Genomic DNA, 144,179 nt, shown 5'->3' on the forward strand with positions numbered 1-144,179 from the left:
TAATATAAATATATATATATATATAATATAAATATAAATGTATAATATAAATATATGTATATATAGATATAATAACAATGAAAGCTTGGCACTCTCCTTACAATATATAATATAAGAAAGATCTTGCCTGGGTGCTGTATCCACAATCGTCCAGTATGTAGAATAAGTAAAAACGGGATGCACTCACAGGTCTTCTAAATCGTGAAAATGGTGTTTAATTAAATAATACAATACATATAGAAATCGATCGATGTTTCGACCCTGCGGGGTCTTTTTCAAGATCGGCAGGGTCGAAACGTCGATCGATTTCTATATGTATCGTATTATTTAATTAAACACCATTTTCACGATTTAGAAGACCTGTGAGTGCATCCCGTTTTTACTTATTCTATATATAGATATATATATTTGTGGTCAGGACAATAAAAAGCCGTATAATTGTATAATTGATACCTTCTCTTTCTACGTGTATATTTATGTATTTTTTTTACATAATAATGTTATTTCATTAATTATATATTGGAGGACATGCCTGACAACCCATCTTTAATCCTGCATGCATTTAAACAGATGCATACATGCACTATACTCACGGATTCGACCACTACATTATAAGCAAGGCAGAAATAGGTTCATACATACATTTATACAAATGCAATTTTCAATTATGCCTGCACCGTGCAGTTAATAAATACATAATACGTTATCTGCCTTATCTGGGGGTTGGGGAGCAGAGAACACCTTCGAATTGTGCGTCTGACATGTAAATACGGGCCTGTGTGCAATGAACAAGTGTAACTTCTCATTTTGTCACTGTCCAAGGCTTAGGAAAGCATGTACTACTCACTTTTTACCTGCAGGTGTCACTGCTCACAAAGGAATCTTTCCTAAATACAGAACTCAGGATCACTTTTGTATCCATATAATGACTGGTACTGCAATCTGTGTGCTGGCTACTTTCCTCTTTCTTAGGTGTTATGGTGCCAGGAGCGTCCTGCCATTGTAAGTAGTCAAAATGTTGCTAATGTTGACTACTTACCTGAAGTCCGCTGGGTGCTGCTCCCTGCCTCTCTGCTGTTCTATGGGATTGCACCACTTTTAGTACTTTAGATCAAAATACATTGATAATTCTCCCCTGTAGTTCCATTTCTACTATTCTTTGTATGTTTTTTTTCCCTATGCTGTTTGCCAGCTACCTGGGGCCGGGTTATAACAGTGATTGAAAGGAAGCTAAGATGGAAAGTGCCCTGGAGCTTTCTGTAATTTGTGAAACTGTTATTGAAGAGTTTGACGAGTGTGACGATCTACCTGGGTCCACTGGAAGCCAACTTCCAGGATTATGTTGCAGGAGAATCCAATGAACTCTATTGATCTTAGCAGGGTCCTGCTTAGCCTAATAGAGCCATTTTGCATGTGTCACGGGGGACAAAGGTAAGCAATTGTCCCTCTTTTGGACAGGACAGTATCCTATGTTGGACTCCTGTCCTGGCTAAAATGGGCCCAGTACCTGTCCTTCAATCAGCCCCTGTCAGCTGGCTCTTCTCTTGTGTAGCCACTTTGCAGTGAGGAAGTGATTACACATCACTTCGTCCCAGCACACTGCCAAAGAGCTGTACAAAGGTAAGAGAGAGTGGAGGCAAGAGCAGATACCTGCACTGGCATCGGCGTCTGCAGACCATCCAACACAGGAAGGAGGACAGATGCATAGTGAAGAGAAGGCAGAGAGGGACATGTGTCACCGTTGCCAGTTCTGATGAGGATTTTATGCCATCACTGAAGCCTCCCTTACATTTCCCATCCCACAGTTCTGTCCTCTCCATTTTGGATGGTTTCACAGACATCCATCGGCCCCAGACTAAGGCAGCCGCATAGAACACTGTGTACTTCAATCAGACCCCATAAGAACAACTATTAATTAATAAACGGCTTAAATGGGAGTGTGCATTTTGTATGTAACTGTGTTGAAAATAGCATGTGTTTAAAAGGCTTTGTACCAGTGTGTAACTGTGTCTAATAGTGTGTGTGGTTAACTGCGTGTTTTGCAATGTGTGTCAGGGTTTGTATGTGTATGGGTCAGTGTCTGTGTGCCATTGAGTATTTCTCTCCCAGGTCCTTTCTGTCAGTGAGTGTATGGGTCAGAAGCGGGTAGGTGAGTTAGCTTTAAATACCAGGGAACCCTAAAGTTTTCATGGGGGGGGGGGGGGGGGAGTTGATGAGGGTGCTATTTAAGGACTTGACTTTGATATGCCTCTGAGTGAGAAACCTGTATAAAGATTTTCCATCAGCAAACTTAGGTTGTTGCGCTGTTTGAAATCCCACTTGGGGTCATGGTATCTGCTATGAAAGACTGGGTTGACCAGGCAGCGTCGAGGGATTTTGCATTTGAGAGACGAGTAGTGGACCCCTAGGACCTGTCTAGGACATTTGTCACAGGTCAACAAGCTTGAAGTGGCAAGAAGGGGACCAGTCAGACTGCACATAGGGCACCTAGCTGCCATTTTGTCTCTTAATGTCAGCATCTGCTCTTAAACCTCTCTGTCCCACCTCGTCCCATTTGTTTTCAATCTTCTGCTATTACACTTATAAATGAGTGATAGTAGAAGCCAAACTAAATGGGAAGGAGATGGCACAGAGAACAGTAAATGCAGACATTGGCATAAAGGGGAATTTCTTCTTCAGTGGTATCCAGAGGATATTAAACTAAATAGCTGAAATTGTTCCCTCTCCCTTATTGTATGTCTGTGTCTAGGTATGCGTCTTTAAGTATGTGACTGTATGACTCTAATAGATTGTGTGTCTGTATATTTTCAGCTGTGTGCCTGTATGAATGTTAGTCATATATTCTTTTTACTCATATCAATGTAAAACACAGGTACAAATTTAGAAGAAAAAAATAATCTATGTTTGCATGTTTTTTAATTTTTTTCCATTAAGGCTGGAGGCTACCCTCTTTGTTCATCTATTGTGCCAGGAGTGTTCCTTTAAGGGATAATATTATGGAACATGTTTTGGACACCAGTGTCATTATTTGTAATCAAAATAGTTTGGTGAAGGACAGATCACATGAAAGTTGATTGCATTCTGTGAACCTAAGAATTGCAGAGAGTTTGGGGAGTTGTAGTCCAAAAAGAGGTTTAAAGCGGGCTCTGTCACCACAAAGAATATTTATTTTCTATTAAAAAAATAAATCATAATGATTACAGGGAGCTTACCCTGATGAGATAATTCACACACTTTTATGCAAATTGATTGACATATGTAAGTGTGTGAAATTTCTTCTTTGTTGCTTTCTTAGCAAAGTTTATTCTGAATGTTTAAAACCTCTGAGCGTGACTTTCAGTTTTCTCTCCCAAAATCCTGTTAAAATGCAGAAAAACGTGTCCAACTTGAGACCTGTCTGTCTAAAAACTAACAAGTATTCATCAATGTCACTTTGTCACCTTTTAGGTAAAGGAAGGGAAATTCTTGTAGTGTGAGAACTTTTTTTGTTTTTGTTTGGGAGAGTAATCAAGAATTGTCTAGGGTACTGAGGACCACAATCTTTTAAAAGTTTTAAAAGTTAAACATAGTATTAAACACAGTTATATGTGTGGTGTGAAGGATAAAAAAATATGTTTATGTGACATGAGGTTTCCAGTTGTATGTAAAATGTGGATGTCACAATCTACAATCTTGCAGTATACAACTGAATTCTTTACTCAGAGCTTGCTTAATCCATTCTTTAAAATAGACATCCATTAGCTAGTACATATATCTACCAAGTGTCTCTCTTTAGAAGGTGCAGTCCCTCTTTAGGATCAAATTCCTTTGTCACGTTCTAACATGTTACAATCCCTGTATTTCTAGGAGCCCAGAATTTGTTAAGTTAAAGTATATATTAGAGCATCATATAGATAAAAAATAGTAATGTATTGATCCGATGTAGTCAATGTGTAAGCAAATCCATTTGGTCTTGTTGCGAACAACTGTTTGAATTACATCTTTGACATTTAGTAGGTCAAAGATCTTGTACAATTTGCAAGAATAGCCACACCCCTAACCACAGCTCCTAAACCAAGTGTGTTCGTGTTTAGTCTTTTGAGGAAGTACAAATACATTTTGGGAACTATGAATCCACATGGGTTTGCATGGTGGTGTCCAGAAATGCGCTACATTTAAAGAACCTGTATTTTGCTGTGATTTATGGACCTCATTATCCAAACCAAGGATTATCCCAGACTCCTCCATCTTAAATACTTATCAATATTATAATGTGCTTAAAGAACACTCCAAGTACCATAACCACTTCATTTCACTATAGAGGCTATAGTTCCATGGACTGTGCCCGTCCCCTCATTGTAAGTATTCAAATTTTTTTTGAATGGGTTTCTGGAGAAATTGTTCCTAAGCAGGGCTCAGTGACAGCTGTGAAGAACTCACTCCTAAAGTTCCCACTGATTACACCACTAACTTGTGTGTACCCCTCACGCCACATCCCTATTCTCTAGTCCACCAGAGGCTCACCAAGAGCCATAGTGTCCAGGCGCTATCAGCGGGACCAACCTAAACTCACTCTGGAACTCCGGCACGGCCATTTACTTTTGGTTTTCCCGGTTGTTTTGTGACACGGTTTTCCCTACCTTCCCAGAACTGATAGAAAATACAGTTCCTCAAGCCAGACAATCGCTCCCTAGAACCACCAGGGAGCTCCCGTTCCACATGGAGATATACCTCACATTATAACACCGGCAATTGGCGTCGACCGCATTGAACTCTTTTCGGCAAGTACCCCATACAAAATATTCACAGAAGTGGCGTTCGGATCTGACCTTTCAGATGATGTATAACATGTAGGGGTATGTTGTTATTTAATGTGTGTTTTTGGGGGTACACCTGTATTGCACTCTCTGTCTCCAGGAGATAATTGCTTTACCGAGATTCAACTCAATTATCTCCCAGATACAGAGACGCCTTTGCGGGCTTAGGATGTTGAGTATAGAGATCCCTTTGTGGGAGTCTGTGTATAAATGTTTGTGCTATTGCCTAATAAATCCAGTTGTTGTACCCTTCATCAAGTCTCGATTGATGTTTGGATATATAAGAGTTATATTCACTACTTCATTTCGGGGCCTGGGAGAGACTATGGCAGAGGTATTATTCTGGGTACAGGTGCCCGGTTACAGCAGCGAGCGATCAACTGCACTGCAGACCCTAGCTAAGAAGTCAAACCGTTCAGAAATGGTTTGACTACTTACTATGGGGGGAGGGAGTGAGGGGACACTGCGAGCTGCAGTGGCTATTGTGCTTGGAATGTCCCTTTAACTGGAAATTTTAGAAGCATTCGGGACAGCTGGTCATCCCTCCAGCTGTTGGGCCTGTTCTAGCTGGGCCTGACAATGATGTCTATGTGTCTTAAATCTAGTGCTGCTGCTTGTAGATAGCACGCTGACGCCCTTCTGTCTGTGTCACGGGGGTTCATGCTCCATAAAGCCCATTTTGTCACATCTTCAACTTCTGCTATGTTTATACATACAAACATTTTTTTTTTTGGTTTGTTGATATTAGTAAAATTTCCCGTAAGATCCAGACACATTTTGCAGTAACATTATTAATCAAATGAGTCATTGTATAGCGTTCCTGGTACAAAAAAAACAGAGCACCCTCTCTAGCTGTGGGAAGAGGTATAAAAGACACAGTAAGTTATTTTAGTATTAAAAACAACACGTTTAAGCATCCCTCTGTAATGTTTATTGAGTAAGCTTCTAAAAGTTAGCAGTGCCAAGTGCCACAGCATCAATCTTCTTTAGACACTGGGATGTCAAACAAAAGGTTGGCAACCAATAAAATCAGGTGCCAATTTCAAATTTAAGGAAAAAGCTTTTAGTTTGACTAGTTTGGCCTTAAATTTGAAATTAACTTTGGATTTACAATAATTTACCAACAATATTAATTGTAGTGAATAACTCTGTAAGATTTTCTTTCTTAAACAATCTTGGGTAAAGTGTGCATGCAATGAGTAAACATTTTGTAATGTTCTGGTGGAGTTGCTATAGCAGTGAATTAGAACACAGACTTTATTCCCAAACCTTTAAACGTTGATCAGCGCACTGAAATTCTTGCAAGTGAACCTATGTTACATGCACACATTAAAGGAACTCATAAAGCACTTAAACTTGCTGAAGTACTTTTGGTGTGAAGAGTGTGTCCTCTTTGTTTTCAGTTTATATAAGTTAATTTTTAGAAACAAATCTTGTTACAGCCACCGGGCTGTCAATTACACAGCCCTTCCTGTTACTTTTTTGTAGTTTAGTTTTAGTTTTTATTTTTTTATTTTTAACTAACAAAATTTTATTTTGAATGAAAAAATGCAATTCTTAAAGGGATGCTATAGTCATCAGAACCACTGCAGCTTAATGTAGTTGTTCTGGTGTCTGTAGCATGTCCCTGCAGGCTTTTCAATGTAAACATTACCTTTTTCAGAGAAAAGACAGTGTTTACATTGTTGCCTTGATTCAATGTATCTCTATGAGGAGATGCTGATTGGTGCAGCACAGCCTTTTTCTGCACAAGCGCAATATCCTCCTAAAGCTTTCCTATGGGAAAGCATTGACTTAGCTGAGATCATAAAGATCGATGATCTCAGCCATGCATGTGGGACAAGCTGCGGTGAAACTGCACAGCGTGGGGAAAAAAGGTGAGTAAAAACACCTTTCCCATGTGATCAGAGGGGGGCAGATACCTAAACAGACACACACAAAGAGACACAGTCAGACAGACACACAGAGACAGACATTCACATTGACAGACACACTTTTTCTCATAAACTCACAAATTAACATTTTAATTTTCATTTATGTCCACCCAGCCTCCCTACCTTTGGGAGAGCTGAGTGGATCTTTTCCTGGGGTCCAGTGGGACTTCTCTGATCATCTTCCTGCAGCTCTCTCCCCTGCGTGCTCTCTGTAGTGATGCCGGGGTCGGAGTGACGTCATATTCCAGCTCCTGGCATCACTAAACAGCGCAATGGAGCAGAGAGGAGCTGCAGGAAGATAACTGCTCCCTCGCACACTGCCACCCGCGCTACCCCAGGCTGGTGGCTAGCTCCCATGCTGTCCCGTGTGGGTAGTCGGTCCCCTCTCATGCTACGTTGTGCAGGTGGCTGGCCATGTCTCATGCTGCCCCTTGTGGGTGGCTGGCGGGAGGGGAAGGCAGGGGCATTTTGTGTGGAAAAGATAGGGGACAGAGCCTGCGGCAAACAACCTGATGGTTACTGAATCCGACATAACAATGGACCCCTCCAAGGCTTCCCTATGCAGGTGGCAGGCTGCCTCCCAGGCTGCCGAGGGTGGCCTTCGCTAAAGGGCTGCCAGGACAAAATCCTTCTATCGTGGCCGAGCACGTGGTAGAGGAGCTTTTGTATCCTCTATCTGGTCTAACAGGAAGTGCTCACTGAGAGCACCGAGCAGCTTTCTGTCAGACCGAGCAGAGGATACAGAAGTTCCTCTACCCCGGTCTACTCAGCCACACTACACAGGAAAATAAGCAGGCACAGGATGGGGTAAAAACACCTCACAAAAGGGGGGGGGGGGGGGGGGGGAGACATACAGGGGCTGAGGAAGGGGCAAGAACTGTCAAAAGAGACAGACAGGGAAAGCGTAAAAAGAGACAGACATGGTGAGGGGTGAACACCCAGAGGGGCTGGGAGCAGGACACAAAGAGGCACAGGGGGCCTGGGGTAGGAGCAAAAGAGACAGACGGGGGCTGGGGAGAAGAGAGACAAGGTGTTAGGGGAAGAGATGCAAAGGGGCTGAGGGAAGACAAAGAGACAGTGAGGGGCTGCGAAAGGGGCAAAATAGACAAACAAGAGATGGACGACAGACACCCAAGGGAGCAGGAAGAGACATAGAAGGGCTGGGGAAGCGGCAAAAGAGACAGTCAGGGGCAAAGACACCCAGAGGTCCAGGGGCCTGGCATAGGAGCAAAAGAGACAGACGGGGCTGGGGAGAAGAGAGACAAGGTGTTAGGGGAAGAGACGCAAAGGGTCTGAGGGCAGACAAAGAGACAGTGAGGGACTGGGAAAGGGGCAAAATAGACAAACAAGGGATGGACGACAGACACCCAAGGGAGCAGGAAGGGATCACACATGTGAGCTGTGGAAGGGGCAAAAGAGACACACAGGGTCTTGGGGGGATATACCCAGAGGGACTGGGAGGAGAGCAAAAAGACACAGAGGGGCTGGGGGGAGAAAGAGACAAGGGGCTGGGGGGAAGAGACAAGGGGCTGGGGGAAGAGACACAGGAGGAATAGACACACAACAAGGGCTTGAGGGTGAGAAAGAGACATACAGAGGGTCTGGGTGTAGAAAGAGACATAGAGGGGCTTAGGAGTAGGATAAAATGATATACCGTACAAAAGGGGCTGGGGCAAGACAGAGAGAGGTTGGGGAAGGGGAGAAAATAAAAAATAATACATATATAAAAACTAAAATATATTTTAACACAATTTAAAACTAATAAATTTAGAATATTTAAATGTTTGCATAAAAAGTAGGATTTCTCATTTTTGATTGGTGATTAAAGTCTGTGCAGACTAATAGCTTGTGCAGTAAATGCATCTTTAATTATATGTACTAAATATCTAACACAGAGAATGTTAAATTCATTACTCGTCTTTGCAGTGTATCTTTTCCGGAACTGCACATTTGGCTCGCTTCTTCCCAAAGGTTTATAAAAGTGGTTCTTTAGTTAGGCAAATTTTGGCTTGCTATACTGAGAATAGTAAAAATGTATAATAAGGTTATATGTTATGCAAATAATGTTTCTTGTATTGTATGCAATTGTTCGTGTACTGTAACTGTACGCAAACGGTAATATGCTGTATTTTTATGCAAGTGACAATCGTGTCACGCTTTCCATTTAAGGATTATTACGATGTAACACACAGTTTCAAGTTTATCTCTTTAAGATACTAATGTTGCGTGCGTAATATGTAAGGCTACATGCTTGTGATTTTGTATATGAATAAGATTGTTTTACTATATTGTAATGTATGATGCCCTGTATCTATAATAGATAATGAATTTCTTCTTTTTATATTGTTTAACACACTAAGATATGCTTATCACTTTAAGACACATATATATTCACATTTCCTTTTATTTTATCTACGTCTAATTATTTGATTTCATGCACTCTGTTACACAGTATTGTGACTGGATGAGTGTTTTTGTGCTCACCTATATTTTACTTCATATCAAACATCTTCTTTATGGATTGAAAAAGACACTTAGGTGTCGAAACGTTGCCCTTTGATGACTGAATAAACCACCATTATGTCACGAGTTGCCGAGCGCTGGGCTGTTTCTCTTTGTTATTGCGTATCTTTAGTCCTGTGGGACCGGGACCAACGGCACAGGCAACTGGCAATCTATTTTTGCTCCACACAATTCTTTCTTGTCGTCACTTAGGCTTTGCATTACATTTATTTTAGAATTTGATGTCAAGACACGGAGGCTCATATTGCTTAACCCTTTCTTTACTGTCCACCAATAGCAGCAAAGAATACAACAGTAAGAAAAAAATGGTAACCATAGTGATAGGCCACTTCCATACCAAGTCCCAGTATAATAGTCAGCACATCCCCACACATTTCCTCTTTCTTTGCTGCTCCGACCAAAGATAAGTACATGCCAAATTTTCTCTCATACATACTACTATTCTCTTATTTATTTCTGGTTATTTATATAATTTATTTATTGTCATTTGAGTTTCTATTGCTCCTTTTGTTGATAGTTCCTTTGTTTTGCTTTTATTTATCCAGTTGTTAAGGATTTTTTCTGTGTATTATTACATGCTTGTTTACTACTATATATTTTGTTGGTTACCTTTGAGCCCAGGGTTCCAGACCTTCCTTATGTTTTATTCTGTGTATTATCCATGCTCACTTGCTTCTTCTGATTACTAACTTATCTCCTTATATCTTCCTCACTACCCTTTGGCTCCATTTTCTCAGTTTATTTGGCGTCCTGTTGCGCCTGTTTTCCGTTCTGTTCAGCTGTTTTCGTGAAAGAATTCTAACCAGTTCGGCAAATTCTTCACGAGCACATGCCGTTCGTTTGTTTTTTCTAGCACTTAGCTTCATTCGTCTGTTTTGCCGCGTTCGACTACTTTTTATTCGAACAGTCAGTGCATTCACCTGTTTCCTATTCATTCCTTTTGTCTTTTTATCCCATTGAATTTGTCTCTTTTTTGCCGAACGTTCGGCTCTTTAACTTGACGAATTGACTGTATTTTTGGCCGCGAATCTCGCGAGATTGCCGGCGGCCATTTCCTGACATCCTGCCTCTCTGACTTTGTGCGTGTTCTCTTCCTATCTGCCGGTCTGGATCCTGGTGAGCTCCCTATTTTCGCCACTTTGGCTTTGCATTACATTTATTTTAGAATTTAGTTGAGGATAATTGACAGCGGCACATAGTAGGATGTGTTTTTCTGTTTCTAACCTCCTTGTAATATGATTCACTAAAGAAGCATTTTTTTTAGAATTGTCTGGTTTACTTAATCTAGTTGATTGGGACATACCCTGTGATGTAATTCTGTACTTGGCGACACGTCAGATGTCATTACCCAATATTCCTAAACTGACTACAAACAATGTATAAAAACTGATATTGACCTTTTTTTAGGGGTTTTCCCCATTATTATTACTATAATTATGAAGAACCCAAACAGAATGGTAGGAAGTCATGCCTTGAACTTTAAAGAGGAAGTGTTAGGTTTATATTTATTTACATTTCCTAACATATTTAAACCAATACATTAATTACAGCAATCACTTTGGGGTCCATGCACTGCCTGTCAACATGAAATGTTGCTGTGCATCATGTGCATCAAACTTGGTAACCCTAACTACATTGATGCATTTGTATTTTTTTCCAACACCCACAGGACTACTTTGTCTCTGTATTTTTCCTCCACCTAGACTTTTTAGACTCTGGGTGGAGCTACAGAGTCAGTCCTGACAGCCATCACCAGTGACGGCTGCAGGGAATTGGCTATGTCAAGCACTAGAGTACAGCAGTGACGGTGGCTCGTGGGGAGCTGAATAATAGCAGATGGAAGAAGGTGGCGACGTCCTCGATTGACAGGTTCAGGTAAGTAAATCTCACCTTTACCTGCCCCACCAACCAAGCCATCGGACCCACAACGGTGACGTCACCGTCGGGGGTCTTTGCAAATTTTCTCCAACTCAAACTACTACTGGGCAGCGGCAATGGCATCATCAGCCACCAATATAAAGTACACCAAAAAAAAGTTACCTGCGCACTATCCCAAATTCCTATGCACATTTAAATAAGTGGACTTTTTTGGTATCACTCCAATGACTCTGTAATCCAAAAGCTTTTGCATTACACAGCCATGTTACATTGCTGGCTCCCACCTCATGTGTATCCTATTAAGAGATAATAAGTGTGTAGGGGGTTAATTAAAATACCCAACTCTGTACCATTCAATATTATGCCTTTAGCTAAAAGCAGCAAAGTGAATTGATAGTTTAGGGCTCATCAGCAGTTTTGCCTTGACTGGGCAGATGAGCTTACACGTCAAAGCCATCAGAATGATACCAGAAAAACTCAAGTCATTTAAAAGTGCATAGGGATTGGTGATGGTGCACAGGTATCTTTTTTTTTTTTTTACTTTACTATTTATTGGGGCTGATGGATACTGTAGCAATTGCTGCCATACAGGAGTAGAGGAAGTTTGAGGGCAGGGTTTAGATTTGTGTGTTTAAATCCCTGTACTTGACAGAAAAACAGGGGTTCTCCCAGTGGCGTACATACCGGGGTCGCAGGGGTCGCGGCTGCGACCGGGCCCGGCCCACCAGGGGGCCCGGCCGCCCTGCGACCCAGGTATGTACTCACTGGGCCAGCCTCTTCTCCTGGGGGGCCCAGGAGCCGGCCACCTCCGGGCCCCCCGAGGCTGGCCCTGCTTACACCCGGCGGGCAGTCAGGCTGGCGGGCGCGCGAGGGAGCACTCTCCCCTGAGTGCTTCCTCTTCAGCTCCCTCGCACACCGCACTGAAACCGGAGCCGGAAGATGACGTCATCTTCTGGCTCCGGCATCAGTACGCGGCGCGCGAGGGAGCTGAAGAGGAAGCACTCAGGGGAGAGTGCTCCCTCGCGCGCCCGCCAGCCAGCCTGACTGCCCGCCGGGTGACACCACTGGACCCCAGGGAATCCCCCCAGCTCTCCCACAGGTAAGGAGGCTGGGGGGATTAAATAGAAAAAAAAAACGTGTGTGTGTGAGAGTGTATGTTAGTGAGTGTATGTTAGTGAGTGTGTGTTAGTGAGTGTGTGTTAGTGAGTGTATGTTAGTGAGTGTATGTCAGTGAGTGTATGTCAGTGAGTGTATGTCAGTGAGTGTATGTCAGTGAGTGTGTTAGTGAGTGTGTTAGTGAGTGTATGTTAGTGAGTGTATGTTAGTGAGTGTGTGTTTGTGTGAGTGTGTTAGTGTATGTTAGTTAGTGTGTGAGTGTATGTTAGTTAGTGTGTGTGTGTATGTTAGTGAGTGTGTGTGTGTATGTTAGTGAGTGTGTGTGTATGTTAGTGAGTGTGTGTGTATGTTAGTGAGTGTGTGTGTGTGAGTGTGTTAGTGTATGTTCGTTAGTGTGTGTGTGTTAGTGTGAGTGTGTGTGTGTGTTAGTGTATGTTAGTTAGTGTGTGTGTGTGAGTGTATGTTAGTGTGTGTGTGAGTGTATGTTAGTGTGAGTGTGTGTGTGAGTGTGTGTATGTTAGTGTGTGTGAGTGCATGTTAGTGAGTGTGTGTGTGTGTTCATGTTAGTGTGTGTGTGTGAGCGTGTGTTAGAGTGTGTGTGTGTAAGTGTTAGAGTGTTTGTCTTAGTGTTAGAGTGTGTGTGTGTTAGTGTGTGTGTTGGAGTGTGCGTGTTAGTGAGTGTGTATGTATGTTTGTCACTGAGTGTGTGTCTGTCAGTTAATGTGTGCGTGTGTGTCTTAAGCACTTGCCTTTCTCCAGCGCCGGACTCCCTTGGCGCTGGGGATCTCTCCGCCCTGATCCGCCTCTCAGCTCCGAATGCGCATGCGTGGCAAGAGCCACGCGCGCATTCAAACCGCCCATAGGAAAGCATTACTCAATGCTTTCCTATGGACGTTCAGCGTCTTCTCACTGTGATTTTCACAGTGAGAAACGCAGAAAATCCTCTAGCGGCTGTCAATGAGACAGCCTCTAGAGGCTGGATTAACCCTCAGTGAAACATAGCAGTGTTATGTTTTCAGCTGCAGGGTTAAAACTAGAGAGACCTGGCACCCAGACCACTTCATTGAGCTGATGTGATCTGGGTGTCTGTAGTGGTCCTTTGAAGTGTATGTGTTTATGCATGCACTGGCGTACATAACGTGGTCGCAGGGGTCGCAGCCCTGCGACCAGGTGCCCGCCGCCATGTGTTGCGGCCCCAGCCCGCGCAGAGTAAGCGCGCGCGCGGGGGGGGGCCCACGGATCAGTTTTCGCACCGGGGCCCCATGGGTTGTGTGTACGCCACTGGGTTCTCCCTAGCACACATAGGTGCTGCAATGCGATAATGATGTACAGACTGGACATCTGTATGAGGCTTAGAACACTAGATGTGGGGAGGGGCCGGCGCGTCCATAAGACAACACAGGTGGCCGTGTTAGAGCGCCAGAGCAGGGGGGCGCAAAAATCACGCAGCCAGTGAAGTCGTCTCGTCTCTACTGATGATGTCAGGAGGACGGGATGTGACTTCCACTGCTCTGCCCTTCTCCCAGACCACTGGGGAGTCTGGGAGAAAAGCAGTGAAAGTTACGCCCCCTCCTCCTGACATCACTGGCTGCAGGCTGCAGATCCTGTCCCACCCCTCCCTGGCACCAGGTAAGCCTCGGGGGGGGGGGGCGGGGGAATACACATTCCCAAATTGTAGCCATTAACCTACTACAGCCCCTATCCCCCACTACCTTTCCCAACCCCCCAATTACAGCCCCTAGAATCCTACTATATCCCCTAACTTTTCAATTACAGCCACTACCAGTACCATTCCCGAGATTAGGCTCTGGATCTGCCCCTTTTCTGTATACCTGTATGTGTATGACTATGAGCCTGTGTATGTCTTTGTATGCCTGTGTTTGAATGTCCCTGTGTGTGTCTGTATGTTTGTGTTTGTATGACATTTTACCTGTATGCAGGCCCGGACTAGCGATCAGGCAAATGACCAGTGGGCCGCAATGGCCGTGGGCCGAGGCTGGCCGGGGAGATCACAGGATCTCCCCTGTTGGCCCATGCAGAGCTGGAGCTATCCAAGCACGGGCCCTGCAGTGTGCCTTCATGGGCCGGTGGGGAGGTCAAAGACTTCCCTCACCGGGCCACAGACATTGATATGCGGCTGGAGGGAGTCAGGAGAGGACCCAGTGAGCTCTAGCCAGCAGCTCCACTGGGTTCCTCTCGTGAGGTCAGAGGTTTGCCGCGTTTACCACGGCAACACTCAAATCTCGCGAGAGTGAACTCTAGCCCTGCAGGCTAGAGTTCACTCTCACCACTAATACAACGAGGGATGGCAGCATGGCCCCCCTCCATGGCAGCACAGCTCCCCTCCACCCAGGCTAAAGGCAAGAAGGGAGGGGGATATAACTTTTTTTTTTTAAATAAAAAAAAACCCACATAGTTAAATAAACATTCACTTACACTAACAGCACATACACACACACTCACAATAACAGAAGCCTCACAAACACACAGCACCCTCACAAACACACAGCAGCCTCAGACACAGACAGCACCCTCTGACACACACAGCACACTCACACATATACATATAATATATAAATTAACCCTCAGTGAGTTAACAGACAAAGACAATTAGAAACATAGAATGTGATGGCAGATAAGAACACCCTCACACACACAGCACCCCTCTTACACACACACACACACAGCACATCCTACACACTGCACCCCTCACACATACAATACGTCCAAACATAAAATATACACTCTGAGTCCTCTACACACACACAATATCCTATACACACTCTGGGTCCTTTACAAACTAGATCTCCTACACACACACACTGCACCACCTACATTCCTGACATACAAACTCTGGATCCCCTATGCACACAATACATTCCTTGTAAGCAAACACATACAACATTCTCTAAACACACACGCTCTACAACCCCTACACACACTAGGTCACCTATATACACAGACACACTACAGCCTGTATGCATACACTCGCTACATCCCCTATACACACAATGTACCTCTACACACACACACACTCTCTACAGCACTAGCCACACATATTACACCACAAACACAAATTAAATCGACCTATTTACACAATACCATACCACAATCAGCTAACTCTACACACATGCAATCCCACAAGCAGGCTCCAAACACATGCACCATACGCTTTCCTGGCCCTTTTGTCCTCTGGTATCCCACTTATGGAGACACCAGAGACAAGTTAAAAGCAAACCCAGTGCAAGCATGTTATTAAATTTGTCTGCGCTGCACAGAACAAATACAGGGCCTTTTTCTCATGCTAGAGCTCTTCAGCAGGGCTCTGCGCATTGAACCAACATGCTCACTTTGAGAGGGGGCATGCTTGTGATGACAAAACACACCCTCTCTGGCCCCACACCCTTCTTAGGGGGCCTCTGTGATTGAAAAATGCCCGGGCCAATTTTTTCCCCAGTCTGGCCCTGCCTGTATATGTAGATTGTATGACTGTGTGCCTGTATTTGTTTGATTGTGTGCCTGCATATCTCTGTGACGGAGTGCCTGTATGGTTGTGTGTTGCATGGAAAAAGACACAAAATGCACTGAGAGGAGAGAGCCACAGAAAGGGGCTGGTGGGGAGAGAGACACGCAAAAAGAATGGGGGAGGGAGGGGAGACACAAAAAGGGACTGGGTAAAGAAAGAGACACACAAGAGGGTGTAAGACATAGTAAAGGTGGGATAAAATACACTAAAGAGGGTAAGAAAATCAAAACCGGGGCGGGCGGCAAAATGCATCTTTGCCCGTGTAGCCAAAAATCCTTGCACCAGCCCTGAATGTGGGATAGGTCCATATAAAATGATTATTATTTAAGCAGGTTATTGTTGTAACAAGGCCTGTTAATGATAGTATACTCCTCCTAATATGGAATAATTCATGTTCATTTGCAGTTGATATATGTCTGCTTCCCTGTTTGGTGTTCCCTACACTTCTGGCATGGGCTATAAACAATGTGATTTACTTCTCTGTGACAAGTGATTGCTCTATATTTGTGTTATATGAACATTGAGCATATTCTGTAGCTTTTAAATAAACAGATTTTGACAAAGTGATTCTTTTTAAAGTATAATATCTGTGCATCAAAACCAAAAAAAACTGAACAATTATACAAAATAGCACAATTTAATACAATTTCTCACAGTGAGAAAATATACAAAAGAAATAAACACATATTTGCAGAATTAAAACAAACAATTTACATTTATACAAAGTATAAACTTTTAGTGTATTGTAAAGTCTTTAAAACATTTTTGTAAGTAATTTCTTTTTTTGGCTCTCATTAATGTAAATCACATTAGGAGTCCCATTTGTCACCACTTTCTTAAAAAGTGAGTTAATGTCTCAAAGGATCTAGGAGCATTTCAGTATACCGCAGTTATAACATGGTAGTCATGCTTTCTAGCAGACTGGTAACCTACCTGTTTCAGATGCCCTTACGATCATATGCGTGCACAGCGCATTTCATTAGAGCGTGCATCTGAACTGAAAACTTGACAAAATTACTTTTTTAATTCCCAACTAAAGCTTAAAAGAAAAATAAGCATTGGATTTTGGGATCGACATGCATATACAAACATGGGCAATTTTCATAATCTTCGTGGTTACGCAGAAATAAGCCATTTCACATTTTTATATAAGTGCAAGTAATAATCTAAATTGGGGCCAGGAAGGTCTATTTGAGCCCTGAATTATAGTGCACCACTATGTACACCACAGTATTTGTGCCCGCCCTCCCACCCACCCTCTCCCCTCCCCTGAAAGACTGGCATACTGTGCAGCTGCTGCTCCACAAAATGGCAGGTCTAGCATTGATAAAACGGTACTTAGACATAAAAATAAAAGTACCTTGAAAGTGCCATTGTTTATACGTACCCTTACGGCAAGAAGTTGTGAAATTATATTTTAAGTAATGGTTGTACCGTCTGTTAAACTGGTAAATTTATATACAAATAAAGGAACAAACAAACTGAATATCTGAGTATGATTACAGGATGATTTTTTTTTTTTTTAGAACATTGTCTGAGAATGGCTCTTTTATTAACATGCCCGTAGTTAGCAGCATATAAAAGTCAGATGTTGCCCAAAGCACATCAGCTGAGGTTCATGGTTTAGAATAAGCAAACACATCCTGTCCAAATTGCAAAGTTTTTTTTTTTCGTGGCATGGTTTGAGAATTGTGTCTGCTCGGTGGCATACATCAAACCACCTCTGTGCAATGAATGGTGCATCAAACATATACTGATTTAGGTCTATAAACATCTCAATATGAATGAGGGCAAGGACCAGATTTCATTCTTGATTCACCATCCTAACTATACATGACTAATCCAATTTAGAGGTTATTACTTTTTATTCTATTGTTTATTCAATCAACTTTACACTTCATTTTATTCTGTATTCATTGAAACTGTAATATAATTATGCCCTAATCTTAAGATCCCAGGAGTAACATGCCCCCTCTAAATATAAGAAGGACCTATTATTGTTCTGCCGCTCCGAACTATATATTTTTTTTGCCGCTTTGCTGTTTATGTGTTAGTCTTTGGACTGTTACTGGTTCTTGTGGATTATCAATTTTCTTGTGGTTTCGCACTTTTTGGAGCGTAAACATCAGAGAACCCGGCAAGTTCATACGTTTCTCTTTCAAGTCAATCTCTAAAGGTCACTTATTAAAGTGACAAATTAAGTTGAATTTCAAATTGTAGGTCAAAATAGTAAATTCAGTAAATAATATGAAAAGTGAATTTCAATGATAGGGATCAGTGTGTTAAATTGACTGCTCACCTCCTATATGGTCACTATTTATAAAACACAACTTTAACATGAGAATTCAAATGACGTTAACACTATTCTTAGGCCCTTCCTAAGCAACAAATCCTCCTTTTTCCTTCCATTGTTTTCTCTAATCTATGGCACCTTTTAAATAAATGAGCATACTAACAATAGCGTAGCCAGGTAGGCTCATAGTGCAAGCAGATTTTAGCTCCCTCAGCATTTTGGGAGATGTAGTTTAACAACAGCTGTATTAAGCACTTTGCCCGTCCTAGTGTATGGAGCTTCTCTTCTCGAGTTTTGTGGGTCTCGAATGTCCACTTCCGTAAAGAAGCAAAGCATTTTTTTGTGTGTGTGTGTGTGTGTGTGTTATTTTTTATTTTTTTTCAAGTAAACATTTGTTTGTTTTTTGTTTTTAGGAATAAATTAATTAAATAAAAGGATACGGTAATTGGGTCAAAATCTTTTGGGTTGCCATTAAATACAGCAAATTTGTGGGTCAGTTTATAATGGCTAAATAAATGCATATCTCATATTGAATGCCATGAAATTAAAACATTGCATACGTCACTAAGATATGGGGGGATTTTAACTGTTCATGAATAAGAGCATTTATTAGGTTTCATAACTAGAATAAACTCATCTTATGTTGCAAGGTGATTTCACAATTTGGCTAAGTTTTGTAATACTTTAATGCGTTTAGCACTAATTACAAACTTAGATAGTCTTATGTGTGGTTCATGTTTTGTATGTTCTTTGAGCTTTACCAAGAAACCCCCATATTTTATATTACCAGTGTTTTCTTCTTGTGCAAATTGGGGCAATCCCTATTTTAATAATGCGGTGTGGCAAATATCTGTAGTACACATCTATATACCAGATTGAAAGTTATTTGGAACCAACAATAGAAGCTCGAGAGTTTAGAAATCTATATATATATATCTATATATATATATCTATATATATCTATATATATATATATATATATATATATATATATATTTCCCCCCCCCCCCGGTTGTAGTTTCTACTTGTGTTCAACCTACAATGACCACTTTAATATGAGCAGTGCCAGTTTTTTGTCATTGGATGGGCACCATGAAAATGCAGTTGCCATCATCCACAAGTACTCGAAATCATGGCAAATGAGGACAACTGGAGCTTTGGTCATGAAAACTCGTTTGTGTAGTGTGTTGCTAATAGCAGGACTGTCGTAATTAAGATTGTTGGCAACGGTCACAATTTGGGGAGGGCATTTGCATGCCCTGAGAGGTTACCCAGCAGTGAAAATATTTTGGGTGCCAATGACATAATTACATCACACCCACACTACAAAATACCTCCCATACTTCATAGAAACGAAAAATTGCCCCCTTTTGAAAAGAAAAGAAGAAATGAAGTGTCCTAAAGATGTCCTACCAATTCAACTCCTAATTAGGACAATATTGACCCTTCATTTCTTCTTTCCAAAAAGGGGAAAGTTGCATTTTTTGTTTCTATTATAAAAACAGACTTTTGTATAATTATATTGCTCTGTTACTTCATTCATGTTTATACATGTGCCTTGTAGCCCAACTTCCTGCAGGCATGAGAAAGGTCCGACAGGAAGTTTAAGGGTCAGAGCAGGATCTGTTTTATGTAGTTCTATAATAAACAAAGCATTTTTATTATTACAAAACACACAGCAGTAAGAGTAAGTCTGAAACTTGTTTTTTTTTTGTTTTGTGATTTTAAAATCCTGCTGATTGAGATGTATGGAGTTCTAAAACACAAATTCAGATGTACACCACCATGCATTAGCTGAAATCCTAGCCAGAAAATACTTTAATATGTTCTGGAATAAGATCAGCTACATATCTCATGTTCCCTATCAAGAGCAAAGTAATAATTGTCTTTGAAATATCTGTTTATTATTTCCTGTGCTTAAATGTCTACAGAGACTTGCCAGCATTGTGGTTGTTGAAGTACATCTACTAGTGTGGCCAAGTCCAGTGATGTCATGCTCCAATGTTGCCCATTTAAAAAAAATCTATTTATTGTTCTGCAGTGATGTCACAGTTATATGTGCCAACAGCACCCTCAGAACGTGTGTACATGTGCAGGGGACATTTGGGAGAATTATCTGAAAAGGGAGACAGAACTAGGCACATCTTATATTGGGGATGCTACAACAAATACAGTTACTAAAATGTTATACTAAAAAAAATTCTGTTCTAGTGTAAAGCTCTCCAAACATTCCTGGGACACACTTTCAGAATAAGCCAAACATTGTGATAAACAAGGCAACTGCAATACTATAAACCAATTAGAAAATGCTAAATTATATACATATGTGAATTGTTACAGTCAGAATATGCTGGACCCCCAAATTAAAGCATATTGGGCTTGATTTAATACATATGGCACCTTACTACTGCAGGTTTAGAACTTCATTTATTTTTGGCACAATAATAGAGAATCTAAAAAAAAAAAAGAAAAATAAATATTTTGCTGGTATTCAGTTCAGTTTGAACTTTATATTGTTTGCATACACACCTGCCTTACTTTATACATTTATTTTATTGTATTGAAATGTAAAATACTATATATCTAGCACTTCCACATAAAGCCAACCCATAGCTGATAACACTTTAACAAATTTAATTTGGTTTTGCTATACAGCTTTGTTCACCAGAGACACAATACGTAGAGTGCTGTTTGTCATGCTTGATAGTTTTAAGGGAATAGCAAGTTCTATGTAAATACTAGTTTCTTGCGTGGATGGTTTACCAAGATTGGGGAACCTTTGGCCTTCCAGATGTTTTGGACTACATCTTCCATAATGCTCTGACAGCCATAATGCTGGCAAATCATCAAGGGAGATGTAGTCCAAAACATCCGGAGGGCCGAAGTTTCCCACCCCTGGTTTAAACCTTCAAACTTAGCTGGAAACTAGAAGTAAATGTATCTAAAGGCCATCATTAAACCGTTACTGTCAATCGGATGTGTTTGATAACCCAAACTCCTCTTTTTTCGACATCACATGGATGACACAAACTTAAGATACTTTTTAGGTAACCGTCATAATCAGTGTCCCTTGACATTTTTCCTTTTATAATCATACAAATGTTGTACAGTCCTTTTTTATGATAGGTGAAGTGGGAAGGTCATGTTTTTGTGTATATCTTTCCAGAGAGCTGGAGCTACGTAGTTGTAACATGCATCTGTCAGGAGTCTTGCTCTTTTGAAGATAACTCCAGCAGCAGAGCACCCTTAGAAACTCTTTTCTCATATCTTTGCTTCTCAGCGTGTAGATGATAGGGTTCAAGGCCGAATTCAAGGTCGCCAGTCCAAAAAAGTAATCGGCTTTGTAGAGTATCCAGCATGTTTTCTCTTTGCAAGAGACATCCAGGAGAAGAATAATGAACGCTGGCAACCAGCAAATAATAAATACCCCAAGAACTATTGTCACAGTTTTCAAAAGTGCAAGTGTTTGCGGGGCTGCTATTTCAGCATGGCTAGATTTAACTATACAATATATACGAACATACAAAACAACAATAGCTAAGAGTATGATAGTAAATATGGTAACTACAAAAAGGATGTATTTTTTGGAGTAGAGAGGAAAAACTCTAGAGCACTCACTAAACTTATTGATGCAGTTCCAACCTATGATGGGCATACCTCCCATGACCATTGCGATGACCCAGCAAGCCCCAATCAGGAAGATCATACGACAGTTTCTGTCTCGGCTGTAGACCTTTACTTTGACAATTGCCACATGCCGTTCAATCGCTATGGCTAATAAACTGAAGACAGAAGCAGCAAGAGTTGTGAAAGCTGAGCCCTCACGAATAAACCACTCCACAGGAGTAAGCTCCAAGGTGAATGAACCAGACAGCAAAATGTTGGCAATGTAGGCACATCCGGTGAGAAAGTCTGAGAAAGCCAAGTTTCCAATAAAGAAGAACATAGGAGAGTGGAACTTTTTGTTGCGCCATACTGATATGAGAACTAGTAAGTTTTCCAAGATTATAATACAGCAGATAATAATGAAAATTATTGAGATAATTGAACGGGATGACTTTTCTCTGCCCGTCATCTTCATTGTATAGTTGTAATGTTCTACAGTCTTATTCCGGTTCAGGTAGTCCTTATAGATGCTGCTCATCCTGACTTTGTGGGTGACCAGGAAAATATGGTTCTATTTGTATCTTCCTGGTTCCCTGATATTAGGGATCAACACCTTCTCTTCTCATTCTCTCTCTTCTGGAGAAATCTTTGTAATTCAGTTATTCCCTGGAGAAAAACATGAAACAAAAATAAATCTAAGAGGTTACATGGTAGCAATGGAAGTTATACGGAGTAACATGAGGAATTATTGAGAGGTTATACTGTGTAATAGGAAGAGGTATAGATAGGCTACATGGAGTGGAGGGGTTATAAGGAGATATTATATAGGAGTAATGGGATGTGCTACAGGTAGAGATTATGCACAGTAACAAAATTAGTTATGTGGAAATATTATATGACGCACAGTTGGAGTTACAGGAAGATATTAAAGCGCATAATAGAAGGCTTTTTCTAGATAAATATTATATGCTGCAATAGGAGGAGTTATATGGCGAGGATATATGGAGTAATAGGAAGAGTTCTAGGTAAGAGGTTATATGGAGTAAGAGAGGAGTTATAGGGAGATTTGAGTAATAGGAGTAGTTATAGGGAGTAATAGGAGGAGTTCTAGGGAGAGGTTATATGGAGTAATAGGAGGAGTTATAGAGAGATTTGAGTAGTAGGAGGGGTTATAGGGAGAGGTTATATGGAATAATAGAGGAGTTAAAGGGAGAGGTTATATGGAGTAATAGGAGGAGTTATAGGGAGAGGTTATATGGAGTAATAGGAGGAGTTATAGAGAGAGGTTATATGGAGTAATAGGAGGAGTTATAGGGAGAGGTTATATGGAGTAATAGGAGGAGTTATAGGGAGAGGTTATATGGAGTAATAGGAGGAGTTATAGGGAGAGGTTATATGGAGTAATAGGAGGAGTTATAGGGAGAGGTTATATGGCGTAATAGGAGGAGTTATAGGGAGAGGTTATATGGTGTAATAGGAGGAGTTATAGGGAGAGGTTATATGGAGTAATAGTAGGAGTTATATGGAGAGGTTATATGGAGTAATAGTAGGAGTTATAGGGAGAGGTTATATGGAGTAATAGTAGGAGTTATATGGAGTAATAGTGGGAATTATAGGGAGATGTTATAAGGGATCAGATGAGGGCACCTTACTCACTGTGCTTAGAGGGTATATGAGCTATACCGAGTGGAGACGCATTGAAGCGGTTGTCCATTCCATGCTCATACACTCTTGTTTTGGGCTAATTTGCATATGACTAGCGTCTCCCATAGTCAAAAGGGTATTCCAGATGTGGACCTCTTTGCTCACTGTGCTTAGGAGGGCTACGAGTTACACCTCACTGACAAGGCCCAATGAAGGCCACAAACTATTGTCTGGGGTTGCTGCATCTCTCGTGCAGAGGGACCCTGCGAGCATGTAGGATCTGGACTGCCCTTGTTGGTGGGAATTGTCTAATGGGAACAGACTAACAGCATGTCAGCTAGAACATGAGAGGGGACACACTAAAGGGCAATCTATTTCAGTTGTTGTCCATTCTCAGTGTTCTCATACATTCTCCTGGCCCTCTTCACAAATGTCTCCCTTATTGGAAGTTTGTAACTCACGTAACAAGACCGTGACATGGGATGCTAACATGACTGCCCTGTAACCAATCTCTGTCACTGGTAATAAAATGTGCGGACCTAAACCTGAGGAAGGAGACATATTTGGGCACTATTAAGGTGAGCAAGGGGCTATAGTTAATTGTTAGGGGGATGTGGGGAAACTATTCGAAGAGAAAGGGGGTTAATGGATAGGGGGATGTGAAAAGATATTTTAGGGATAGAGTGAGTTGATTGGGGAATGTGGGGAGTTGTCTTTGGGAGAAAGAGGGTTAATTGGTAGGATGCAGGCAGTGATCTATTTTGGGATGGGAGAGGGTTCGTTGACAGGTTTATACGGGGTGAAAATTGGTGAAAGTTTATTTGGAAAGTTTAATTTCTTATTGTAAATTATGGAGATCTGTAAATTTTTGTTGCATAAATTATTAGTAAGTCACATAAAATGTCCTCAGAACAACCCCACCCCTGGCCACACCCCTAAAATTAACGTGTCCCTCTTTGATCATTTGAAATGTTGGGAGATGTGTCCAAATTCCGTGACTTTTCTTGTATGTGTGAGTGCGAGAGACTGGTTGGACGAGGTGTATCACTGGACCTAGAGCAGCCCAAAAATGAAATACATCTCTGCTCTACGTGCCTTGTTGTCTCTCCTTTGAGAAGGTCAGAATTGTTATCTAGATTATAGTTTAATGCTCACAAAAGCATATTATGGAGAGATAAGGAGGTGCATTATGATTCACTGAAGCCGTCTGAATCTTTGTGGTTGCTCTGTGGGTTTTTGTTTTTTTATTCTGGGAACCAAAAAGGCAACTTTCCATGATGCCTGAATGATAAACACAGAAAAAAGTATAACTATTATATATGTATCGATTAAACACCCACTACATCTAGTCATCTGAGAAGGATGTCAATAAAGAAAAAACACATTTACAAACTAGAATAGTTTTCAAGTTATATTTGAATCAAACTGAGATTCTGTGACCTATTTATTAGCTGGGAATTGTGCAGAACTGATAAGAGAATTGTACATTTTAGTCTAAAATAGCTAAGAAAGTGTGAAAATAGCTGAGCTGGACATTTGCAGTTCCCTTATCAATTTGTCAATTCCTCACGATTCTCAGTTTAATGAATAAATTATATCTATCCTCATATAGTACTAGATCTGGAAGCAAATGCTCAGATACCAAGTCATGCAGTGTAGTAGGAAATTTGAATATGCAGCTGCATGTTGATGTTAAAAAAAAAAAAAAAATACAAACTTTGATACATTCTCATACAGAAATAAAACCCGTAGTAATGTGCAGTGTAAACAGGCTATACAGTAATAAAACTCACAGTAATGTGCAGTGTATAATAAATCTCCACAGTAACAAAATGCACAGGAAAGTGTAATGTATATCATCCCTGCCAAGTGTCCCTATTTAGGAGGGACAGTCCCTATATTAAGCCCACATCCCTCTGTCCCTCTTTCCTATCGTAATGTCCCTCTTTTCTAGGAGCTTTGTATTGTTGCTGTCTGAAGATATAACAGAGCTTCACAACACTAATAATCACAGTAATGTGTCTGTAAATTACAAAAAACGTGTTTAAAAATAAGTCTGTGTGAATAAGATACATTGTTCCTATTCTTAATTACATTTTAGTTACATAAATTGTTATTAGTAAGTCAAATAGTTACCAAAAAAAGCGCGCTAAACTGATCTGTAAATATAGAAAGACAGATCAGTTTAGCGCGCTTTTTTGGTAACTATTTGTCTATATTCTGTGTATACTTCTGTATCACTGGGATTGAGTGCTGCCAAACTGTATGTTTTATTTCCTATAGCGCTGACACACTGTTGGTCTTTTTTGTTATTAGTAAGTCACCTAAAATTTCTCAGGACAGCCCTGCCCCTGGCCACACCCCCACTCACACTCCTAAGATTAAGGTGTCCCTCTTTGTCTATTTGAAATGTTGGGAGGTATGGGTATGAGTGTATGATACAGCTGTGCAGTAATAACATCACAGAATTAAGTGGTGTGTGAGTATGTCACAGAGCTTCATAATATTAACACTTGCAGTAATGTGTTTTATATATATATAAAAACTCATTGTAACTCATATCACTCATTATATATTGTATATTGTGAAGTGATTTTAAGTAAGTAGTATAACCCGATCCTCTAGTCTCACCCCCAAATCTCCCTTTGGACAAACTACAGATGGTCCCTTTAAATGTTAATTCTTCATTCATGTCCAACTACCACTTACCATCACTATGAGTTCTGCCAGTTATACAGATGTTACTGCAATGTCACATACCTGTTATCGGTGTGCTTGCTAGGTGTGATCTGAAGTACTCTGGTGACAGCAGATTTTACTGTAATACCCGTGGGTGTCCACAGCTCGACGCCCACGGAGCCACGGCTGTTAAAATGAAAATGAATCTGCATCACTGAGACAGCAGACGTCTGTGGGATGAAAAGGGGAAATTCTCAGTTACCTCAGAACATCAGGGATATTACGTAATTTGTCTCTATATATATATATATATATATACACACACACACACACACACATATATATATATATATATTTATTTATTTATGAATGTATGTAGGTACAGGGTGGGCAGAATTTCAGTAGGAACCGACAGGTAAATAACTTGTTGCAGGTACATGTTTTAACAGATTGATGGGAGATTCATCATGAGTAATTTCACAAAGGAACAACAAACATAGTAGAATTTTATTTTCAAAATGGCAGGTGCATAATTTTAACGCAAATTTAAACATAAAATTGTCCTGAAATCTGGTTTCAACAAGATGGAGCTACTGCTCATACAGTCAGGGCCACAGTGGACCTCCTGAGACAAAATGTTTGGTGAGCGGATAATTTCAAAATTTCCCAGATCAATTGGCTGCCACGTACGCCTGACCTTTCAGCTCCTGATTACTTCCCGTGGGGATATCTGAAGAAGCGGGTGTACGTGAACAAACTACGTACACTTGAGCAGCTCAAAAAGAATATGTATTCAGAAATTTGAGCGATCGTCTCAGAACATTAAATAAATGTTATGAACAATGCAATCAAAAGAGTCCGACTTTGAGCTCATGTCAAAAATGTCCTTATCCATACCTAGTCAAACAAATCTTCATACGTTAAGCATTTGTTGAATGTAATAGAATTGAAATTGGTTCATTAGTAAAAAGGTTATTGACTCCTCAAACCCTACTCTGAACACACAAAAGCACACACACCAACCAACCACCCACCCACTCACTCACTCACTCACTCAAAAAGAGCTTAATACAGAGCTGGGAGGCAGCACCAACAGCTTGCTTGCACTAAAACCATTACAACAGTCTTTAGTGGTTATGGTGCATAGAGTGCAAATAAAGACAAAAGAAAGGAACACTTTTTCTAAAGCTCATGCAGACATTATTGTTATTATTATTTATAAAGCGCCAAACAAATTCTGCAGCGCTGTATAATCCAGGAGTGAAGAGAAAGCCCAAATGTGAAGTGTTGAGGGCCCATTGGTTACACCTTCTGACTCTCCCACACCTTGGCTACCTATGTTTTCTGTGTGAGATAATTTTTTTTTTTTTTGATGGTGTCATCTGCTTTGTTACCTTCATTCACAGGTAAGTGTGCATCTTCCAGCCACGGATGCTTTGTCACTGTGTTTTGTTCACTCATTAAAGGGACACTATAGGCACCCAGACCACTTCAGCTCATTGAAGTTGTCTGTGGGCATTGCCCATGCCAGTTTAACTCTGCAATTGTAATAAATGCAGTTATTGAGAAATACAGCCACTAGAGGTGCTAGTTATCTACCAGACAGACACTAGAGGTGCTTCCAGGTCGTTAGGCGACTAACTGATGCTGGACGTCCTCACGCAAGGCTAAAACCCCATAGGAAAGCATTGATTCAATATGTCTCACCGCGCATGCATGTCAGCTGATGTCGGGGCAGGAGCGAAGGCGGAGCCTGACCCAGCAACAAGGGACATCGGCGCTGGATTCAGGTAAGTGGTAAAAAGATTTTTAACCCTTTCATCATTATGGGGGGGGAGGGGGGGGGAGGTGGAATCAGTGAGGGTGGAACTATAGGCTAGGAATACAGTATTGTATTCCTAGCCTGTAGCTTCCCTTTAAAATACTAAATTACAAAACAGAAGAAGACATAGACGGAAGGAAGGAATAAATGTTGTTTAAACAGGCAAAAGCTGTATAATTAATAATTAATATATGGCTGAGAACTAATTATTGATCAACAATGTAAAAGACATCAGAGAGGTAATGGTTAGGGGATGAAGGTAATAAGTGGAAAAAAGTATATGGTAGCTCTGCACTCGGTTATTTTTGGATAGTAAGCAGTCGAGTGTAGCAGACCTAGACTGGGTAGCCTCTGGCCCAGAGACTATGGTAGGCTTGTGAGGGCAATCGCTCTCCAGCCATGAAAGGTTAAACTATCCAGTACATCTCAGTACAAATATCTGGGAATGTGTATTTAACAGGTTACTCACCAAGGACACAGTAAAAAACAGCAACTGGACTATGACACCTTAAGGGTTAATATCTGCTGAATCCTGAAGGGTAAATGAGGAGCACACACAGTGTGTGGGACTGTCACAGTTTACAAAGGAGGACTGCATTTCTTGTGACGGAACTTAAAGAGTTATTTGTGTACTTGCTTTACAATTCTATAACAATTCTATTACAGTTTAAAATACAATACTCCGTCTCGTGTTTCTCTGACCCTGGTCAGTGTGGCTGACCATGAGTACACCTCCTGGCACATAGGGGTAAACGTCCCAGAGCTTTAACCGTGGCTCTATGTATAGTGCAACCCAGCCACTAAGTACCAAACTCACAAGCCTGCATGACTGTACAACACTGATGAGAGCCCTTGGAAGCGTCAAGAACTGAAGAAAGAAGATTACGGTCCCCACGGGGACTGCATCAAGTAACTATATCTACCCCCTGCTGCACCCCAGGACACCGCATACTAAGTGACAAAGTCACCATCGGGGTCTTTGCAAAATATGCCCGAGACAGAGACAGAACTGGTTAAAGGGATAGCTAACCTCTGCCCCTAAAACAGACAGTCATTTATTTTGAGGGTAAATAAAATGTGATTTATTTTTTTGTGTGGAATGTCTTTTATAATGAAAAATATAAATTACAGTACATTTGAATCATCCAGTGTGGAAGGAAACACTTAGGAAACTGTATATTTGGGCCGAAGAAAAAGACGCAGTAACAGTAGGAAAAGGAAGACCATCTGCTGGGAACAAGATGTCAAAAGCTGAATGGATTCACACAGACAGCACTTAATGCAGTGAATGACTTGTATAAACACTAAACACCATGTACATCAAGGAAAGGGATAAGAACAAATTGAGTACAGTCTGGTCAAAAATTTACAAGAAAATACAGTATTTAGCAGTATAACTTCTAGTCTCATACGCAGAACTTCAGGTAAAATATATATAGACAGAGACAGAGTATGCATTAAAAATGCTCAAATATAATAAAAAAACTAAAATAAAAGTACTTATTTTGTGTAGTGGCTTGCAACTGCAGCAACTTTTACAGATCAGAAATAAGTAATAGTTATAAGTAACTGTGCAAGGAGACCGTTTCCATTATCGTACATACTTTGCTAGGAGTATTACATTACCACCCCTCATGATAGTTTTACTTTACCTGCTATCGGCAGCAACTAGGCGACAAATATATCATCATAAAGATAAGTGATATGTACTTAGTTTCTATATGAGTTATTAAAGGATCAAAATCTCTACTGCTAGAAGACTGCCCCTTTTGACATTGTTGCAGAAGGTAACGTTTTACTTCCTCTTTGCTGGTCAAAATCTGTCCAAGTATCTTGTACGGGGTGTGCACGCTGGGAGATCTCTGGCAGATTACGTATTCATCTGATCAGTGAAAAAAATAACTAGGGGAAAATATAAATACAATAAAGTGCTGCTGGACAGGCGATTATGGAATACAAAAACAACCCCATTGGTAAGCATGTTTTTGGCATATTTTTTTTTAGATGCATTATGTGGATAATGTCATAACAGGCGCAGGAATAGGCAACCTTTGGCACTCCAGATGTTTTGGACTACATCACCCACAAAGCATCATGGGAGGTGTATTCCAAAACATTTGGAGTGCTGAAGGTTGCCTATGCCTGCTGAGTCATTTCTCTCCTTCAGTGTCACTGACATCATGCAGTGTTTGTGTCTGCTATATTAATGTACCAACCATGTACCCCTCCCCTCCTCCTCCCATCCCCAGAACACCTGGGAATACTTCCTAAAGCAGGGCCTTTTACCCAGCAATTGGTAATACAGTCTTATGGATATAAAATGGTTTCTACATTAGTCATGATACTCCACTATTCAATAAAGTCAGAATTCTCGCATATTAAATCCGAGTGGCAAAAAGGAGACAAAAATAGCTGATCTGAAACAGTTTTCAGACTGCAGCATACTTGCCTTTTTTTGTCTCTGGTTTTCCATTTGGATTTAATATGTGAAAATTCTGACTTAAGTGAATAACTCCGTTTCCTTATTTTTTTTTTAATTTTATTTGGAGAGCTCTAACTGAGGATAACTCAAATGGCAGTGCCCAGGAGTGGAATCTGAGGAGGAGAGGCTTACTCAAACCATTAATCTTATTTTTATTTTTGGTCTCATATTTGCATTTCCATGTATCCAGTTTTTTTCAGTTTTGCTATTATGGCCAAAAATGTGAAATCCACTTGTTTCTTGAGGTTGTTCCTGATTTGCCCTCCAGAGAGCGCCATTCCCAGTACATCCTACAGGCGCGCTGAGAACTTTTTTATATAGCTAAGATACCCCCTTCTATCCAGACTACTAGTCTTGTGGCACCTGTAACACTTCAAAATGTGTTGCTCCCCCCACTTATGTCAAATATACACTGATCTTTCACCTAGGGGGCAGCATAAAGTGGACTTTCACACCTAGGAATTGGGGGAGCTCCTCCAGGAGATCAAGACATTTAAAGAAAGACCCAGGCAGACAATGTAAAGACCTTGAACTATACCCGAGAAAGACAAACCCTGTACTGATGTTGTGGATACCCCAACCTGTAGCTGGGAAACGCTTGATTTTCTTAAGAGCCACAGCTTATTCTTCTGGATTCAGCCCTTTGACTCCTTGCTCTAGAACAGAAGATGTTGAGCGCTCTGATCAAAGCACCTTACATTCTAGAGCAAGCATGTCAAACTCAAAGGCTAGCACGGGCCAAATGAACAAGGTTGAAGTTTATGTGGGCCGCAAAAAAAAAAAAAAAAAAACCTTAAAATGTTCATAAAAACAGCAGCACCCCCCTCTACTAAACCCTAGCCCCCCCCCTCTGTACTAAATCCCAGCACCCCCCCCCCCTCTGTACTAAATCCCAGCACCCCCTCTACTTAATCCCCTCCCCCCCAAAAAACAATATTAGCCAACAAGCAGACTCCACTCACATTGCCGCTGCCAGTATGCGACTCCAGAGTCCAGCCTCTGGTATACCCCCAATGGCGCAGTCCACATCCTATGCCAAACGGATCCTCCTGCTACTCCTTGAAAACCTGAGAAGGTGGAGCACGTTGACGTCACGTCAGAATTTGACGTGGCGTTGCGTGCCTCCGTGCACCTCCAGGTCCTCCTGTCAGGATCCCGCGGGCGGCTGCGAGGGGAGGCTGCAGTCCGCTCGCGGCACTCACCCCTTCCTGGCATGTGCTCGGCGGGCGGCATCCTCCCAGCCACGGATGACGCCCGCATCTTCCTCTACGTCCCCCAGCGGCAGCATGCACGCTGGGAGACCGCCCATTTTACTAAACGCTGGGGTCAGCCACCTGACCCGGCGTTAAAGGCAAAGTGCCTCAATCACAGTGGGAGGTCTACATATCTTCCACGTCTGATTGGATAATTTCCAATCAGAATTAACAATCAGAATTAACCTAATGATTTATATACTTACCTTTCCTGTTCCTCTCTGCCCTGTTGTGGTCTTTGCTTGCTAGTATTGCTACTGAACTTGTGTTTCTGGTTACGTACTCTCTGGCTTGTTTATCTGACTTTCTCCTACCCTTTGACCTCGGCTTGTTTCTCGTTATTCTGTCTTCTGGTTCCCCTTACTCGGCTTGTCTCCTGACTATTCTTTGTGTGCTTAGCCCGGCCACTCTAAGGTCCAGTACTGCACCTTTTCTGTGTGTGTGTTAGCCTGTTTGGTTCCCGGAATCGTGACACCTCCACTGTCCAGCCGCGGCCATCGCAACACTGACCAACACACACAGACACACGCAGTGACAGACACATTTACACATTCTTGTGCACACTCACATCATTTTATTTATTGCTCCCTACCTTTGGGAGCTGGTGTGGGGCCTCTCCCTGATCTTCTCTAGGGAGCTCAGTCTCCCTGCTCCCTCACGCATGCAGTTTAGTGATGCCGGGTGCCGGAATGACAGCATATTCCGGCAGTAGGTAAGTAGGTTACTAGAATAGTTTACAGCGAAGGATTAATTTATTGGATGTATTGCGGGAATGAAAGCAGGGTGGGTTACCTATGTGCGGAAAGGAACAGATACTAGCAGTTTCATGGATATGCTTTCCTAAACAAAAAGGAGTTTTTAATGATCTCTTGAATGAACTGAGACTATATCCAAGAATCTCAGTCTGGAAGAGCAGGGTATAGATATTTTTAAGCAAAGCAAATCAGTTCCAGAGTAGCTACCTATTGACAAATAAGGCACAGAGGATTCTTTATTTCACATATTTACAGGTTACCTCCATCCACCTAGTAACACAGAAGTTTGTCTATACTATTCCTTGTTTCAGTCCCTCTGTTTGAGGAAGTAATCACTCTGTTGATATTAAAGGGCAATGCCATTGTGATAGTTATAATGTTTTAGACTAGGTGCTATTCCCTGCTTCTTGGTCAAATAGTGTTTGAGCAGTTTGACCTTAACCAGGGGTGCCTTAGGCACCCACGCCCAGCCCCCACTCACTGTATTGCTAATGCGGACGTTACAGTTCTGCATTAACAATATCAAATTCAGCTATAGTTTTCTGACATGCTCAGCCAATCAATGCCATCCAAATATAGATTAATGGATTAATAATTGAATAGAATGCTGTATTACTTAGCATAGACTCAGTCGGTTTTATTTTGTAATATCTCTATTCACTTGAGTCTCTAGTGTGAGCATGCTACGCACAGCATTTTTCGCAGTAACAATTTTTACTTGGTCTTCAGAACCATCTTTGGTGGTCGCAGTCTTTGCGTGTTTGGTGAGGGTATTGGGGTGTAAGAGTTTATTTTTAAGCAATGTGATTAAAGACTGAAACATCCTGTGTGGCTTTGCAGTGATTCATTGCACATGATCACATGCAACGATAGCCGGGCATCTTTCATGATGTGGGAACAATAATCAGGTCGAGCACACAGTTAAAGAAGACAATTACACGGTTCATCAACTTGATTCTAAAATTGCAGAGTTTCAATGTTTGTCACTTTGTGCTTCTCTCCCTTAGTAACTCCTTCTCTCAACATTTTTATTGCAAACATACAATGTAACACAGGGATAGTGTTAGCAGGTCAAACCCCTGTTCTCCAGGTGTGCAGGTGAGTGAAGCATAGTACTGACTGTCTAAACAACACATTTCACCATCTACCTAAGAGGTGGTGCTGTGCCTTAGTCAAGTCTGACGGATAATATGCCTTTTTGAGGTTTCACCCATTTTTTAGGAAATATCTAATCTCTTCTCACATAACTAAAGTTAAGATCTCTATGGACAAAGAATCTGGTAACTTATGTAAGGTAACTTATGGTAACTGTGCATACAAAAAGATAGACTAAATATAAGCATTAAAAAGTGCTATGATCAGAAATGTGGTGCAAGATTGTAAAGGAGAAGAAATCTCCAATAAAATTTACCCTGATACAGTGCAGGACCACTTTTCTGTTCCCACTTTCATAAATCTCTCCTTTCGTTTTAAAGATAGGCAAGACTTCCACTGTTTGTTTTGTTTTTCTGCAAATTTGTGCACACTTTAGTGAATGAAGTTCTGCCTGAATGATTGTGGACGATACAGGAAATTACTTTTAGCTTGCATGAATTGCCATGGTGAAAGCCGATTTTTACCGTTTCACATAAAATGCTGAAAATATTCAACAAAACATAATTTCCTTTCTTTTTGGCAAATATAATTCTACACCTAGGAAATGTACACAATTGTAAGAATTGTATGTGGAATTCTCAGGTCTTAACTTTTCAGGCAGGAAATCTTGCTTCTTCCCTAATTGACAGACGCAATGCTTTAAAATCGCAATTGACGCATGGATTCGACGTAATAAAAGCAATGACAGGTCCAGTAAACTGATACAAGCCCTCAATATTTGCCAAATTATGATTAGCATGCTGTAATGCAAGAACCACAGATATCAAAGCCCTTTTAAAGCGCAATTGGCTATCTGCGTGACACCAGCTGGCAATAGCTGATGGTAGTTGTAGTCCAACAACAGCTTGAGGATTTATTTTACCTTTCCTCAACTCATCCAAGCATTCTATATGTGCAGCTCACAGACTCCAGTATCTCAACAACTCCAATTATGTTCAGACATCTCAAGACACTGCTACAAGCTGGAATGCCTGTCTCTGAGTCATAGAACTCCACGACCAGCTCATCAGGAGCCCCCTAAGGAACAATGCCTTTCTATTCTAGTAATGGTTCATTTAGTTATCCAGATTTTCTTGAACTTAATTTCTCGTAAATCTTAGCCAGCTATTACCCATCTCCATTCTATGCCATTATCGCAATACTGACGTTCAAAGCACTATGCTAAGATCCAAAGCCTAACTTATATCAAATACCAGAATAGCACCACAATTCATATGGACACTATACAGTTTGAGGATGGTCTGTGGCAGTACAGGTCCATAAATACGAAGTGATGACAACATAGAATGTTACCGGTCCTGAACCCCTTTGTGACCAGACCGCTTTTCAATTTTCTTACCGTTTGGGACCAGGGCTTTTTTTACATTTCTGCGGTGTTTGTGTTTAGCTGTAATTTTCCTCTTACTCATTTACTGTACTCACACATGTTATATACAGTTTTTCTCACCATTAGTCTTTTTAAAGATACCGTTATTTTCATTATATCATATAATTTACTATAACAAAAATTATAAAATATGATGAAAAAAATATAAAAAAAACACCCTTTTTCGAACTTTGACCCCCAAAATCTGTTACGCATCTACAACCACCAAAAAACACCCATGCTAAATTGTTTCTAAATTTTGTCCTGAGTTTAGAAATACCCAATGTTAACATGTTCTTAGCTTTTAAAAAAAAAAAAAAGTTATAGGGCTATAAGTACAAGTAGCACTTTGCTATTTCCCAACCATTTTTTTTCAAAATTAACGCAAGTTACATTGTATCACTGATTTCTGTCAGGAATCCCTGAATAATCCCTTCACATGTATATATTTTTTAAAAGAAGACAACCTAAGGTATTAAACTTGGGGTATTTTGACTCTTTTCATGCAACCATTTTTTCCACCAATCTATGCCAAATAAAAAATAAATAAAAAATTGGTGATTTTTTTTTTTTTACACACATAGCAATTTAAGAATACATGTATGAGAACTTTAAGGGTTACTGCCAAAGAACACCCCAATATGTGTTCAGTAACATCTCCAGAGTACAGTGATACAACCCATGTATAGGTGTGTCGGGTTCTCTGGAGGCTAAACAACCTTATTTGGGGTTGGGATTTTCACAGCTGGTCATCATGCACCCATGTCCTATTTGGGAAATTTTTTAAGCCGGCTAATGTAATTTACCCCCATCAAATCATATTTTTTTTTTATGTAAACAACCCAGGGTATTCAATATGGGGTATGTCCAGTCTTTTTTAGTAGCCACATAGTCACAAACGCTGGCCAAAGTTAGCATTTATATTTGTTTGTGTGTTAAAAATGCAGCAAACAATTGTGAACGCTAACTTTGGCCAGTAATTGTGACTAAGTGGCTACTAAAAAATACTTAACATACACCATTTGCAATACCTTGGGTTGTCTTCTTTTGCAAATGGTTTGCCATCATGGGGATAATTCTCATTCCTGGGCTACCATACACTCTCAAAGGCAACATAACCAATCTGGCAAATTTCAATGTGAAAAAAAGGTCCTTATATTTGACCCTGTAACTTTCATAAACACTATAAAACCTATACATGAGGGGTACTGTTATACTTGTTTCAAAACAGTAAAACGTATCACAACAATGATATCATCAATGAAAGTACTATTTGTGTGTGAAAAATGCAAAAAAAAACGTCACTTTCACTGACAATATCATCGCTGTGATATGTTTTACTGTTTTGAAACACTAATATTTGTGTACAGCGAAGTCTACCAAGTAAAATCATACCCCTATGTACAGGTTTTAGGGTGTCTTGGAAAGTTACAGGGTTAAATATAGTGCTAGCAAATTAAATTCTCTGGACTTTCTGCCTGGGTTGTCAGGCAGGTCCCGCAAATTGCAATCAATAAAATTAATTATGTAAAAATGATTTTTACTTTTTTTTAAATTAATTATTATTTCTTTTTTATTATAATACTATATACATACTATATATATATATATATATATATAGTTATTATATACATATATAAATATATATATTATAAAGATACGTGTGTAATTTTACTCTAAGTGTATTTTTATATTAATATATGTATATATTATTAAAAAAAATACACTTGGTATGAAGTTATATACAAGATATAAGGAAGGGGGGATATCAGGAGCACATCCTGGTGGTCCAGTGGGCACTTTCTGGCTGCCAGCACATTGATTCACACGAGCTTCAGCAGTACTGAGACTGTTGCCATGGTAACCTGCGGATACAGTCTTAGTAACCGCAGCTTGTGAGATTATAGCACAGGGGTCCCTGCCGGAGGTGAGACTCGACGCTCCCTGTGCCGCTCTGCATGTCTCAGTTAGGGGCTGGTGAGGGAGCTCTCTGATTTCCCCACCGGCCCCTGGAGGAACTTTCTTACATATATAGGCCGCGCTCACTGAGCGTCTGCCCTGCATGGGCCGACCAGGGAGATCGTTTGATCTCCCTGGTCGGCCTTGGCCATCATGGTACACCAGGCATTTGCCTGGTTTGCCCATGGCCAGTCCGGGCCTGACTATCAGTATATTATAATCACCAACAGAATCCAAAATGTTGTGCGCACACGTTACAAGCATATTAAAGTTTTCATAGACATAAGGGTTATGCAAAATTACTAAGGGTGTATGTTCTTAAATATTTGGACATTTATTTATAATTCAATGCTATTCCAAAAAAATTTGCGCAGGCTCTATTGTATTACACCATATTGCGTTATCACACTCCAAGCTGCCCACGGTCTGATTTTTAAAACAAAAACAATTAATGCGGATATAGAGGGCACAGAGGGATATTTCCGCCAGCGTAACACACTGGCCGGATCCCTAGTTTGCGTCTGTGAATTATCCAGATGAAGGAAAAGGGGGAAAAGAGCAGACGTGTCCCCAGCGGGAAGGGACCGTGCTAAGGAGAGAGAAAGGCATTAGGTCACATCTGCAGCTCTGTTCTGATCTTCCGCTGTGTGCAGAACAAACTATTTTTGTCTTCTGGTCATATCCTCTGTTTGCCAAAAGTGTTTCCTTTTGCCTTTTAAAACTAGCTCCCTTTTAAGGAAGGGAATTAAGGAACTGCCCAGTACTGTTCAAACTATACAACATTTATCAATTTAATAATAGAAAGCAGAGAACCTTCCCTATTTAAAATGGGTCTAGCTCATTTAAAATTTTAGTGTTTATATATTTAGCAAATAAAAGTAAATTGTTGTTATTTTGCCTTTTATTTGGAGGGATGTGGCTGGGTTCAATGAATTGAAAGAAAGGGTGCCTGGGTTCAATACATTTAGGGGGAATTAAGTACTAGAGATGCTGGGAATGGAAATCCTAGGCAAGTGAGCTTTATATTAAAGGCTTACTCCAGGCACCATGGCCACTTAAGTGATTTTAAGTGGTCATGGTGCCTGGAGTGCAGGGTTTCAAAGTGAAATAAACCTCTCTGCTGAGAAAAACCTCTCTGCTGCTGGAGGTTGTACTCCAACTTCAGGAGCATTAAAAAGGTGTCATCAGCCAAACTGGAACTAAATCGGTTCTAAGATGTCTAATGTGAATTCTGTGCAAATTTTATTGGACAAAATGGCTGAGAGCAGTCAACGGATGCTCTCAGCCAATGAATTTCGACTGCTGCAGTCTCTGCAGTAGTCAGAAGCATGTCACTGGAGCAACAGGGAGCATCAGAGCCCAACAGGGATCCATTTAAGGTGGTAAACCGTTGCCCATTACTAGGGAACCATGTCAGGTTACTCCTACCATCATAACCACTACAGCTACATGATGCTTGGAGAAACGCTGTAGTTGTGCAGCTGTGGAAGAGGTGACTTCATCAGTAAGGCTAGAAATGTGGAGGAGTGGAGAATAAACTGTGAAGAAGTGAGAAGACAACAGTGGGGGCAGGATTGGAAGTCAAATATGGATTGGAGGAGTATAAAGTGAATAATCCTGATGTAACTTCAGTTAAAGTAAAACTATTGAATTTTCCACATGACACTTTGGTCTTTGTAATGGGAGCTTCCATACACTGTATGAAGACCCTATTTAGAGAGAAGCTCAATAAAAATGTTATATGTAATATACTGTTTTAGAGTAGTTACAGACATTTATAGTAGGTCAAAGACACATTACGGTAAGTATTATTTCTGTGGAGCTTTGCTATACATTTAGATACAACAACAATATTAAGCTCCTAGAAGAGAGGGACAGAGGAATAGAAAAGAGGGACAGAGGGATTAGGGGTCCAAAATTAGAACTGCCCCTCCTAAACAGGTACACTTGGAAGGTACTGTATGTTTAAAGGACAACTGTCATAACATATTCACTTTTTTTAAAAAAGTTTATTACATGTAATGAAACACTGATATTTTTAAAATGGTATACATAGATTATTTTGAGAAAATTATACTTTTTTTTTTTTATCTGGCTAAGCTGCTATATTGGGTCCCTATGGTTATTTGACTAACTGTTGCTCATGGTGGTGACCAGGAAGGACAGTTCCCTGTACCTTGCCACCATGGCCAAAATTAGGCCTTGGCATTCAAAGGTAGAGCAGCCCAATATCGGTGGGGTCGGGGCCAGAGAGGGGTTGTGTTGGGTCATCAATGACATGCACACTTCCTAAAGTGGGAGGGGAGATGCCTCCTTGCCTCCCCCAAGAAAGCACTCTACTTTGAGGTCTGGGGAAAGAGCGATTCCTGCTTAAAAAGAAAATTGACAGAACCTCGAAACAGTCCCGATCCGAGGAACAGTGCAAGAGTGTTTCAGGGTGTCTTCTGGTTAAGCGCTTGATGGAATGAGTCCAGACGATCTGTAGAGGTTCTCAAGTGCAGCTGGGAAGCACAGTAAACATCAAGGGCCCCCCACAGCCCTTCTCACAATGACAATAGCTCCTTTTAGAGTTTCTTGGGATCAGGCCCTAGTCCAAGGGCAAGAAGCTGGCCTTCAAGATGCTCCAAAATTCTGTGACCCAGGAGCTTCCGTCAATGTATATATATCTACTAAATAATGAGGTTTTACTTATTTTGTGTTTGTGCAGTGGTGTCTCTTTAACGTTACATTAGTGCAATTTCTCTTTTTTATATAATTAACACTGGCACTAGAAGAAGGCAAACAATTAGTCCTGAACACTGAGTGTTATATATTTGCTCCATTTCATGTGAGATACACTAAATGCCCAAATGTATGTGTGCAGTAGGTAGGCCATCACAACCCTATGAGCTTGTTGGACAGGATGTAACTTCAATTAATGTAAAACTATTGTATTTTTCAAATGACACTTTGTTCTTTTCTACACACATTCTCTATCTACCTGACACAGACAACTACTGATACATACACACTTTCACATACCCACAGACGCATCCAATAACACAAAAACACTGTACACACACCGACATCCACTGACCTGTACACACACACACACACAGACATCCACCAACATTTACACACTAACACACATCCGTTAATATGCACACACTGTACACACTGACAAACAGACACACTGACTCAAACTACACATTCTCGGACCCACACTACAGAGTTTCATTACATCTTTTTATTACCAACCGCTAACCTGATGTCTTCCTGGGACAACACCGGGTCTGCAGCCTGTACCAGGTGACGCCTGTCCCATTCTCTCTCCTTCATTAGCCTTGGCTGCCAGTATATATTGTTACAATGTATCCTGGCAGCCTTTCAGCTCTGTGCATTGTGAGGGGCACCTGGCCCCTTGCACCTCTGCATAGTTGGTAGCTACATTTATTTAAAATAAATAAATGCTTTCACTCCAGCAGTGGGCACTAATGGGCCCAGGCTACAGCAGCCCAATGGGAAATACCCCAGTGGGCAAGTCCAGCACTGCTTGTACCACCTGTAAAAAAGTGTACACATTTTTATTTCATTAAGTTTCTTGTATTGTATTCCCCTGTGACTTATTACGGTCATCTTTATTTTTTTTTTTATGGTAATTATTTACAGAACAGGTGATCTTGCCAAATTTACCCAAAATAATTTAGCTCATGTCCCACCAGAGTCATGTCATTTGCAAGATGTTCCATCTACACTTTCCATGTTTCACGTAAGTGATATCACATACAGTAATTGAAGCACAGACAGCTTCCTTCTTTTGTAGACCCCTGTGATTAATATACTTACTTCTAAATGTAATTTTTTTTTTTTAAATGGTCTCGATATACAGAAAAGACTGACTCACCAACAACTTAAAACACCTAAACGAGCATTTAGTGTTAGATCTGAACACAGGATGTAACAAAAAGTTTTTAGTATAGTTATTGTGGTTTACATAAGGAGACAAGGGGACACTTCTTCAAAACCAGCTGTTACCATCAGTTACCATATGTTAGGTTTCCAAGTACTCATTACACACATGCTTATTCTATTGGTACAAATGTTCATATGTGCAAAATATGTTTCTGTTTTTCTTTGCTGTTGTTCAACACAATCTTTTTGCCATGATGTCGTTAGATGAGTTTTACAAGTTATTGGCCTTTGCACTGGCACCACAAATCGATTGTATTTTTGTACATAGTGGTTTGATATAGTGTGCAGGTATATTTGTTTTTGTTTATATGGTTGGCTGATGTATGCTATAGTCAAGAACAGTGGGAGTTTAGGCCACGGACTAATTTATGGGGTTTTAAAAAAATCAGTCCTTACTTTGTCTTATGGCATCATTTTATCACTTTGGAATTTTAAGGACAACGGTTAACTCAAATCTAGTTTTTAATATAATTATTCCTTTCATCAAGTTTTAGAAGAAAATTGATTTAATTTTAAATGACATCTATGTAAACACTATTAGAAAAACCCATCCCCACCTTTAGAATCTGAAAGAATCCTTCAGCCATATAAATACACCTTGGGTCAGGCAATGTTTGAAAATCGACAGTCTCTATGGTCTTCTTTGTTTCTGTCCAGGGAGTGAAGCAGGAAAAACCATAGAGACTAACTGTTGGTTTTCAAACATTGTATAACCCAAGGTGCATGTATATGGCTAAAGAGTTCTGTCATATACTAAATGGAGTATTTTGATTTTCTTATTTATTTTTACATATACTTCATAAAAAATAAATTAATTTTCTTTTAAAACTCGAAGAAAAGTTTATTGCATTAAAAAAATAGTTTTGAGGTGATAGTTGTCCTTTAAGTGGAGTTCTGATGCTAAGCGTGTGTGTTTCTGTGTATGAGAAATTTTAAATGTGCATTAGTTTATTATATGACTATATAGAGGTTAGTTAAGCTGCCATTTTGAATTCTGGTTCAAACAAACTTGACAACAAAATTGAATTCTTTTAGATTTTCTCCCACTCATTTTGGACATAATAGAAGAAAACATTGTTTTAAAGGATAATACAAGAATTACATAGGGATTTAAATGAGATGTAGCTTTAAAATGTGGGTTATACAGGCTTTACTATACCAAAACCACAAATTATATATTTTAACCGCGCATGCATTTCTAAATTTTTCTTCAAAGTGTTGTGAGAAAAGGCCACAGCATCTTTCATTTTATATAATTTCAGTAAAAACACAGGCCCCAGTATGCTATTTTGAAAGTGTACATAAAAAAAAAAAAAAAATGAATAGAAAATGTAAGTAAAAAATATAAAATCAGGACTATATCTACGGTTCCCAAACAGTGTGCCGCGCCGCCCACGACGTGCACACAAGGATGCCGCAGAATGTTTTCCCGGAGCTATGATTGTATGTAATGTTTGCGTTTGATTGCAGAGGTGTGCTTGAATGTTATGTTCACACATTTGTGTAAAGTATTTGTGTGTAGTGATGTCGCGAACATGAAATTTTCCGTTCACGAATGGCGAACGCAAACTTCCGGAAATGTTCGCGAACAGGCGAACCCGGCGAACCGCCATAGATTTCAATAGGCAGGCGAATTTTTAAACCCACAGGGACTCTTTCTGGACACAATAGTGATGGAAAAGTTGTTTCAAGGGGATTAACACCTGGACTGTGGCATGCCGGAGGGGGATCCATGGCAGAACTCCCATGGAAAATTACATACTTGATGCAGAGTCTGGTTTTAATCCATAAAGGGCATAAATCACCTAACATTCCTAAATTGTTTGGAATAACGTGCTTTAAAACATCAGGTATGATGTTGTATCGATCAGGTAGTGTAAGGGTTACGCCCCCTTCACAGTGACAGACCAAACTCCCCGTTTAACGCACCGCAAACAACCGCAAATAGTCCATTTGCACAACCGCAAACTCCCCATTTGTACAAGGTTGGATACCAAGCTAGCCATGTCCCGTTCCTTGTCCTCAATGATGTCATTGAAGGTCTCTTCCTCCACCCAGCCACGTACAACACCAAGGGTCCCCGAAAGGTGGCAACAAGCCCCCTGTATTTTTTTTTTTAAATGTACACTACTGTTACACCAGATATGAGTTGCACTGGTGTGACACTGTGCCCTGGCAGGCCCTGAAACGCACACGTGTGAAGGAAACTGACTGCTATTATATTACAGTCAAAAAAGTTTGTTTGTTTTTTAAATGCAAGCTATTGTGACACCAGATATGAGTGGTGGCACTGGGACCACCTTAAAAATATTGGATATCGCTAAAAATCATGATCACTAATTACTTTCTCTACAAACCTCTAAAACGAACCAAACTACTCATCCATCCGCTATACCACTTTATCCCACCTAGAACTAGTGCCCAGTTAAAATACTTGACTCTTACTTACCCACACTCAGTCATGCCACACACATTTTACCACTAGTCTCACTGAATCCCTCTGACTACGGCTAAATTCATCTTCTACATCAGAACACTACTCCTAAGATTGGGTTGTATCCATGTCTCGGGTCTTTCATTTAAAATAGGGGCAGCTTCGGTCTCCTTCAACACTGACACTCCAGTGCAAATTATTATAAGATTGGGCGGATGGAAATCCTCAGTCTACAACCAATATATTCCTCATCCCGAGAAAGAAATGAGAAAAGCTTTTAAAAGTTTGGCTTTGTAAATTTGATGCAATAAGTGTGTTTTTCTTTAATACCTTTTCACCCTCTTTGCATGAACCCGATTTACATATATTACTAATATGTTTCTGAACATATATATTATATTATTCACTCACTCACTCTCTGGGCCGGCCTAAGACATCATGCTGCCTAGGTCCAACGATAAATGACTATGGGGGATAATGTATAATAAACACAGGTTACTGGCTATGGGGGGGATAATGTATAATAAACACAGGTTACTGGCTATGGAAGGGATAATGTATAATAAACACAGGTTACTGGCTATGGGAGGGATAATGTATAATAAACACAGGTTACTGGCTATGGGGGGATAATATATAATAAACACAGGTTACAGGCAATTGGAGGGATAATGTATAATAAACACAGGTTACTGGCTAGGGGGGATAATGTATAATAAACACAGGTTACTGGTTGTGGGGGGATAATGTATAATAAACACAGGTTACTGGTTGTGGGGGAATAATGTATAATAAACACAGGTTACCGGCTATGGGGGAGATAATGTATAATAAGCACAGGTTACTGGCTATGGGGGGTAATGTATAATAAACACAGGTTACTGGCTATGGGGGATAATGTATAATAAACACAAAAAAAAAAATGAATGCAGCTTCAGAATTAATCTAAATTGTATGCTGTCTAGGAGGTGGGAGGGTCTGCTGCTGATTGGCTGAAATGTGCCTGCTGACTGAGGTACAGGGTCAAAGTTTACTCAATGATGACGAATAGGGGGCGAACCGAACATTGCATATGTTCGCCATCCGTGGCGAACGCGAACACGCTATGTTCGCCAGGAACTATTCGCCAGCGAACCGTTCGGGACATCACTATTTGTGTGTGAGTGAAGGGGTGTGTTTGTATGTAATATTTGTGTTAGATAGCAAGAGTGTGTTTGTATGTTGTGCTGGTGTTTGACTGCTTGCACATACACTACCACATATATACATACTTATACAGATATACATGCACATTAACACACAGATACATATAAATACACCGACACATACACATTGATACATACTCAGACACACACACACACACACACCTTAACACATGCATACACCGACATATACACACACACCCTGACACACACAAACATTGACAACTGCTATGATTATAGCACCGGGGAAACATAACTGATGAACAAGGGCCCGGTCGGATGCCGCGGTCCTTTAAGCCCGCGACCAGGCCCCTGTAATGTCGGCCGGCTGGGAGGAAGTGACAGCCTGTCACTTCCTCCCAGCTTTGTGCAGAGAGACCGTGCAGGAGGCAGCCGCAGCATGAGGGGAAAGGAGCATTCCAGGAGCAGTTCCAGACTCCTCGCTCTCGCAGGTGTGTGCAGGGCCGCCATCAGGGGGTGACACTCATGATGGTTGTCATGGGCCCAGCAGTCCTGGGGGACCCGGACTGTCTTGGCAGTCCCGGGCCCCACATTCCCTCTCTGCATACATAGATAGCGAATATCGTTATCTATATGTGCAGCTGTGGTCTGGTGGTCTGGTGGCATGGGGGGGGCCCCGGCTCCCTGTTACTGCAGAGGGGGCCCAACACACTGCTTCTGCACATTCCAGTCCTCTCTTCCAATAACCCTTGCGAGACCCGCGGATCTCACGAGAGCTTGGTTGCTTCATCTAAATGTTGCTTCTAAGTGTGTGTGTGGTTGGAGATATTCTGGAGAGTTTTACAGAAGCTTCAACTGTCTAAGAGTTGTGCTAAGAGTTCTTTTTTACTGTTACAGGTAAGATTCATCTGTAGGAAAAGGTTACTGACTGCACAAGGTTTGATTTCCTGTTGGTAATTATAAGGCATTTGATTGGATTAGGTAGCTACTTGCTATTGATTGCTATTTAAATTAGCTATTGTTTGCTAATAAGCAGAGGCCTACCCAGGTGTTAAACATTCCTAGTGGGAGGTGATTTGAGGAGTATATAAGGGCTGTTGTCATTAGCTTGGCTAATAGAGCTTGGTTGCTTCATCTTAGTGTTGCTTCTAAGTGTGTGTGTGGTTGGAGATATTCTGGAGATAACCTGGAGGTAATCCGAGGTATTCAGGAGGATAAATAAAAAGTTAAGGTTTGTTTGATTTAAATTATTCACCTCATTGGAATGGCAGACTTAGTTCAGTGTAATAGTTGCTTTGCATTTGTTTCACGTTCCACTTTTTGGAGGTTTGGTTGTTGTCTAATCTGTAGACAGTTCTCTATTTTGCGGCAGGAGATTGCATTTTTGAAGTCTGAGATTTGTAAATTATCTGGTAAACAAACTCAGGCTGGAACTGCTGCAAAGCCACTGCCGCAGAGACATACTAGGAATGGCAGATGGATTACTGTAGGATCTGGTAGACTTGGAGTTGTGGATAAAAGGCATATTGCACAGTCTGTTGCTCTACATAATTCATTTTCTGCACTTTCAGAGTGTAGTGGTGTCGTGGAGAGAGGCACTGAGGCTAGTGGTGTTGTGCAGAGAGGCACTGAGGCTAGTGGTGTTGTGCAGAGAGGCACTGAGGCTAGTGGTGTTGTGCAGAGAGGCACTGAGGCTAGTGGTGTTGTGCAGAGAGGCACTGAGGCTAGTGGTGTTGTGCAGAGAGGCACTGAGGCTAGTGGTGTTGTGCAGAGAGGCACTGAGGCTAGTGGTGTTGTGCAGAGAGGCACTGAGGCTAGTGGTGTTGTGCAGAGAGGCACTGAGGCTAGTGGTGTTGTGCAGAGAGGCACTGAGGCTAGTGGTGTTGTGCAGAGAGGCACTGAGGCTAGTGGTGTTGTGCAGAGAGGCACTGAGGCTAGTGGTGTTGTGCAGAGAGGCACTGAGGCTAGTGGTGTTGTGAAGAGAGGCACTGAGGCTAGTGGTGTTGTGAAGAGAGGCATTGAGGCTAGTGGTGTTGTGCAGAGAGGCACTGAGGCTAGTGGTGTTGTGCAGAGAGGCTTGAAGACTATGGTGAGGCTTAATAGAAAGCAGTTGTTGGTGGGGGATTCCATCATAAGAGGTGTGGAGATGGACAATGGTGGTCTTGTGAGGTGTCTTCCCGGAGCTACTGCTCACAGAGACAGGAGACGTATCTGTAATATTGTTAAGCAAGCAAAGCAGGAAGGGGAATTGGATGTACTTGTCCATTTAGGGACAAATGACTTGGCTTGCAATGAGGTTTCAGAGGTTAAGGAAGTTTTTAGTGTTTTTGCCAATGATATACGGCAGGTTGCTTCCACATTGTCATTCTCTGAAGTTCTGCCTGTGCATAACACTCAGAATGACAGGCGGATGCGTATTAGTGACTTTAACTTGTGGCTTGGTGAATGGTGTCGGGAGCAAGGATTTGGCTTTATTGCTCATGGTAGCTCTGTTTGGAATGGAAATAAACTGTACAAAAAAGATGGTTTGCATCTTTCTCAAAAGGGAACAAATGTTCTCAGTGAGCAGTTCAGAGGTTTTGCTAGGATGTATTTAAACTAGGAGGGGGGGGGGCAAAAGGGTGATAAAACATCAATCCAATTGTCCCCCAAAACAAGGACAGAAGGTGCCTGTAGCAAGTGTGTTAAAAAATGATAAGCTTAGAGTCATGTCTACAAATGCTTGCAGTTTAGGGAATAAGATCCAAGAACTTGTGGCAATAATGGCAACTGATAGTGTAGATTTAGTCGCTGTTACTGAGACATGGTATAATGAGAAAAATGACTGGGACATAGCAATACCAGGGTACTCTTTATATAGAAAAGACAGGGAAGGCAAGAAAGGGGGAGGGGTGGCCCTGTATGTAAAGAATAGCATAAAATCTAGCCTAATAAAGGTTAGTGAGGCGAACATAGAGTCAGTTTGGGTTACGTTAGAATTTGGTAATCACACAGTAACTCGTGTAGGTGTGATTTATAGGCCCCCAGGACAAATTGAAGAGTTAGATAATCTACTAGTTGAAGAAATAGCTAAAATGACAATGAAGGGGGAAGTTATCATCATGGGTGACTTTAATCTTCCTGATGTAAATTGGAAAACAAAAATAGCTACTTGTGCCAGGAGCATACATATTCTAAACTCCCTACTGGGATTGTCTCTAAAACAAGTCGTTGAGGAGCCATCTCGTAAAGAGGCCATACTAGATTTAGTGTTAACAAATGGAGATTTGGTATCAGATATTACTGTAGGTGAAAGTTTAGGATCCAGTGATCATCAGTCAGTGTGGTTTAATATAAGAACAGTGACTGAGTCACACCACACAAAAACAAAAGTTTTAGACTTTAGAAAAACAGACTTTTCCAAAATTAGAATATGTGTAAAGGAGTCATTATCAGACTGGAGCAATTTAAATGGAGTCCAAAAGAAATGGGATTATTTAAAAGTTGCACTACTGAAGGCAACAGAAAATTGCATTAGGCTTGTCAGTAAAAGCAAAAAATTCAAGAAACCACTGTGGTACTCCACAGATGTAGCCAAAATAGTAAAAAACAAAAAGTTAGCATTTAGTAATTATAAAAAAACCCAGAGTGAGGAAGACAGAATGACCTATAAGATTAGGCAGAAAGAAGCTAAGCAAGTTATAAGAGCTTCCAAATCACACACAGAAGAGAAAATAGCACAGTCAGTAAAAAAGGGGGACAAAACGTTTTTTAGATACATAAATGAGAAAAGAAAAGTAAAACAAGGATTAGTTAGATTAAAAACAAAAGAAGGAAGGTATGTAGATGAGGATAAAGGTCTAGCTGACTGCCTCAATTAATATTTTTGTTCGGTATTTACAGATGAAAATGAAGGAAAGGGACCTCAGTTAAGAAAAAGGATAAATGAGTCATTTATTACACGTGAGTTTACAGAGGAAGAGGTTCTATTTCAACTGTCAAAAGTAAAGACAAATAAGTCAATGGGACCTGATGGAATACACCCAAAGCTATTAAAAGAGCTTAGTGGTGTACTAGCAAAACCATTAACAGATTTATTTAACCAATCATTGATAACAGGAGTAGTCCCAGAAGATTGGAAGTTAGCGAATGTTGTGCCCATTCACAAGAAAGGTAATAGGGAGGAGTCGGGCAACTATAGGCCAGTAAGCCTAACTTCAGTAGTGGGGAAAGTGATGGAAACCATGTTAAAGGATAGGATTGTTGAACATCTAAAAACACATGGATTTCAAGATCAGAGACAACATGGGTTTACTTCAGGGAGATCATGCCAAACTAATCTTATTGATTTTTTTGATTGGGTAACTAAAATTATAGATCAGGGTGGTGCAGTAGACATTGCTTACCTCGATTTCAGTAAGGCTTTTGACACTGTTGCACATAGAAGGCTTATCAGCAAACTACAATCTTTGAGTTTGGATTCCAATATTGTTGAATGGGTAAGGCAGTGGCTGAGTGACAGGCAACAGAGGGTTGTAGTCAATGGAGTATATTCGAAGCTTGGGCTTGTCACCAGTGGGGTACCTCGGGGATCTGTACTTGGACCCATTCTCTTTAATATTTTTATTAGTGATATTGCAGAAGGTCTTGATGGTAAGGTGTGTCTTTTTGCGGAAGATATGTAACAGGGTTGATGTTCCAGGAGGGATAAGCCAAATGGAAAAGGATTTAGGTAAACTAGAAAAATGGTCAGAGTTGTGGCAACTGACATTTAATGTGGATAAGTGCAAGATAATGCATCTTGGACGTAAAAACCCAAGGGCAGAGTACAGAATATTTGATAGAGTCCTAACCTCAACATCTGAGGAAAGGGATTTAGGGGTGATTATTTCTGATGACTTAAAGGTAGGCAGACAATGTAATAGAGCAGCAGGAAATGCTAGCAGAATGCTTGGTTGTATAGGGAGAGGTATTAGCAGAAGAAAGAGGGAAGTGCTCATGCCATTGTACAGAACACTGGTGAGACCTCACTTGGAGTACTGTACACAGTACTGGAGACCCTATCTTCAGAAGGATATTGATACCTTAGAGAGAGTTCAAAGAAGGGCTACTAAACTGGTTCATGGATTGCAGGATAAAACTTACCAGGAAAGGTTAAAGGATGTATACAGGGCCGGCGCGTCCATAAGGCGGCACAGGCGGCCGCCTTAGGGCGCACCGGCTCTGGGGGCGCAAGATTTCAGTGACCGGCAGGAGGGAAGCTCTCCCTCCTGCCGGGTCACAATCTCGGCCCCCGGTGCGGCGTGCGGCTGTGCTGAGATCAGACGCGGCGAGGGAGCTCTAACCTCTCTGCTCTGCTCCCTCGCGCGCTGCCTGTCTGCTGATACCGCGGGAGCCGGAATATGACGTCATATTCCGGCTCCCGCGGTATCAGCAGAAAGGCAGCGAGCGAGGGAGCAGAGCAGTGAGGTTAGAGCTCCCTCGCCGCGTCTGATCTCAGCACAGCCGCACGCCGCCCAGCAGCCCCACTGGACCCCAGTGAAGGATTCATCATCCACACCAGCTCTCCAGGTAGGGAGGCTGGGTGGCAAATATTTATTTATAAAATAATTAGTGAGTGTATGTGTCTGTGTGTGTGTGTGAGTGTATGTGTCTGTGTGTGTGTGTGAGTGTATGTGTCTGTGTGTGTGTGAGTGTGAGTTTATGTGTCTGTGTGAGTGTGAGTTTATGTGTCTGTGTGTGTGTGAGTGTATGTGTCTGTGTGTGTGTGTGAGTGTATGTGTCTGTGTGTGTGAGTGTATGTGTGTGTGTGTGTGAGTGTATGTGTCTGTGTGTGTGTGTGAGTGTATGTGTCTGTGTGTGTGTGTGAGTGTATGTGTCTGTGAGTGACAGCGTGTGCGTCTGTGAGTGACAGCGTGTGCGTCTGTGAGTGACAGCGTGTGCGTCTGTGAGTGACAGCGTGTGCGTCTGTGAGTGACAGCGTGTGCGTCTGTGAGTGACAGCGTGTGCGTCTGTGAGTGACAGCGTGTGCGTCTGTGAGTGACAGCGTGTGCGTCTGTGAGTGACAGCGTGTGCGTCTGTGAGTGACAGCGTGTGCGTCTGTGAGTGACAGCTTGTGCGTCTGTGAGTGACAGCTTGTGCGTCTGTGAGTGACAGCTTGTGCGTCTGTGAGTGACAGCTTGTGCGTCTGTGAGTGACAGCTTGTGCGTCTGTGAGTGACAGCTTGTGCGTCTGTGAGTGACAGCTTGTGCGTCTGTGAGTGACAGCTTGTGCGTCTGTGAGTGACAGCTTGTGCGTCTGTGAGTGACAGAGTGTGCGTCTGACTGACAGCGTGTGCGTCTGTGACTGACAGCGTGTGCGTCTGTGACTGACAGCGTGTGCGTCTGTGACTGACAGCGTGTGCGTCTGTGACTGACAGCGTGTGCGTCTGTGACTGACAGCGTGTGCGTCTGTGACTGACAGCGTGTGCGTCTGTGACTGACAGCGTGTGCGTCTGTGACTGACAGCGTGTGCGTCTGTGACTGACAGCGTGTGCGTCTGTGACTGACAGCGTGTGCGTCTGTGACTGACAGCGTGTGCGTCTGTGACTGACAGCGTGTGCGTCTGTGACTGACAGCGTGTGTGCGTCTGTGAGTGACAGTGTGTGTCTGTGAGTGACAGTATGTGTCTGTGAGTGACAGCGTATGTCTGTGAGTGACAGCGTATGTCTGTGAGTGACAGCGTATGTCTGTGAGTGACAGCGTATGTCTGTGAGTGACAGCGTGTGTGTGTGTGTGAGTGAGTGCATGTGAGTGTATGAGTGTGTCTGTCAGTGTATGATAAGTGTGTTTGTCAGTGTATGAGTGTGTGTCTGTCAAATCAGTGAGAGTATGTTTGTCATTGAGTCTGTGTGTGACTATCAGTGTGTCTGTCAATGAGTCTGTCTGTCAGTGACGTCTGTGTGTTTGTCATTGAGTGTGTGACTTTCAGTGTGTACAGAGTGGAGCGGAGCGCGGTACAGGAGCTTCTGTTTCCTGTACCTGGCCAGACTGACAGGAGGTGCTCACAGAGAGAGCACTCCCTGTCAGTTCGGCCGGGTACAGAAAACTGAAGCTCCTGTACCGCGCTCCGCTCCGCTACACTCTGTACACACTGACACACCAGGAAGGGGAGTGTGACCACTAAAGGGGTGTGGGGTGCACCAAGGGACAGGGAGGGAATGGGAGAGAAACACCAAGAGACAGGGAAAAGAGGGGGGAGGGGAGAAGAACACTAAGGGACAGGGAAGGGACCCTTAATGGTCGGGGAGGGGAGAGGGGCTGGTTAAGAGGCACATAGGTGAAGATGTTTTTTTTGGGGGGGTGGGGGGGGGGGGGGGGCGGAAAAATGCATCTTCGCCTATGTACCTAAAAATCCAAGCACCGTCCCTGCATGTATAGCATGGAGGAAAGACGAGACAGGGGGGATATGATAGAAACATTTAAATACATAAAGGGAATCAACACAGTAAAGGAGGAGACTATATTTAAAAGAAGAAAAACTACCACAACAAGAGGACATAGTCTTAAATTAGAGGGACAAAGGTTTAAAAATAATATCAGGAAGTATTACTTTACTGAGAGGGTAGTGGATGCATGGAATAGCCTTCCAGCTGAAGTGGTAGAGGTTAACACAGTAAAGGAGTTTAAGCATGCGTGGGATAGGCATAAGGCTATCCTAACTATAAGATAAGGCCAGGGACTAATGAAAGTATTTCGAAAACTGGGCAGACTAGATGGGCCGAATGGTTCTTATCTGCCGTCACATTCTATGTTTCTATGTTTCTATGAGTTATTGGAAGAGGGGATCGGAATGTGCAGAAGCAGTGTGTTGGGCCCCCTCTGCAGTAACAGGGAGCCGGGCCCCCCCCCCCCATGCCACCAGACCACCAGGGAATGGAATCTCCCCCTCCCTGAACCAGGTAAGAAGCAGGGAGGGGGAGAACAACATTTATTACATTTAATATAAAATTAATGTGAAAATGCCCCTTCCTCTCCCCTCCCCCCGTAGATTGCAGGCTCTAGTTTGCACATTTACACACACTCTGCATACACTAATACAACACACACACTCACTGCATTCACTACACCAACACACACTGCATTCACTACACCAACACACACTGCATTCACTACACCAACACACACACACACACTCACTGCATTCACTACACTAACACACACACTCACTGCATTCACTACACTAACACACACACTCACTGCATTCACTACACTAACACACACACTCTGCATTCACTACACTAACACACACTCTGCATTCACTACACTAACACACACACTCTGCATTCACTACACTAACACACACACTCTGCATTCACTACACTAACACACACACTCTGCATTCACTACACTAACACACACTCTGCATTCACTACACTAACACACACTCTGCATTCACTACACTAACACACACTCTGCATTCACTACACTAACACACACTCACTGCATTCACTACACTAACACACACTCACTGCATCCACTACACTAACACACACACACTCTGCATTCACTACACTAACACACACACTCTGCATTCACTACACTAACACACACACTCTGCATTCACTACACTAACACACACACTCTGCATTCACTACACTAACACACACTCTGCATTCACTACACTAACACACACTCTGCATTCACTACACTAACACACACTCTGCATTCACTACACTAACACACACTCTGCATTCACTACACTAACACACACTCTGCATTCACTACACTAACACACACTCTGCATTCACTACACTAACACACACTCTGCATTCACTACACTAACACACACTCTGCATTCACTACACTAACACACACTCACTGCATCCACTACACTAACACACACACACTCTGCATTCACTACACTAACACACACACACACTCTGCATTCACTACACTAACACACACACACACACACACACACTCTGCATTCACTACACTAACACACACACACTCTGCATTCACTACACTAACACACACTCTGCATCCGCTACCAGACCATGTGCTTTGTCAGGGGCCCCAAAATTTCTGATGGCAGCCCTGGGTGTGTGTGTGTGTGTGTGTGTGTGTCAGGGTGTGAGTGTATGAGTATGTGTCCAGGTGTGTGCACACATCTGTGTGTCTGGGTCATGGTACATGTATCAATGTTTGTGTGTGTATATATGTCGGTGTATGCATGTGTTAAGGTGTGTGTATGTGTCAGTGTCTATATGAATTTGGGTGTGTCGGTGTATTTATATGTATCGGTGTGTTAATCTGCATGTATATCTGTGTAAATCTGTATGTATGTTGTAGTTTATGTGCATACATCCAAGCAGTCAAACACCAGCACAACATACAAACACCCTCTTGCAATCTAACACAAATATTACAAACACACCCCTTCACTCATACACAAATGTACATCTGCGTTTAAAAGTGAACATTACATTCAAACACACCCCTGCAATCAAACATTACATACAAACACACCCCTGTATTAAAACACAAACTTTAAACAAGCACCCCTTCAAACATTAACACTATACTATACCACTTGTAAATGCCGCAGTGTTGTACAGATATACAACCTAGAAATTTTGACTTGGGGTGCCTTGAAAAAAAAATATTCAAATATAAGGGGCACCTTGGACCTAAAAAGTTTGGGAACCACTGGCTTATATCAATGTATGCTCAGTTTGAGTCATCAAAAATGTAAAATTAGACTCTTTAAAAATAAAATTTTAAATAAACAACTTAAAACATAAAACAGTCCTAAAAAATACATAATTTTTGCTAAACACAGGATTTTGTCCCAATGATCGAATTCCGACCGCATGTGGCAAGGATTCGGCCGGTCTGAATGATTTTGTAAGTTTGTAAAATAAGTGATTTTTGCATCCAAATTTACAGCACTTGAATCAAAAATGTATCAATGATCGCATGACGGCCAATGATAAACTGTATGCATCCAGCAGGATGTACGTTCGCAAATTATCATTCACTTGATTTTTTTTAAGAGAATTTATAATTTGAAGAACTCTTTGTCCGCTTGCAGCACTAGCAACCGGTGGGCCAAAAGTTAAATAATGCTTGGTGGTGCCAGAGGGGGCTGGCCAATGCTTGCTATCCAGCCGCCCCATTAAAAAAAAAGTAGAAAAAATACCCCGTAATTTTTTAAAAATCCTATGGGGGTCAATAAGACCCCCATATTGCTATATGTACCTGCATATCCCTCCACCTGCTATCCAGCAGCTGGGGCATGTCTAGTAAACATTAAAAACTTGTGACTTTGCAGTCATTGCTAACCAGTCACTAGCAGCGGCTCAATCCTGTAGAGATGGGGCCTTTGAAATAACATGGGGTAAAAATATAATTCCCACAGTGCCCCTCCTTGGGCATTTGGTGGGGACTACTTTAACTATTAATTGGGGGAGGACCTAGTGTCCCCTGCGGAACTCACCAATGAGTGACGGGTGGGGCTGCCAATATGTATAATAAAGGCGGGATCTCTTGTTCCTTTTCCTGGCTCCCCCCATGGGCTATGGTTGTGGCCCTAATTAATTATAAAATGGTGGGTGGGCATGCCATTATGTTGGGCTTTTATCCTCCTTTGTTACCACTGTGAGTAGAATCTCCATTTATGGACGGGGCCTAAGCACTCTCCTAAAGACCCACACCAGTTACAAAGTGTGCTTGTTTGTAGATTGTGCAGGATAATAACCAACAGGATCTTACGATCTCATGTTAGCCACAGTTCTATTCAGAATGTAAATAGCACTTGGCCTAGTAGGGCATAATTTTTTTATTTCTTGCTATCAAATGTTCAAACCCACATGCTTAACCTTTCCTCCAGTTACTTTAATTACTACTGCGATGAACTCCCCCAGAGAAATCTGCTGCACTGAAAAACTTTAAATCGTCAGCAAATTCTATGTTTTGCCTTCTATATGAAATATGGCTGGAATCATAAGTGATCTTCACGGATGACTACTCTGGACCGGACGTTCTTATTAACTTCTGTTTCAAAAGCAAAGTTGTTGCTGAGTTTGATTACTAAACAAAAGGTTTCCAAACAGGTGGATTATCAGAAAACCACACACACTCATCAATATCAGTAACAAAACAATAGCCTGAGGATTATTCAGGATGAAAGGACTCCATTTAAAGAGAAGAAATGATCATCGTTAGACCTTTTTAAAGAGTAAATCACCAACTCACTTATCCTTCTCTGTGAAATACATACCCAGCCATTAAATATAGGGATTTCACGCCTACCGTATTCCTAGAAGGAATGGCAGAAAACGCTCCAGTGTCTCATGATTTATACACTGCAATGAGAATTCAAAGAGATTTTTACATTTATAGGATGACTATAGTCACCAGAACCACTGTAGCTTAATGAAGTGGTTCTGGTTTCTTTAGTCTGTCTTTGCAGAGTAAAAACAATGTTTACATTGCTACCTAGTAACACCTCTAGTCGCAGTCACTCAGATGGCCACTAGAGGTTATTCCTAGTCCAGTGCTGCACAGTGAGCAGTGCCTACATTCAACGTCGCCATGCTCTGCATGGAAGCAGTGAATGCTCCCCATAGAGATGCATTTCTATAAGGAGATGCTGATTGGTGTTTTGAGCGCATGAACATTAGACTCCCAATGCTTTCCTATGGGAAAGTATTGGCTTAGCTGAGATCATCAAGAGTGGTGATCTCAACCATGGAGGCAGGGCCAGCCATGGCAAGGGAGAAAAGGCAAGTTTAAACAACTTTTAATGCCACTCTGAGGGGGGGCACCTTAATAGTTACTGCAACACGAGTGTTAGGAATACAAGTTTTTATTTACATGTTACCTTTAAGGCGAGAGTAGCTAAACTGAAGGCATAGCTAGTTTGGCTATTTTCACCTTAAAATTGAGAGAGAGAGAGAGTGTGAGTGTGAGTGTTAACAGTCTCCCCTTCCTCTCCAGTGAAATCTGAAACATGCGCGGCGATTGCTGCAAATGCACCAATCAAATTGGGCAATCGCCTAATGAAATGCTTCTCACAGGGAAGCAGTCACAATGCTTCCCTATGGGAGTTTTTCCACTTCGTCCAAGTGGTTAGCAAGCCTTCCTGGCTGTAAGTTGCTTTAAGATAGTCTCTATTCAATGACATTAAACATAAAAGTGCCGATTTCTTTTGAAGCCAGGGAGATAGGAATATTTACAGTATGCAAATGTAAGTACCGAGAAAAGCAAACAGTAATACTGATATAACATTAATAGATGTGTTTTGCTGTAAATGTACTTAAAGAAGACTGTGAACTGGTTGTTGGTTCGACACCTGTTTAGAACAACCTACCATGATTAAGCACATTGCCCTATGCCAAATCCCCAGCTGTATCACTTCGTACTATCCGTGGCACGAATAACGTTTAAAATATGAAATAAGAGCTACAGGTTGGATTTTTTTTATTTTATTTGTAAAGTAAATGTTCATTGACGTGGAGTTGAAAAAAATCTAGTAGTCCTAATGAGAGAAGTAGAATTACAGTAGATATGGACGACATGCATATCATAGAAATTTCACTGCAGGTTCACACAACTACAAATTCTTTGTGTCATTGTGATTTTACATATGTAGCCTTGAGATTGCCCTATGAAAACTGGAAAGCCATTATTTAAAAAAAAAAAAGAAGAAGAATTTGAATACATAAGGAGTTGAGTGTTTTCTGTATCGGTAGCATCCTGGTACAGAAATAAATGAAAAATAAAATGAACATTGATATTGCGGATGATACTGGATTATTTCAAATTCTGAGCCTGGAGGTATTGCTCTAATAGCCACTATACTCATCTGGTCTTGCTGAGAACTCTGGGTGTAAAGTGGAATTGTTTAGGAAGGACAGTCCCTATTATAGAGCCAAATACCTCTGTTCTATACAAATGTTTTTCTATAGTTAAAAAAAAAAAAAAAAAAAAAAAAAAGTAATTGTTATTTGTTTATTTTCTTTGCATCTATCTCAGAGACAGATTGGAGCATGGTTGTTGCTAGCTTTAATCCCCCCCCCCCCCCCCCCCCTCGCAAGCACAGTTAACAACACTTTTTCATTCATTAAATCCAGCGCCGAGGTCCCTCACCACTGGATCACCCTCCTCCTCCAGTAACGTCACTCCAACTTGGGACCTAATGTGAATGCTATCCAATGGGGATTTTGAGGATGTGTGATATCTTCATGCAAAGTGTGAGGACGTCCAATGTTGTTCCACTGAATTAAACTCCGTGACGCACCATTAAATTGTCTTAACCCTGCAATGTAAACATTGCAGTTTTTCTGAGGGCAGAGACACTGAATCCAGACCACTTTAACAAGATGAAGAGGCCTGGCTGCCTATAGTGTCCCTTTAATTGTACTCTGTGTCCCTTTAAAATATCTGCACCCTTTGCGTGACAGTGGAAGTTTGTTTGGTGGAGAGAAGCAGTTCCTTTGCTTAAATAGGGGCTGAATCAGGCTCAGAAGAGAAAAGGGGATGAACTGAGTGGGAGCCTAAAAGGATGTCATTATATAGGAAACAAAGCCCATCATTGTCCCTGTATCCCTTAACAAAACAATAGGGTTTCTGCTTCCTCAGCTTCTGTCTCCAAACTAGCAGAGGCCTATTTCCTGACACCATGAGCCTCCCTCTGAGACGTATCTGTAGAGTATTAACCCCTTCAGGAAACAGGCCCTTGTTATTTTGTTCATTGCATAATGGCTAAACGTGTCATAAACAACAAAAAAAGGGTCTGTACTAATACCAGAACCCAGAATATAAAATATGTTGCATTCATGGGACCTTCTACCAGCAGAGGTGGTAGAAACTAGATTGTTGTTACTGCATAGTGATGTATTGGAATGTCATGGTGTGCTTTACGTACTTATCAGGATTTATACTAATACTTCAGATGGTAGGAGACTGAGCAAAAATGTTTTCCATAAGCCCTACCCTTTTCTGTCATTGAAGATCGAGGAGGCAAATGAACAGAAACAATATTATTATGTTTATGTATAAAAATAGTCTACAAAGCTTTTTTTAAGATTTGAACGTAGTGAAAAACACAAAATGAAAATGAGGGCAAAACCTATCAAATGCAGTTAAGTAGTGTTGGTGTCTTGACTTTGCTTGACATTTTCTTTTCAATAGCCCCTAAAGACCATCTTTATAAATGCCAATGCTTTGGGATCAATTCACTATTATTTACTTGGGTTCAACTTGAGAGCAGACTTGTCAAAACAATTGACAGCCTGGACCCTGAAATCAGAGTGAAATGTAAATGGGTGAAAAAGGGGTCCATTTAGTGTTAATGGGAAACTGTCACTTAAACACACAGTTAAATAAAACAATAAAATCACCTATAATATGTGTTAACTATTTTCATGTGTTGCTCTATTTCCATTTAAATGACACCAAAATAACTTTAGCTTAATGAAGGGGTTTGGGTATATAGATAATGCCCTGCAGTTTTCCCAGCGTAATTCTCTACCATTTAGGAGTTAAATTACTTTGTTTATGCAGCTCTAGACACACCTCCTTGCATGTGACCCACACAGTCTCCCAACTCACTTCCTGTAAAGAGAGATCTCATTTTTAACCTTTTATTGCACAGTCAGTTTTTTGTGTTTTTTTTTTAATTTAGAATTTCTTATCTCTAGCGCTGATAATTTTCCTTCTAGAGCCTGCAGCAACCTCATGTATGTTTAAAGTTCAATTAACAGGGAAGGAGGTAAACTTATAAAGTAAACACATTGTGCTGTAAGATAGTCTTTAAAATGAACAACATTAAAAAAAATGAAAGCACAATCGTTAAGATATAAATGGTACAAGGAATGGACACGACATTGCTGATTTACCTGTGGGGTTACTAAAAACCACCTGTCCAGTACTAACAGACAGATGGAGCTTGCAGTGCAGTCAGAGGGCACATACTGTTGGATGTGGTATTGTGTACAACCTACAGTCACTGCAGTTTTTAGGGATTCTACCTTCTGCAGGTATTGAGAATTTCCCTACTTGTAGCAAAGGGCAAAGCAAGTTATTTTGCTTCCTCTGACTTTGTAGTGGTTTTTCTGTCTGATGTTAGGCATGAATGCTTTGCTCAGCATTGTTGGGAAATATGCATACCAAGTTTATTTTATACGAGAGCTCAAAGTACTAGCTTACCACAGGTCTTTTTTTACATTGTATGTTCTTGTTTTGTGCTGTGTAAGTAAATGGGTCATGTTTTTGTAAGTTTGGATGTTTCAGTGCTTGCGTGTCAGTAAGAATTATGAGTTGAGTGTGTGTTAGTGTGAGTTCAGTATGTATGAGAGGAGTGTCAGTGCAAGTTCTGTATGTTTGAGATGAGTGTTATTGTGAGCTCAGCATGTATAAGATGAGTGTGTGCAAGTGTGAGGTTGAGACGACCATTAATTCCATGACCATGGAACCTTGTCACACTTCTGCTTGCCCCCCTCCTTCCTTCAATTCCCAGAGTCCAACAAAAATATTAAAGTACCATTCCCACCTTCTTCTCTGGGCCCCTTATCCTGCCCTCCTTGCAGCAAACCTTACCAACACTCCTTGAGAATCTCTTAAATATATTCCCTGTCACACCACTACCTCTCTCTTTTTACTGTGCCCTTTGGAATGCACCCCCAGTCTGTAAGACCGTGAAATCTAATGCCATTCACAATCACCTCATCTCCCACTACTTAGACCTCTTGGCACTGACAGAAACCAGTCTCATTCCCGTTGACACTGTCCCTGCTTTCCTATCCAATGATGGATGCACTAGTCCCTTTCCCCAAGCTATGAGATGTTAAGGGTTGTGGTGTGCAGGGTTTTATCCTCCCTTCATTGGCCATTCCAACATATTTATTCCTGTCCTTCTCTCTTCTTTTCCTCTTTTTAAGTCCACTCCATACATCTCAATTCTCTCTCAGCCAGTGTTGCCGTTATCTACTGACCTTTAACTGCTTGCAGTTAAGAAACACTCTGGGCACCAAATGGAATGCATCAGAATAAAGTTGTTATGGTGCGAGGAGATCTCCAGGTGCCAGCTTACCTCAAGGAGTTAAACTATTCACAAATGGTTTAAATGATAGGTCCTCAAACTCCAACCCCCCAGATGTTTCTGAACTACAACTCCCATGATTGTTTGAATTACATAGATAGCCGGAGAAAGTAAACACATTGTGCTGTAAGATCTTTAAAATGAACAACATTTTAAAGATGATCTGGGGGGCCGGAGTTTGAGGACCCATCTGGGGGGCCGGAGTTTTAGGACTCATGGTTTAACCCCAAACTCTTGAATCTGGCACCTGTCAGCTCTGCCCAGTTACTTCCATTACAATCCAAAGGCTTGAATTAGGAAGTCTCTGACTTGGAGCTGCTGATAGACTTCTATCAGTAGCTTCCAATATGTAAAACGGAGTAAGAAACGTATATACTCTGTTTTATAAATGGGGAGCTGCTGATAGGCTGAGAGCATCACCAGCACTTTCAGCAACTACCAATCGGAGCCTTCTTGATTTAAACCATGGACCGCTAACGGTTTAACCCCTTGAGATAAGCCGGTGCCCGAGGACCTCCTCTCATATATACAGCCCAATACTGATGAAGCCAATTGCAGCAAATTGAAACCTGAATCGCAAACTGTAGGCTAAATTTGGATATTTTTTCCAGATCAGCTATTGCGCAATTCATTTTCCCGCTCATTGTAGTTCATTATTTTGTAGGTAAACTCGTACAATTCCCATTCATCCGCACTTGCATTCATAGATGTAGGTACTGCTCCGGTTTATTCTCTACTACACGTCTAGACATCATATTATTGGATAACCGGAGTATATATTATAAAACAATTATTTTTGGTGCAAATCATCAATGGGAAATAATTCTATTTTCTAGCAATCTTTTTAAGAATGGAAATAAACCCAATGTAAGCTAGTAAATGTCTGAAATGGTTGATCTGAATGCTTTACTGGAAAGGAAGACTGTGCAATAATAACAGACATACACTTTGTTGCCATGTCTGTTTGAGATGTTACAGTATTCAATGTTGTGCAATGGAACACATTGTATTAGAAACTCAGCATATTGCAGTAACTGATTGTATCACTTTCCCCTTTCATTTATGCTGCCAATAACATTCTATTTTGAGAATTCCATTCAATTGAAGTGCTCTTGTGATGCAGCCGGGCAAGTGCAACACTAGAACATTAATTTTTATAGCAACTTCTAGTTTTTAGTAATTTGTTTTTTTTTCTAAAGTTATTTCGGGATAAACTGTGACAGTAACCAGGGATCTTTCTAGTGCAGAGACCTCACCTTTTTTTTTTTAGCGGATTTGATAGTTTACATTCAGCATTATTAGTATTAAAGGACCATGAAGTGGTCTGGGTGCCAGGTCCACCTAGGATTAACCCCTTCTGCTGTAAACATAGCAGTTTCAGAGAAACTGCTATGTTTACAAATGGGTTAATCCAGCCTCTAGTGGCTGTCTCATTGACAGCCGATAGAGGCGCTTCCGACTGTGATTTTCACAGTGAGAAGACGCCAGCATCCATAGGAGAGCATTGAGAATGCTTTCCTATGAGACTGGCTGAATGCGCGCGCGGCTCTTGCCGCGCATGCGCATTCAGCCGATGACGGGAAAGGAGGAGGAGAGTCTCCCGCACCGAGGGAGCCCGGCGCTGGAGAAAGGTAAGTGTTTAACCCCTTCCTCTCCATCCAGCCCGGCGGGAGTGGGACCCTGAGGGTGGGGGCTCCCTCAGGGCACTATAGTGCCAGGAAAAGGAGTATGTTTTCCTGGCACTTTAGTGTTCCTTTAATTCTATCTAATTTAGGGGTTCTGCGAGTGGGTCAGCACAACGCTCTCAGACAATCACGATCATCAAGGTTGGACGGGATTTATACGGATAACGAAAAATCACAAACTATAAAGTCAGCTCTGAAGTAATGCTGGGGAAAGAACTGAATTTTCTAAAACAGTTTGACAAAAAAAAAAATCAGAAGCCAGCAACCCATACACACTATATCAGCAAAGCCACTCCAATGAGCTGTAGCAGTATGTTATTTAAAGAGGCCCTTTAAAGAACGCCTGTAACATTATTAATAAAAAATATATATTTAGAATGTTACAGTGTTCCTTTCATCTTTTATATTCAGGGCTTTTTGTAAACCTAAAACAATGAATAAAAAAAACTTTTATTCCAGTGCCATCCTGGCCTCATAGCGGCAACGCCTTCTATTGCTGTGAAACCATCATTCTGATGATCTCTACTCCAGTCCAACATTTCTCATTGAAAGCATTGGAGATCTGCATGCACAACAGACACCACACTCCACCAATCAGATGCTTCTCACAGAGAATCATTATCCCAATTGCTTATCTAAGAGAAGAAATTATCAGTGTAATGACAGCAATTGTGAAGACCTTCAATTTTCAAAAGTCTTTATGAGAAAATGAGTCTAATGGCATATTCTCTCACTACTGTAGACCAGGGGTGCCAAAATCCCCCTGCTGTAGAACTACAACTCCCATGAGGCTTTGCGTGCCGTTAGAATGCCTTCGGAATGACAAAGCATCATGGAAGCTGTAGTTTTTTTTTTAAAACATCTGGGGAATCTACCTTTTGGGTACCCCTGCTGTAAACATTGCCATTTCTCAAAAATTAAAAACATTTACATTTGCTGTACTGCAGGGACAGAGTCTTTGCATTAAAAAAAAAAACCACAACATTAAGACTAAAGTGTGTCCCTTTAAAAGTTTTTGTAGGGGCATTAGATTGCAGACAGCTGGTAAATGTATATGTTGCTTGCTTGTTTTTTTTGAGTAAGGTCTCAAGCCTGAAGTCCAGTTAGCTTTATTTTTCTCTGCTCCAAACTACTTTGCTGCATGTTCTTTAATTGTACTCTTTTTATGTCAGTTTCTTCACTGTCATTCCCGTTCAATAGTCGTTATTTCTACATAGCAAGCACAGTTAGCCAAGTGCCTTGGTTGGGTAAAGAAAAAAAAAATAGTTTTAAGACGGAAGAACTGATGAAAAAAGAGGGAAGTGGAATCCAACAGATTAAACAGCATTTATTACAAATGGCACAGCATGAAATGGCCTTTTCAGTAGATTGTCACATAAAGCGATATCATCAGTCTGGGTTGCAAGAGAAATTGGTTGCTAATATTTTGGGGGAAGAAGTAATGAAATTCTGTCAATTTGGCAGAATGAATAAACTCAGAAAGGAAGAAAGCCAATGTAACTTCCCCAGAACATAAATGGGAACCAAAAGTAATTGTGGGTTATTATAAAAGGTTGTGACAAGTAAAACAAAAATAGTCAAATCAATGTACATATTGTTGGATTTCTCACACAGAGCAAACAGTAATAGGAAAGTCTAAACCAATATGGCTGCTCAGCAAGATTAAAAAAAAAAAGGGGGGGGGGGGGGGGGGAATCTATTTACATAATTTACAAAAAACATTAACTTTCATTAAAAGTAAAAAACAAGAAGTGACAGTTGTGATCAAAAAATAGCTAAAGTGGAACCATAGCTGAATTTTGGCCTTAAAGGGATTGTATAGTGTTAGGAATACTAATCTGTATTCCTAACACTAAAGCGCCCTCTGGTCCCCACCCCCCTTGCATCCTCCCCCCTGCAGTACATAAAGGGTTTAAAAAAAAAAAAATCTTTATTTACTCATGCAATTCCAGCACTGATGACCCTTAGTGCTGGACCGGCGCTCCGCCTCCTCTGAAACGGGAGAAACAGAATGCGCGTGTGGGGCGAGCACCACGAGCACATGAGGCCCTCCCCATAGGGAAGCATTGAATCAATGCTTTCCTAAGGGGATTTTACGGATGTTGGTTGTCCTCATGCAGAGCGCAAGGATGTCCAGCGTCAGATAGGCGACCTAGAATCCGATAAAATCCAGAAAGAGCCTTATAATACAAATCCTGTGCTATATATGATCATGATTCAATACACCAATAATGTACACACTACACTGTATAATTATCCAGAAAATCATTACTGAAATTAGTGAGATCTTCTCAAAACAACCATTACACATAATTAAAAAATAAATAAATAAAATGAAAAAAAAAAATAAAATAAAAAATTATATATATATATATATATATATATATATATATATATATAAAACTTCCATTAACTATAATGATTTTTCAAAAAACAAAAAGTGAAAATTTTATGGCAGCTGCCCACTTGAAATTCACTTTTATTTCACTCGGAGTTCTCACTATAGAGAATAACCCTGTCAGTGCCAATACACGGTACAGCATGTTTATTATCAGTGCATAGATATTCAGGACAACCTTTGACAACAACCGGTAGTTTGAAGCACATAACCACCAGATTTCTAACCTTGTTGCAAAAGTTTAGAAGCCTGTTGTTAATAACGTCTGACTGTACAGAGAATACAAAACACACACATACTAGCGGCTTGCTGTTATTGTACAAAAACACACATCATCTTCACCCAGTGTGGCTGTAGTGACTGGCAAGTAGCGTCTGCCTGGTAAAATTTAGCAACAGGTTCGGAACAAGATGCCTAATTTCAGTGGAATATATAGGGATTTAGCGGAGGCTCTGTCTTGGCATATTTTGGAATAGATTCTAAGAAAGTATAATTGTGGTGACAGCAGCCGCAATTCGCCAACTGTAGCAACCGATAAGCAGCACATTGCCAAAGAGTAGTGACAAGGTTATTAACAAGCCCTCAATATGATATACAGTGTATGCTTATAATGCACAAATATTCCGCATTATGTAAAATTAAGCACACGGTAAAGGAGTATTCAATCGCATACTCTTGCACTTTACATAATTCTAAACAGTATCATGTAATGCGGCTCTGTCTTGGCATATTTTGACAGATTCTTAGAATAGGTTCTAAGAAAGTATTTCGTGGTGGCAGTCTTTTTAAGCAGAAATTGGAAAATGTGGTCTCTAACATATATATCTAATGCAACTTCTGATGGCATTTGTCACTCACCATGAAGACCACACACTGTGTAACAGTCACGCACTAAGCTATGTGTATATTGTTTCACCATGAACAAGTTAGGAATAGAACAGTCTGTGCTTAAACAGGCTAAAGTTGAGCCTTCATATTGTAATGCTGCCTCCCACACTTCATCGACCCCTGACTGAGACCTTTGACCCTGAATGTGATCTGTCCCTAGAAATGTCCTGTCAAACTTTTTTTTAAGTTCCAAGCTGCAGTTATTTTTTTTTTTTTTACTTTGCTTGTTCTAGCAGTATGAAGTCTCAAATTGTAGATCAGTATATAGATACTCAGTATCATTATACAGCGCAGCATGTTCATTATCAGTGTATAGATACTCAGTATCATTATACAGCGCAGTGTGTTCATTATCAGTGTATAGATACTCAGTATTATTATACAGCGCAGTGTGTTCATTATCAATGTATAGATACTCAGTATTATTATACAGCGCAGAGTGTTCATTATCAGTGTATAGATACTCAGTATCATTATACAGTGCAGTGTGTTCATTATCAGTGTATAGATACTCAGTATCATTATACAGCGCAGAGTGTTCATTATCAGTGTTTAGATACTCAGTATTATTATACAGCGCAGTGTGTTCATTATCAGTGTATAGATACTCAGTATCATTATACAGTGCAGCGTGTTCATTATCAGTGTATAGATACTCAGTATTATTATACAGCGCAGTGTGTTCATTATCAGTGTATAGATACTCAGTATTATTATACAGCGCAGTGTGTTCATTATCAGTGTATAGATTCTCAGTATTATTATACAGCGCAGTGTGTTCATTATCAGTGTATAGATACTCAGTATTATTATACAGCGCAGTGTGTTCATTATCAGTGTATAGATACTCAGTATTATTATACAGCGCAGTGTGTTCATTATCAGTGTATAGATACTCAGTATCATTATACAGTGCAGCGTGTTCATTATCAGTGTATAGATACTCAGTATCATTATACAGTGCAGCGTGTTCATTATCAGTGTATAGATACTCAGTATTATACAGTGCAGCGTGTTCATTATCAGTGTATAGATACTCAGTATTATTATACAGCGCAGTGTGTTCATTATCAGTGTATAGATACTCAGTATTATTATACAGCGCAGTGTGTTCATTATCAGTGTATAGATACTCAGTATTATTATACAGCGCAGTGTGTTCATTATCAGTGTATAGATACTCAGTATCATTATACAGTGCAGCGTGTTCATTATCAGTGTATAGATACTCAGTATTATACAGCGCAGCGTGTTCATTATCAGTGTATAGATACTCAGTATTATTATACAGCGCAGTGTGTTCATTATCAGTGTATAGATACTCAGTATCATTATACAGCGCAGAGTGTTCATTATCAGTGTATAGATACTCAGTATCATTATACAGCGCAGAGTGTTCATTATCAGTGTATAGATACTCAGTATTATTATACAGCGCAGCATGTTCATTATCAGTGTATAGATACTCAGTATCATTATACAGTGCAGTGTGCATTATCAGTGTATAGATACTCAGTATTATACAGCGCAGCGTGTTCATTATCAGTGTATAGATACTCAGTATTATTATAAAGTGTATTTATGGTTATATGAATATAATGTGGGCTGTGTGTATGTGCAGGCAAGTCTGTGCGCACACAGCACCCTCATGCATGTGTAGTGACTTCCCCTATCACTGCTCTAGCCCTCAATTACTTCCTGTCACGCAGCCGCCTTATCTGTACAATACCATCTGCAGTCATACAGTAACCCTATTCCTGCAACGCATGGCGAGCCAGTATAATGCAGCACGCATAGCAGACAAACACATGCTTAGTGATATGCAGGATTTGCAAAGTGAGATATGAACATGCATTGCTATAGTAACAGACAGAGAAATGCAATACAATGCTTATCTTTACAATACCATGCAGAATCCACAGCAATCCAAACAGAAAAACAACTAGCAAAGTCCTACATCAACATGTCTTCATCTCAGATAAAGTGATAGAACATACTGGATAAAATCCTCTGGTTGGATGTTTTTTGAAGCTTCTATTTAGCTTAGATACCAGTTATAACTAGGAAAGGAAACACATGCTTGGGATTTATTTCCCAAAAATGGTTCCAGCCCTGTTCTGGTTGCCAGAAGGTTGTGCCAAGCTCGGGCTCTATGTTCAGAAGTAGAGAAATTTTAGGAAGTGGACAAAACAGTAGCAGAGGGAGATGTTTGAGAGCAGCCTAATGGTCAACCTCACACCTCCCTGCATTGCTATATGATGGTCAGTGTGTGCATTAAAAAGGAGAAATATCGAGAAGTGATAATTAAAAAGGGAACCATCACAAGCCAAGATTTTTAATATTTTGTTTATTTATCCTTCATATTTAACAAATATGCGTTTGTTAGATCTGAAATATAAAATAAAAGTTTTTGAAAGCCACAAATTATTCTGCAACACTTTGCCTCCATCTTGGGTCCCAGTCAATCACTGATGGAAACTCTTCCCTTTTTTTCCCAGTGAATATAGTAAGTAAAGTTAGGGAGACAGGCACAATGTTTCTATTCATCCTTGAATAAAATGCAGGCCCTCGCTGAACCAGATTGTTACATTAGTTGCTAAATCTTTGATATAAGCGTAATAGAAAAAGGAGTGTCGCATGAAAAAAAAAAATGGTTCACGTGAATTATAGGTGATTTTTAATGTTTTGCATTGAACTGTACAGCTTTCTCTAGCAGTATTTTAAAATCACACGTTTTTAGGAGAGTCTTCTGTAATCAAGTCTAAAGCATTTAGAAACATGAAATCATGCATACATAATATTTGATCTGTAGTTAAAGCAAAAACCAAACAAACAGGACAAACAGTACACAGGATATATGAACTTGTAAAAAAGGTCCAGCATTTGAGGGCGAGATAGAGATCAAGAGTTAGTGGTGAGATATCCAGAGTCAGTGGGAGAGATAGAGATCCAGAATTAGAGTTTCAGAGTTAGATAGAGAGAAAAAGAGATCCAGAGTTAAAGATCCAGCATTAGAGGGAGAGATAGAGATCCAGAGTTAGAAATCTAGATTTAGTGGGAGAAATAGAGATCCATAGTTAGATAGAGAGAGATGGATATCCAGAGTTAGTTGGAGTTAGAAATCCAGAATTAGAAAAGTCAGAGATATTGGAAGGAATAGAAAATAACGTAGTTAGTTTAATGCACAGTAAAGCCATTAATGGGAGGAAAAAACAAACAAAACAAAAACACATACATGTAACAGCCAAACAAGTTTGTCAAGGCCCCGTACGAACGCCCATAGAGTGTAATATAGTTACCCAAAGGTGAAAAGTGTATTGTATCCACAGGCTAGGTTGATGTCTAGATGTTCTAACAATACAAAGCATATAAACATTACGTGACATCCTTTTAGAGGACAAGGTGAAACAGAAATCAATGAAAACAATGGGAAGAAGAGACATGGGTGGAAAGCCATCGAGACAGAAATGAACTGGTTAGTTAATTTGACTTCCTAAATAATTCAATATTTATGGATTTTTTTTAAAAAGGGCCAGAGGCTAGGGGAAAGTCACATAGCATTAGGAAGGATATTTCATAAGGCACCATGGATATTTCCTGTAGGCAGGAGGTTGGATGTAGGTCATTGGCAGAGTGCAGGGGCTGGGGTAGGACATTCTTTCTGATTATTGATAACATGTAGACTGGCTAAGAATTAGCACTAGAATTTTAGATGGAATCTTGCAGCAAATAGCAAGCAGCAGCTGTCCCGACCCTCCCGGCCATTGTCCTTCAATTTTTTTTTTGTGCACTTCCATTTTTTTTTTTGCTTAGCGCCTACAGTGCCGTGCGCATATATGGTACCAAATAAAAAAAATGGTGTGCCTAATGCATCAAGGGATAGCAAGCAGAAAAAGTTTTTGGTTTTTTTTTTAAATGTATTTATCTATATTGCACTACATAGCACAGCTTTTGCAAGTGTGAGAAAACAAGAAACTGCCAGAGAAGTGACAGTTCTGCTTTAGGCACTATTCAGTAAAAAAAAAAAAAAAAAAAAATTATAATTAAGGATGCAAAGTGAACAATGTACAGTTAATTGGTATATTGCTAACCTTTAGTCAAATAAACCTTTCTAATACAAACTTGGTTGTTTGCTTATAGGCAAATATCATTTCTCTGGGGAAAACCAGAACTGGAAAATAACCAGATTGGCTATTTTTTTTTCCAAGCAAGTATTTTTGGTCAAAAATCTAAAAAGTTGTTGGAGAACGAATGAGATACGACGATTTAAAAAGTTGAGTAAGATTTGTTTTCCCCAATTTTGGCTTGCCTTTTACTGCAGACTATTTTTATTAATGCAGTCAACAAAGTACAATGTCGGTCAAAAAACGACCAAATATATGCAATGATACTGTGATATTCAAAAGTAGACAAACCAAAACCAACACCCCTCCCATTCACAAGCCCACTTTTGAGGTACAATAATATAGTCTATACAGTAAGTGGTTTTCCTTCCAAGACCCCAAAAAGATCGTAGTTAACCATCTAAGAGTTCTAATTAACACAACAAAGCAGTGACTATAGAATATAGCTAATTCATCTTCCCCTAGAACATTAAGTGCACACACCAATAAAACCAACAAACCGCTTATGTGAGTTGCGCAGACGCAAGGATTTTCTTAAGTTGTTTCAAGCAAGAAAGTACATGACTTGTGGTTACCTCCTTTCATTCAATTTAACGCCATGTAAGCTTACTCATAGCGATTCTATATTCTAATTAGTAAAAGAATTGATAAAATACATCTGACTCAAAGTGACTTACAGTAAACAGAATGTAAAACTAACAAAAAGATTTTTACAGGGGAACTCTTAAGACCATAACTACTAAATGGCAATAATAATACTATAGCAATGTGTAGTGGTTATGGTGGTATGAGTTAGGGCATTGCCAGTGTCCTTGTTTTTGTCAAACTGTTTTAGAAGGATTTGATAAAATCCAGGAGCCTCAACAGAACCAGAGCCTGTCCTCCCTTTAGCCGCACAGATAAACCGGAAATTACACTTGAACACTCTCAACTGTGATTTACTATCCTGGGCTACAATGACAGACTCAGAATCCTTGGCTAAACTGAACCCTGATCTCAGACATTTACCTAGCCTCCAAAAATGTAATAAAAAAAAAATAAATCCATAATTGTATAGCACAAAAACCACTGTACTGAGCTGCTCAAAGTGCCTCTTTAATGTGAAGTCAAATATTAGTCATATTTACATTTAGACAGAAAATATTATGAAAGTGATATTGTTACACATGTACTTTTTTTTGGAGTTACTGTTTTGTCCTGAAAAACTTATTCATGTGTGTTTTCTGTCTAACACATACATTTACCGCTTTGTCTACAATTTAAAGGGACAGTAACCCACCCTATATCCCTCAAAGCATTCTAAGTACTAAGTGGCATTTCTCATAGAAAGCATACTAAAAAAAAAAAAAAAAAAAAAAAAAAAAAAAAAATTGCTTTGTGGCTACGCTTGGCATTACAGGTTTATGGAGCCAACAAAATAAGCGAGAAGAATGGTAATTGTTGATAATATCAACAAAATCTAAACTAGAGAAGAACGGTTTCCAGAAGATATAAAAAGACAGGCTTAGGTCTTTGAAACTTTGTATATGTATTATTAGCTGCTGATCTGTAAACTGGCATTAGTACCTCTTAAAACTACTATGTATTATCATTATTACCAGTATTTGTATAGTGCCAGCATATGTAGAATCCCTTTACACATCATGAGTATATAACAATAAATAATTGACAGACAAAATAATACTAACAGATGCAAGAGGTGGAGAGGGCTTGGTTTAAATAAGCTTATGATCTGGTAGATGCTACTTATTCCTTTTCTTTTAAAGTGAAGGAAAAAAAGTTTTTGATCCCCTGCTGATTTTGAACGTTTGTCCACTGACAAAGAAATGATCAGTCTATAATTTTAATGGTAGGTGTATATTAACAGTGAGAGACAAAATAAAAAAAAAAAAAAAAAAAACACAGACAATCGCATGTCACAAAAAAGTCACATAAATTGATTTGCATGTCAATGAGTGAAATACGTATTTGATCCCCTATCAATCAGCAACATTTCTGGCTCCCAGGTGTCTTTTATACAGGTAACAAGCTGAGAGTAGGAGCACTCTCTTAAAGGGAGTGCTCCTAATCTCAGCTCGTTACCTGTGTAAAAGACACCTGTCCACAGAAGCAATCAATCAGATTCCAAACTCTCCACCATAGCCAAGACCAAAAGAGCTGTCCGAGGATGTCAGGGACAAGATTGTAGACCTACACAAGGCTGGAATGGGCTACAAGAGCATCGCCAAGAAGCTTGGGAAGAAGGTGACAACAGTTGGTGCAATTATTCGCAAATGGAATAAACACAAAATAACTGGCAGTCTCCCTTGGTCTGATGCTCCATGCAAGATCATAACAGCGGTGAGGAATCAGCCCAGAACTACACAGGAGGATCTTGTTAATGATCTCAAGGCAACTGGGACCATAGTCACCAAGAAAACAATTAGTAACACACTATGCCGTTAAGGACTGAAATCCTGCAGCGTTCGCATGGTCCCCCTGCTCAAGAAACCACATGTACAGGCCTGCCTGAAGTTTGCCAATAAACATCTGAATGATTCAAAGAAGAACTGGGTGAAAGTGTTGTGGTCAGATGAGACCAAAGTCGAGCTCTTTGGCATCAACTCAACTCGTGTGTTTGGAGGAGCAGGAATGTTACATATGATCCCAAGAACACCATCCCCACCGTTAAACATAGAGGTGAAAACATTAGGCTTTGGGGGGAGGTGGGTTCTGCCAAGGGGACAGGACAACTGCACTGCATCAAAGGTATGATGGACGGGGCCATGTACCGTCAAATCTTGGGTGAGAACTAGGGCATTAAAAATGGGTCGTGGATGGGTATTCCAGCATGACAAATAACCCAAAATCCACAGCCAAAGCATCAAAGGAGTGGCTCAAGAAGAAGCATATTAAGGACCTGGAGTGGCCTAGCCAGTCTCGAGACATTAATCCCATAGAAAATCTGTGGAGGGATCTGAAGGTTCCAAACGTCAGCCTCGAAACCTTATTGACTTGGAGAGGATCTGCAAAGAGGAGTGGGACAAAATCCCTCCTGAGATGTGTGCAAACCTGGTGGTCAACTAGAAGAAACGTCTGACCTCTGATTGCCAACAAGGGTTTTGTTATTCTGTCTCTCTCTTAAAATAAACCTACCATTAAAATTATAGACTGATCATTTCTTTGTCAGTGGGCAAACGTTCAAAATCAGCCGGGAATCAAATACTTTTTTTCCCCCTCTCACTCTACTCACAAGTATTCAGCTGGCTTTCTAATTGACTTTCTATTTGTTTGCTCACTTTTGTTGCGATAATAAGCTCTGGGCCCTTTTAATTTTGTTGGTGTCAGTAATGTTGAATTTAAAGTGCAATCAGTCGTACAGGGTTATTCACAAAAATATGAGTTGTCTGGAATTCAAAATGCATTAAAACTTTTAGGCCAAAACTACCAAAATATCTGTGGTAAATAAAGGAATAAAACCCCTTTATTTACTTACCTGATCCCAGCACAGATGTCCCTCTGCACTGCGTCACGGCTCCGCCTCCTCCGATGTTACTGACAATGGGGTGGTAGTGCGCATGCACGGTGAGTGCCGCACAGGCATTAGGCCCTCCCCATAGGAAAGCACTGAATCAAGGGGAAATAGCTGACGCTGCATGTCCTCATGCAGGGCGCGTGGACGTCCAGCGCCAGATACCGGACCAAATGTCTTTAACAGCGAGTAGACAGCCACTTGAGGCAGACTTAGTGCTGCAATGTAAAACAATGCAGTTCCACACTGTGTACCCAGACCACTTCAATGAGCTGAAATGGTCTGGTTGGCTATATTATTTATATAGCGCCATGCAAATTCTGTAGCGCTGTACAATGGCTGGACTAACAGACACGTAATTGTAACCAGACAAAAGGATGCACAGGAACAGAGGGGTTGAGGGTCCTGCTCAATGAGCTTACATGCTAGACGGAGTGGGGTATAGTGACACAAAAGGTATTAGTAGGGGTAATGAAATAGGTTGCTAGAAAAGTAATCATGGAGAACTTAGTAGGTTATTTTTGACCGTTGCAGGAGAGGATTCATGGTGGTGGGGGGGAATGAAAGTGTCCCTTTAAGATCTTGAGGTTGACTGACAGTTGGGTGAAATTTTCAGCAAAATGAAGACCTAGGCCACTTGAAATCTAATTGTTACACATTTGAGGAAAGGCCTGAACAATCTTAGACATGATTCAATTGGAGTGGATTTAGCCTGTTTTGTGTAATCTTTAAAAAGAAACTGACACTTTTCAGCTAATTTAATATATTTACTTATACCTATATTTAACACATATATATTTGTAAGGTATGAAAAAAATAATTTAAATGAAGAATTCCACATCTCTTTATCCTGCAACTGGGTGCATCCATCGTAGCTCCCTGTCAATCATTGCTATGAGCTCTGTTCTTTGCACATGACAGTCAACATAGACAAAACAACCAGAGAAGATCTAATCCAATCTTTGCATTGACTTTGCCTTGCCTTACTTCCAGGTCAGAAGGGCCCTGCATTGGAGTCATTTGTGCTACTTTACTGTTCACAGTAGCAATGAAACCAAGGGTATAAAATTCCAGGGCTGCAAAGTGTTGCAGACGTCTTACAAAAAACATTAGGCATCAAGCTATACATTCTCAGAGAGACTTCAACTTCCAGATGAGAACCAGTGCCATGCTGATGAGACCTAAAAGTTTAAAACTGTATAGCCCATGCCTGGTTTCTGGTCACTGGTTCCTTTGGGTCACAACCTATGCTATGGTTTTGAAGAAGAAAAAAAAAAAAAGCTGTGTTTAAAACAGCGTCCTTGCTAAGTTTAACTCTGGAAACGCTATACCAGTCTGTGCTCATTTTCAAGCTGGGAACGCTGGGAAAACATAATTTCTAGGGCGTCTGTGCCCAAAGTGGACTTTATGGAGGCCAACTCAAGATATGCAGGCGATGATCAACAGTAATTAGTACTTTGGCCCAAATGATTTCCAAATAGCTTAATTACAAAAATTCCCATGGACTTTAATGGTGATTTTTGTCATTAAATCACTTGGAAACTTTTCTAACAGTATTGAATCATTTGGAAAGTTATGTAACGGTTATGTAACAGTTACATCAACATAATTCAGCCCTTTGCTTCACACCACTTTACACTTGGGACAGTTATTTCTCACTAGTAAATTTTTCTAATATATTCCTATAATGCCTTTTTGTTGTGAGCTTTATTTTTTTTATAATTTACGTTTTCATTGAATAGTAAAAATAAAGGTACAACAAAAAAAGCACACTCATACAGTGCCCACCTTTAAAGTGTAAATGAAGCATATATAAGAACAACTACAACATGATGAGCTATTGGCAGTTGATCAGTCAACTTTTAGATGGGCTGTCATTTCTTTTGAGGGTGAAACAATGAATTAAGTAGAGATAGCCAAGTATGAACAATCACAGAAAAATAAAGGCTTAATATTGTGGATGCAGCAACTTCAAAAAACTTCGGAAAAAGGTAGGTACTTTAAGTCATGAAGTCTGATGTTTGAGCATGGGCTGATCAAGGGATAAGGGGCACTATGTTGGCAATATCCCACCGATGTGACCAATCATTTTTAATGTCTTTATTTGAATTATTACCCCTAGTATTTTAGGTAAGGGCTTGGAAGTAACCTTTGGGTTTATAAATGGACAGAACCCGATCCCTTGGGGTGCTCTGTGTGCACTCTTAAAAAAATAAAAAATAAAAAAAAGTCTACTTTTAACCAGTGCTCTGCTGAACTGGAGTTCCATTGGGATTAAATTATTGTGCTAATCTCAGAGGAAGTTTACAAGAATTACAGCTTGCATCATGTCTTCCTGAGTTTGTCTTCTTGTGAACTTTCTATTAAATTGACTTAATGTTGCCAGTACATAGGATTACTATAAAATTGTACAACAACATGTACATGCTGACTGTAGTCATAGATTGCACATAACTACCGCTTATTCCGATCACAATAAAGTAAGATTGTTTTGTCTATGTCCATTATAAACACATAGACATACGGACAAGTACAGACAATAATACACCAGCAATAATGGACCCAGGTTCACAGATTAGTTGAAAAAACTCCCAATTACTGACTGGTGTGTAGTTAGACCTTTAGGACCAGAGGGTGCCCAGAGACAGCAGACCCAACACTTCTCAATATCTGCTCATCTTCCTTATATGCTTCATTTTGAAGACAAACCGGTTTGCACCATTACAGGTTGAAAGACACCATGTTGCAAACCAGCCCTTTTTCACCAAATAACTTGTACAATGTAAATTTGAGGCAATAGCATATTAAAATGTTCCAAATTCTTAAAAAAAAACAAAAACAAAAAAAAAAGTTTTTTCCAGTTGTTGCTATACTGCAGCTTGTGTATGAAATTAAAGAGGAAAGGGTTAATTCTGTGCAGAGTATTTACTGAATACCAGCAAAATGTAGGCAGAAAGTGCTGGTTTGGAAAAAATTCACCAATCCAAGAGCAATTTTGCTATTTTATTCTATTATTTTCCAATATTACCCTTTGCTGTTTAGTGAATAAATCTCCATGATTACTAGTGTACAAGAAAAGCTCCAAACTCATTTGTCTTTTCTTATTTCTCTCTCAATCCTGAAGAAGAACATCTGGGAGGGTGAGGAGAAACATGTGGAGTAGAAGGAGTTGCAATGTCTCAGGTTACAATTGCAAGAGTTTATGTTGCGCTGCCTTTCTGAGCATCATGGTTGATATAGTTCACACTTATTATTTCCCCTAGTATTTAAGTAAGGGTCTTGAAGTATCCTTTGGGTTTTACCCATCACTGGCCTAGGAGTTAAACAGGCATTATTAATTACACATTCCACCAACTTGTTGGCCCTGATACAATGTATGATCACATGATTCTTTAGCAATAGAATAACAGTAACAAACTCACAATTTTAGAGTGGGTGAATCCCACGTCCCATACATTGCAATACATAATTTACGTGCCTTGTGTCACAAGGAAATTACGTTGCCGTAGGTCTCCGAGAGTTCAAAAGGAACTGAAAGCTCTGCTTGCAGACTCTGAGTCGTCTCCAGTGTTTGGGAGCTCCCGGACGCGGGAGATTCTTGTGGTTGACAACAGAAAGAGCGGTGTATGTTGAAAAAGTGTCAGCAGTGATTAAAAAAAAAAAGTCAATAAGGGGTATTTACAGTATCTCACAAAAGTGAGTACACCCCTTACATTTTTGTAAATATTTTATATCTTTTCATGTGACAACACTGAACAAAAATGACACTCTGCTACAATGTAAAGTAGTAAGTGTACAACCTGTATAACAGTGTAAACTTGCTGTCCCCTTAAAATAACTCCACACACAGCCATTAGTGTCTAAACCATTGGCAACAAAAGTGAGTACACCCCTAAGTTGAAATGTCCAAGTTGGGCCCTAAGTGTCAATATTTTGTGTGCCCACCATTATTTTCCAGTACTGCCTTAACCATCATGGGCATGGAGTTCACCAGAGCTTCACAGGCTGCCACTGGAGTCCTCTTCCATTCATCATGGGCATGGAGTTCACCAGAGCTTCACAGGCTGCCACTGGAGTCCTCTTCCATTCCTCCATGATGACATCACGGAACTGGTGGATGTTAGAGACCTTGCGCTCCCCCCACCTTCCATTTGAGGATGCCCCACATATGCTCAATAGGGTTTAGGTCTGGAGACATGCTTGGCCAGTCCATCGTCTTGGAGGTGTGTTTGGGGTCGTTGTCATGTTGGAATACTGTGCTGTGGTCCAGTCTCATACTGCTGCAGTATGTCACAGTAGATGTTTGCATTCATGGTTCCCTCGATGAGCTGTAGCTCACCAGTGCCAGCAGCACTCATGCAGGCCCAGACCATGACACTCCCACCACCATGCTTGACTGTAGGCAAGACACATTTGTCTTTGTACTCCTCACCTGGTTGCCACCACACATGCTTGACATCTGAACTAAATAAGTTTATCTTGGTCTCATTGGACCACAGGACATGGTTCCAGTTATCCATGTTCTTAGTCTGCTTGTCTTCAGCAAATTGTTTGCAGGCTTTCTTGTGCATCATCTTTAGAAGAGGCTTCCTTCTGAGACAACAGCCATGCAGACCAATTTGATGCAGTGTGCGGCGTATGGTCTGAGCACTGACATGCTGATCCTCCACTCCTTCAAATCTCTACAGCAATGCTGGCAGCACTCATACATCTATTTCCCAAAGACAACCTATGGATATGACGCTGAGCACGTGCTCTCAACTTCTCTGGTCGACCATGGCGAGGCCTGTTCGGAGTGGAAACTGTCCTTTGAAACCGCTCTATGGTCTTGCTGCAGCTCAATTTCAGGCTTTTGGCAATCCTTATCTTATAGTCTATGCCATCTTAATGTAGAGCAGCAATTATTTTTTTCAGATCCTCAGAGAGTTATTTGCCACGAAGTGCCATGTAGAACTTCCAGTGACCAGTATGAGAGAGTGTGAGAGCAATAACACCAAATTTAACACACCTGCTCCCCATTCACACCTGAGACCTTGTAACACTAACGAGTCACATGACACCGGGGAGGGAAAATAGCTAATTGGGCCCAGTTTGGACATTTCCTAGGGGGCGTACTCACTTTTACTGCACTAGTTGAGGTGTTATTTGCACAATACTAAATAAGCACTTTTGTTTGCTGCTAAACAATTTATGTGCATGAATTTGATGGCACGATTTTAAAGGCACAGCGAACTTTATCTATCTTGTTTGAGAACCCAGTGTTTGGCTCCTTTGGAGGAGTGCAGTTCCTGCTGTTTTATTAACTAAAGTGAAATTACAGACTGATTAATTGAACGAGGTTGCCCAGTACAGAGCACTAATACAGCACTCGTATTTGGGCTGAAATGCCCTGAGGTGGACATTTGTGTAACCTGCGCTTTTCAGTGAATTTTCTCTGGAATCCTAGGATGGTGTGACATAGGTTTCAAATAAGAACTGTCCTTCTGGATCGGGACAGATGGGAAATCCATATTACTGCTAGAATATTATTTACTGTCGGGAAGAAAGAGGCAGAATAATGCAGAGTAACACATTTATTAGGCATTAACTTCCACTCAAATAGTGTAAATAATGTTTTTACTGTGTATCAATTATTATTTTTTTTCTGTAAAGGTGCATTACAAAGGAAGAATGTGCCCGCCTGTTTATTAGGTTGTTAAGAAGAGATGTTGGTGCTCAGGAAGGTTGAAAACCCCTATGAGAATGGCCTCGAATTTAAGGCTTCTCTTTTCCCAAGGTCTCAGTTGAGTTATGCAGGTACGTTTTGAATTTGTATTCATAACCACATGCAGTATATATGCTTTGAAAGCCACTTCCACAGGAGCAGATTTGTTTTTCCCGTGTTCTATTGTGAAACAACCCTTATCCTTGGATCAAAACTGTGTGGCCAGACTCCCACATACAAAACCAAGCAGTGTCTGAAATCATGATGGGGGATTTCTAACTCTCTACACTAGTGATCACCAGAACAAGACAGCTGGTATTGGTGTCAGAGGGCGCCCACATACATCTCTATACTGCCACATGTATACGATTGGGATTTAATAAAACTAATTATATATGAGAGGGGGCGCCAATGCTTGCAGTGCCTCTATAAAGAACGATTTCAGACAGCGACAAAGTTTGGAACAGCTGGCTCCTGTAACCGCCACATGGCATCTTATACGTTTGGCACAACTGGCATATCTGACAGTGTGCCAGGAAGGCTGTCTTACGTCGGTCTTTCACCACCCAAAATCTTTGTTTTTTTTGCAGTCATATGAACCCTTTAGGTGCCAGGCAATTGTCCAACAGGGCACTTTGGTCGTTTTCTTTTTTTGCTTTCTTTTTAGAGTCTAAAAAAGGTTTTTCGCCGTGTTAAAAATAAAAACTTTAGAAATTACCATTGTGCACATAGAAAACCCATGATTTCTGTACCCCGGTGTTAACTGCTAGCCCGCTTACACGGAGTAACATACATGTGAATGATGGTAAGACTCTTAAGGGTTTATTTACTAAACCATGAATTGTGATGAATTGACAACTGAGTTACAAAGTTTCAGAGTAACATAGTTAGAAAAACACCTTAACTTAAGTTTTTGCAGTAACACACCCCAGAGAGGGAAGTTTACACCAGGCGTAAGGAAGGAAGGACGTCTACACCAGGGGTGCCCAAAAGGTAGATCCCCATATGTGGTAGAACTACAACTCCCATGCTGCTTTGCATGCCTTTAGAACGACAAAGCATCATGGAAGCTGTAGTTTTAAAACATGTGGAGCTCTACCCTTTTGGGCCGCCCCTGATCTACACTATCTCAAGTAGCCGTCCATACCTCAGGGTTGCAGGTGACATTCCCAACTGCCAGGTTTACTTACTAAAGAGAACTCAAAGTGAATTTCAAATTTAAGGCAGAGTAGCTCAACGGAAAGCATAACTGATTGAGACAGACACTTTTTCCAATTCGGTTTTTTTACCTTAAATTTGAAATTCCTTTTGAATCCACCTGGAATTCCCTCTGTAAATAACCATGTGAGTCAACTCAGCCTTTCATCCTTCCATGGTGGATACAATGTGAACTGGGTTAGACTCTAGTCATATTTAAATGTCCCCTGTACATATGTGAATACTAGGAAATGCTACATTTCCACTTCTTGGCAGACTGTTCAAACTGTATACACTTTGATTGTTAATTGACTGTTTAGTTACAGTAACTAATTCTGCTATTACTGACAAAACAAAAAAAAACAAACAACTTTTTGGTTACTAAAAGGACACAGCTCGCAGGGATGTTTATATACTATGTATAACTCTGCACATTTTATTTACGCTTATCTCAGAAGGAATAGACAGATTATCAAAAAGATCTGGCGTCAAATCCTCTTTTTGTTAGCACTGATTTTATCATACTCAGAGCTGGTAATGTTGTTCTTCTTAGTTTATCATAGTTGAGATTCCAGCTCGAACTGACACCATTCAATAGTTCTGCATGCCTTGTTCCTTCTAGTGCTGTGAGTCTTGACAAAGGATCTTTTGTGGCATACAATTAAAGGGTTAATATTTTGGAGAGCTATTTGGGTGATCTCATCTCAGTTCCCAGGTATGTTGCAAGGTAGGTTGGTAAGGTCTAGTATGGCACTTTACAAAGCAGTGACTCAACATACAAAGTACTGTGCTAGCACTATCTACAACCTTTAAACTGCTTTGGGTATATGTTTTTTTTGTGCAGGAGACTTTTAAAGCATGTGGATATTGGCTTCAGTGAACATTTTAATTCTAGTTTATCTCTTTGCAAATTCAGGTAGACTTACACCTCACATGGATACATATGACAAACATATACATGCACAAACATACATGTATTCTGTGTTCCCTCTCACCTTAATAGTTTCCCAGCTGAAGAAGCATTGAGAGAAGGGAGGCAATGAGCTCTACCTCTCTGATCCAAACTTCTCAATGGCACCTGTAAATCCCCAAATGTATCTCTCTGAAGAGAGTGTCCGAACCACAACCAGAGATCCAGGAGAGAAGAATGAACACTCCAAAGTAAAACTGATAAACGGGTCTTCTTCTATAGGAATCCTTCCTGGTCCAAATCAGCATCTCAAATCCTCCTCAGCCTACCCTATCCCACTTCCAAGGCACAAGAGTGGGGGGTATCAATACACCCATTTCTCTCTCTCTCACTTTTCCTAACTCCTTCCCCCTCTTCTGAGTGGGAAACAAAATCCAGATGTTTTCTCCTCCTCTGGCTCTGGGACTTGGAGAGGAAGAAAGGGTGGGCGATCTTAGAAAAAGAGGGAGTGGGAAAAACCTAAAGCAAAATAACAACATGCAAATGGATACAGCTCAAGTCTCTCTCTAAGTTGTGGTCAGCTGCAGGGACATACACAGAATTTAGTTCTCAATCACTCCCCTCTCTGTCTGTCCCTCACAGCCTCCTCCCCCTTTGTCTCTTTAGTCTTTTTACCTCCCCCTCTCCAGACACACACTCTATTCTATGCTATATCTGCAGCATGGGGGACTAACTAATTATGGAAACTGCAAATTTAACTGCAGCTGCTCTGGTAGGGGGAGGGTTCCTGTCTGGATCAACTAACTCCCCCCCCCCCCCCAATTAAAGATTAGGGAATTGATATGTCCATAATTTTGTGGGAAAATATACAGTAAAAGTTTTACAGCATGAGGTATAAAAAGACTTGTCATAGTGCCAGGGACTTATTTATAAACCCTTTCATTTGCTTTATTAGTCTGCTGGCTGTAACAGGTTAAAACGTGCTTTAATGCAGAGATAAGGGCAGCTTGGTCCTGTGCAGTTTAGCTGGAAGTAAAAAATGTAGGCATAAGTGGATCCTTGCAGTTTGGCACCTGTGCGGCTAATTGTGACTACCTTTTTAGAGGGAACACCTGGCTGCCTATTCTTTTGGAAAACCAGCACAGGCAAAAGTTAATAATGAAAATTATTGTCTTAATAGTGCACACTTTATATTGGGTCATCTGTTAAAGCCTGATTTTATCTAAATTTGATTTAAAAGTGCAACTATACTTAGGGAATTATGGGGCAGTTTTAGCAGTTTGGTGTCTGCTAGAAAAGGTCTAAATTCTAGACAAACATCCAAAGTAAGATATAATAGAAACCTTCCCCAAACCGTCAATTCTGAAACACTTTCAGAGATTTCTTCTTGTGCATTTGAGAAAAAAAAGAGCCAACTTTAAAAAAAACTTTTAAAAAAAAATAAAGGGTTATTCCAAACAGTTTTTTATTTTTTTGGGCACTTCATTAAATTTTTACCTTTTATTATGTTGAAAGCCCTGTAAATAAAGATGAAACATACCTTCCAAAGCCAACATCATGCCATCTTTCATCTTTCAAAGAAAAACTTTTGATTGGACTGTTCTCACCCGCTCAGAGGTTGGGAAGAATCACAGAAGTGAGGGAGGGCTCCCAGCGCTGCTGGGCTGATTATGTATTTTGCCCCTGAGCTGATGACAGACGTAATTTTTGCACAGAATTAACAGTAGGCAGCCTATTACAGAGTTCCGGCCTGCTTAAGTCACATGTGCCAGGGGTGTAACTAGCTCCTGGCACAAAAAACAGACATATCTGTTTAGGCAGTGTCACTGTCTCACACAGAAATGCTGCACATGCAGATTCCAACCACCATGACATGACCTCTACTAAAAACAGCAGTGGTCATGGAGGTTGGAGTAAACGGCTGTTTTTTTTTCCAAATTTATTTTTTAGGCCTCAATTCAATATTTTTGTTTGAGCTTTTGAAATGATTTAATATTTTGATATTTTTATATACATTTATATATTTATTTATGTTCAATATATTTATAAAAAAAAGATAATTAAATAACGTTGTAAGCTTATCCAACAACATTAAATTGTTGACATTCCAACACAGTCACAATTAGTATTTCACAAAAATTTTATCTTTATTAAATACTTATCTTGCTTGGGGAGGGGGGGGGGGGGGGTAACAGTGCCACTTTAAAGTAATTGAGTAAGTAGGCAAAGTTCTGCCTACACATTGTTTTTTCTAATGAAATGCCTTCCTTAGGGTCTCAGAGGGGCCTAAATTTAGCATGAATAGTTTACATCCCTACCGCCCTATTATAGAATGCCACAGGTGTGCCCATTCCCACTGGAATGAATAGTTCTGGAATTCAGTTAATAGCCCCAACAAAGTATATACTGAAATCACCCTTGATACAACAATGGATAACACTAAATACTAAAAAAAAAAAAAAAATACTAAAATGCACATACAACTGTCAAATGCCAGCCTTGTTTGTGACCTTCCTGGTGGCAATAAACCTGTCACATAGAGTAAGCTGAGTACTAATGTGGCTAATATGCTTCAGCATACCATTACTGAAGGCATTCGCTTTCTTTCACTTTATGAGTGCTCAAGGGGAGTGGGGAAGGGGGGGGGAGCACTTAACCAAACTTACTTGTATAGTAGAGAAAGATGAACAGTCAGTGAAGTAGCAATGACATGAAGAAGTTTAGAGGACTACTAACGTTTCCCAGGCCCCTTCATCTTCATCCCATTGTACAGCACTACGGAATCTGATGGCGCTATATAAATAATAAAAAAATAATAATAATTAAGTGGCATTAGTGATACTAACCCTGCAATGTAATGCTTTGCTGATTTTTGTGTTAAATCCTCCTTCAGTGGCTATCTTCCTAAAAGCCACTAGAGGTGCTTCCGCAGCACTGAGTAAAACTAAGTCAAATCATTTATTTTATTATTTTATAAATAAAGGAAAGGTATGTTTAGTAATTAGGTTGAGGTGACAGAGTGTCACTTTAACGTCCCAAGTAACTTGTACAGGCATTCATTTTATAAGGCTTTTGTACAGAAGTGAGTAGCTTCATTCATGAAAAAACATTGCTGAAATGACTCTGCAAACTAATAGATGCCATGGACCAGCTTGTATTAGCTTGCTGAATAGTTGCATTTTTTTTTTTATTAATGCAATGTTTCACAACAGCTATACAATATATCCCATAAACCCTGCTAGAATTGAAAAACTACAGCTTTCTTTCAGAAGCAGCATGATTACTAAAAGAAGAAGAAACTCAGGGCTGACATTTTTAATAAATTCTCTGCAAACGTATTGTCAGACTGGAGTGTCTCTTTAAAGGAATAATGGGTCCTTCATATATAAGAACACAAAGTGATTATGAGAGTGACTTATTCAAGCACATGATGTACACATACTTTGTATGAAAATAACTGGATTACTTATAGTCAAATAAAACCACAATGGGTATAAACAGTGAATTTTTTTATCTTTGTAGTGATGTGTTTTTAATTATATCTGAAGATGGAAAGTTTGGGGATTTTTTTTTACATAATAATAAGAATGACAGAGAAACTTAAGATGTTACAAATAAAATTACAATACTAAAAAACGTTGACGTATTATGAATTGCGTACTTTAAGATCAGGTTACATAGTATATAGTGAATAGTACATACAATTTCATATAGAGGATTTTGCAATACTCTCTGGGTTTTTGTCAGACATTCATAAACACTCTGGGCTCCACAGCAACTTCATCAGAAGATGCCCCGATGCTCTAAACCAGTCAGCATCTCCCCATTCGCAATACGGCTTGAGAAACGTTTATTTTTCTTAAGCCATGTTTATAAATAGGAAGCTACTGATTGGCTCACAGCATCATTCAATGACGCCCCTGTCTGAGGCAGTCTGAGACTTCCTCTTTGAAGAATCTGAGCGTAGCCTAAAAGAAAGTAAATAAACCTTTTGTGAGCAGTTTAAACCCTACGGGGAAGCTAGTGCCAGGGACCCCTTGGCACAATAACAACATTATTCTGATGAAGTTGTTGTGGTTCCAGAGTGTTCCTTAGACCTAAAATGTTTATGAATGCCTGAGAAACCCAGGTATTATTGTAAAATCATCTATATGAAATTATATGTATATTCTCTTGTATGTAAAAATATTTGAAAATATTAATTTTGATTGGGTTGTTATGGTACCCCGAGTATTTTCTTTAAGGTACCTGTGGGTAAAACAGCAAAATAAGTGACCTTCAATTTCCTTCTCTTGGAGCACTTTGATAGCCTCCAACTCAATAGTACTTACTATCCTTGCTTTGTGAACACAGAGTCAAAAAAGATTTGTTTGTCTGAAGTAGGAATAAGTTCACAAGTTTTCCTGTCCCATTATTCTTATATATTTAAATGTAGATTGGAGCAGCCATAGCAATTCAGAAACCAAAATAACAAGAATATTGGAATCTCAGCATTCTGCAATACATCTGGTATTCTGGCACCTACATACTTAATAATATTACTTATGATATGTGTAAATCACCTATTTAGTATTACATACACAATACAGGTGACCCTAATACAATAAAAGGTAACCCCGGCACTGTAAATGTTTCTTGCCTCCAGGTCTTGTCAGGTGTATGTTAGGTTTGGGGTCCCCAACCAACCAAGAGGCCCATTTCATCCAATTAATAATTTACCTATTCCAAGAGGACAGAGATTATTTCCCTTTTCTCCTTTTTGGCCCTCTATTGGTAAGGTGGTCAACCCCGGCTAAGACGTCATATTCTATGCCCCAAGTCATGCCAGGAAACTAGGTAAAGGTGACGTTTGTCATTCAAAAAATTGTATTTCTTTGCTTCCTTGCCAATATACCAACAGGGATGTTGCATTTTCCCATTGAACAGTATCATATTAATTACGAACGGGGCATTCCACTATGACTAAGGCAGGAAGGAAACAAGGGGAATGTAGACCTTTATCCACCACCTCCCTATTTGGCTCCATTGTATATTTCCTCAATTTAATGGAATCCAAGCCCCCCAAGACTGATTCTGGCCCATAACTGGGGTAAAGAATCTGTAGAGTGTCATGCCAGTGCTTTTTAATAGAAAGCAACAGTTCTGTCTTTTGTTCTCGAATAAAATCACCATTTATTCAGTTCTGAAGTTACATCATATCGTTCAGTAACTTGAGCCAGTGACCCTTCCAGCGTAAAGACCATGCTTCACAATGCCTGGCAGTTTAATGTTTAACATATTTTAGTAGCTGGAAATTCTGGGAGTATTACCAATGTTTCAGTTACTGTTCTCTTGAGACCTTGAGATTGACATGGACATGTGGCTTAACCCTTAGCATGCAACCCTAGAAATTCTCTTCATACTCAAACTCACTTCGAATTTTATTTATTTATTACTGGCATTTAAAAAAGCGCCAACATATTCAGCAGCACCGTATAATCAGGAAAAGGACACGACAATATAAACAGACCAATACCAATACAATACTGCCCATGAGTGGAGATCTAACCCCTGAAGATTTATTATCCAGAGTACTTTGCTAGATAGTCCGTGATCTTACAATCTAAAGATTAAAATGTGGAGATGAGGCAAGAGGTAGCAGAGGAATTTGGAGATCATGGCAGAGAGAATTAATAGTACCATTGCAGTAATTGGTAACATGTGAAGGTAGTGAGAAGGTGATTGACTGCAAAACAGCTGAAAGAACATGCTATATAGGTAGATGGAACCACGATGGACAGGTTGTTGGGTAATACTTAGTAGAATGAAGTGGCTTTGTTTCAGTTTGTTTGTGCTTAGTAGAAATTAAGTGAGATGGAATTTGGGGTTAGGTGGCTTAGAAAGAGGGATTTGGTGGGTTTGTCCTTGATGGATTAGGTTAGGGGTGTACATGGCCGGTCTACCTTAGGTTTAGGGGACAACATCGGTAATTTGAACAGAGGTGACTGGTACCCATCTTGGAACCTAGATCTGTCCTGGTTTATCATTTGTCAGGTCTTCCCCAAAGAACTGGCAGGTATTGAGCCCTCTGTCCAATCCTTCTTCCGGTCAGGTATCATCTCCTCTGCCCAGTCCTACTTCCAGGTATGCATCCTCCACTTTACTAAGACACCTTCGTACAAGAACACTGAAAATACTTTATTCACCGCTAGTAGGATTATTATCTAAAGTGAGAATTGTCACGCATTTAAAGTGAATTTCAAATATAAGGCCAATGTAGAAAAAAAATAGTGAAATACTCCAAGTCAAGTAAGGTTTCAGTTGAACAATTTTGGTCTTAAATCTGAAACTCATGTTAAAGTCTCGCTTTAGTGAATAACTTTATGGGACCAGCAATTAGAGAATATAGACTCTAAAATTAAAAACATGCTGTTTAAACTGGATATAATATGCAAATATATATATATTAAATATATACTGTGACAAACGCTCTTTCCCACCAACGTTTGCCATGAACTCCTGGAAGAGTGTGGAAGCTGGCCTCCTGCCCACCGATTATGGTCCATGTCTGAGACCCCGTTCGCGACTCACCCTGTCCTGCCGCCCTTAACGGCTTTCCCTCAGTGCCCCTGATCGGGACTTTCCATTGTAACGAATTTAAACGAACGCTCGCTCCCTGGCGATCATTCGCATGAACAAACCTACGAATGGTCCTCAGCAGTACTTAACCATGACCGCTACGGAACTATTTTCAGCATGAGGACTTTGTGGTTCCTGGTCACCTTGGATCGTTTGTGCGACCTAACCCCTGAACGGTGCTCAGCGGTACTTGTTATGAAACCGTTTTCGGCTATGTGACCTTGCGGTTCCCGATCAACCTGGTCCGGTGTTTTGAACCACTTGCCAACCCGTCAGGAGAGTGCTTTTTGGAGGGAAGGTGCCTGAAACTTAGAGGAACAAAAAACGCTCCATGAGAGCCTGGGAGAACACCCCGTATTTCGGCCACAGGAGCTCCCGAAAGTTGACCAGCCAAAGCACACATTGCTCTGGAACGATTTTGGGCATAGGATCACGTGTGCGGCTGGTCAGAACTTTATTCCGGTGGCGTTTCCCCTATACTGCATGGATCAGAGCGCTATTTGGACAATATATATTTTACAAATCTGTCTTTTGTACAATTAAATTCATTGTTTTGTAAAAAGTCCATAGTTTTTAATAATTTATAGGCCTACTATAAATTGGTATATATAATATAGGTCAGGCTGGCCTTAAATTAAGGATTCTGCATACATTTTTTTTTTCCTAACCAGGTCAAAAATCTGTAATCCTAGTACAATAAATAACATTAGTATAAAGTTCCAAAAAGTACAGCTGACTAGTAAAACTCTTGTGTACACAAGCCCACAACAAATGGTAACTAAGCAAAATAAATACATAATTAACAAGTTAGAATAAAGTGTTACATTTATATCCTTTACTGCTTAGTTACCGTTGCTAAGGACATATGCCACTTTTTGAATTTCAAAAGTCAGCGTTTGTCATAGCATTGATGTTGCACAGACAGTAGAAGCGCGTTGTGGCTTTTTTCACCTAGGAACTCATTTCCTTTACTTAAGATGTGAATTTTGCTGAGTTATCACTCAAATTGCAAAATTAGACTGAAATAGCAGTACTGTAAAAGATAAAAAAAAAAAAAAAAAATTGCAAATGAAAATGCCACTGCATTGAGATACATTGGGGGTTGGGGGGTGGGGAGGGTAATAAACATGAAGGGGCTGGGGGGAGGAATGGTACACATGGAGGGGCTGGAGGTTGGGAATAAGACACAAGGAGGGGCTGGGGGATTGGATACATGGAGGGGCTGGTGGAATAGGACACATAGAGGGGCTGGGGGGTGAATGAGACACATGGATGGGGCTGGAGGTAAATAAAACACATGGAGCGGCTGGGGGAGAAATTGATTCACTGCCTCCTTATGTGGAGATGCTGATTGGTGCAGCGCAGCGTTTTGCCACACATGCACTATAGCCTCCAAATGCTTTCCTATGGGAAAGCATTGGATTGGTTAAGATTATCAAGTTTGATGATCTCAGCAAAGAGCACAGTCATAGGACTTCAAAACAAGATAACGTCATTTTTTATAGCTTTGCAACAGCATACATTCACCATTTCAGTCCCATTACCAAACTTTCCTTAATATGTCAATGTAGTTGGACTGAAACATTGATTATATGCCAGTCTGCTTAAGATACATTTGTTATTTTTTTAAGCCCTATGAGTGCTTTTTTTCACGTTAGAGTTTTCAATTTTAAGTTTTTCCACCTCTATATCTGCACACTATGTTGCCGCAACGTATTATTGGACGGTATAGAATTTTTTTCAGGGCTGCATTTTGTTCCCTATCCGGCCCTGCTGTTAAATCACATATTCCTTTAAAAAAATATTTTTTCATTTACATTCAAAATAAGAATTGCATATTGCATGATTCTAAACAGAACTTTCAAACAAATGTATTTATTTATGTATTTATTTTTATGGGGAGGAGGGGGGGTGTCTCTATAGTATTTTAGCAAACACATAATCCAAAACTTATTGATAAATGTAAATGTATACATCTATCAGAAATACACTTAGCAATTATTATATAATATTAATATATGATATTAATTATGAATTTGGATAATATATGATATTAATTATGAATTTGGCAGCCACAACATTAATCTGATTACATGTGCTGGCTATATCTTTAAATATAATCACTCAACTGGGCAACTTGATTTACACTGATTAACTGGGTGCAGCCCCAGAAATTAGATGATATCTCCCTAGCGCTAGCAGGTGAATAGCTTCTGCTGCTATTACATGGTGGGATGCACTGATAATTTACTATTTTAGCCTTCTAAAGCATGATGCCTTGGCATGTCCTAACAAAAGTAAGGTTTTAATTAGAGGTATAAAATGGCAGAAGGTAAATAAATAACCTTTCCCTGTAACTACTCTCCCTATAACTTCTCCTATTACTCCATATAACCTTTTACTATAACTCTTCCTACTACTCTATATAACCTCTCCCTATAACTCCTCCTATTACTCCATATAACCTCTACCCATAACTTCTCCTACTACTCCAAAATAACGCTCCCTATGACTTCTCTTAGTACTCCATATAACCTCTCTATAACTCCTCCTATTACTCCATATAACCTCTCTATAACTCCTCCTATTACTCCATATAACCTCTCTATAACTCCTCCTATTATTCCATATAACCTCTCCCTATAACTCCTCCTGTTACTCCATATAACCTCTCCCTATAACTCCTCCTATTACTCCATATAACCTCTCCCTATAACTCCTCCTATTACTCCATATAACCTCTCCCTATAACTCCTCCTATTACTCCATATAACCTATCTCTATAACTCCTCCTGTTACTCCATATAACCTCTCTCCATAACTCCTCATATTACTCCATATAACCTCTCCCTATAACTCCTCCTATTACTCCATATAACCTCTCCCTATAACTCCTCCTATTACTCCATATAACCTTTTACTATAACTCTTCCTACTACTCTATATAACCCCTCCCTATAACTCCTCCTATTACTCCATATAACCCCTCCCTATAACTCCTCCTATTACTCCATATAACCTCTCCCTATAACTCCTCCTATTACTCCATATAACCCCTCCCTATAACTCCTCCTATTACTCCATATAACCTCTACCCATAACTTCTCCTACTACTCCAAAATAACGCTCCCTATGACTTCTCTTAGTACTCCATATAACCTCTCTCTATAACTCCTCCTATTACTCCATATAACCTCTCTATAACTCCTCCTATTATTCCATATAACCTCTCCCTATAACTCCTCCTATTACTCAATATAACCTCTCCCTATAACTCCTCCTATTACTCCATATAACCTATCTCTATAACTCCTCCTGTTACTCCATATAACCTCTCCCTATAACTCCTCCTATTACTCCATATAACCTCTCTCCATAACTCCTCATATTACTCCATATAACCTCTCCCTATAACTCCTCCTATTACTCCATATAACCTCTCCCTATAACTCCTCCTATTACTCCATATAACCTCTCCCTATAACTCCTCCTATTACTCCATATAAGCTCTCCCTATAACTCCTCTTATTACTCCATATAACCTCTCCCTATAACTCCTCCTATTACCCCATATAACCTCTCCCTATAACTCCTCCTATTACTCAATATAACCTCTCTATAACTCCTCCTATTACTCCATATAACCTCTCCCTATAACTCCTCATATTACTCCATATAACCTCTCTCTATAACTCCTCCTATTACTCCATATAACCTCTCCCTATAACTCCTATTACTCCATATAACCTCTCTCTATAAATCCTCCTACTACTCCATATAACCTCTACCCATAACTTATCCTATTACTCCAAAATAACGCTCCCTATGACTTCTCTTATTACTCCATATAACCTCTCTCTATAACTCCTCCTATTACTCCATATAACATTTCCCTATATTTCCTTCTATTACTCCTTATAACCTCTCTCTATAACTCCTCCTTTTACTTTATATATCCTCTTTCTATAACTCCTATTACTTCATATAACCTCTTTGTATAACTCCTCCTATTACTCCATATAACCTCTCCCTATAACTCCTCCTATTACTCTGTATAACCTCTCCCTATAACTCCTCCTGTTACTCCATATAACCTCTCCCTATAACTCCTCCTATTACTCCATATAACCTCTCTCTATAACTCCTCCTATTACTCCATATAACCTCTCTCTATAACTCCTCCCATTACTCCATATAACCTCTCTCTATAACTCCTCCTATTACTCCATATAACCTCTCTATAACTCCTCCTATTATTCCATATAACCTCTCCCTATAACTCCTCCTATTACTCAATATAACCTCTCTATAACTCCTCCTGTTACTCCATATAACCTCTCCCTATAACTCCTCCTATTACTCCATATAACCTATCTCTATAACTCCTCCTGTTACTCCATATAACCTCTCTCCATAACTCCTCATATTACTCCATATAACCTCTCCCTATAACTCCTCCTATTACTCCATATAACCTCTCCCTATAACTCCTCCTATTACTCCATATAAGCTCTCCCTATAACTCCTCCTATTACCCCATATAACCTCTCCCTATAACTCCTCCTATTACCCCATATAACCTCTCCCTATAACTCCTCCTATTACTCAATATAACCTCTCTATAACTCCTCCTATTACTCCATATAACATTTCCCTATATTTCCTTCTATTACTCCTTATAACCTCTCCCTATAACTCCTCCTATTACTCCATATAACCTCTCCCTATAACTCCTCATATTACTCCATATAACCTCTCTCTATAACTCCTCCTATTACTCCATATAACCTCTCCCTATAACTCCTCCTATTACTCCATATAACCTCTCCCTATAACTCCTCCTATTACTCCATATAACCTCTCTCTATAAATCCTACTACTACTCCATATAACCTCTACCCATAACTTATCCTATTACTCCAAAATAACGCTCCCTATGACTTCTCTTATTACTCCATATAACCTCTCTCTATAACTCCTCCTATTACTCCATATAACATTTCCCTATATTTCCTTCTATTACTCCTTATAACCTCTCTCTATAACTCCTCCTTTTACTTTATATATCCTCTTTCTATAACTCCTATTACTTCATATAACCTCTTTGTATAACTCCTCCTATTATTCCATATAACCTCTCTATAATTCCTCCTATTACTCTGTATAACCTCTCCCTATAACTCCTCCTGTTACTCCATATAACCTCTCCCTATAACTCCTCCTGTTACTCCATATAACCTCTCCCTATAACTCCTCCTATTACTCCATATAACCTCTCCCTATAACTCCTCCTATTACTCCATATAACCTCTTCCTATAACTCCTCCTATTACTCCATATAACCTATCTATAACTCCTCCTATTACTCCATATAACCTCTCCCTGTAACTCCTCCTATTACTCCATATAGCCTCTACCTATAACTCCTCCTATTATTCCATATAACCTCTCCCTATAACTCCTCCTATTACTCCATATAACCTCTCCCTATAACTCCTCCTATTACTCCATATAACCTCTCTCTATAACTCCTCCTATCACTCCATATAATCTTTCTCTATAACTCCTCCTATTATTCCATATAACCTCTCCCTATAACTCCTCTTATTACTCCATATAACCTCTCTCTATAACTCCTCCTATTACTCCATATAACCTCTCCCTATAACTCCTACTATTATTCCATATAACCTCTCCTTATAACTCCTCCTATTACTCCATATAACCTCTCCCTATAGATCCTCTTCATAACTTGTCCTACAGCTCCTATATCTTGCTATGTACTATATATATTCCCATTGTAATAAATCAGGGTTTGTCTATTCAAGACGCCCTTTCCCTTTCCTGAGTGAAATGAGACATGCTGCAAATTCTGCTTTTAAAAGATTATCGTAATTGAATCCCATTCATGTACCCCACTCCTGTCTGGTGTGATCATCACATATTACCTTCCTCATTTCCCTCTGCTTCTGGTGAGGGTAGATCATGCGAAAATAACATGTCCTGACAATGTCCCGATTTCACTATAATGGGGCTATTAGCTTTTCTAAGAAACAAAAGCACTTAGCTACCTAGCAACATGTATATTTCATGTTAAAAGTTGTCTGTTCTAGGCTGGTTTATCTTCTTCATAAAACACAATTCATATTTGATTCAAAGTATTTTTTTGTCTTTGGATCAACAGCAGCAGCATAGATGCATGATAGTTTGGACTTGATGAACTACAATGGACTTGCTAAGCATCACATCATTGTCAGGAATGCCATGAGAGCAACACTTTCTTGTGAATGAGAGTGTAATCCACCAAGTGTTCTGATTCATGTCTTTGGACAGACCGAGAGGAAGTACTGACTGTGACCTGCACTCACAGGTATACCCTCTGCTTTTTACTCAGTGTATCACCAGGGTAACTATAAACCATTGCTTGGGGCAATAAAACTATATGTTTTAATAATTCAAATAAAAAAGTTGGATACAATGAAAACCTCAGGCTCTGCTCCCCCAACAGAAACACCTTTTCTAAACATTGTTATCAAACACATGCAGCCACAGAAATTCACATAACTCCCACAACACACATGCAGCCCTGCAGCAATCCTGAGACACACACACACACCTCTCTTAACAAGCATGCAGTCCTCACACACTTCCATTACGCAATAAAACACAACTACACACATTGCACATAGATCCAACTACAGAAAAGCCCACCACATTTTCAAACAGACAACTACACACATTGCACATTGATACGGTTAACAGGTTCACCATGTTTTTAAGGACACATATCCCCCAAACAAATTGCAACACAGACCACTAATTAAATTAACTTCCAGGCACACACACACTTAATACAAAATCCCCAAACATATAAAAAACCTCCAAAAAAATTCAGAAAACACTGATACCCCTCTCACCCCCTCCCACACATGTGGTATCCTTCGGATAGCTGGTCCCTAAGTGCCCAGTCTGGTAAAATAGCGCCTTGATCCAAGGTCTTTAGCAGAAAGACCACCCGGTTTTATATTTGGCCGGCCTTTCAGAATCCTGCAGAATATTCATTATACATATCGCTGGGCAACCCTTTTCATGTGTGTTCAAAAATTATATGTGTTCCTGAAAACATAGTGGATATGGTAGAGTAGAGATAGGTAAAGAATAATAGCAGGTAAAAGATGTATAATGCTACTGGAGGATAGGATAAGAAGAAAAAAATGAAGATGTTAAGATGAGAAACATAAGGATAAGAAGACACTGCAGAACATAAATTATGAGAAAGAAGGTCGAAAAAGACTGTCACTGGCTAGGCATAAGAGATAACAAACTGGGTCTTTGCTGTGGGGGTAAGACCTTCTGTGGTCATATACCCTCCTGAAGATGGGTTACTACTAGAGTTGAGCGAACCCGGACTGTAAAGTTCGGGTTCGTACCGAACATTAAATTTTTGGACCCCGGACCCGAACACGGACATATCACTGTATGTTCAGGTTGGAGTTCGGTGTTTTAATGGTGCGTTTTGAAAAGCTGCAGGGCAGCCAATCAACAAGCGTTTGACTTGTGTGCTCTTAGAAGCCATCACAGCCATGCCTACTAATAGCATGGCTGTGATTGGCCAGTGCAGCATGTGACCCAGGCTCTATATATAAGCTGGAGTCGCGTAGCGCCGCACGCACATGAGGTCTTATTAGTGTAGGGAGAGGATGCCTGCATCTGTGAGGGACAGCTTAGGAAAGAATTCTGCAAACTAATACATTAGTGTGGTGCACTTCATATCTGAGAGTCAAATAGAAGCGTACAATACTACGGTTACTTCAGAGTTTTAAAAAGTTAATTAAATAGAAGCGTCAAATACTGTGCTTACATGGGAGTTTTAAAAAGTAAACTTTTTTTTGGTGCTAAACTGCTAAATAGTACATTTGTTGCCTGCACTTCATATCTGAGAGTCAAATAGAAGCGTCAAATAGTGCGGTTACAGCGCAATTGTAAAAATTCTAATTGTTTTGGTGCTAAACAGTACATTTGGGGCGTGCTCTTCATATCTGAGAGTCAAATAGAAGCGTCAAATAGTGCGCTTACAGCGCAGTTGTAAACATTCTAATTGTTTTGCTGCTAATCTGCTAAGTAGCACATTAGTGGGGTGCATATCTGAGAGTCAAATAGAAGCGTCAAATACTGCGGTCACAGCGCAATTGTAAACATTCTAACTGTTTTGGTGCTAAACTGCTAAATCGTACATTTGCGGCCTGTGGTGCATTTCTTGCAGTGCAATAAACTAAAAAAAATAAAAATTGTTGACTATTGGCGGTTACATTGTCGCCTGACATAAACCATCTGTTAGTTTGGTCGGTGAACACAAAGAATGAGGAGAGCGTCAAATAAGGGACGTGGCCCTGGTCGTGGTGCTGCTGGTGTTGGTGGAGCTCCTGTTGTAAGGAGAGGACGTGGTCGATCTGTGCCAGCCACACGCACAAGTGAAACACCTTCCTCAGGTGCAAGTAGGCGACAGAACCTTCAGCGTTATTTGGTAGGCCTGAATGCCGCTCTACGAATAGTGAGGCCAGAACAAGTACAGGTGATAGTAGATTGGATGGCTGACAGTGCCTCCAGTTCGTGCACATTGTCTCCCACTCGGCCCCCTGCTGAAAGCTCAGAGTTGGCACCTGCAACCCATGGCCATCTGTCTTTCACCTCACCCCCTTGCAAATCAGGCAAGCAGTCTGAGCCACAAGTCATGCAGCAGTCTCTTATGCTTTTTGATGACTTAGCTGGTCAGGGTTTCTGTGGGCCATCCACCTAGCCCTGCCCCAGAAGTGGAAGAGATTGAGTGCACTAATGCACAACCACTTATGTGTCAGGATGTGGACATGCAAGGACCTCCGCAGCACGTCTCTGATGATGACGAAACACAGGTGCCAACTACTGTGGCTTTCTTCAGTGTGCAGACCGGCAAGGAGGGCAGGGTTGAGGAGTGGGTGCAAGATGATGTGGAGAATGATGAGGTCTTAGACCCCACATGGAATGAAGGTCATGCGAGTGACGTGTGCAGTTTGGAGGAAGAGGCAATGGTCGCACAGAGGCACCAGCACAGCATAAGAAGGAGCAGGGTGCAAAAGCGGAGCGGACGTCCCCTAGACGGTACTCCTGCTACTGCGCACCCAGGGACCAAGCACACCAAAGTTAGCTCCAAGGAGTTCCCTGGCGTGGCAGTTCTTCAGACAATGTGCTGACGACAAGACATGAGTGGTTTGCACGCTGTGCAATCAGATCCTGAAGCGAGGCATAAACGTGCTAAACCTGAGCACAACCTGCATGACCAGGCATCTACATGCAAAGCAGTGGAGTAAGCACATCAAAAACCAAGAAAGGTCTCAGGCTCCTCCTGCTTCCTCTTCTGCTGCTGTCTCGGCCTCTTCCTCCACCTCTGGAGTGACAGTGGCACCTGCCACCCAGCAAACAGAGGATGTGGCAGCAACGCCACCACGTCCGCCACCGTCCTCAAGCATCGTCACACTGTCCCATGGAAGCGTTCAGCTGTCCATCTCCCAAACACTGGAGAGAAAGAGGAAGTACGCCCCTACCCACCAGCGATCCCTGGCCCTGAATGCCAGCATTTCAAAATTCTTGGCCTTTGAAATGCTGTAATTCGGTCTGGTTTTAAAAACATGATGGCGGTGGCTGTCCCACAGTACGTGGTTCCCAGCCGCCACTACTTTTCCAGATGAGCCATCCCTTCCCTGCACAACCAATTGGCGGACAAAATCAGGTGTGAACTGCGCAACTCCATCTGTGGCAAGGTCCAGATAACCACAGATACGTGGACCAGTAATCACGGGCAGGGACGCTATATCTCCCTAACTGCACACTGGGCAAATGTAGTGGCAGCTGGGCCTGAGGCGGATAGCAGTTTGGCGCATGTCCTTCTGCAACCGAGGATTGCAGGGATTCCTGTTGCCTCCTCCTCCTACTCCGCTTCCTTCTCCTCTACCACCACCTCATCCGTGCAGCATAACACCTTCACCACCAACTTCAGCACAGCCAGGGGTAAGCGACAGCAGGCTGTTTTAAAACTCATATGTTTGGGGGGAAAAACCCACACCGCGCAGGAGCTATGGACGGGCATGGAACAACAGACCGATGAGTGGTTGTTGCCACTGAGCCTCAAGCCCGGCCTGGTGGTGTGCGATAATGGGCGAAATCTCGTAGCAGCTCTGGACCTAGCCGGTTTGACGCACATCCCTTGCCTGGCGCATGTGCTGAATTTGGTGGTGCAGAAATTCCTGAAAAACTACCCAGATATATCAGAGCTGCTGCGGAAAGTGCGGGCCATCTGTGCGCGCTTCCGGCATTCTCACCCTGCTGCTGCTCGCCTGTCTGTGTAACTTTGGCATTCCCTCTCAACGCCTCATATGCGACGTGCCCACAAGGTGGAACTCCACCTTGCACATGCTGGAGAGACTGTGCGAGCAGCAGCAGGCGATAGTGGAGTTTCAGATGCAGCACGCACGGGTCAGTCGCTCTGCGGAACAACACCACTTCACCACCAATGAGTGGGCCTCCATGCGAGACCTGTGTGCCATGTTGCACTGTTTTGAGTACTCCACCAACATGGCCAGTGCTGATGACGCCGTTCTCAGCCTTACTATCCCGCTTCTATGTCTCCTTGAAAAAACGCTTCGGGCGATGATGGAAGTGGATGTGGCACAGGAGGAAGAGGAGTCATTTCTACAGTTATCAGGCCAGTCATTCACAAGTGGCTTGGGGGGTGGGTTCCTGCACCAGCATAGGCCAGGTACACAATTGTCCAGCAAGGGCACAGGTCTGGAGGATGAGGAGGAGGATGATGAGGATGAGGAGGAACCGTGTTCACAGCAGGGTGGCACCCAACGCAGCTCGTGGGTATCACTGGAGCATGGCTGGGGGGATACGGAGGACACAGACGATACACCTCCCACAGAGGACAGCTTGTGCTTGCCTCTGGGCAGCCTGGCACACATGAGCGACTACATGCTGCAGTGCCTGCGCAACGACTGCAGAGTTGCCCACATTTTAACTTGTGCTGATTACTGGGTGGCCACCCTGCTGGATCCCCGTTACAAGGACAACGTGCCGTCCTTAATTCCCTCACTGGAGCGTAATCGGAAGATGTGCGACTACAAGCGCACGCTGGTAGACGCGCTGCTGAGGGCATTCCCAACTGACATCAGGGTCTCAGTAGAAGCACAAGGCAAAGGCAGAGGAGGAGGAAGAGGTCGCCAATGCAGCTGGGGCACTCCCAGCACCTCAGAAGGCAGGGTTAGCATGGCCGAAATGTGGAAAAGCTTTGTCAGCACGCCACAACAACCAGCACCACCATCTGATATGGAACGTCTTAGCAGGAGGCAGCATTTCAGCAACATGGTGGAACAGTATTCAACTTCTGGGTCTCCAAATTGGGCACATGGCCTGAGCTTGCCCTTTATGCCTTGGAGGTGCTGACCTGCCCTGCAGTCAGTGTATTGTCTGAATGTGTGTTTAGCACGGCAGGGGGCATTATCACAGACAAGCGCAGCCGCCTGTCCACAGCCAACGTGGACAAGCTCATGTTTATTAAAATGAACCAGGCATGGATCCCACCAGACTTGCCTGTACCTTGTGCAGAATAGACATTTATACCAGACTCACCCAGCCATTGTTATACTCAAGTGCACTTATTCTTTGTTTTCTTTTTTTATATAAAAATATAAAATAAAAATAAAAAACAGTGTTGGCTACCTCCTCCTCCTCCACCGCCGCTTCCACCTACACCGCCGCGATCACCGCCTCCTCAACCTATGGGTCACTTAGTATAAACTATATACACAATAGCAGAGGCTTGTGAAGGCCTTTTCTACATGCATCAGGAGTTGAGCATTTCTCCATGCATCAGGACTGCAAGAAATGCACTGCAGGCCGCACATGTTTCTTTTTTTTATATGTCCCAAATCCCAATATTTTGGGTTTTACCCCAATTTAAAAAAAAAACTAAAACAAAAACAAAAAAAACCCAAACAAATAAAAAACAGTGTTGGCTACCTCCTCTTCCTCCACCGCCGCTTCCACCTACACCGCCATGGTCACCGCCTCCTCAACCTATGGGTCACTTAGTATAAACTGTGTACACATTAGCAGAGGCTTGTAAAGGCCTTTTCTCCATGCATCAGGAGTTGAGCTCAGTTTGAACAATGAAAGAGAATATCCTGCACTCCAACCCTCTCTCAAATTGATAATTCTGGTGATCCTCCTGACAGCCATGCTTTAGATTTTGATTTATGTTCTTTCAAAGATTCCATCTAGTGCTATTTTATGGCTCAGCTGTATTTAAAATGTTTATGTATTTTATGTTATTTTAAGTTATTTCACTATCCACATTTGTTTGCAGAGCACTTGTCCTACTCTTACCACAATTTTACTTCCTTTTGCAGCCCTCTAGCCCTTTCCACGACTTTTTTAGAGGTATTTTAGTGCCAAAAGTTCGGGTCCCCATTGGCTTCAAGTCCGAACCCTGACTTTTTTTTTTAAAGTTCAGCCGAACCCGCCAGAGCCGAACATCCAGGTGTCTGCTTAACTCTAGTTACTACCACCTAGGATGCCCCATCCAAGTTGTGAATAGCTCCAGAGTGATCATAGCCTTCTGCACAGGTTACTTAGGTCTCACCCAAGCACTAGTCGAGAGTTGGGGAAGGGTGAAGTAGAACAGGTTTATTAAGGCAAGGTACATTCAATTTATACACAGACCCACAGCAGGGGGTCTCCATTAAAAGTAACATAAGCCTGCCCAGGCATTGCTGTGTCTGGGAGATAATGGTGTCAACTCTAGGATAACCTTATTATTTCCCGGACACAGAAAGCCGAACATACAAAAAACCCGAAAATACATACAATGCAGTAACGCACCCCCACATGCCATGCATCCCCGGAAAGGTCTTTCTGGAATGCCCAATCTGTCCAAAAAGTGTCCGGATTGTATCTGGCTAGCCCGAATTAGGTGGAAGTCCAAAGTTCAGTGGGACACTGCTAGCCACTGATCTGGCAGAGAGTTCCAGTCACCTTCAAATGCGGCACTTTCCACGAATACAAGGAGCTCCCACAATTTCTAGGTGTCATTCGATGCCTCTCTCTCTCTCCTCTATAAACCCTCCAATTACTCTGAAATACGGTCCTAGTACTGAGAGCGCTCTGTTCAAAGCTTTAGCGGATCGCTGTGGTTGCAGAGAAATTTGTGGTAGCTCTCGGTCAAGCTTACTGTATCTCAGCGGCTGGGGAAGTCTGATAAAATAGCGCTGTATTGGTTTGCCGTCACACCCTCCCTTGCACTATCCATGCTAGGAGGTCCATGTGGCAAACCTAGCCACTTGGGACTGCCTAAGATAGAATGGTTGTGCCTATTTTCTGTTGTGTACTGCGCGCCAGTATAGTGTGGTGTCTCCGGCTATGTTTAATTTATGCTGTACTGTGTATATCTGTTCGAATCCTCCCCATTCGTTAGCATTGCTATTAAAACTGACTAAGTTGTATATTTTGAAGTAGAAAGGTAACGGTTTATGTCCTTGTGGTTTTCATTACTGTATGTTACAGCAGGGGCTGATGGGAGGAGGACCTGGAAACGGTAGTCTCCCTCCAGTCCCCTCAACCAAAACCCCTGCTGCCCATCTTTGGAAACCCCTGTTAAGTGACCTGCTATAAATATCAGTTTTTTTAATAAAGTGACAGTTGAGTGACCTGCTTTAAATATCAGTCTTTTTGAATAAAGTGGCAGTTGACTCTCAGACTGTGTTTCGTCTGGTTCTTGGGAGGATTTGGGAATATTGCCTGCTTCCAGCTTTGTACTTGGATTATTGTGTTCTACCAGCGGAGATCCTGGGATTATAATATTGCAGCTCCGCAACAATTGGTGGCAAGCGGCGGGATCCAACCGTACAGCAGGAAAAACGCTGTTTATACAATTGGAATTGACATACTGGAAAGCAGAAGGCAATTGATACAGATGCAGAAGTGAATGGGGACGGACTACACCATATTGAAACGGCAAACGTTAAAGGAGCTGTTGGAAGCCAGGGGTAAGATAGCCAGCAATAAGCCTAAGGCAAGACTTATTGCCGAGCTAATGGAAGGAGACCTATCTCGTAGTGCTACACCCCCAGCAAACTTGGAGGAGACCCCATTTGAACGAGAAATGAGGACAAGATTGGCATTTTGGCCCGCTCCAGTATCTCCAGAAATTATGACCATAATTTCGGCAGATGCACAGGAATACGTGATGGCGCAAAGGAATCAAGCCTTCTCACCTCAAGCAGAAACCGCTGCTGTTTCAACTGTGGGCCAGGGAAGGCCAAAAATACCACATCATGCATTTAAAACTTTTTGCGAGGATAAAGACGAAATAGATGGATTCTTGCAAGATTTTGAAAGATTGTGTGACTTGCATGATGTAGAGCAAGCTATGTGGGTACCCTTGTTGGCAGGCAAACTGTCTGGGCGTGCAGCAGACGCCTTCCGGGCTGTACCCAGAGAGGACAGCAAGAATTATGACAAGGTAAAGCAGGCGCTATTAGAAAGGTATGCCATTACCCCAGAGGCATACCGGCGCAAGTTCCGAGAATTGAAAAAAGGGGACAAAGACTCACATGCGGAGTGGGCACACAAGCTTGACCAAGCCTCACAAGGCTGGATACAAGCCAGCAGAGCTACCTCCATGGAGGAGTTACGCCAGATGTTGCTACTGGAGCAGTTTTGTAATGGGCTGGCACCAGAGGCTCAAGAATGGGTGAATGACCGAAATCCTCACACCCTAACCGAAGCGGCACGATTGGCCGACCAACATTACACTGTGTGCAGAATTATTAGGCAAATGAGTATTTTGACCACATCATCCTCTTTATGCATGTTGTCTTACTCCAAGCTGTATAGGCTCTAAAGCCTACTACCAATTAAGCATATTAGGTGATGTGCATCTCTGTAATGAGAAGGGGTGTGGTCTAATGACATCAACACCCTATATCAGGTGTGCATAATTATTAGGCAACTTCCTTTCCTTTGGCAAAATGGGTCAAAAGAAGGACTTGACAGGCTCAGAAAAGTCAAAAATAGTGAGATATCTTGCAGAGGGATGCAGCACTCTTAAAATTGCAAAGCTTCTGAAGCGTGATCATCGAACAATCAAGCGTTTCATTCAAAATAGTCAACAGGGTCGCTAGAAGCGTGTGGAGAAACCAAGGCGCAAAATAACTGCCCATGAACTGAGAAAAGTCAAGCGTGCAGCTGCCAAGATGCCACTTGCCACCAGTTTGGCCATATTTCAGAGCTGCAACATCACTGGAGTGCCCGAAAGCACAAGGTGTGCAATACTCAGAGACATGGCCAAGGTAAAAAAGGCTGAATGACGACCACCACTGAACAAGACACACAAGCTGAAACGTCAAGACTGGGCCAAGAAATATCTCAAGACTGATTTTTCTAAGGTTTTATGGACTGATGAAATGAGAGTGAGTCTTGATGGGCCAGATGGATGGATTGGTAAAGGGCAGAGAGCTCCAGTCCGACTCAGACGCCAGCAAGGTGGAGGTGGAGTACTGGTTTGGGCTGGTATCATCAAAGATGAGCTTGTGGGGCCTTTTCGGGTTGAGGATGGAGTCAAGCTCAACTCCCAGTTTCTGGAAGACACCTTCTTCAAGCAGTGGTACAGGAAGAAGTCTGCATCCTTCAAGAAAAACACGATTTTCATGCAGGACACTGCTCCATCACACGCGTCCAAGTACTCCACAGCGTGGCTGGCAAGAAAGGGTATAAAAGAAGAAAATCTAATGACATGGCCTCCTTGTTCACCTGATCTGAACCCCATTGAGAACCTGTGGTCCATCATCAAATGTGAGATTTACAAGGAGGGAAAACAGTACACCTCTCTGAACAGTGTCTGGGAGGCTGTGGTTGCTGCTGCACGCAATGTTGATAGTGAACAGATCAAAACACTGACAGAATCCATGGATGGCAGGCTTTTGAGTGTCCTTGCAAAGAAAGGTGGCTATATTGGTCACTGGTTTGTTTTTGTTATGTTTTTGAATGTCAGAAATGTATATTTGTGAATGTTGAGATGTTATATTGGTTTCACTGGTAAAAATAAATAATTGAAATGGGTATATATTTGTTTTTTGTTAAGTTGCCTAATAATTATGCACAGTAATAGTCACCTGCACACACAGATATCCCCCTAAAATAGCTATAACTAAAAACAAACTAAAAACTACTTCCAAAAATATTCAGCTTTGATATTAATGAGTTTTTTGGGTTCATTGAGAACATGGTTGTTGTTCAATAATAAAATTAATCCTCAAAAATACAACTTGCCTAATAATTCTGCACTCCCTGTATGATGCTAGGAGGCATCATAAAAATAATAACCGAGGGTATGCAAAACCCAACCCGCAAACGTTTCCAGTTATTGCTCCTGCCCCAGCGACAGCACCATCCAGACCAGCACTTGTGGGACAACCTCCCCACTCCCGTTATAATGGCAGGGCCAACATCCAGTGCCATGCCTGTAAGCAATGGGGGCACATGGCCCGGGAGTGCACCCAAAACCGGAGCCGCCAGAGCTGGAATCAGCTCCGGCAGAATATGGCCCCGCGGGCAGCTGCCCATTATTATCATACAGAGCCAACTTTGCCAGGAGTGCCGCTTGAGTCGGCTGATGAACCCCTGGGCGTTTTGCACGATGTAATGTCCATCCATTCTACTGACAACCGACAACCACATCGCCAGACCGTGACTCTGGAAGGGAAAGAGGTACAGGGGCTACGTGATTCCGGCGCTACCTTAACTTTGGTTGCCCCGCATTTGGTGTCAGGATCAGCACATACCGGGATCGGTAGCAGTCCGGGTAGCAGGGGGTGCCATGTACCGGCTACCAACTGCCAAGGTACATCTGAATTGGGGTGCGGGGGAAGGTATGGTGGAGATGGGGCTGATGCACAAGTTACCAGCTGATGTTGTTTTGGGGAATGACCTGGGGCAAATGACTTCCGCTTTTGTGCCCCAAAGTCCTCGCCATGAGGCATATCCAGTGACCACCCGTCAGCAGGCTCGCACCACGGCTTCATCTTCCACACACTCTGAGGCTCAGGTAAGAGACAATGTACCCCGTGTAACCCGTGTTTCCTGGGATACCCCGACTGACTTTGAGGCAGAGGTTAAAAACGATCCCACGTTGCAAATATATAAGGATAAGGCGACAGCTGGTCAGACAGGTTTAGAGGGAGAACAGTATGTATGGGAGAAAAATCTGTTGTATTGTGTTGCTGAGCGGGTGGTAGGGGGGTCTGTACATGTGACTAATAAGCAGCTTATAGTGCCCCAGAAATACCGGCAGGAACTGCTTAGAATTGCCCGCGATATTCCGCTGTCTGGGCATTTAGGGATGACAAGAACGAGGTACAGATTGACACATGCATTTTTCTGGCCAGGTATATCTAGAGATGTGAGACAGTATTGTCAGACATGTGACATTTGTCAGAGAGTGGGAAAAAGGGGTGACCGCCACAAAGCGAAATTGTGCCCCCTTCCCATTATTGAAGAACCCTTTAGCAGAGTAGCAGTGGATATAGTAGGACCACTGTCCAAGCCTAGCCCTTCCGGCAAGCGGTATATTCTGACCATTGTAGATTATGCCACCCGGTACCCGGAGGCTATAGCCCTTTCCAATATACAAGCAGAAACGGTAGCCGAAGCTATGATGAAGATATTTTCCAGGATGGGATTTCCCCAAGAGATAATTTCGGATAGGGGGACCCAATTTACAGCCGAAGTGACCCACCAGCTATGGAAGTTATGTGGCATTAAGCCAATTGTAAATTCTGCCTATCACCCGCAGTCCAATGGGTTATGTGAGCGCTTTAACGGTACCTTGAAGCAGATGCTCAGGACATTTGGGGAGTCCCATAAGGACTGGGAGAGGTTTTTACCCCATCTGCTTTTTGCGTACCGAGAAGTGCCACAGGAATCTATCGGCTTCTCTCCGTTCGAGTTATTGTTTGGGAGAAGGGTGAGAGGACCCCTAGACTTAATTAGAGAGCATTGGGAGGGGGGGGAGCAGTGCAGATGGAGTCCCCATTGTGCCATACGTGCTGGAGTTCCGGGACCGCTTGGAGGCTCTGACCCAAACCGTACGGGAGAACCTCCGGGAGGCTCAGCGGCGACAGCGCCGGTGGTACGATAGGGGAGCCAGAGACCGTAGCTTTCAGGTGGGACAGAAAGTTCTAATTTTGAAACCTGTCCGCACAGACAAGCTACAGGCCACCTGGCAGGGCCCATACCAAGTGGTAGAACAGAGATGTGACACCACTTATGTGATCGGCCCGTGCTCTGGGGTAGGGAAACGACGCATGCTCCATGTGAACATGCTCAAACCCTATCACCAGAGAATAGAGGAGGTAGCAGCCATCTGTGCCCCAGCCACTGAGGATTATGAGAATCTGCCCTTACCAGACATGTTAGAAAAGGAAGATTCTGCAGAAAACGCTACAGGTGGGCAGCTGGGGGAGCGGCTAAGTCCCCAGGAGTGTGCCCAGGTACAGGAGTTGATTGCGGCAAAAGGTGCTACCTTCTCCAATTTACCAGGGTACACTCTGTTAGCTACCCACCGAGTAGAGACCCCAGGACAGCTCCCTATGAGACAGACTCCGTATCGTATCCCTGAAGCAGTAAGGGAGCACATGAGGAAAGAAATTGAGGAAATGTTGCAGTTAGGGGTTATCGAACATTCAGATAGCCCCTGGGCATCACCGGTAGTGCTAGTACCCAAGAAGGATGGCACCACGCGGTTTTGTGTAGACTACCGGAGGCTCAATGACAAAACAGTGTCTGACGCCTACCCGATGCCCCATATAGACGAGCTGCTAGATAGGATGGCAAGAGGCCAGTATCTCACTACCATTGATCTGTGTAAGGGATACTGGCAGATTCCACTAGCCAAGGAGGCAATCCCCAAGTCGGCGTTTGTCACCCCGTTTGGCCTGTATCAATTTCGGGTCATGCCTTTCGGGATGAAAAATGCTCCGGCTACCTTTCAGAGGATGGTAGATCGGCTACTGGACGGGTTCCAAGAGTACGCCTGTGCGTACTTAGATGATATAGCCATTTATAGCCAGACCTGGTCAGATCATTTGAAACATATTAGTGTGGTCATTGACCGTATTGGAGAGGCAGGGCTGACCCTATGTCAGGATCGGGACAGGGATCCAACACGCAGAGTACAAACAGTAGCCAGATACGTATACCGGACCTTAGAATGGCCGGACTAACGTAAGTAGTACAGTATAGAATGGTCGAAGACAAGCCGAGGTCGAGGGTAACAGAAGACAGGTAAGCGAGAGACAAGCCGAATCAAGGGTAACAGAGATAAGCAGAGTAAGGTAAACAAGCCGGGTCAAAACCAAAAGGGATAATAGAATACACAAGCACTGAGTGACTAGAACAAGCTAGAACCACGACAGGGCAATGAGCTAATGAAAGAAGCTCTGTTAAATACCCTGTTCAGAGCAGTAACCACGCCTCCAAGGCGTCTTGATTGGTCCTGCAGCAATTGACTGACAGGTAGTTCCGGGGGAGTGTCCTGATGACTACTTCCTGCCTAGATGCTGTAAAAGGCAGTCACTCCCTCGCGGCCGGCCTAGCATGACCGGATAGACCGCGGGGAAGGGAGCCATCAGGCCGTCTGGATGGAGGAACAGCTAAGTCTCTACCTCTTTCGGAGGTAGAGACCACAGGTACCCTGACAGTACCCCCCCTCTCAGATACGCCCACCGGGCGGAATGAACCGGGACGAGATGGGAAGCGAGAGTGATACGCCCTGCGGAGACGGGGAGCATGAACATCCTCCTGAGGTACCCAACTCCTCTCCTCAGGACCATATCCCTTCCAATCAACCAGATATTGTACTCTCCCCCGGGAGATTCGAGAATCAATAATAGAGTTAACCTCATACTCCTCCTGACCCTCCACCTGAACGGGGCGAGGAGGGACTATTGTGGAGGAAAATCTGTTACATATGAGTGGTTTCAGCAATGAAACGTGAAACGAGTTCGGGATGCGCAAGGTATTAGGAAGAGCTAAACGATACGCAACTGGACTGATACGGGTCAGCACCCTGTAGGGTCCAATATAACGAGGAGCGAACTTCATGGATGGCACTTTTAAACGGATGTTCCTCGTGCTCAGCCATACCCTATCACCTGGAACAAAGACCGGAGCCGCCCTTCTACGTTTATCAGCGTGTTTCTTAACCAACATAGAGTTGTGCACAAGGATTTGTCGAGTTTGATCCCACAACTTCCTCAAATTGGCAACATGAACATCAACCGACGGCACCCCCTGGGAAGGAGAATCCGAAGGAAGAATAGACGGATGAAAACCATAATTCATGAAGAAGGGGCTTGAATGAGTAGAATCGCAAACGAGATTGTTGTGTGCAAACTCCGCCCAAGGAATCAAACCGACCCAATCATCCTGGTGTTCAGAAACAAAGCATCGTAAATATTGTTCAATTTTCTGGTTGGTACGTTCAGCAGCTCCGTTAGACTGAGGATGATAGGCAGAAGAAAAGTTTAATTTAATACCAAGTTGAGAGCAGAAGGACCTCCAAAAGCGGGAAACAAATTGGGAGCCTCTGTCCGATACAATTTGAGAGGGTATCCCATGTAGGCGAAAAATCTCCTTAGCGAATATCACTGCCAATTCGGGAGAAGACGGGAGTTTAGGCAGGGGAATGAAGTGTGCCATCTTAGTAAACCTGTCAACCACGGTGAGGATAACAGTCTGTCTTTTAGAGATAGGTAGATCGACAATAAAGTCCATGGCCAAACAGGACCATGGTTTTTCTGGAACCTCCAAGGGGTGCAGGAATCCACATGGAAGCGTATGGGGTTGTTTGGTTTTAGTACAAACTTCACATGCAGCGATGAACTCCTCAATATCCCTCCGTAAAGCAGGCCACCAGAAGTCCTTAGAGATCAACGCGTAAGTTTTGCGAATACCAGGATGTCCCGCCATCTTGCCATTATGTAAACACTGTAAAAGTTCCAGTTGAAGAGCAGGAGGAATGAAATGACGGCCCGCAGGAGTCTGTTTAGGTGCTAGATGTTGCAACTTAATGATCTCGGCCAGTAATGGAGAATGAATCCTGAGATTCGTATTAGCAATGATATTGCATTTCGGAACTATAGAAGAAAGAACTGGTTCAGGTACAGTAGAAGGTTCATATTGGCGAGATAATGCATCGGCTTTAGAGTTTTTAGAACCAGGTCTGTAAGTCAGTACATAATTGAAGTGAGTCAGGAATAAGGACCAACGAGCTTGTCTAGAGGATAAGCGCTTAGCCTCCCCAATATAGGACAAGTTTTTGTGGTCCGTCAAAATCGTAATAGGGTGTAGGGTCCCCTCCAACAAATGTCTCCACTCCTTTAAGGCTTTAATGACTGCTAACAGTTCCCTTTCCCCGATGTCATATCTGCTCTCAGGCCCAGAAAATTTCTTAGAGAAGAAACCACAAGGGTGTAACGGTTTATCCACCCCTAACCTTTGAGACAGAACAGCCCCAACTGCTGTCTCAGAGGCATCGACCTCAAGCAAGAAAGGCAGAGTCGTATCAGGATGGACTAGAATGGGAGCCGAGGCAAAAAGTTCCTTGAGAGTCTTGAAAGCACCAAGAGCTTCCTTAGACCAGAACTTAGTATCAGCCCCTTGTTTGGTCATATTGGTAATAGGCGCAATGATAGAGGAGTATCCTTTAATGAAGCGCCTATAGTAGTTGGAGAAACCAATAAACCTTTGGATAGCTTTGAGTCCTTTGGGCAAGGGCCAGTCTAAAATAGATTGGAGTTTTACAGGATCCATTTTAAAACCCTCCCCAGAAATCACGTATCCAAGAAAGTCTACCTGAGACTGATCAAAACTGCACTTCTCCAATTTGCAATATAGGTGTCAGGATCGGGACAGGGATCCAACACGCAGAGTACAAAGAGTGGAAAGGTACGTATACCGGGCCTTAGAATGGCCGGACTAACGTACCGAGAGTAATAGAGAATAGTAAGAGACAAGCCGAGGTCGAGGGAACGAGAAGACAGATAAGCGAGAGGCAAGCCGGGTCAAGGGATAACAGAGATAAGCAGGGTAGTACAACAAGCCGAGTCAAAACCAATAGAGCAAACTAGAATACCAGAGCACTGAGTGACTAGACAAGCTAGAACCACGACAGGGCAATGAGCTGAAGAAAGAAGTAAGCTTAAATACCCTGGCTCTGGATGGTAATCACGCCTCTGTCAAGTACCGATTGGATATCGGACACTTGAGTGACAGGTCGCTCGTGATAGCGTACTGACGTCACGTATTGAGCGTCCTGCTAGAAAAGGACGTGGATTCCTCGCGGCCGGTGTTTAAGTGACTGGATGAACCGCGAGGAACGAAGGAAACAGCTCGCCTGGACGGGCAAACCACCAAATCTCTACCTCCCTTAGAGGTAGAGACCTCAGGTACCCTGACAGTACCCCCCCTCTCAGATACGCCCACCGGGCGGAAGGAACCGGGGCGAGATGGGAAGCGGAGGTGAAATGCTCTGCGAAGGCGAGAAGCATGAACGTCCTCCTGAGGTACCCAACTCCTCTCCTCAGGACCATATCCCCTCCAGTTGACCAGATATTGCAATTTTCCCCTTGAAATTCTGGAATCAATGATGGAGCTGACCTCGTACTCCTCCCGACCCTCCACCTGAACAGGACGAGGTGAGGAAACCTTAGAGGAGAATTTGTTGCAAATAAGAGGTTTCAACAAGGAGACATGAAAAGAGTTAGGAATGCGTAAGGCAGGTGGCAGAGCAAGGCGATACGCAACCGGGTTGATACGAGTGAGAATCCTGTAAGGACCTATGTAGCGAGGAGCAAATTTCATAGATGGGACTTTTAGGCGAATATTCTTAGTACTCAACCATACCCTATCCCCAGGAACAAAAACAGGAGCCGCTCTTCTATGCTTGTCAGCGTGTTTCTTGAACAACGAAGAACTATGTAACAGAATTTGCCGAGTCTGATCCCATAATCTCTTCAGGTTGGCGACATGATCATCAACAGACGGTATCCCCTGAGAAGAGGAAACCGAAGGAAAAATCGAAGGATGAAAGCCATAGTTCATGAAGAAAGGGCTAGAGCGAGTTGAATCACAAACAAGGTTATTGTGTGCGAACTCCGCCCAAGGAATCAGACCGACCCAATCGTCCTGGTGTTCGGAAACAAAGCAACGCAGATACTGTTCGATCTTTTGATTAGTACGTTCAGCAGCTCCGTTAGACTGAGGGTGATAGGCAGAGGAGAAGTTCAATTTGATACCCATTTGAGAACAAAAGGATCTCCAGAAACGCGAGACAAATTGAGAACCTCTATCAGAAACAATCTCCGAAGGAATCCCATGTAGGCGAAAAACCTCTCTCGCAAAAATCTCCGCCAATTCAGGAGAAGTCGGAAGTTTGGGTAATGGTACGAAATGAGCCATCTTAGTAAATCTATCCACCACCGTGAGAATAACAGTCTGTCTCTTGGAAGCAGGTAAATCAACGATAAAGTCTATGGACAAACACGACCAAGGTTTCTCAGGAACGTCCAAGGGGTGTAACAGGCCACATGGAGAAGCATGAGGTAGTTTAGTCTTGGCACAAGTCTCACAAGCTGCGACGAACTCCTCAATATCTTTTCGAAGTGAAGGCCACCAGAAATCCTTGGATATCAGAGAGTATGTCTTGCGAATACCAGGATGACCAGCTATCTTACTTTCGTGAAAACATTGTAAGAGCTCCAGTTGAAGTTCAGGAGGAACAAAGTTTCTTCCCTCAGGAGTGTTTCCGGGAGCTAGATGTTGTGACTTCAAGATCTGGTCAAGTAGCGGAGAATGAATTTTAAGACTGGTATTAGCAATAATATTGCATTTGGGTACAATGGAGGACACAAGTGGTTCAACTGAAGCAGAAGGCTCAAATTGGCGAGATAGCGCATCGGCTTTAGAATTCTTTGAGCCAGGTCTGTAAGTCAGAACGTAATTGAAATGGGTAAGAAACAACGACCAACGAGCCTGCCTGGAGGACAAACGCTTGGCCTCTCCGATATAAGACAAATTTTTGTGGTCTGTTAGAATGGTAACAGGATGTAAAGTACCTTCCAATAAATGTCTCCACTCTTTCAAAGCTTTGATAACCGCTAGTAATTCTCTGTCACCAATGTCATATCTGCTCTCAGTACCGGACAATTTTTTAGAGAAAAATCCACATGGATGTAATGGTTTATCAACACCCAACCTTTGAGATAGGACAGCACCTAAACCAGTCTCTGATGCGTCTACCTCAAGCAGAAAAGGCAGGGAAGTGTCGGGGTGAACTAAAATTGGAGCGGAAGCGAAGAGCTCCTTGAGAGTTTTGAATGCAAGAAGAGCTTCAGTAGTCCAATTCTTAGTATCAGCCCCCTGTTTGGTCATATTAGTGATAGGTGCGATAATTGAAGAATAGCCCTTAATAAAGCGCCTATAATAATTAGAAAAACCAATAAATCTCTGTACGGCTTTAAGACCTTTGGGCAAAGGCCACTCTAGAATGGACTGGAGTTTATCCGGATCCATCTTAAATCCTTCCCCAGAGATCACATAGCCGAGAAAGGTTACCTGGGTTTGATCAAAGCTACATTTCTCCAACTTGCAGTACAAACCATGCTGAAGAAGCTTGTGCAAAACCCTCCTGACTTGCTTGTGATGAGTCTCAATCTCACTAGAATGTATAAGTATATCATCTAGGTATACAATGACGCACTCTTGCTGAAATTCCCTAAGAACCTCATTTATCAGATCTTGGAATACCGCTGGTGCATTGCATAACCCAAAAGGCATAACCGTATATTCATAGTGACCATAGCGAGTATTGAATGCCGTCATCCACTCATGTCCCTGCTGGATTCTCACCAAGTTATATGCCCCTCTGAGGTCTAACTTGGTGAAAATTGTAGAGCCCTTCAAACGATCGAAGAGTTCGGTGATCAAGGGAATCGGGTAGGCATTTTTAATGGTTATCTTATTTAAGCCTCGATAATCAATACAAGGTCTCAAAGAACCATCTTTCTTTTTAACAAAAAAAAATCCAGCCCCGGCAGGGGAGGAGGACCTCCTGATGAATCCCTTGTCTAAATTCTCGTGAATATACTCCTCTAGAACTGAGTTCTCTTTCGTAGATAATGGGTATACATGACCTCTGGGGGGCATGGTACCAGGGAGTAGGTTAATTTTGCAATCAAAGGACCTGTGTGGGGGTAAGGTATCGGCTTTCTTTTTGTCAAATACTGCCTTTAAATCTAGATACTGAGGCGGAATTTGTATCTCTGTAGGATTGTCAGAGGTAGCCGATGTGTTAGTTAATCCGAGAGGTAAGACCTTCCGCAAGCATTTTTCTTGACAATTCTTTCCCCACGAAACTATCTCCCCTGACTCCCAATTAATAATAGGGTTGTGTCTCCTCAACCAGGAGTACCCCAGGACTATGGGAATAGACGGAGAAGAAATGAGCATTAAGGATATATCCTCTTTATGTAGGATGCCAACAGTTAAGTTAATCGGTATGGTCTCATGGAAAATAACAGGCTCAAGTAACGGTCTACCATCGATGGCCTCAACAGCCAGTGGTGTCTCTTTTAACTGGGATGGGATAGCATGCTTGGCAGCAAAACCCTGATCTATAAAGCTCTCAGCAGCTCCAGAATCGATTAGCGCCATAGTCTTTACTACTCCCTTCTCCCACCTCAAAGAAACGGGTAACAGAAGCCTGAACTCTTTGTAGTTGTGAATAGAGGACAAAGTAGAAACACCCAAGGCCTGTCCTCTAGAGGAACTTAGGTGCGAGCGTTTCCCGAACGATTAGGACAATTTAGGCGTAAATGGCCTCTGACTCCACAATACATACATAAACCCTCCCTTCTTCTGTACTGTCTCTCTCTCTCTGTGAGATGAGTACTGCCTATCTGCATAGGTTCAGAAATACGTAAGTCCTCGAACTCAGAATTTTGAAAGGTAGGCGCTAGTTTAAAGGAGGGTCTACGGGTCCTATCTCGAGTGTTCTGCCTTTCTCTTATGCGTTCATCAATACGAGATATAAAAGAAATTAAATCCTCCAAATTCTCAGGGAGTTCTCTAGTAGCGACCTCGTCAAGAATTACATCTGATAACCCATTCAGAAACACATCTATATAAGCCTGTTCGTTCCACTTAACTTCTGCCGCCAAAGACCTGAACTCTAGTGCATAGTCCACAAGTGTTCGATTGTCCTGTCTAAGGCGCAACAGTAATCTAGCTGCATTGACCTTTCTACCAGGAGGGTCAAAAGTTCTTCTAAACGCAGCTACAAAGGCATTATAATTATAGACTAGTGGATTATCGTTCTCCCATAAAGGATTGGCCCATCTCAGAGCTTTCTCAATGAGTAAAGTAATAACAAATCCAACCTTCGCTCTATCAGTAGGATAAGAGCGGGGTTGTAATTCGAAATGGATGCTAATCTGGTTTAGAAAACCACGACACTTCTCCGGTGACCCGCCATAGCGTACTGGTGGGGTAATACGGGAAGAAGCACCTACAGTGGCTACCTCTAGACCTGAGACTGCAGGAGAAATAGAAGGAGTACGTGTCTCCTCAGGTGGGTTACTAGCACGAGACAAAAGTGCCTGTAGTGCTAGGGCCATCTGATCCATCCTATGCTCCATGGCGTCAAACCTGGGATCAGAAGAACCAAGCTGACTGTTTGTACCTGCAGGATCCATTGGCCCTGTCGTAATGTCAGGATCGGGACAGGGATCCAACACGCAGAGTACAAAGAGTGGAAAGGTACGTATACCGGGCCTTAGAATGGCCGGACTAACGTACCGAGAGTAATAGAGAATAGTAAGAGACAAGCCGAGGTCGAGGGAACGAGAAGACAGATAAGCGAGAGGCAAGCCGGGTCAAGGGATAACAGAGATAAGCAGGGTAGTACAACAAGCCGAGTCAAAACCAATAGAGCAAACTAGAATACCAGAGCACTGAGTGACTAGACAAGCTAGAACCACGACAGGGCAATGAGCTGAAGAAAGAAGTAAGCTTAAATACCCTGGCTCTGGATGGTAATCACGCCTCTGTCAAGTACCGATTGGATATCGGACACTTGAGTGACAGGTCGCTCGTGATAGCGTACTGACGTCACGTATTGAGCGTCCTGCTAGAAAAGGACGTGGATTCCTCGCGGCCGGTGTTTAAGTGACTGGATGAACCGCGAGGAACGAAGGAAACAGCTCGCCTGGACGGGCAAACCACCAAATCTCTACCTCCCTTAGAGGTAGAGACCTCAGGTACCCTGACAATAGGCCATGTTGCAGCAGCTTGTGTAATACCTTTCTGACCTGTCTATGGTGAGTCTCAATCTCCTTAGAGTGTATTAGTATGTCGTCCAGGTAAACAATAACACAATCATGCTGAAACTCCCTAAGTACCTCATTAATCAAATCTTGAAATACTGCAGGCGCATTGCAGAGTCCAAATGGCATAACAGTGTATTCGTAATGGCCATACCGGGTATTGAATGCCGTCATCCACTCGTGACCTTGCTGGATTCTCACCAAATTGTAAGCCCCTCTGAGATCTAACTTGGTGAATATTCTGGAGCCCTTAAGACGATCAAATAACTCGGTAATCAGTGGGATAGGATAGGCATTCCTAATGGTTATTTTATTCAAGCCTCGGTAATCGATACATGGTCTCAGCGTGCCATCCTTCTTCTTAATGAAAAAGAACCCAGCCCCGGCCGGAGATGAAGACCTCCTGATGAATCCCTTTTCTAAATTCTCCCGAATATACTCCTCTAGAACCGAGTTTTCCTGAACAGACAAAGCATATACATGGCCCCTCGGAGGCATAGTGCCGGGTAGAAGCTTAATCTTACAGTCAAATGACCTGTGTGGAGGCAAAGAATCGGCATTCTTCTTGTCAAACACTGCCCTTAAGTCTAGGTAAAGGTCTGGTATTTGTCTTTCTGTGGACTGAGTGGGATTCTCCGGTATGTTAATATTAGCTAATGGGGAAACCTTGCACAAACACCGATCCTGGCAGCCCTGGCCCCACGAGAGTATCTCTCCTAACTCCCAATCGATAATAGGGTTATGTTTTTTCAACCATGGGTACCCCAGAACTATGGGAACGGAAGGAGACGAAATGAGCATAAGAGATAACTTCTCCACGTGTAGGATACCAACATTTAACTCAATGGGTATGGTCTCACGAAAGATAACAGGGTCTAGTAGTGGTCTACCATCTATGGCCTCAACGGCCAAAGGTGTCTCCGTTAGCTGGGATGGGAAATTGTTCTTACTAGCAAAGGCTTGGTCGATAAAATTCTCAGCAGCACCGGAATCTATCAATGCCATAGCCCTTACTACTTCCTTCCCCCAAGTTAAGGAAACTGGTAGCAGAAGCCTGTGATCTTTATAATTAGGAGTAGAGGACAAAATAGAAACACCCAAGGCCTGTCCTCTAGAGAGACTTAGGTGCGAGCGTTTCCCGGGCGGTTAGAACAGTTCGAGAGTAAATGACCCTTGGCCCCACAGTACATACACAAACCCTCTCTTCTCCTGTGCTGTCTTTCCTCCTCAGAGAGGCGGGTATACCCTTTCTGCATAGGTTCAGTAAACAAAGATATCGTGGAGTCAGGACTTGGAAAAGCGGGAGCTAACCTAAAAGAAGGTCTCTGGTTCCTCTCTCGAGTGTTCTGTCTCTCTCTTAGACGTTCATCTATACGAGAGATGAACGAAATGAAATCCTCTAAATTCTCAGGGAGTTCTCTGGTAGCAACCTCATCAAGGATTACATCAGATAGGCCATTCAAAAATACATCCATATACGCCTGCTCATTCCACTTGATTTCTGCCGCCAGAGACCTGAACTCTAGTGCATAATCCACCAGTGTTCGGTTCTCCTGTCTCAGGCGCAACAGTAATCTGGCTGCATTAACCTTTCTACCTGGAGGGTCAAATGTTCTTCTAAAAGCAGCTACAAATGCGTTATAGTTATAAACTAATGGGTTATCGTTCTCCCATAGTGGGTTGGCCCATCTCAGAGCTTTCTCAATGAGTAGGGTGATAATAAATCCTACTTTTGCCCTATCTGTAGGATAAGAGCGAGGTTGCAATTCAAAGTGGATACTAATTTGGTTTAAAAAACCACGACACTTCTCAGGAGCCCCACCATAGCGTACTGGGGGGGTAATGTGAGAAGAAGCACCCACTGTGGCTACCTCTAGACCTGAACCGACAGGAGAAACAGGGGTATTACGTATCTCCTCTGGTGGGTTATTGGCACAAGCTAATAGAGCCTGTAGCGCAAGCGCCATCTGATCCATTCTGTGATCCATGGCTTCAAACCTAGGATCAGGAGCAGCCAGCTTACTGTTTGTACTTGCAGGATCCATTGGCCCTGTCGTAATGTCAGGATCGGGACAGGGATCCAACACGCAGAGTACAAACAGTAGCCAGATACGTATACCGGACCTTAGAATGGCCGGACTAACGTAAGTAGTACAGTATAGAATGGTCAAAGACAAGCCGAGGTCGAGGGTAACAGAAGACAGGTAAGCGAGAGACAAGCCGAATCAAGGGTAACAGAGATAAGCAGAGTAAGGTAAACAAGCCGGGTCAAAACCAAAAGGGATAATAGAATACACAAGCACTGAGTGACTAGAACAAGCTAGAACCACGACAGGGCAATGAGCTAATGAAAGAAGCTCTGTTAAATACCCTGTTCAGAGCAGTAACCACGCCTCCAAGGCGTCTTGATTGGTCCTGCAGCAATTGACTGACAGGTCGTTCCGGGGGAGTGTCCTGATGACTACTTCCTGCCTAGATGCTGTAAAAGGCAGTCACTCCCTCGCGGCCGGCCTAGCATGACCGGATAGACCGCGGGGAAGGGAGCCATCAGGCCGTCTGGATGGAGGAACAGCTAAGTCTCTACCTCTTTCGGAGGTAGAGACCACAGGTACCCTGACACCCTAAAACCTAGCAAGTGTCACATAGGGATGGCAGAGGTGCAGTACCTGGGACACAGGGTAGGATGCGGACAGCAGAGGCCCGAACCGGCCAAGATATAGGCAGTAGCTAAGTGGCCTACCCCCAGGACAAAGACACAAGTATTGGCGTTCCTTGGTACCGCTGGTTACTACAGAAAATTTGTGCCCAATTACAGCGCCCTGGCCAAACCCCTGACGGACTTGACCAAGAAAAACTTGCCACGACAGGTCAACTGGGCCCCAGAGTGTGAACAGGCATTCCATGAACTAAAAACTGCATTAACTAAGGCTCCTGTGTTAACTGCCCCTGATGCAACTAAACGATTTCTTGTTCACACAGACGCTTCCATGTTTGGATTGGGGGCAGTACTGAGCCAAGTGGGAGCTGATGGCGGAGAACATCCCGTAGCTTACTTAAGCAGAAAATTACTACCAAGGGAAGTAAGCTACGCCGCCATCGAGAAGGAATGCCTGGCCGTGGTGTGGGCCCTCAAAAAGTTACAACCTTATTTGTATGGACAACCATTCTCCTTGCTCACAGATCACAACCCGTTGGTGTGGCTACACAGGGTGTCAGGAGACAATGCCCGGCTGTTGCGCTGGAGTTTGGCGCTGCAGCCGTTTGATTTCACGATCCATTATCGCCCTGGAAAACAGAATGGTAACGCCGATGGGTTGTCCAGACAGACAGAACTTGAGAAATGATCTGTGAGCACTCCCCCGGACATCCCCAAGCCGATCCGTTGGGATCAGACTGTGTATGCCGGCTTGGTTCTGGGGGAGCATTGTGGCAAACCTAGCCACTTGGGACTGCCTAAGATAGAATGGTTGTGCCTATTTTCTGTTGTGTACTGCGCGCCGGTATAGTGTGGCGTCTCCGGCTATGTTTAATTTATGCTGTACTGTGTATATCTGTTCGAATCCTCCCCATTCGTTAGCATTGCTATTAAAACTGACTAAGTTGTATATTTTGAAGTAGAAAGGTAACGGTTTATGCCCTCGTGGTTTTCATTACTGTATGTTACAGCAGGGGCTGATGGGAGGAGGACCTGGAAATGGTAGTCTCCCTCCAGTCCCCTCAACCAAAACCCCTGCTGCCCATCTTTGGAAACCCCTGTTAAGTGACCTGCTATAAATATCAGTTTTTTTAATAAAGTGACAGTTGAGTGACCTGCTTTAAATATCAGTCTTTTTGTATAAAGTGGCAGTTGACTCTCAGACTGTGTTTCGTCTGGTTCTTGGGAGGATTTGGGAATATTGCCTGCTTCCAGCTTTGTACTTGGATTATTGTGTTCTACCAGCGGAGATCCTGGGATTATAATATTGCAGCTCCGCAACAGTCCACTCTCACTGTGCTCCTACACACAGTTGGTGCTGGTGTTGTGACCCTGCTGCCCTGTGGTCTACAGCTCTTTTCGTAAAGCGCGAGTCACCTATGCTGATGTCATCAGATGCATTTACATTCGCTGTGGCATCAGACGCATTCTTAATTTTCTAGCTGGACTGGACATTCCCTTAAGTCCCTGGACATCCCTATTATTTGTCCTGTTTCTAAAGTCATCAAGTTAAAAAGAATAGTGTTAAAACAACTCAAAACTAATACAAGCATACAAAATTAAGCCCTGCGCTCAATCTCCCAATACTCCTGGACAGCAGTAATTGGGGCTGATGTGCACATCAGCCCAATACATACAATGAGGGTTTCCCTATTAAGGGTTAACAAGTGTGTAGGGACTTAGAAAATTACCCCTCTCTGTCTCATTATTTGAACCTGAAGCTGAAAGAAGGAAGGTGAATTGTTGGGGAAGGACTCATCTAAGAGGTCTTGCCTTGACGTGGCAGGCGAGCTTACACTTAAATGGCCATTGGAGTGATACTAAAAAAACTCCAGTTATTTAAATGTGCATAGGGATAGTTGTTTCTCTCTTCTAAATAACTTTGTAATCTAACAGAAGCGTGTAGTTCACTTTAAGAAGGAATTAATACGAGGCAAGATCAAATGTTTTCTTGTTTATTCAAACTATATCCCTAGAGAAGATGAAGGAAGAAGAGCTTAGTGTAATTAGACAAATTATGCATGTTGATCTGATACTGGGTGCTTGTTTCACATACTGCGGTTTCACATGGTTGGATTGTTATAGGGAAATTGAAAGGAAATGTCCGTTGCTGTGGGCAGAATAACATTGATTTTTAGGTTGGATAGTGGAGTGCAATACGAGAGCTGCTCCAAGCAAGGAGATGGCAGATTAGGGCAGTCATGCAAAGTTCAATCTAAACATCAATGTTAAGCTCTTGGTAATAGAGAATGGTTTAAAATTTTGATTATTAGTTATGTTAGTCAAATACCCTCCTGGGATGAAGGCAATTCTGTTGTAGACTATTTGAAGATCATAAAATCTGAGGCTAAAATCTATTTAAATACTAGTGAACCAACTGTGGATGTCAATGTGTTAAAACACATCCATTCAGCTCCCTTCACTATTAATTCTATCCGTTGTACAATACAACTATTACTACCAATCTCATACACCTCTTAGAACTATAAGGATATGGAATTCTCTGCCTGAAGAGGTAGTTTTATCAGAGTCTGTACATATGTTTAAACTGCAACTAGATGAATACTTGGGGAAAAAAAACATATTATTCAGGGATACATTTTTAAAATGTGGGGTCATAGCTTCCTAGTTTTTTGCAAAATTGGACAGTGCTTCATACGTTTTTTTTTCCTTCTTTTGCCTCAACGGCAAAACCATATGTGAGAAAGGCTGAACTTAATGTACGCAGGTCTCTTTTCAGCCTATGTAACTATATATACCATCCATGATTCTTTGTAGACAATATGCTAGTTTAATGGTCATTTAGCATACTTTCAGCAAACATGAAAATGCACTGTTGTTCATTAAATCTTCACATTTTACTGCTCCCGAAATGAAAATATTTTTCAACTTTCCCTGATCCAGCTGGTAAACTTTGTATTTATATTGTATCATGATGCTCGGTTTGGCAGCCAGTGTATGCTCCCTCTTAAAAAAAAGCCTCCTTGTGAGTGTGATTTAATTTGTATAAGGCGAGTGGACAAAATTAACACGTGTTGCAGCAGGCAGGTGCAAGCGCGCTGTCGTCAGTATTGAGTAGGCACACAAGCCTTCGTTAAGTGACATCACTGATCTAATTACCATTCAGTCAGTAATATTTGTATTTGTCTTGGAAACTTCTTTTTTTTTAAATGTGTAATATACTGTGTTATTTAATTACCACTTTACGTGTAGTACTATGTGGAATTGATTCCGTTATTACACGATAGGTTCTCCACTCATAGGGTTTCTTCATCTAAAAGGGATGATCCAGTGAAAATTGGCCAAATTTGAATGGACACTGAGTAGTTTGAGCCTTTAATTCCAGGGTGGTCCAGCATTAGGGAAGAAGAAGCAGAGGTCACACATCAAGTGTTATTAAAACCCACGTCTCTGAATGATGGATTTTGTAATATTTCGCAATGTGAAGCTGAACTGTTTGTATTATTCTACAGTTGCCCTTGCCTGTATGGCTTGGGTGCTCATATTGATGTCACCGAGTATGGATGTGAGAAAAAAAAAAAAAAAAAAAAAACATACTCATTCGGCACTAAGCAAAGATTTAAAGTGACACACTAAACATTATTGCCACTGCAGCTTAGTAGTAGTTATGGTACAAGGAGTCGTTGGGTGCATTTCCTCCAGTATTTTAAAACAAGGCTCTTCCACACCCACAATGTTCCTCCTTTACTGCTGCAGAGTTGAAGCACCTCTGTCACCCAAAACTTACCTTTCTCAAATCGTTTTGTCTTCCTCTCTCTGAATCTGTTCTCTGAATCTGTTTTCTGTTTTTTTTTTTTTTTAAATGTACTAAAAACAAATTACTTGCTGTTCATATCTCATTCTCAATATAGAAAGATTACATGAATGCATAGGGACTACTTTGTCTTATTTTTTTTTATTTGTCTTATGCATTTTTTCCTCCACTTAAGTTCCACTCACTTTGTCAACATTTATCAAGTTCCGTTTTCCCACAATACTCACCTATCATGGGTCTCGTCAATAATCTTACAATCTGAATGCCAGACATTCGTAGTGAGAATTTCCATTGTTTCCATAACAACAAGTTGTGCTGTCATCGGAGGGAAGACAAAAGGCACACGAAGGCAGAGGACATTTAAGACTCAGAAAGTTGGGGCACAGTAAAAACAAAAAAATGGGTCAATATTAATATGATGTGATAACTTGGGGTGCAGGGCTAAGCCAAATACATGCAGTTGGTCTTTGCCACCAAGCAATAAGTGAAACTTGTTATTATCTAAATGGAAGCAGAATGGCCAGGTTTCTGTTCTTGGAGAGCGCTATTTTCCTCAAACAGCTCCTAAATAGTTTGTCAAAAACAGGAGTAATCACTGTAATAAGTTGTTATGGTTCTTAGAGGCCGCTTAAAGGTAGTGTGTACACCAGGCAAGGTCCTGAATACTACACTAGCCAAGTCTGCATAGGAACATAGTGCACACTCCTGTTTGTTATCATAGCAGTACTCCTTGAGACAGGCAGTAAAAAATTATGTAAAAATTATTTTAATTACATTTTTTTTGTGTTTATTTTCTCTAAAACATATTATTAAGCATTCAAATTCCTGACTGGGTAACCATATTGCTTCTTAGTAAAATCATTAGTCCATGCTGAAACTAATGAGAAAGTACATGTTCGGGGGTAGCTGTGAATATGGGTGCTACATTATTACAGTACTTTTAATTTAACTAATTGGCAGCAAATGCAGAGCGAATCAAAATAAGAGGTTTTTATTCCAAAACCCCAACGCAAATTACTTTGCAATTAGTTAGAAGGAAACTACAGCTAAGAGAGCATATAATCTTATTTATGTCTAAACGCAGCCAGTAATGTAATATAATCGTCTGTTTAATATAGGTCCCAGCTTGTTTTAACTTGCATGCCAAAGAGCAAAACAAAGCACAGTTTAAAGCAACCACAAACAAATTCTTTGCCTTGAGATATGCTCAGGAGGTTTTTTCACGTTATTAACAGATGCTGGTTTATAGAACTCGCTGGGGCAAATTTACTAATCAGTGAGCATATTTGTTTGGTCATCTAGCAAATACGAAAGAACATGTTACATAAGTCACAAAATGCAGATCAATGAATGTTAAAAAAACAAAACCCACAGGATGTTCTTATCAGTCTTGTATCAGTGGTTTCCAAACCAGTCCTCATGACCCACCAACAGTCCAGGTTTTGTCAGTATCTCTACTGGAATAAAAAAGGGAAATACATAAATCATGAATTGCCGGTGGGCCGCAAAGACTTGTTTGGGAGACACTGTTCTGCATGATACCAAACCCCGCAACTCTCGCAGCCTCCATATGTCAAACTCATATATTGCATGCTCTGCATAAGAAGGGCCATCCACATTGAGATCTGTGATTTACGTTAACAAAAAAAGATTTGCTCTATAGTATGTGTAATTCATATGTGGTATGTGGTATGTTGGAATTATTGTAAGATTGTTCGAACCGAGCCTTCTTCATCATCTACCTGTTCTTTTGAACCCGATACCTACTACAGGGCAGCATCATGTACTGCCAAACAGAACAAATGTGATTTATGTCCGAGAGAAAATGGTGGATTTGGAAGCCCTCTATGCCTGTATAAATCAGACAATGCAAATATATTAGAGGACCACTATAGTGCCAGGAAAACAAACGTTTTCCTGGCACTATAGTGTTAATAGGTCCCCCCACCCTCAGGGCCCCCCTCCCGCCGGGCTCTAGGGTGAGGAAGGGGTTAAATACTTACCTTTCTCCAGTGCCGGGCTCCCTCGGCGCTGGGGACTCTCCTCCCTCTTCCGCCGAATGCGCATGCGTGGCAAGAGACGCGCGTGCATTCACTCAGTCCATAGTAAAGCATTTCTCAGTGCTTTCCTATGGACGCTGGCGTCTTCTCACTGTGAAAATAACAGTGAGAAGCACGGAAGCGCCTCTAGCAGCTGTCAGTGAGACAGCCACTAAAGGCTGGATTAACCCAAATGTAAATATAGCAGTTTCCCTGAAACTGCTATGTTTACAGCTGCAGGGTTAACCCTAGATGGACCTGGCACCAAGACCACTTCATTGACCTGAAGTGGTCTGGATGCCTATAGTGGTCCTTTAAGTGTTAAGCAGTTAAAAATCATCAACTAAGCAAGTGTGGCAACAGTTCGTGTTGAATAAGCATTTTGGTTTTTGCTGTTGCACCCAGACAATTTCATGACAAAGACAAAGATAAATTTGTCTGGAAATGTTTTACTAGCATTTTATCTGTATGAGTTAACATCTCTGATTAGTCATAGTTACATATAGTTACATAGTTACATAGCTGAAAAGAGACTTGCATCCATCAAGTTCACATATGTTTTTGCTGTTGATGCAAAAGAAGACAAAAAACCCAGTCTGAAGCGCATCCAATTTTGTAACAAACTAGAAGAAAATTCCTTCTTGACCCCAAAATGGCAGTCAGATGTCTCCTTGGACAGCAGCTGTTACCCAACTAATTAGAAATTATATCCCTGTATGTTATGTTTTTGCAAGTACGTATTTATCCAATTGCAGTTTAAACATCTGTATGGACTCTGACAAAATCACCTCTTCAGGCAGAGAATTCCATATCCTTATTACTCTTACTGTAAAAAAACCTTTTCTTCGCCCTAGATTAAATCTCCTTTCTTCCAGCCTAAATGCATGACATCATGTCCTATGTATAGCCCTGTTTATGAATAGATTTCCAGATAATGGTTTGTACTGACCCCGAATATATTTGTATAATGTTATCATATCCCCTCAGAGGCGCAGTTTTTCCAAACTAAAGAGATTAAAAAATTGTAATACTCCATTCCTTTTATCAATTTTGTAACTCGTCTCTGCACTTTTTCTAGTGCTATGATATCCTTCTTTAGAACAGGTGCCCAAAATTGCACAGCATATTCAAGGTGTGGTCTTACCAGCGATATATAAAGAGGCAAAATTATATTTCCATCCCGAGAATATATGCCCCTATTTATACATGTCAAAACCTTACTGGCCTTAGCAACTGCATATTGACATTGCACATTGCTGCCTAATTTGTGGTCTATAACAATTCCCAAACCTTCTTGTGTGTGGTTATCCCTAATTCACTACCATAGTCCATCTGCTTTGTGTACATGTTGATGGAGATTCAAAATCTTTAAAACGGCACTGTTTTTTATCATTATGAAATATTAATTTTGCAGGGGAGTGAAAGTGGCGCTTTAAAAAAAAAGTTGAGTCATTCGTATATTTTTTTATGTCTGGGCAGGGGCAGTGCAAGGGCCTTTGGGTACACAGGCAAGGATGATTTTGGCGCCCTGACCCCCACAAAAAAAAAAAAGCATCTTCACCTGTGTGTCTCTTAAAGGACCACTATAGGCACCCAGACCACTTCAGCTTAATGAAGTGGTCTGGGTGCTAGGTCCAGCTAGGGTTAACCCATTTTTTTTATAAACATAGCAGTTTCAGAAAAACTGCTATGTTTATAAATGGGTTAATCCAGCCCTCAAATCCTCTAGTGGCTGTCTCACTGACAGCCGCTAGAGGCGCTTGCGTGATTCTCACTGTGAAAATCACAGTGAGAGCACGCAAGCGTCCATAGGAAAGCATTGATAATGCTTTCCTATGAGACCGGCTGAATCCCGCGCGTGCGCATTAAGCCGAATGGGAGGAGAGGAGGAGGATCGGAGGAGGAGAGCTCCCCGCCCGCCGCTGGAGAAAGGTAAGTTTTAAGTTTCCTAAGGTAAGTTTCCTCTCCCCAGAGCCCGGCGGGAGGGGATCCCTGAGGATGGGGGCACCCTCAGGGCACTATAGTGCCAGGAAAACGAGTGTTTTCCTGGCACTATAGTGGTCCTTTAACCTGCCTTTTGGTTCTTATCCCCCTTTTCAAATGTTTTACCCCCTTTAGTGTATCTTCTCCCCTATTCTTCCCCATTGTGTGCCTTACATCTATCTTGTGTATCTCTTACAACCTCCCTGTATGTGTATAACTCCCCTCAGCCCCTCTGTCTCCTTTTCCTCTTTTCCAGCCCCTCTGTGTCTCTTTCACCCTCATCCCCTTTGTATATCTCTTTAATTTCCAGCCCCTCTGTGCATCTTTCTCACCCCCAGGCCCATCTGTGTGTCTTTCTCCCCCATCATGTCTCCCTTTGTGTCTTTCTCCCCACTCAGGCCCCCCTGTGTGCCACTCTCCCCTCCATGTCCCTTATTATTATCGCCATTTATATAGTACCAACAGATTCCATAGCGCTTTACAATATTATAAGAGGGGGGATTTAACTATAAATCAGACTATTACAAGAAACCAGGAACAATAGGTTGAAGAGGACCCTGCTCAAACGAGCATACAGTCTTAGTGTTCCTCTCCTCTCCCCTCTTTGTCCCTTAGTGGTGCTCTGCCCTTCCTGTCCCTTAGTGATCCCCTCCATGTTAAAAACAAACAAACCACAGGATGTTCTTATCAGCCTTGTATCAGTGGTTCCCAAACCAGTCCTCATGACTGGTTTTGCCTTAGTGGTCCTCTTTCCTCCCATTCCTGTCCCTTAGTATTCCTCTTCCTTGTCACTTAGTGTCCCTCTCCACTCCCTCCCCTTCTTGTCCATTAGTGGTCCCCTTCCCTGTCCCTTAATGTTCCTCTCCCCTCTCTTCCCTGTCTCTTAGTGTTCCTCCCCCCAGGGCCGGACTTGGGATACAAAGCAGCCCTGGAAAAAAAGAAAATTTATGCCAGCCCCATAAGTCATTGCACCATATATTGTCACATGTAATATGTAAGGCTATGTCTTGCCACCCCAGATGATTGAGTAATATATATATATATATATATATATATATATATATATATATATATATATATATATAGCTATATAACTGTTTCTAATATAAAATATTGGTCCTTTCAGAGTAAAACGTTTAATTATACAGTAAGCATACTCACATGCAGACACAGACAGACAATCTCACTGACACACACAAGCTCATTGATACATAGCCTCATAGACAAACAATCTCACTGATATACATAAGGTCATTGACATAAAAACACAAGCTCACTCACTAGCAGGCACACACACACAAGCAAGCAAGCTCACTCACTAGCAGGCGCACACACACACACACACACACACACAGCTTAATGTAGTGGTTCTGGTGTCTATAGCCTGTCCCTGCTGGCTTTTGAATGTAAACACTGACTTTTTAGAGAAAAGGCAGTGTTTACATTGCTTCCTAGTGACACCTCTAGTGACAGACACTCAGACGGTCACTAGAGGCGCTTCCTGTGTCAGTGAGGATTGGCTGAGATCATCAAGCTTGATGATCTCAGTCATAGAGGCAGGGCCAGTCGAGGGGAGACCAGCACGACGTTGAGAAAAAAAAGTGAGTAAAACACTATTTTTAAAGGCACACACAGACACCACGACAGACAGACACACGCACCCCATGACACATACATATACCATGACAGACATACACACACCTTGACACACACACATATACCATGACAGACACACCATGACACAGACAGACACACACCATGATAGACACACCGTGACACAGACCATGACACAGACAGACACACACACACGCCATGACAGACACACACACACACACCCACCATGACAGACACAGACACACACCATGATACAGACACACCGTGACACACACACACACACACACACCGTGACACAGACACACATGACACAGACAGATACACACACACCATGACAGACAGACACACACACAGCATGACACAGACAGACACACATACAGCATGACACAGACACACACACAGCATGACACAGACACACACACAGCATGACACAGACACACACACACTCCCACTGACAGACTGACATACATACTTTTTGCTACCTGTGGGTGGGCAGACAGATAGGTGTGCAGGTGGCCGCAGGGAGAACGTGGATGGTGGCCGCAGGGAAAACGTGGATGGCGCCCGCAGGGAAAACGTGGATGGCGCCCGCAGGGGGAGCAGGCTGTTCTGTCTCTGTCATATTCCGGCCCCGGTCTAATTAAATAGCGCGCTAGGGCGGGGGAGCAGAGACAGAACAGCCCTGGAAAAGCCCTGCGGCCGCCAGAGGAGCTCCCCCTGCGGCCGCCATCCACGTTCTCCCTGCGGCCGCAGGACAGGTCACCCAAATGTCTCCCCGGCCCCAGGTGCCGACGGCCCACCGGGAAATTTCCCGGTATCCCGGTGGCCAGTCCGGCCCTGCTCTCCCCCCCTTACATGTCCTGCCGGGTCACTCTAATCTAGCGCCCCTCAGGCTGGTGCACCCTAAGGCGGATGCCTGTGCCACCTTATGGACGTACCGGCACTGTGTCTGGGATACCTTACTGCTCAAGCCAAATTCTGCAGTTTATAGCAACACAAGTAAGTTAAATGTAGATATTAGGTCACAACAAGACAAAAGTAAATAACTGTTCACTGGGTACTTAATAGGGTTATTTACTAAACGTTGAATGGTAGTACATTTAAAACCAGACTACAAAATTAAGGTTAAAATAAGGAAGCGTTAACTATGGCTTAATCTGTGACAAGAAAGTATTAAAGCGGCACTGTCATGCCGAACTTACCATTCCTCAATCTCTTCCTCTTCTCCCCCTCTCTCAGGATCTGTTATTCTTTTCTTCCTGTCTTCTTTAGTTTTCTTTAAAATCATAAGACAAAGTAGGGACTCTGTCTTATGGAGGATTCCTCCGCTTGACCAGCTCTGACCAGCGGAGGAGCAAAGTGTGCTTCATTTCCGCTGGTCAGAGCAATTTTCCCATGATCCCTAGCTTTCCTCCCTGTTCCCACAATGCTTCCTGTCAGTATTGCCGAAAGTCCTGTCACTTAGACAGAACGCCGGCAAAACTGCCGAATTGCATCCTAACAGAATGAGCACCGTTTCTCCATTGGTGTTAGGATGCAATTCGGTACTTTGTTCGGATCGGAATTTCATTCAAATGAATGAAACTCCGATCCTATTCATTGCTGTGGCTGCATCTTGCAGCCGCTTAGTAGATAACTCCCTAATTCCCACGGTATCAGGGAGCTATCTACTAAAAGGCTGAAATACCTAAATTGGTCTTTCAGCCAAATTTACTAACACCAAGTAAAAATGACTTGGTATTAGTAAATAATATGCCCCTACTCGCTATACCGCGAGTAGGGGCATGTCTAGTAAGCAGTGAGCAGCCTGTGGCTGCTCACTGTAGTAAAAAAAGAAAAAAAATATTGCCCCCCACCCCTAAATGACGGGTGGGGGCCGTAAAGTAAAATAAGGGAGGGAGACCTATTGTGCCCCCACCCCTGAGCGGTGGGTGGGGGCCATAAAGTTCCAAAGAACTTTCCCACGCTTGTAAAATGACACAGAGCACTGTGATTGGATGGATTTCAAGCCATCCAATCACAGTGCTCTGTGTCATTTTACAAGCGTGGGAAAATTCCAAAGAACTTTCCCACGCTTGTAAAATGACAAAGAGCACTCTGATTGGCTTAAACCCACCAATCAGAGTGTTCTTAGGCTAATTGCAGGGCGGGGCAAGGCTTTATAAGCCTTGCCCCGCCCTGCGGAGCCCTCCATGGGTGAAGATGGATTATTTTTTTGTGCGCTCGGGTTTTTTCTTTTTCGTCGGGTTTTTTTTTTTTGCGCTCGGGTTTTTTATTTTATTTTTAGTTCGACGGCTATGATGGTTTTTTATTTGGCCTTTTTTGGGGCTGAAAAATGAAGATTTTAGAAAAAAGAAGACGTTGAATGGTAAGTTTAATTTTACTTTACAGGTTAGCAATTTTATTCCCCCCTCACTATTTTTTAGGGTGAGGGGGGTAGGTAGGGGCATTTTATTTGGGTGGGGGGTGGGTGACTAGGGGCTTGGGCACCCCTAGTCACCTTGATGGGGGGGGGGGAATTTACTTAGTGCCCCCACCCGCCGCCCAGGGGTGGGGGGAGGACAGTAGGTCCCCCCCCATTATCGTTATGGCCCCCACCCGCCGCCCAGGGGTGGGGGCCGGGGGGGAGGACAGTAGGTCCCCCCCCCCTTTTTTCCATTAGGGCCCCCACCCGCCGCCCAGGGGTGGGGGCCGGGGGCTGGAGGACAGTAGGTCCCCCCCCCCTTATTACTATTATGGCCCCCACCCGCCGCCCAGGGGTGGGGGCCGGGGGGGGAGGACAGTAGGCCCCCGTCCCCCCCTTATTACCCTTTTTTTTTTTTTTTTTTTTTTTTTACAGTGAGCAGCCACAGTGGACATGCCCCTACTCGCGATATAGCGAGTAGGGGCATTGGGGAGATTTTAATCTCCCTTGTGCTATTATGGGGGTCATATTGACCCCCATAGAGTGAGGAGGGGACCTGGGGGGCTTATGAAGTGGTGGGGAGCACTGCTCCCTGACGCTTCTATAGTTACATATTACAAGGAGGGAGCTGCACGCCGGTAGCTCCCTCCTTGTAATAAACCGAACAAACAAACGAACACTGATACACAGTGTTAGTTTGTTCGTCTGATTTTTTCTATTCATTCATTCGTCTGTCTGATGAATGAATGAATAGGTGAAATTCCCGTTCGCATGTCCAGATGTTTCACTGGGCATGTGCGGGAATCTCAGGGCTATCTAGTGTGGGCAGATGACGTGTCCCACAGGGACTTCACCTACCCACACAAAGATGGCGGCGCCCTGAATATAGATCGGGGCAGAAAATAAAGAATAAAAAATAGGTAATGTGGGGGGCATAGGGGCATTTGGGGATGACTAGGGGGTCGATTGGATGTAGTTGAGGCGGGAGGGGGGTTAAAAAAAAAACGGAATTCGGCATGACAGTGCCGCTTTAAGTGTGTGCAGAACATTAAAAACAAGCACCTCAAAAACACACTTGTGAAAGGTACATTACTTCCATTCACCAAAACAATCATACACTAACAATATATATTCCAAGTGCAAGACTTATAATACAAAGTGGAGCGCTATGTGGGAAGGAGTGGTAATAGTAATAGCTAAGGACCTATAGGCTCTAAATAAGGTGAGAGTCCATTTTTAATTCTATCCATATTAGATATAAATCATTGTCAGACATACTGCCCTATTGACATCAGAAATTTTGGGGCCCTTTACACAGCTCAAGGCCAGGGCCTCCAAGTCTGCCCACAGTGGCTGCAAATGTTGTAGTGTGACGTGTATGTTGTGGCTTCCTATGTATGATGTATGGGTAGGTCTAAACAATTCGCGGCTGTGTGTGGGTAGCTCTGAGTAATGTGTGTGGCAGTGCGTGATGTTTGGTTTAGCTGTGAGTTATGTATATGGCGGTATGTCATGTGTGAATAGTGAGGGATGTGTATTTCTGTGTGTGAGTAGCAGTGAGGGGTGTGTATTGCCGTCTGTTGATAGCTGTGATTGAGGTGTGCTGTTATGTGTGGGTAGCAGTTTTGGCTAGACTGGGGGGAAAAAAAAACCTGGCAAGAGTATTTTATGGCACAACAGCCCATCTTCAGTTTTTGGAGAGTCTACCTAAAAATCAGACCTAATAACTCACACAAGTACACACATATTGAGACTGCAATCATTCACAGATGAGGCATACATTAGCAGATGCACACATAAAAACACACACAGATACACAATTCACCCTCACAGACAAATTCACACAGACACACATGGAAAAGTACATAAGGACACAGACACTGCCAGATACATAAATACAAACAAACAAACTGTCTCACACGTATGGATATCTACATCAAATAAATACATACACTCACAGAAACTTAAATATGCAGACACAAGGACAGGTACACCTGGACACATACAGACACACAGAAGTACCATATTTCACCACATAATAGTAGCAGATTTTACGCCTAATTCCCTTCCTTAAAAATGGGGGTGTCACCATTATGTGAAGCTTTAATTTTTGCGATATTATATGAAGCTTTATTTTTTGCCATTTTATATGCGACCATTATGTGAAGCTTTAATTTTTGCCATATTATATGTGACCATTATGTGAAGCTTTGGGTTCAGTTTTTTTTTTTTTTAACAGTTGCTGATAATGCTATAGTTGCTGATAGTTGCTGATGCATTAGGAAGCCCCAAACCTATTACAATCTCTCCAGACTGGCAATGACAATGTGTCTGGGCCCTTGGCTGCAACGGTCACTCGGTCCATAACCGATGTGCATGAGTGGTCAGTCGGCTCCTGGCAGGTGCCGGGCGGCCTGGTTTCCTTACACTTGTGTTGGTTGTACCCCCTTGATCGTGGCCCTACCTTTATTGCACAGTTAGTCTAATCTAGATTTTTTTAAAACCTTCTGCTCTTTTAAAAGCCTTCTAAACCCTGCAGGAGTCTTGTGTGTGGTTACATTTCAATATACAGTGCAGCACGTAAAAACTTCTAAACAAGTTAACAGCCTGTCCCCCTCCCTCTTAGTGTTCCTTTTCCCTTCCCTCCCCTGTCCCTTAGTGTTCCTCCACCCCTTACCTGTCTCTTAGTGCCCAGGGGTGTCACTTCCTCCCAGCATCTGCAGGGAGGCAGCGCGAGAGGAGGCAGCCGCAGCATGAAGGGAGAGGAGCATGAAGAACCCCAAAACCCTCACTCCCACCAGCAGCAGGACTCCAATCCACCGTCCTGGCACATAAGGTAAGCTTAAAGGAGGATGGCTGGAGATATCTAAAAAAAAAAGTGTATGTGCGGGTGTGTGTACGAGTATAAGTGTGTGTGTGTGTGTGTATGTCAGGGTGTTTGTGAGTGTGTGTTTGTCAGGGTGTGCATCTGTGTGTATGTGTATATATAGACAAAATGATGTGTCTTTATAAATTTTGTTCTCAATTCAATATGGGGATACTTTCACTCCCCATTCTTACACATATATTTTTTATTAAATTGAATTATATCACATCACAGAGTTTATTACTCTATTATCAGCCTTCTTTAATATATCTCTTTATGTAGAGAATTGAGATGTTCTTTGTATTTCTTGTACAGCATGTTATATACAATCATGTTATTTTAACAGTAATCTCTCTATTGTTTTTATTTTCAATCTATCCACACGGTGTCTATTCACTACTTGGTTCCTTTCTGTATTGGTGTTTCAGACGGTATCCATGGCGATGCTTACCGCGTTGCTGTGGTAACGACGTACCGTGACGTCATCGCGCATAGACCGCAGGTCAACGTAAGGGAACGATGATTTCGCGCATGCGCGACGGCGTGAGGAAAACGCTGAGTTTTAGTCTTTGCACCTGGGGTAAGTCACTTTTCTATAATTATTGCTGCTATATATTAGACGTATTTGTGAGTTATTTGTATGTCATTTGATCCTGAGGAAGGTTCCTGCGTGGACCGAAACGTTGATCTCTCTCATTTTATGGAATAAAGAAGTTTTTTCATTCTAAGACCGTGAGTGCAGCCCTGGATTTCCTTTTTCCCTCTATGTTTATCTACATCCCCATGGGGACTGGCACCCGGCAAGTACTACCAAAGCTTTAATGTACACATGTGAGCGTGAGTGCATGGATCTAAATATTTTATATATATATATATATATATATATATATATATATATATACACAAAATACAGAATCCAGCGCACTCGCTTATTAACTAAACAGAGATTTCAAATCTTAGAGATTGAAATAGTTTTATTTAAAAACACCTCACCTAGGCAAAAAATGATGGGGGTTTAGTTACATTATATGATCATACATTGCATAAGCCTGCCAACTACGTCAAAGTACCCCATATTCGGCAGGTCCTATCCTAATAGCAGCCTAATGCTTGCTCTTATGAGATTAATCCACTTACTTGGGAAATACTTCCTTACTGGGACTCTCTGCAAGTCAAGGCTAAGGTGAGTGCAGCCCTCTTGGTTTCTTTTATATATTTGGGAGTCCCAGGCCAACTCCTTGGTTTTGCACCCCTCCCTGTTACAGGTGCCTCATTCCAGGACCCTATTTATTTATTTCTTTTATATATATATAGATATATGTCAGTGTGCTTCTGTGTATGCGCGTCTGTGTGTTTTTATGTCAGTGTGTGTATCTGTGTCATGGTGTGGGCATGTATCAATGTTTGTGTGTGTAAGGGTGCATGTGCTTATATGTCGGTGTGTATATGTGTCGGTGTCTATATGAATTTGTGTGTCAGTGTATTTATATGCATATGTGTGTTAATGTGCATGAATATCTGTGTAAGTATGTATGTACGTGGTAGTGTGTGTGCATACATCCAAGCAGACAAACACCAGCACAACATACAAGCACACACCTGCAATCTAACTCAAATATTACAAACACACACCCCTGCATTCAAACAGACATCCGCATTTAAAAGTGAACATTGCAGTCAGACACACCCCTGCAATAAAATGCAAACATTACATACACACCCCTGTATTAAAACACAATTACTATATACAAGCACCCCTTCAAACACCAACACTGTACATTACACTATAGCGCCAGTAAATGCCGCAGCGCTGTACAGATACGCAACCTAGAAATTAACTTGAGGTGCCTTGGGAAAAATACTGAAACATTTAAGGGCACCTTGAACCTAAAAAGTTTGGGAACCACTGATCTATACAATCAAAACTGCTTCATTAAACCTACACTGTCCCTTTAAGTCCAAGAAGGCAATAGCTATAGTTAATATAATCTCACAAATGACAAACAATGGTTGACAGACATTCTCTGTACATCCAATGCATTGCAATCTGTAGCAACTCCTTAAATTGATAGGGTTAATCTTTAGGATAGAGATGGGAGACCTTGGAACCCCGGATGTTTCTGAACTACATGCCCCATCATGCTTACACACCATAAACACGTTAATATAATGGATAATGTATATCAGAATCATTGATGGCGCCGATTGTAGTCATCACTGCTTAAGGCTATTGGGGAGAGAACAATACTTCCTTAGCGTAACATATTACGAATGAGCTGAAGAGAAATCTAGAAATTAATTTATGTCTGGAGGGTGACAAAAGGAGTTGGTTAAGGGTTAGATTTGTTAAGTCTTTAGTACATTCTTTTTAACACTTCAGCTTGTATTAGATGCTTACCTGCATATAATAATGAATGTCTCCCTCAGGAATGTGTGGACGTTTTTAACAAGGCAAATATTCTTAGGTTGGAGTGTCCTGAAGATCTAATTCAGATATCTCTGAAAGTTTAACTCTCCAGAGCTGTGGGCGATCAGTGGAAAATAAAAAATGTATTCCTTACTAAACACAGCCCTTAATTATGTATTATTATATATCTCTAATTAAAAACCTGATGTGGCATAAGGCTCAATAATCTACTTGACCACTGTGTTGGTTTTAAGATGTAATGGTGATATTAGATTAAATTAAGCAATCTTAGAGGAAGTGCAGACTGCGGTATCACTCCTAGCATATATGCTGGCTGATTGGTTGGTAAAAATCTCCAGGAACACCTGTGCATAAGTATATTGGGGCAGTGAATGATGGGTCTTTTGGCATATGATGCATTTTCTGAAACACTTAAACTATCTTCAGTGGTCTTTTTCTTGTTGGAAATGGAAGCTGGGGGCATAGAGAGATTCTGCATAATAAATTTATTTTTGCAGAAATTGGACAGCACCTAGGATTTATATTAGCAAGGAAAATTACATGCCTACCAATCATCCTAATTTCGGTGTGATAGTCCTGATTTTCGAGCTCTGATCAAGTGTCCCAACTTTGTTGCTCACTGTCCCAAAAAGTGTAACGCGAGTGCATTGTTACATACACTAGCACTACACTCAGGACACTAAGACCTTGCAAGGAGCAATGAAACAGCAAGTCATGTCCACAGTGGGCCTGCCTGATTGATTGGCAGGCAGCCTGGCATGCAATCATTAGTAATTTGGGTGTGTTCTGCCCCTATCACTGCAATGACTGGCCCACCCCCTTTACCCAACTCCCCCGGAGGTTGGGGAGGGTAGGAAATTGCCTTATGTTAAAATGGACACTATTGGATGGTTCTGACCAATATTTATGTATTATATAGATTATATAAAATTAAATTCTATATGAAAAAAAAAAAAATAAGGCAACAAGAAACTCTGGAAAGATATAAAACCAGGATGGGGTGGACAAGCATGTGGTCAATGATGGCACGCGCATTACTGGTAATACCCAAAGTGGATACTAACACCAGGAAAGAAGGCAGGGCCACTCAAAGAAGAGGAATGTAAGCCAGGCGTAAACGCATGCTGACAGCTTCCCTGCAAGGTGCACTGTTGAAATCCTTCACACTCACATGTTTGACTTGTGCTGTGTTTGCTGGGGACAGTTCCCTGTGTTCTCACATCTAAATGCTCACTGCATGGAACTAGTGCCCTCAGCATTGTTTGAGCATGTCTAATGATATGCTTGAAGGGTAAGTTCCCTGGTGTCTCTGGATGTGGGACACTAAAAAACCAACCATGGACGCAGAAGAGGACCACAGAATCAGGAGGGTGTTGTCTAAGCTGGACCTTTTGGGTGGCATCCAAACCTCGAAGTGGATAATGCTCATTTAACTTTCTAGAGCACTGTTGAGTATATAATGGAAGGATTTCTGTATTCTCACAGCAGCAGTTTCTGGGAGTTCTAGTTCAATTGTCAGCTGTTCTACTATGACATCATGCATGTCACTACTACTGACATCACGCACTGCTTTATTTTCATTATGCTGCAAGGAAGAAACAGAAAAGATGTTGTTATGGAACAATACTAATAATTAATATTATAATCACTATTCATTTCTTTAAAGAGATTGAAAAACCTTACTCTGCTCATGTCCCTAACTGCCCCTATTCATTGTCACAGTACAGACTTTGAGCTACTGACCCTCTATTCCAGGGCTGATCTCAGGGGCCTCACATCTGAGGGCACCATAAAAAAATCACCATATAGCCCGGAGGGAGCTTATCGTTAGGCACATGCATCGTGCAAGCAAACTAATGGCTTTTCTTTCATTGAAGAGCGCTTTAACAGCGCTCTGTACATGCATAACCCAATGGGTTTGGCCAGCAAGGCTGGTGCTAAGATTGGTGAGCATGCATGCCATACTAATACTTCTGCACCTACCAACAATTGGGGGGTGGGGGGGGGAAGGGGTCAGGACCGGTGGGTCTGTCTACTGACAGGCTTTTTGACTGGCCCCAAGCCTTCAGGACAGTGCAGAGAGAGCTTCTGAAGCACTGCCTGCATGGTCCTAGTGCCTGCTTCACATGGTGCCACAACTAATGATACCTCTCACTGTGATTCCCAGATGCAGAAAATCAGAAAAGTGGGACCCCAAAATCAGGATAGTTGGGAGGCTTGCAGTCCCATTTTTGCCAGGTTCACCCCCGCAGTGTCTTTAATAACTCTCAATGCCTCTGGGTCCTTCGCTCTCTTACCTAATTGGGAAATATTATTATAATTATTATTTTATTATTTATATATAGTGCCAGCAAATTCCGTAGCCCTGTACAACGGGTGGACTAACAGATATGTAGTTGTAACCAGACGAGTTGGACACACAGGAACAGAGGGGTTGAGGGTCCTGCTCAATGAGCTTACATGCTAGAGGGAGTGGCGTATAGTAACACAAAAGGTAAAGAGAAGGGTGACAAAGTAGGTTGCTAGAAAAGCATTCACTGAGGGCTAAGTAGGTTATTTTTGATAGTTGCAGGAGATGAGTCACCATGTGGAGATAAAATCCTATTAACAGTTTAATTATTACTCTTTCCTGTAGTAAATTTTCACAGATTTTTTGAAGGAACAGAGACTGGGTGAAAGTCTTAACGGAGAAGGGAAGGGAGTTTCACAGAAAAGGTGAAGCCCTGGAGAAGTCTTGAAGGCGAGCATCAGAGGTGGGCGTACGGACAGAGGATAGAAGCATGTGAATTGTCCCGATTCTTGTAGTGTCCCTTTAAACATTTACATAGAGTTACAAACTCTATATTTGCAGCACTACTTGGATGAACAAGTGCAGAGAAGCACTGTCACAGGAAACCTCAGAATGTCTTTCCAACTTTATATTTCTATTCTGACTATTTACTAAAGCGATTAGATGTTCCATCTACGCTGCTGCACTATGTACTTCACATATCTGTCTTTCTTTGAGGTTAAGCCTAGTCGCTTTACTGTAACCCCAGATTAACTTATTTGTAAATAAAACAGGTGCAATATATCTCTTAGGATGTTTGTTGTGGACTACATATCCAATAATACTCAGCCAAAATAAACTCTTAACTTTTGTAATATTTTTATTACATACTCCAGACCCGCCAAATCTGACAATGTGCTTAAACAGAACAGGTGTCCCTTATCTGGAAATTCCCTTCTTGTTAATTTCTCGTATCACAGAGTTCTTCAAACACCAGACTCATAAAATATATTGTTCTGCGTTAGTTATTTATACATAAACACGTACTGAGATAAAACACAGATATTAAAGAACAGTTCTCAAACCACAAAAAATCCAAGGCAATAATATGCTGTTATTTCCGTATGGAATGGGTGTGTGTGGAGTAATTTGGAGTTTGGCAGTACAACCTTGGTTTTAGCACACAATATGTGAAATTCTGATAATGTAACCCTTTCTGCAAAATACATAGACAGAGGGACAGACAGGCAGATAGATTAAAGAGTAACTACAAGTGCCGTGAGCACTAAAATGATTTGCCTGTATTCTGTATGTGCAGCTTTTTTTGCTATAAACCACTGCACTTACAAAGTTGAACATGTCTTCGCGCTGCCGGAGGTGTAACACCAACTCTGGCAGTGTTACTGGTGTGTTCTCAGCCAGCCTGGAACTAGAGTTTTGAAGTTGGCTTCTGTAATTCTATGCAACTTTCATTGCGCAGAATGTCAGTGATTGGCTGAGAGCAATCAGCTAATGCTCTCAGCCAGTGATTGCTGCAGTCAGTATACAGCTGTGGCCATGATCTCAAGACCTCCACATAGAGACACCACTACATATAAAAGAATATTGCTGTTCTCAGTTAAATAAATGCTTAAGTTGTCTTCCTCTGGCACGTTGGTGATGAGATTAATGGGGTGGTATTAAACCTGCTTGAGGGGTTACTCTCATCGGTGCAGGGTGTGTCCTATAAAAAAAAAGTTGCTCTTGGGCTAACGAACAGCTTTAATTAAAAATGAGTCTATTTTATGTTCAGAGTTTAGGAAACTCCCTCACATAATAGTGACATCAAAGCTGCCTTTTTCAGTGGTTGGGCTGGGGAGTGATCACGATGAGAGGAAAATAAAATTTGGGACTTGGCTCACTGCTTTGTGACTTACAGAATCCATGTGACAGATACACTTAAGTAGGAGATATAACCTTCCTTTTTTGGAAAGAATCTCTGTCTCCTCATACGTTTTAGGTCTAAACACGTCTCCTGATCTCATCCTTCTCTGGAATAAATAAGCCATTTATTAAGTGGCCTTGCCTGTTCAGAATGCTTCTCCTCCTTAATGATACTCTGACATACATACATTTTTACTATATGATATCTACCATGGATGTTCTTTTTTTTTTATGTAAACAATGATTATGCTATTTATGATACACCCTTTGGATTGTACTGTTCAGTTTATTATTAATATTTTTTTTTTTATCATTTGTAGTTTATTAAAAAAAAAAAAAGAAAAAAAAATTAAAAGAAAAGAAAAACTATTCACGTACATAGTTACATTTCACAGAAGTACAAAGAAAGACAAGCTGGACAAGCACTATGTGATTACATCTAACAGAAAATGTATTCTTAACAATGTTATATCTCTGTATCTGCAATGGTAATTTCAAAACAGCATATGTATACCTTGATGTCTAGGGGGAAATTGACAGGGAAGGGAAAATGGGTAAAACAGGAAAACAAATGGATAAAGTAAATAAAAGGGAACAATAAACGAGCTCACAATGTGGTATATCCATGGTAGAAGGGTATTAGGTGTTCATTTTTAGGCGATAGACACTTTTAGTTGAATCTACTTTGGGTAACCCGTCTGGACATGCAGATGTGTATGTGTGCCCTATAGGTGTGTAGATGAGCTTTATGTGTAAGGAAAGATGGAATAGGTCTTCACGTAACCTTACCTCCCATAGTTACCCCACCTCTGATCCAGTCTTCCCTCCTTACCTCCTAGCTTGACAATGACCGCAAGGTCGAAACGTTGCTGTGGGTTCCAATAAAATAGCTTGTTCTGAACCTTGGAGTGCCTGAACCATTTTTGTATTGTATACCATTGCCATTGGAACCTGGTGCTTGGTTCTGGTTTAGTTGCACCCTGGCTCAGATTGATGGGATTGAGTGCAGTTCCTTATGTATGTTGTAAAAGAAAAAGGCCTCCAACTTGACTCCTCTCCATATTGGCTAGGATGTTTAAAACTTTTCGGGAGTTGTCCGAGCCTTGTCGGCCCTTAACAAACCCAGATTGGTTGTTATGTACCAGCCTCTGTAGGAGAGATGCTAGTCTATTGTTGAAGAGTTTGGCATACATTTTTGTGTCACAATTCAATAGTGAAATTCGTGTAAAGTTTTTGCATATGTTCGCAGGTTTACCTGGTTTGGGCATGGTTGATATGTCCGCTGGTATCTTGCCTTTTTGGGTGCAGTGATTAAAAAAGGTCTCCAGTTGTTGGGGCAATATTTTGGAGAAAGTACGGTAATAAGTGCGCGGTAGGCCGTCAGGTCCTGGTGCTTTGTGGGAGGGCAGTTTGGTAAGTAATGTCAAAAGTAAAGGGGCATCTTAGGTGGTCTTTACCTGCAGTTGTCAGTGTCTGTAAGTTCAGGCCCGATAGGAACCTATCAACGTCTTTGGAGGAGGGTATGGTAGTTTGTGAGTCATCCCTTAAGTTATATAGATCACACAGTAATGTGCAAACTCGTTAACAATAGCTTGTGGGTTCAATATTTTCTGTCCCCGTTTCCCATTCAGAGAGGCAACCCTAGAGGCAGCAATGTGTTGCTTGAGTTGTGAGTCCAATTTGTCTCCTGATTTGTTGCCAGTGGCAAAAAATGTCTGTTTCATTCTCTGTAAGAGGAAGGTTGTTTTAGAGAGTGCTTGGTCTCTGAGTTGGGACTGTACGTTGAGGAGTTTAGCATAGTCTGTGGGGTTAGGGTTATGTTTATTGGTATGAGTGAGGTTTGTCAGCTCTGTTATTAATGTCTTGTAGGTGTTTTATCTCATTTTGTTCGCATAACTAGCATGTTTAATAAAGCTTCCTCTAATGTAAGCTTTGTGGGATAACCAAGTTTGGTCGAGAGGTAAGTCTAGGGGTTTGTTATCATGTAAGTAGATTAGCAAATCTACAATAGAGGGGTTGGATAATATGTGTTCATTTAATCTCCAGCTTCCTTTGCCTCTATTAGGAAAATGCTCGTTTAGTGATAGGGTTATAGGGGCATGGTCTGACCATGTAATTAGACCAATGCGTGAATCCTCAACTTTCGCTATAGAGGCTCCGGGAAGTAGAAATCTATCAATGCGGGAGTCGCAGTCGTGGGCTGCTGTGTGGCAAGAAAAGTCTCTTTCTGTAGGATGCGTTATCCGCCAAGAATCGACGAACCTATGAGATTAGATAAGTTTGCATATTTTTGCAGATATTGCGGACTTGCGCTTTCTGCTGAGGGCCACTTGAGGAGTCATGTGTGCTGTTGAGTAAAAAATGAGTGTCGCCTCCAATAATTACCTCCCCAAAGGAGTACATAGTAGTCAGAGTAAACATTGTTTCAAAAGCATATTGGTTGTCATTTGGACCGTACACATTTATAAAAGTATATGGATTGTTGTTAACATAACATTGCAGGATACGATACCTCCCTGTCTTGTCCACAATTTTCCAAATTAGTGAGAAAGTAACGTCTGACTAGTATGGATACCGCCCGTTTCTTAGGGGTATAGCTGGTATGAAAGTCAATTGGGAACTTAGGGGAATTAAATTTGAGTCTATGACCCCATTTAAAATGCGTCTCTTGGAAAAATGCTATATGCGCCCCTTTTGAGGCTTCATCTTTCAAGTCTAGGCAGTGTTTATTGGGCGAGTTAAGCCCCTTCGCATTTAGAGAGTATATATTAAGCATCATTTATATATAGGGTGGTTAGACTGCCATGCTAAACTTGCTGTAATACAATAAAATAATTGTCTTCTAGATAAGACACCGGCCTTAGGACATTCCTCTGAGTGCTAAATTAGTGTGCAAACCAGGGGTGTAAAAAAACAATGGGTGTACCCTCATGCACCTCTTGGTGGGGGTTTAATTTTACCATTTGTCTATGACTTCTGAAAGGATAGGATAGAAAATTAGCAATGTGAGTGTTTGCAAAATAAAACAACTAAAAAAAAATAACATACAGGTAACTATGTACAAAGTTCCGTTTATCATTAACGGTCTTAACAGTGGCTCAGGGGATAAAGCCACTACCGGGCACAAGAGTATAAACTTTATCCTGTGGATGTCTATGCAGAGAGGAGGGAAGATGAGCTCCGTGTGGTATGGGATAGCTCATCCAAACCCTAGGTTCACTGAAACAGAACATATTAACTTTGTCAATGAACATACAGCCTAACATTATGAATGCCTGCATAAATCGGGATATGAGTGTGATTCACATACGACCTGGTCTTAGTGTCAGATGCCTGGTTGGCAATGGTAATTCAGCGTCCTCATTTATCAGCGATTATGTGACACAGGAACTTTAGACCAGTCTATTTTAAGTCTCACAGGGGAGCCTTTTTGTGTAGCTGGGTTCGTAGTGTCCATCTGCAGAGGGACATTCCATTCTTGGAGGAGTTTTTTCCCATCTTCTGGTGAAAAGATAGGCTTGTTCCTTTTCACCACTAGCTTGGTCGGGAAGCCACACTTGTATAGGATATTCGCTGTGCGAAGCGCCGATGTGATGGGTGTAAAGGTGCGTCAAATTGATGTGTTCAAATTTGCCTTGTAGAGGGCATTGTGTGTGGGAGGTTGACATCAAGCTGTCTTTTACTGTGATATAGTGAACTTTGTTATAACATCTCTTGGTATGGTCGGATCCAAGTGTTTGGGTCTTGGGAGGCGATGTGTGTGGTCTAATAGGAGGTCTGTTTCAGTGAGAGTTGGTATCAAAGTTCTGAATAAATCTTGTACATACTGTGTGAGATCTTGGGGTTTGACTGATTTTGGTACCCCTCTGATCTGTATATTGTTGCGCCTATCCCTGTCCTTTTGGGCCGCCATTTTTTCTTCAAGGTGCTTGAGTTTTTTCTCCATAAAAGAGTAGGCCTCAGCCAGAGAATTATGAGCGTCTATGATCTCTTCTGTTCTGTCCTCCAGTTTCGCCGTTCTGTTTTCCAGCATTTGGATGTCGGTTTTGATATCTGAGGCGATCTTCATAAGGTTGGAGTGCAGAGAGCTTTTAAGCTCCTGTATCATCAGGTTTACTGATGCGTTGGTGGCCGGGCCTATCAGGCTCCTGGTGCTTATGCCGCCCTCGTTGATGTCTGAGCAGGAGGCCGGAGAGACAGGGCCTTCGGGGGCCATCCTGGTCTGTGTAACAGATCAAAGGCGAGGCCTTAATGTGCATATTTAGCGTTTTTTGTTTTAGCTTTTTGCTAAATTTCGTGGACATTATCGTTAGGCAGATTGTCTTTGCAGACTGGGTCTGTTTCTTAGGTGTCACTGCTGTGTAATCAAGCTATAAGAGTCACAGGCTGAGGAGCTCTACTCTCATGCGTCTGCTCTCATGCGCTGTCAGAAAATGCCCCCTTATTAATATTTATTTACCGATTATGTGTTTTTCTGCTTTTAACGGTGTCACTCTTAGTTATGATTGTTTTAACCTTTTCTTTTCCAATTTCCTCTACTTTGTTTTTAGTATCCTCATCCTCCAAAAAATGAGCAGAGCACCTAATATAAATAAATGAATACAAACATACACCTTGTTCTACAAAACTCACCAACTGGTGAAATAAAATCTAATTTTCTAGGCCCAAAGCCTTGACGATCTCTACTACAACTCGTTCAATGCATGGAAAATACAACACTACAACACTAGCTGCTCAGAAAGGTTTGATGGAGTTAGCAAGTACCTCCCTACTCTTCCGCCTCCTTCTCATGTTTAGACAGGAAAATGAGTTGTGGATTATCACTTTTTCTTTGAGTTGGAAAGTTGTCTATTTCTTTTTAATTAACATTTTTTTCAGTTTTGATGTGTGTTTATTTTATGTTATATTTTCATTAAGTTGATTTAATTCATAGAAGGTGGTATTGTATTGACTCAAATTGGGACAGGATTTTGGTGCCCTTATGTAACTTATCATCCATTTATGTTTCCTAAGCTTATGTTCTTCATAGTCATTGTATATTTAGTAGTTTGGAAACATTTTAATGTATAGATGAATACAAGTAAAATTTCATACATATTTCCATTGCCCTCATGTAGACTCCCATATATCATCTATTTATGTTTCCTAGGCTTTTCATGTTTCCTAAGCTTATAGTGTTATTCGGGAGTCTGTAAATATTTTAATGTTTAGGCAATCCTACCCTTCTCATTATATATTGTATTGTTTTGTGTCGTTATTACTATTACTATATGTGATG

General features: G+C 41.8%; 1 protein-coding gene across 1 annotated transcript; it reads right to left on the bottom strand.

Moving 5' to 3' along the window:
* Positions 1-20,087: 20,087 nt before the first annotated feature.
* Positions 20,088-81,462, bottom strand: S1PR2 (sphingosine-1-phosphate receptor 2). The gene is made up of 3 exons (XM_063449464.1): positions 80,903-81,462; positions 26,077-26,225; positions 20,088-22,338 (listed from the first exon to the last, which is right to left on the bottom strand). The coding sequence occupies exon 3, from the start codon at positions 22,208-22,210 to the stop codon at positions 21,158-21,160; it is 1,053 nt and encodes a 350-aa protein (XP_063305534.1). The 5' UTR covers positions 22,211-22,338; positions 26,077-26,225; positions 80,903-81,462; the 3' UTR covers positions 20,088-21,157.
* Between the last annotated feature and the right edge of the window lie 62,717 nt (positions 81,463-144,179).

This window comes from Pelobates fuscus, chromosome 3 (assembly GCF_036172605.1).
Source record: "Pelobates fuscus isolate aPelFus1 chromosome 3, aPelFus1.pri, whole genome shotgun sequence".
In the NCBI taxonomy this organism is placed as follows: Eukaryota; Metazoa; Chordata; class Amphibia; order Anura; family Pelobatidae; genus Pelobates; species Pelobates fuscus.

Excerpts from the sequence above, each read along its gene's own strand:
- S1PR2 (XM_063449464.1), bottom strand. The coding sequence starts at position 22,210 with ATGAGCAGCATCTATAAGGACTACCTGAACCGGAATAAGACTGTAGAA.